Source organism: Carcharhinus amblyrhynchos, chromosome 9 (assembly GCF_965287045.1).
Source record: "Carcharhinus amblyrhynchos chromosome 9, sCarAmb.v2.hapA, whole genome shotgun sequence".
Lineage (NCBI taxonomy): Eukaryota > Metazoa > Chordata > Chondrichthyes > Carcharhiniformes > Carcharhinidae > Carcharhinus > Carcharhinus amblyrhynchos.
Window position 1 is genome coordinate 90,014,426 of NC_137332.1, and position 144,179 is coordinate 90,158,604.

A 144,179-nucleotide genomic window follows, 5' to 3' on the forward strand; every position below is an offset into this window, starting at 1 on the left:
TCAAAGGGATGGCTGCTTTATCCCACATCGTGTTCAGCTTCATGTGTGTTGTTGCAAGTGGAGAGTATTCTGTTACACTCCTGATTTGTGCCTTGTAGGTGGTAGACAGGCTTTGGGGAATCAGGAGGTGAGTTACTCATCGCAGAAATCCCAGCCTCTTATGTGCTTGTAGCCATATAGCTAGATCAGTTCAGTTTCTGATCAATGGTAACCCCAGGTGTATTCAGTAATGGTAAAGTTATTGAATGTCATGGAGTGTTGGTTAGATCCTCTTTTGTTGGAGACGACCATGTTTTGGTAATTGGCAAAAATTGATGAAAAGCGCTCCTTTAGGACCTATAGCATGAGCCCTGCACTCACCAATAGATCCTCATTTGTTCTTGAATTTGTCCCACCATTCTCCTGACAATCTCTGACTGGTGATGGAAATGTAGAAGAGCTTTATATTTCCAATGGCTACAGCCTCAGGGTGTTGGGAGTGAGTGTGGATGTAGGTGTTGTGGGGTAGATGTATGGGTGGGGGTGAGGATGTGGGTATAGGTAGGGCTGGATGTGAGTGGGGGAGGGAGATCATGGGTAGGGGTCTGGATGGGGGGAATTCACTGTCACAGGCTTAGGGGATGAGAGTATTTTGGGACACTTCAAAGTTTTGAGCATTTTCCATTAATAGAGCCTTCAGGCTGCCAGTTAACTACAAACCAGAGACTGTGTCTGAGAAAAACAACACAAAACAGGAAGTAAAGGAGCTCTCACTTTGGAAACTATAGCAACAAACTGAACATTGCCACAGTAACAAACCACAGACTAACAAATGCTCAGAAAAATCACAGAGAGCAAAGAACAGAAAGGTCAAGAGTTTGTAAAAATAGTATAAGCATGTTTAAAGATAATGTTGAAGTAAATATCAAAATGAGAGTTTAAAAATAGAGGAGGAATTCTTGGGTATTTACTCCTTCCTCAGGGCAGAAAGCTGATTAATCTCCACACTGAACTCTGGCCCATAATTATCAGTGTTGTTCAGGGAAATTCTGCTGCAATGAAATAAAATCTTTAATAAGTTTTGTATCCATTTCTGTTGCTGCTGTTGGCATTAGTAATCGGATAATTTTCCTCAAACGGATAAGAATAATCTGACAAAACTGTTCTTGTAGCTTCTGGCTGACCCTGATATTGTATTTGAGACAACATACAATTTGTTTATTACAAAGAGTAATATTCATATTATAGAATCACGTAGTGCAGAAGAGGCCCTTCAGTCCATCAAGCCTGCCCCGAAACACAGGAAACACCTGACCTCCCACCTAATTAAATCTATCTTCGTTTGACCCATAGCCTTGAATGTTATGATGTGCCAAGTGCTCATTCAGATACTTTTTAAATGATATGAAGCAACCCGTCTTTAACACCCTCCAAAGCAGCACCCTCTGGGTAAAAGTTATTATCCTCACATCCCCCCCAAAACCACTTGCATGTCAATTTGAACCTATGTCCCCTTTTGACTGACCCTTCAGCTAAGGGTCCTTCTTATCCATTCTGTCCATGTCCCACATAATCTTGTACACCACAATCACGTCATCCCTTGGTCTTCTCTGTATAATGTATTCATTAAGAATCCATTGTGGGGATCCCCTCTCCACAAGGCTGTCTCTGTGTAGGGACCCCACTCTTCCAGATGGTCTTTCTGTTGGGGACCCTATTCTCCCTGAGGTTCTCTCTCTGTGCGGAATCCTCTCCCCACCAGTCTCTCAGCGTGTGGGGTCTCTTCTCCTGCCAGGTTTGATTTACAGCTCCAGTTTCCTGGTGTGTGTGTGTGAGAGAGAGAGATACTGAGTATCTCATTCTCTGCTGATTCTAATTACCTTAATTGCCACACTCTGATTAGTCCCAAGGGTATCTTCTATCTCTGGATTGTAGCTTGTGTCTCCCACTGTAGGAATAGACACAACAACTTGTTCATTGTCTCAGCCACTTCCTCATTGCTCATGATGACGTCTCCTGCCTCCAGCCTCTATACGCAGCCTCTTGCACTGACACATAGAAGGAGGCCATTCAACCATCATGTTGATGCTGGCTGTTGTCAAGAATAACTCACTCCACCATACTCCCCCTGCCTTTAGCCTGCAATGTTTTACTGTGGATATATAGTTACCCAGTTCTCTTTTGAAAACAGGAATTGAATCTGCTTCCACCACACTCATGAGTAATGCATTCCAGACATAACTTTTGCATCTTTTGCCAATCGTTATAAGTTAGTGCCCTCTCCTTCTTACACCATCCAGTAATCACAGACTCACAGAATTGTTATCATGCTGAAGGAGGCCATTCAGTCCATTGTGCCTGCACTGGCTCTTCAATAAGCATCATGACTTTAATGTCATTCCCCTGCCTTTTCCCTGTACCCCTGCACATTGTTTCTATTCAGATAATCATCTAATGTCCTCTTGAATGTCTCGATTGAAGCCGCCTTCACCAAATTTCTAGACATGAGCCAGTCACTGGGGGGAGAAAGTTTTTTCTCACATCTCATTTACTTCTTTGAAAATTACTTTAAATCTGTGCCCTCTTACAGATTATTTTATGAGGTGGAACAGTTTCTCCCTACGTACTCTTTCCAGTCTCCTCATGATTTTGAACATCTCTATCAAATCTCCTCTCTGCCTTCTTCTCTTCAAGGAGAACATTCCCAAACCTCTCCAATCTATCCTCATAACTGAAGTTTCTCATCCCTGAGACCATTCTTGTAAACCTCATCTGCACTCTCTCCAATACGTTCACATCATTCCTATAGAGTAGCACCCAGAACTGTACACAATATTCTAGCTGAGGTCTAACTAGTATCTTGTATAAGTTCAGTATCACCTCCTTGCTCTTATACTCTGTGCCCCTATTAATAAAGCCCAGAATACTACATGCTTTATTAACTCTTCTCCTATCCTGGCAACTTTAATGGTCTACATACATTTACACCCAGCTCCTTCTGCTCTTCCACCTATCTTTCTGGGAACTGTTCAAGTTGTGTGCTGTTCAAGTTGATTACTAGAATGTTCAACATGCACCATAATAAATTTTAAAATCCCACTGTCTGACATGGAGAGGACATTGTGTTTTCCCTGGGAGAAATTTGGATGGACATTGGAAGGTGTGGACATAACACTCCAGCAGAGACTGAACCAAAATTAATTGAGTTTTTTCATAACCTCCTTTTTGTACTCAGTGTCTCTATAATTCCCAAAATCCTGTGTACTTTATTAACCGTTTTCTCAACCTATCAGTGATTTCTCCCCCTGCTCCTGAAGCCCCTTTACAATAAGATTGGGGTGTTTATCTCTCTCTCCATCCCACTATCAGTCCTGTCCCTCCATTCTCCAGCCTCTGCAGATCCTCCTTTCTCCACAGAGGGCGGCAGAGGCTGTTCCTTTGCTGGGCTGACTGGAAGAAACCTGAATTCTCAGACTCTGCCCAGCAACAGATGATTCACACCAGCTCTTTATTCTCAATGGTCTGTCTCTCTCGTGAGAACACCATCCACCAGGTACACAGTACATACTCTTGCAACTCGGCAACATTGTTTACCTGATACACTGCAGGAAAGGATGTCCCAAGGCATAGAACATAGAACATTACAGCGCAGTACAGGCTCTTCAGTCCTCAATGTTGCGCCGACCTGTGAAACGAATTGAAAGCCCATCTAACCTACATTATTCTACCATCATCCATATGCTTATCCAATGACCATTTAAATGCCCTTAATGTTGACGAGTCCACTACTATTGCAGGAAGGGCATTCCACACCCTTACTACTCTCTGAGTAAAGAACCTACCTCTGATGTCTGTCCTCTATCTATCACCCCTCAATTTAAAGCTGTGCCCCCTCATACTACCCATCACCATCCAAGGAAAAAGGTTCACACTGTCCACCCTATCTAGTCCTCTGATCATCTTGTTTGTCTCTACCATATCCTTCCTATAATAGGGCAACCAGAACTGTACACAATACTCCAAGTGCAGACACACCAGGGTTTTATTCAGCTGCAACATGACATCATGGCTGCAAAACTCAAACCCTTTACCAATAAAAGCTAACATGCCGTACGCCTTCTTAACAACCCTATCAACCTAAGTGCCAACTTTCAGGGATCTATGCACATGGACACCGAGGTCTTTCTGCTCATCTACACTACCAAATATCTTACCATTACCCAGTACTCTATATTCCTGTCACTCCTTCCAAAGTGAATCATCTCACACTTTTCCACATTAAACTCCATTTGCCACTCTCAGCCCAGCTCTGCAGCTTATCTATGTCCCTCTGTAACCTGCAACATCCTTCCGCACTGTCTACAACTCCACCGACTTTAGTGTCATCCGCAAATTTACTAACCCATCCTTCTATGCCCTCATCCAGGTCACTTACAAAAATGACAAACAGCAGTGGCCCTAAAACAGACCCTTACGGTACACCATTAGTAACTGAATACAAGGATGAATATTTCCCATCAACCACCACCATCTGTCTTCTTACAGCTAACCAATTCCTGATCCAAACCGCAAAATCACCCTCAATCCCATGCTTCCGTATTTTCTGCGATAGCCTACCGTGGGGAACCTTATGAAGTCCATGAACACCACATCAACTGCTTTACCCTCATCCACCTCTTTGGTCACCTTCTCAAAGAACTCGATAAGGTTTGTAAGGCACGACCTACCCTTCACAAAACAATATTGACTTCCCTAATCAAATTGTTACTTTCTAGATGATTATAAATCCTATCTTAGAACATAGAACATAGAACTTTACAGCGCAGTACAGGCCCTTCGGCCCTCGATGTTGCGCCGACCAGTGGAACCAATCTAATGACCCTCTAACCTAAACTATTCCAATGTTATCCATATGCCTATCACTGACCATTTGAATGCCCTTAAGGTTGGCGAGTCCACAACTGCTGCAGGCAGGGCATTCCACTCCCTTACTACCCTCTGAGTAAAGAACCTACCTCTGACATCCATCCTATAACTACCACCCCTTAATTTAAAGCTATGTCCCCTTGTGTTAGCCATCACCATCTGAGGAAAAAGGCTCTCACTATCCACCTCATCTAACCCTTTGATCATCTTGTATGCCTCAATTAGGTCATCTTGTAACCTTCTTCTCTCTATTGAAAATAACCTCAAGTCCCTCAGCCTTTCCTCATAAGACCTTCCCATCATACCAGGCAACATCCTGGTAAACCTCCTCTGCACCCTTTCCAATGCCTCCACATCTTTCTTATAATGCGGCAACCAGAACTGTACGCAATACTCCAAGTGCAGCCGCACCAGAGCTTTGTACAGTTGCAATATGACCTCACGGCTCTGAAATTCAATCCCTCTACCAATAAAAGCTAACACACCGTACGCCTTCTTAATAACCTTATCAACCTGAGTGCCAACTTTCAGGGAGCAGTGCACATGTACACCAAGATCTCTCTGCTCATCAACACTACTAAGAGTCGATCCATTAGCCCTATATTCTGTACTCCTGTTACTCTTACCAAAGTGAATCACCTCACACTTTTTCACATTAAACTCCATTTGCCACCTCTTGGCCCAGCTCTGCAGCTTATCTATGTCCCTCTGCAAACTGTAACTTCCATCCTCACTGTCTACAACTCCTCCGACTTTGGTGTCGTCAGCAAATTTACTAATCCTTCCTTCTACACCCTCCTCTAGGTCATTTATAAAAATGACAAACAGCAGTGGCCCCAAAACAGATCCTTGAGGTACACCACTTGTAACTGAACTCCAGGTTGAATATTTCCCATCAACCACCACCCTCTGTCTTCTATCAGCTCGCCAATTCCTGATCCAAACTGCTAAATCACCCTCAATCCCATGCATCTGCATTTTCTGCAGTAGCCTACCATGGGGAACCTTATCAAATGCTTTGCTAAAATCCATATACACCACGTCAACAGCCTTACCCTTATCCACCTCTTTGGTCACCTTTTCAAAAAACTCAATAAGGTTTGTGAGGCACGACCTACCCTTCACAAAACCGTGTTGACTATCCCTAATCAATTTATTTCCCTCTCCCGGACACGCGTCCTTTATTTGAACAGAGGGGAGTACAGTAGGATGAGAGAAGAATTAGCGAATGTGGACTGGGGGAGTGCGTTGGAAGGTAGGTCTGCTGAGGAGCAGTGGAGGATCTTTAAGGAGATCTTTCTTGGTGCTCAGCAGAAATTTATTCCGATGGTCAAAAAGGACCGTAGGAGGAGAGGTAATAAGCCGTGGATAACGAATGAGATGAAGGAAAGTGTTAAGTTAAAAGCGGAGGCGTTTAGAGTAACTAAGAGTAGTGGGCGAGAAGAGGATTGGGAGAGGTTTAAATGTCAACAAAGATTGACAAAGAATTTGATAAAGAAGGGTAGGAGAAACTATGAAGCTGGGCTAGCGCTTAATATAAAAAAGGATAGCAAGAGTTTTTATAAATATATAAAAAGGAAGAGGCTGGCTAGGGTGAACGTTGGACCCTTAGAGGATGAAAAGGGGGACTTAGTGGTAGGGGATGGGGAAATGGCTGAGGTCTTGAATAACTTTTTTGTTTCTGTCTTCACGGAGGAGGACGTGAATAATTTGCCGGGTGTTAGAGATGGAAAGGCGGTAGGACTGGAGGGTCTCAATGACATTATTGTTACTAGAGAGGCAGTGCTCGACAGACTGGAGGGGCTGATTGTGGACAAGTCCCCAGGACCGGATGGAATGCATCCGAGGGTTCTGAAAGAAATGGCGGAGGTGATAGCGGATGCCTTGGTGGTTATTTTCCAAACGTCGCTAGATTCCGGGGAAGTGCCAGAAGATTGGAAAACGGCTAATGTTACGCCGTTGTTTAAGAAGGGTGCCAGGCAAAAGGCAGGGAATTATAAGCCGGTTAGTTTAATGTCTGTTGTAGGTAAAATGTTAGAATCCGTCATCAAGGAGGAAATAGCGAGGCATCTTGAGGGGAATTGCTTGATAGAGCAGACGCAGCACGGTTTCGTTAAGGGGAAGTCGTGTCTGACAAATTTACTGGAGTTCTATGAGGATGTGTCTAGGGCGGTAGATAGAGGAGAGCCGGTGGATGTGGTCTTTCTTGATTTTCAGAAGGCGTTTGACAAGGTACCTCACAAGAGGTTATTGCAGAAGGTCAGGGGACATGGAGTTGGGGATAGGGTGTTAGCGTGGATAGAGGATTGGTTATCAAATAGGAGGCAGAGACTGGGAGTCAATGGGTGCTATTCGGATTGGCGGATGGTGACTAGTGGAGTGCCCCAGGGGTCGGTGCTGGGGCGTCAGCTATTTACCATTTATATAGATGATCTGGAGGAGGGAACCGAGTGTATGGTGTCGAAATTTGCTGATGACACCAAGATTGGTGGAACGGCAAATTTCACAGAGGGTGTGGAGAGTCTACAGAAGGATCTAGATAGGCTGGGCGAATGGGCCAGGAACTGGCAAATGGAATTTAATGTTGGCAAGTGCGAGGTGGTCCACTTTGGTAGGAATAATGGTAGGAAGGATTATTACTTACGTGGCGAAAAACTGCAGCAGGCGACGGTGCAGAGGGACCTCAGGGTCCTTGTGCATGAGTCGCAAAAACCCAGCTTGCAAGTGCAGCAGGTGGTCAGGAAGGCGAATGGGATGCTGGCCTTCATAGCGAGGGGGATTGAATATAAAAGTAGGGAGGTCTTGCTGCGGCTGTATAGGGCACTGGTGAGGCCGCAGCTGGAGTACTGTGTGCAGTTTTGGGCGCCGTACTTACGCAAGGATATTTTGGCCTTGGAGGGAGTGCAGAGGAGGTTTACTAGGCTGATGCCGGAGTTGAGGGGGTTGAGCTATGAGGAGAGGCTGAATAAACTAGGCTTGTACTCGTTAGAGTTTAGAAGAATGAGGGGAGATCTCATTGAGACATATAAGATGATGAATGGGATGGATAGGATAGAGGTGGAGAGACTCTTCCCGCTCAGAAAGGACAGTAGGACTAGGGGGCACAGCCTCAAGATAAAGGGGGGGCAGTTTAGAACAGAGTTGAGGAAGAACTTCTTCACTCAAAGGGTGGTGAATCTCTGGAATTCTCTGCCCGTTGAAGTGGTGGAGGCTGCCTCGCTAAATATTTTTAAGACGCGGGTTGATGGATTTTTGATAAGCGAGGGGATTAAGGGTTATGGGGAGAGGGCGGGAATGTGGAACTGAGCCACGACAGATCAGCCATGATCTTATTGAATGGCGGGGCAGGCTCGAAGGGCTAGATGGCCTACTCCTGCTCCTATTTCTTATGTTCTTATGTTCTTAGATGATTATAAATCCTATCCCTTATAATTCTTTCCAAAACTTTGCTCACAACAGAAGTAAGGCTCACTGGTCTATAATTACCGGGGTTGTTTCTACTCACCTTCTTGAACAAGGGGACAACATTTGCTATCCTCCAGTCTTTTGGCGCTATTCTGGTAGACAGTGACGACATGAAGATCAAAGCCAAAGTTTCTGCAAACTCCTCCCTCGCTTCCCAGAGAATCCTAGGATAAATCCCATCCGGCCCAGGGGACTTAGCTATTTTCACACTTTCCAGAATTGCCAACACCTTCTCCTTATTAACCTCAATTCCATCTAGTCTATGTATTTCAATATCCTCTTTGACAACATTGTCTTTTTCCTGTGTGAATACTGATGAAAAATATTCATTTTGCTCCTCTCCTATCTCTTCGGACCACGCACAACTTCCCACTACTGTCCTTGACTGGCTCTAATCTTACCCTAGTCATTCTTTTGTTCCTGACATACTTATAGAAAGCTTTAGGGTTTTCCTTAATCCTACCTGCCAAAGACTTCTCATGTCCGCTCCTGGCTCTTCTCAGCTCTCTCTCTTTAGGTCCTTCCTGGTTAACTTGTAACTCTCCAGTGCTCTAACTGAGCCTTCACGTCTCATCTTTACATAAGTCTCCTTTTTCCTCTTCACAAGAGATTCAACTTCCTTAGTAAACCACAGTTCCCTTACTCGACCACTTCCTCCTTGTCTGACAGGTACATATTTCTCAAGGACACGCAGTACAATGATACACTGGGGAGACCATGCAGACAATATGACAATGGATGAATGAATACGTTCAACAATCACCAGGCAAAAGTATTCTCTTCCTGTTGGGGAACATTTCAGCGGTCACAGGCATTCGGCCTCTGATCTTTGGGTAAGCGTTTACCAAGGCGGCGTTCACAGCACACGATAGCGCAATGTCACTGAGCAGAGACTGATAGCCAAGTTCTGCACACATGAGGACAGCCTTAACTGGGATCTTGGTTTCATGTCACACTATCTGTAAGCCCCACGACTTGCCTGGACTTGCAAAATCTCAGTAACTGTCCAAGCTGGAGACAATACACACCTGCTTAACCTGTGCTTAACCCTCTCTCCACTCACATTGTCTGTACCTGTAAAGACTCGTATTCCAACCTTTATTTTGTAAATTGAGTTTGTGCCTTTATATACCTTGTTTGTGAACAGAACTCCCACTCACCTGATGAAGGGACAGCGCTCCGAAAGCAAGTGGCTTTTGTTACCAAATAAACCCGTTGGACTTTAACCTGGATTGAGCTTCACGAACTGAGTGTGTCAGGGTGGTTGTGAGCCGTTCACACTGTTGGTGCAGACTCGATGGGCCTCCTTCTGCACTGCAGGGATTCTATGGTTCACTTGTTTTTACTTTCAGATGGCAGTTTACCTGCTGTGGGCACACCTTTTCTTGCTCTTCTTGTCACGTTGCCACTCTCCCTGGCACTGCAAGACAGACTCTCCCATCATTAAATCTCTCCAGGCATCCACCCTGTAACACACCCTCCCAGTTCTCCTGTTCCCCCACTCCCCAACTTGTTTTACACCAATAACCTGTCTTAACTTTCTCCCAGTCCCGATGATAGGTCACAGACTGGAAATGTTAAATCTGCTTCTCCTTTTTTCCAGCGTGCCCAGTGATTCCAGCAGCCCCCTGACACCAGCCGTTCTCTGTCTAACTCCAACATAGTCAGGAGATGAGGTGTGTCAACCGAGGTATCATTCCTCATGTGTGCCTGCTGGCACAGTGAGCAGCAGGCTATTCGACTGCAGATGAATCGCAGAGCAGCCTGAACCCCTCTCTGGAACAACCCTCAAGTACACACTTAGCCTGTGCAGCAGGAGGTGAATCAGGATGTGGCACCAGTCAGCTGATAATGAGGAACATTGACAATCATTTTCTCCAGAGACTGGGATACAGGGGAGTGATGGGCATGTTGCGGGGAGCACAGAGAGGTCAAAAGAAATAGGAGACTGAGCCAGTCAGTCCATCAAGCCTGCCCTTCCACTCAATAAGATCATGGGTGATTTGATTGTGGCCGTAACTCCCTTTTTCTGCCATTCTTGCCCCATGAACATTCATAGAATAGAATCCCTATGGTACAGAAGGAGGCTATTCAGCCTATTGAGTCTACACTGACTGCAATCCCACTCAGGTCCCATTCCCGCAGCCCTGCTGATTCCCCCAAGGCCAATTTAGCAAGGCCAATAAATGTAACCCACACATCTTTGGACTGTGGGAGGAAACCGGAGGAAACCCTTGCAGACACGGAGAGAGTGCGCAAGCAGTGACCAAGGCTGGAATTGAACTTGGGTCCCCAGTGCTGTGAGGCAGCAGTACTAACCACAGCACTACTGTGCCGCCCCAACATTGACACCTTTGTCAAGTGGGGGCAGGGATTAGACAGTAAAATAAACACAGAATCCCGCAGTGCTGAAGGAGGCCATTCAGCCCTTCGAGTTGGCACCAGCTCCAATCTCACCCAGGCCCTATCCCCATTAGCCCATGCATTTACTCTAGCTAGTCTCTGATACTAAGAGGCAATTTAACGTAGCCTATCCCCTAACCCACAATCTTTGGACTGTGGGAGGAAACCCACAGAGATACAAAGAACAAAGAAAATTACAGCGCAGGAACAGGCCCTCCAAGCCTGCACCGACCATGCTGCCTGACTTAACTAAAACCCTCTACCCTTCTGGGGACCATATCCCTCTATCCCCATCATATTCATGCATTTGTCAAGACATCCCTTAAAAGTAACTACCATATCCGCTTCCACTACCTTCCACGGCAATGAGTTCCAGACACCCACCACTCTCTGTGTAAAAAATCTGCCTCATATATCTTCTTTAAACCTTGCCCCTCGCACCTTAAACCTGCGCTCCCTAATAATGGACTCTCCCCCCGGGAAAAAGTTTCCCACAGGGAGAATGTGCAAACTCCACACAGACAGTGACCCAACCGGAAATCCCTGGCGCTGTGAGGCGTTAACTACTGTGCCACCATGCCGCCAATTTCAGGACTCAATGGAATGATGCGACACATTTCTCAATAGAATGATATATAAGAACATAAGAACTAGGAGCAATAAGTCAGGCGTTTGACAAAGTCCCTCATGGTAGGTTGGTTGAAAAGATTAAGGCTCATGGGATACAAGGCCAGGTATCTAGATGGGTTGAGAACTGGCTTGGGAAGAGGAGACAGAGAGTAGTAGTGGAAGGGTCCTTTTCTAGCTGGAGGTCTGTCACTAGTGGTGTGCCGCAGGGCTCAGTACTGGGACCTCTTGTCTTTGTAATATACATAAATGACTTGGAAGAGGGAGTAAGTGGTGTGATCAGCAAGTTTGCAGATGACAGTAAGATGGCTGGATTGGCGGGCAGTGAGGAGCAGTGTCAGGCAATACAACGGGATATTGATAGGCTGGTATATTGGGCAGACATATGGCAAATGGAGTTTAGTCTGGATAAATGTGAGGTGCTGCATTTTGGCCGAAATAATGTAGGGGGGAGTTATATGATAAAGGGTAAACCTGTAAAGAGTATAGAAACACAGCGGGACCTGGGGGTGCAAGTGCACAAGTCTTTGAAGGCGGCAGTACAAGTGGAGAAGGTTGTGAAGAAAGCCTATGGTATGTTAGCCTTTATAGGAAGGGGTATAGAGTATAAGAGCTGGAGTCTAATGTTGTATAGAACATTGGTTAGGCCGCATTTGGAGTACTGTGTCCAGTTCTGGTCATCTTACTACTGGAAAGACGTGGAATCCCTGGAGAGATTGCAGAGGAGGTTTACCAGGATGTTGCCTGGTATGGAAGGACTGGGTTATGAGGCAAGATTGAGCAAATTGGGGCTGTTTTCCCTTGAAAGATGGCGACTGAGGGGAGATCTGATAGGGGTATATAAGATTATGAAGGGTATAGATAGGGTAAACAGTGGTAAGCTTTTTCCTATGTTAGAAACGTACAGTATGAGGGGCCACGGACTTAGGGTGAGGGGGGCGAGGTATAACACAGATGTTCAGAGGGAGGTTTTTCACACAGAGGGTAGTGGGGGTATGGAATGCTCTGCCAGGCAAGGTGGTGGAGGCAAACACGCTGGAGTTGTTTAAGAGTTACTTCAGCACACGAGTAGGTTGGAGATGGAGGGATATAGGAGATTGTTTTAAATAAGGGTCATTAGCATTGGGACGGCCCTGGTAATGTAAAAGGATGTGGAATGATACTAATGTTTTTCTCTTTTCATTCACGGGTTTTAAGTCGGTCCGCCTTGTTGACCAACGAGGGGCATACACGCGATGGGTCGTACTGGGGCTGCTCTTGGTTATTCGAGATTGGTCTAGTGCTTCATGTCGTTAGTGTGTGCCTAAACTGGACCAGATACTGGGCAAGACAACAGCTCAGTGACTATCGCTGATTGCTGTGCAGACACATGGATTTGGGCCGGTGTCTGTGGGAGTTTGTGCATTCTCCCCGTGCTTGCGTGGGTTTTCTCTGGGTGCTCCGGTTTCCTCCCACACCCCAAAGATGTGCTATTAGGCTGACTGGTGTAAAAAATTGTCCCTAAATTAGCTTTCCCTCAATGTGGAATGCCATAAGCATAGACAAGGGTCATGGGGTGGAGGGGGGACTGGTAATGTTAAAATGGCGGCGCGGGCTCGGTGGGCCGAACGGCGTGTTTCCCGGGCTGTTTTTATTCTTTGGAGCAGGAGTAGGCCATCTGGCCCCTCAAGCGTGCCCAGCCATTCAATAAGATCATGGCTGATCTCTTTGTGGACTCAGCTCCACTTACCCATCCCTCATCATAACTCTTAATTCCTTTACTGTTCAAAAATTTATCTATCCTTGCCTTAAAAACATTCAGTGAGGTAGCCTCAACTGCTTAACTGGACAGGGAATTCCACAGATTCACAATCCTCCTCAACTCAGTTCTAAATCTGCTTCCCCTTGTTTTGAGGCTATGCCCCCTAGTTCTAGTTTCACTCGTCAGTGGAAACAACTTCCCTGCTTCTACCTTATCTATTTCCTTCATAATCTCATATGTTTCTATAAGATCTCCCTTCAATTCTTCTGAATTCCAATAAGTATAGCCCCAGTCTACTCAGTCTCTCCTTATAAGCCAACAACCTTAACTCCGGAATCAACCTAGTGAATCTCCCCTGCACCGCCTCCAGTGCCAGTATATCCTTTCTCAAGTAAGGAGACCAAAACTGTACATAGTACTCCAAGTGTGGCCTCACCAGCGCTTTATACAGCTGCAACATATGGTGCAGAATGACGCTATTTGCCCATCAGACTGTGTTGGCTCTTTGAAGGAGCGAGCCAACTAGTCCCACTCCGCCTGGCTTTCCTTTTATAGATTGCTCAGTATGAGTCCTCCAGCCTCTCAGACATCTCAAATCCATGGCCTTTCCACTGCGTGGCAAAATTAAAACCATCTGTGTCCTAAGTGATGTTTGGGCAGTGGGTTGAGGAGTGATGTCCTGACTTTATGATATTGCTTTTCACCAGTTGTTTTAGCAAATTCTGATTTCAGTGATGATTCCATGCTTGCATTAACTCATTGAATGAAGACACTGGGCCTTCAGTGTGGAAACAATTTATTGCAAAATGAAAACACATGCAGTCATTCATCGTGGAACTGAGGTAACTCATTGCCCAGAATGACTTTGTGCTCTGTTCCTTTCTCTGTAATTGTCGTGAGGTACACAACTCCCCCACTGGAACCATCTCTCCCAATAGCTAGGGCAATAGCTGTAACACAAAGAGGAAGAGGAAATAATCAGTGAGGTTCTTACATTCCTCAGCATCAACACTGGACAGAAGCGTTTGCACAAACATACAGCATTGTTTTCCATTGGCCCACAGCCTCTCTCACTGACACAGATCATGGAGAGATACTCTGCTACTGAGGAAGGCAAGGGGACTATCTGCTCCCTGAATCATAAGAGTTTTACAACACAGAAAGAAGCCCTTTGGCACATCATGGCCTGAGGATTCCTAGTTGTCCTTCAGAAGATGGTGGTGAGTTGCCTTCTTGAACCGCTTCAGTCCCTGAGGTGTAGTTACACCCATAGTGCTGTTAGGGAGGGGATTCCAGGATTTTGATCCAGTTACAGTGAAGGAACAGCAATCCAAGTCAGGATGGCGAGTGACTTGGAGGGAAACTTGCAGTTGTTCCCAGGTATCTGCCGCTCTTATCGTTCTCGATGATAGCGATTTTGTGTCTGGAAGGTGCTGCACAAGGATCTTTGGTGAATTGCTGCAGAACATCTTGTAGCTGGTACTGTTGCTACTGGCATCAGTAGTGGAGGGATTGAATATTTGTGGATGTATTGCCAATCAAGTGTGCTGCTTTGTCCTGGATGGTGTCGAGCTTCTTGAGTGTGCTGAAGCTGCACTCATCAAAGCAAGTGGGAAGTATTCCATTACAGTCCTGACTTGTGATTTGTAGGCAGAGGGCAGGCTTTGGGGTGTTATGAGATGAGTTACTCGCCACCGGATACCTCGTCTCTGATCTGCCCTACTAGCCACTGTAGGCCAGTAGAGTTTCTGGTCTATGGTAACGTCCAGGATGTTGATAGTGGACAATTCAGTGATGGCAAATTCGTTAAATGGCACAGGATACAGAATTGAAGAGGGACAGAAAAGTAATGAAAGATATACTTGGAGAGGGGGTGGGGCAGAATGGAATATCAATGGTCGATCAGAACTAAGGCCATATTGACAAAGTTGTCATAAACATAAGACAAAGGGACTGTTAATGGTGCCATTATGGATTGATGCATGTTAATAGTGGCAAAGGTGGCACAGGTGGCATTGCTGCCTCACAGCGTCAGGGACCCAGGTTCTCTCCTGTCTGAGTGGGCTTCCTCCAGGGTGCTCTGGTTTCCTCCCACAGACCAAAGGCCGTGCTGGTTAGGTGCATTGGCCATGCTAAATTCTCCCTCAGTGTACCTGAACAGACGCTGGACTGTGACGACTCGGGGATTTTCACAGTAATCTCTTTGCGGTGGTAATGTAAGCCTATTTGTGACACTAATAAATAAACTAAACTGAAACAATGCATTCTCAAAGAATATAATTCATTACATCCCTGGAGTTACCGTTGACCAGAAACTCAACTGGACTCACCAAATAAACACAGTGATTACAAGAGCAGGTCAGAGGCAAGGAACACTGTGACAAGTAACTCACCTCCTGACTCGACAAAGTCTATCCATTATATACAAGGCTCAAGTGAGGAGTGTGATAGAATACTCCCTAGATGAATGCACCTCCAACAGAACTCAAGAAGCTTGACACCATCCAGGACAAAGCAGCCCACTTGATTGGCACCACATCCACAAATTAGGGATGGGCAATAAATTCTGACGTGGAGATGCTGGCATTGGACTGGGGTAAGCACGGTAAGAAGTCTCACAACACCAGTTAAAGTTCAACAGGTTTATTTGGTAGCACAAGCCATAAGCTTTTGGAGCGCTGCCCCTTCATCAGCTGAGTGGGAGTTGTGTTCACAAACAGGGCATATATAGACACAAACTCAATTTACAAAATAATGGTTGGGATGCGAGTCTTTACAGGTAACCAAGTCTTAAAGTTACAGACAATGTGAATGGAGAGAGGATTAAGCACATGTTAATCAGATGTGTATTGTCTCCAGCCAGGTCAGTTAGTGAGATTTTGCAAGCCTAGGCAAGTCGTGGGTTACAGGTAGTGTGACATGACCCCAAGATCCCGGTTGAGGCCTCATGTGTGTGAAATTTGGCTATCAGTTTCTGCTCAGGATTTTCTGCGTTGCTGTGTGTCGTGAAGGCTGCCTTGGAGAACGTTTACCCGAAGATCAGAGGCTGAATGCCCATGACTGTTGAAGTATTCCCCAACAGGAAGGAACACTCCTGCCTGGTGATTGTTGAGCAGTGTTCATTCATCCGTTGTCATAGAGTCTGCATGGTCTCCCCAGTGTACCATGCCTCAGGACATTCTTTCCTGCAGTGTATCAGGTAGACAACATTGGCTGAGTTGCAAGAGTATGTGCTGTGTACCTTCCACCATCCACCAGTACACAGTACATACTCTTGCAACTTGGCCAACATTGTCTTCCTGATATGCTGCAGGAAAGGATGTCCCAAGGCATTGTACACTGGGGAGACCATGCAGACGCTACAACAACGGATGAATGAACACCGCTCGACAATCACCAGGCAAGGGTGTTTTCTTCCTGTTGGGGAACACTGCAGCAGTCATGGGCAGTCAGATCTTCGGGTAAGCATTCTCCCAAGATGGCCTTCACGACACACAACGCAGAGTCGCTGAGCAGAAACTGATAGCAGAACTGAAAGTTCTGCACACATGAGGATGGCCTCAACCAGGGTTTTAGGTTCATGTCACACAATCCGTAACCCCCACGACTTGCCTGGGCTTGCAAAATCTCACTAACTGTCCTAGCTGGGGACAACACACATCTCTTTAACCTGTGCTTAACCCCCTCTTCACTCACATTGTTTGTACCTTTAAGACTTGAGAACGGAGTTGAGGAGGAACTTCTTCACTCAAAGGGTGGTGAATCTCTGGAATTCTCTGCCCGTTGAAGTGGTGGAGGCTGCCTCGCTAAATATTTTTAAGACGCGGGTTGATGGGTTTTTGATAAGAGAGGGGATTAAGGGTTATGGGGAGAGGGCGGGAATGTGGAACTGAGCCACGACAGATCAGCCACGATCTTATTGAATGGCGGGGCAGGCTCGAAGGGCTGGATGGCCTACTCCTGCTCCTGTTTCTTATGTTCTTATGATTACCTGTAAAGACTCACATTCCAACCATTACTTTGTAAATTGAGTTTGTGTCTTTATATGCCCTGTTTGTGAACAGAACTCCCACTCACCTGATGAAGGAGCAGCGATCTGAAAGCTAGTGGCTTGTGCTACCAAATAAACCTGTTGGACTTTAACCTGATTTTGTGACAATAAATTCTGGCTAGCTAGTGACACCCACATCCCGTGAATTGAATGCCTGTCCCTTTTCATTTCAGTTGAAGGGCCATATAGACTAGAAAGATTAAATCTATTTCTTTCTCCACACATGCTGCCACACTTGCTGAGTTTTTCAGCTTTTTCTTTTCGATTTTAGATTTCCAACATCCACAATGTTTTGCTTTTATTTCAATATTCCCATGGCTTTTGAGCGTTATTTCAGACTGTGGCTTTGAAGGATTCATTCAATCTACGTTGGAGGTGGTCCAGAGGGGGTTTACTAGATTGATACCTGGAATGAACGAGTTGTCTTATGAGGATAGGTTGGACAGACAGGGCTTGTTCCCACTGGAGTTTAGAAAAGCGAGGGATGACTTGATCAAAGTATGTAAGATCCTGAACAATATTGACAAGGTGGATTCCTCTTGTGGGAGAGTCCAGAACCAAAGGACAGTGTTTTAAAATGATAACCGTCCTTATAGGACAGAGCTGAGGAAAATTTTTTCTCTGAGTGTTGTGAGACTTTGGAACTCTCTGCCTTAGAAGGCAGTGGATATGTGGGGTTAGTGAACAGTTTTAACGTAGAGGTAAATAGATTTGAGATAGGTCATTGGGACTTGATGGGAATGTGGAACTCCACACAAAGAAAAATCAGCCATGGCCTTACAGAATGGCAGAGCAGGTTCAAGGGGCTGAGTAGCCTCCTCCTGCTCTAAATTTGTACGTTGGTAAATGATTTTGTCAACTAAGCCCCCGCCTGGTCACATGTCCTCACCGTTGGTTACAAACTGCAAGCACTCGTCTTTGCTCATTCCAGCCTTGTAAGCAGCATCAACATATCCATAAATATAGACGCTCCCGGAGCCCCCGACAGAGAAAGGCTGTCGGACCAGCATTCCTCCCAGAGTGGCGTATACCTGGATAAAGAATATACACAGCACAGCTTAACAATTATTCCAAATATCCAGATTTGTGAATAACTAAACCTGTCTGACAAAATGGGGTGATTCCTGTTCTGTAAAGAAAACTGATGAGGATAATGGAGCTGGTGTGGGACAGGTGAACTTTAACAGGTTGATGAGCCACTTAACAGCCCAAACAATTGCCGGGACAGGAACAATATGGATACCATGTGACAGGACACAGCGAACATATGAAATTAGGTGCAGATGAGCCTGTACTAATAATGAGATCATTACTGATTTGATTGTGACCTCAACCCCACATTCTTGTCTACCTCCAGTAACCCTTCACCCCTCGTGCAAAGAAAGTTAATCAGGATAATACTTGGCCTCAAGGGTGTTGACTGTGAGGAGAAGTTGAATAAACTAATGTTTTCACTGGAAAGACAGAGGCTGAGGGGAGACCTAATAGACGTCTACAAAATTATGAGAGGCATAGTCAGGGTGGATAGTCAGAGGCTTTTTCCCAGAGTGGAAATGTCAATTACAAGGGGGCACAGATTCAAGGTGAGAGGAGAAAAGTTTCGGGGAGACGTGCGGGGAAGTTTTTCATGCAGAGAGTGGTGGGTACTTGGAATGCTGCCAGACCACGTGGTGGACACAGGCACATTAGCAACATTTAAGAGGCATCTGGACAAGTACGTAAATAGGAAGGGAATAGAGGGATATGTACTGAGTAACTGTAAAAGTTTTTTTTAAGCTTAGTGAGGGCATCATGACTGGTACAGGCTTGGATGACAAAAGGGCCTGCACTTTGCTTTGTTCTTTGTTAATCAAGAATCTATGTAGCTCTACCTTGAAAATATTCAAAGACTCTGCTTCTGCTGCCTTTGAGGAAGAGAGTTCCAGAGACTCACCACCCTCTGAAAGGAACAATTCTCCTCAACTCCACCTTAAATGAGCAACCCTTTATCTTTAACATGTGACCCCTAGTTCTAGATTCTCCCATAAGAGGAAACATTCTCTCCACATCCATCCTGTCACTAACCATCAGATACTCTTCCAAAGTCTAATGGATACAAACCTAACCTTTCCAATCTTTCCTTATAAGAAAGCATGCCCATTCCTGGTGTTAGACTGGTAAACCTTCTGTGAACTGCTTCTAATGCATTTACATCTTTCCTTAAATAAGATCAATGGTGCACACAGTACTCCAGATGTAGTCTTATCAATGCCTTGTGCAACTGAAGCATAACCTCCCAGTTTTGTAATCAGTTCCTCTCACAATAAATGATAATATCTATTCATTTTCCTACTTACTTGCTGTACAGTATACCACTCTTTTGTGATTCATGCACTAGGGCACCCAGACCCTTCTGCATCTCAGAGTCCTGCAATCTCTTACCATTTAGTTAATAAGCTTCTTTTTTATTCATCCTGCCAAAACAGACAATTTCACATCTGCCCACATTATAATCCACTTACCAGATTTTTGGCAACTCAATTAATCTATTTGTGTCCCCTTTAGCTCCCTTGCTTCCTTTGTTTACTTTTTTTCTATTTTTCTATCATCAGCAAATTCATCAACCATACCTTAAATCTCTTTATCCAAATCATTTATATAAATTGTGAATAGTTGAGGCCCCAGCAGTGGACCACATCCCGCTCACCCAGAAAAGGACCCATTTGTAAACAGCTGTTTATCAACCTGAAAGAAGGTTGGGATTCCCCCGGGGTGAGCCTTGGGTCCCCTGACTGCTCTTGACGTACATTGATGACCTATCCTTTACTTTATGGGGAATTATTTCAAAATCTGGGGGTGATGCTAAACTTGTTATTGCAAAGTGTGCAGAGGATAGTGCACAGAACTTCAAAAAGGGAGTTGAGAGGTTGCTGGAATGAGTGGGTGAAATTAAACTCAGAGAAGTGGGGATTGAGAGAGTTTGGAAGGAATACGGAGGATAGGCAATTGAAGATAAAAAGAAGCTTCAGGAGCTGAGAATCCTGGGAATGTATGTGAAGAAATCAAACTGACAGGTTGAGAGGGTGGTTAATAAAGCACATGGGATTCTGGACTTTATTGTGGTGGCACAGTGGTCACCACTGCTGCCTCACAATGCCAGGGACCTGGATTTGATTCTGGCCTTGGGTGATCATGTGGAGTTTCCACATTCTACCCATATCTGTGTGGGTTTTCTCTGGGTGCTCCAGTTTCCTCCCATAGTCCAAAGATGTGCAGGTTAGGTTGATTGGCCATGCTCAATTGCCCTTTACTAGGTCAATGAACTATGGTAAATGTGTGGGGTTCTGGGGATTGGGTTGGAGTTGGGAGAGCACACCAAGTAAGGTGCTCTGTCGGAGAGTCGGCGCTGAGACAATGGATTGAATGACCTCCTTCTGCACTGGAGATTCTACGGTTCTAATATAAACAAAGGATGGGATTTTACAGTCTTATTGTGATGGGGGTGGGATCAGAATACGTGACGAGCTGTTCAAATGTCCATTGACTTCAGCAGGACTGGAAAATTGCACCCATAGTGTATAAAATCAAGGAAGTGATGAGAGGCCTGTAGGAAACACTGACACTGCCTCAGTTGGAGAGTTGAATAACTAACTAGCGATTGGGTACACAATCCCCTGATATACCCTGTATGGAGGGAACTGTCTGATTGAAATTCCTGATTGTTCTCAAAATCATCAAATCTGACAAAATCAGAAATCACAGAAGTAATAAATCCTCGGAGGCAGAAGTCCCTTCACCAAAATCCCTTTATTTACAAATCTGACAACAGCACACAGAGTGCTTTCAGTTAGCAAGAGTCCCAGAGGAACTGACATTCCTGGTTGAGTACAAAGCAAGAGGCTTCCTAATTGGCCCATCAATTAGGCCAGGCGTTCATATTCGAAAAGGCCCATCTCAGTTGCCTGATTAAAATTGTTACAACAAACCACTAACTATGACCAAAAGGCTTTTGAGTCTGATTGAGGTGTCCAACACCAAAAGGCATTTGCAGGAATGACTTCTCACACCCTGCACAATTTCTGAGGCACATTCTCTGGCAATGCAGCATGGGGTCAAACCAAAATCCCCATCATTGTCACGGCGTAGAAGCAAACCTCAGTTCCTTTAGCCTCCAGACAGTGGAGGAGTGAAGAAACACTCAGACCTGGGCTGCAGTGTATATTACAAATATATCAATCAGAAATCAAGGTAGAGATAGGGTGGGATTTATCATGAAGATTTGAGTTAAGATCTGCTCTAAACAGTAAACACAAACTATCAGTGTAATTGTAGTTAATGGACAGGTACCTGGCCTTTTAGCTTCCTGTCCCAGCCAGCTATGATCAGATGAGCTGATAACTCCTCCTTATACTTGTAGCTGATGTTTTTGACCATGGTGGCAGCTGCTTGAACCAATGGAGCATCTTCAATTTCAACACTGATTAACAGAAAGGTGAAAACTGTGTTAGATTAGGCACAATCATCTCTTCACTGTCTCTGCGAGCTTTACACTCCCCCGGCTGTTCCAGAATTACAGTCCCACATTTCGACCAGACGAGCAGTCAAAAACGTTAACCCTGTGGATACAAGCCAGAATCAGGCATCTATACATCGTTCAAGGTCACACTTTTATATTGGTTTTTTGGCTGTCAGTACAATGTTACACTGCCATCTGTACAGACAGGTAAGATAAGCAGTGTGAGTAATCTGCTGACTGCCAGTGGATTCCTCTATGTCAGGGCCTATCAATGGATAACTGGATCTGTACAGCATCCTGCAACTGTAGAGGAACTTAGACCTCTGCTGGTCCCAGTGGGGAGTGTTTGCTGGTCCCAGTGGGGAATCTCTGCCGATTACTGTGGAGAGTGTCCACTAGTCCAAGTGGGCCGTGTCTGCTGGTTCCAATGGGCAGTGTCTGCTGGTCCCAATGGTGAATCTCCGCTGGTTCAAGTGGACTATGTGCCAGTCCAAGTGGGCAGTGTCTACTGGTCCCGGGGGAGTGTCCTGCTAATCCCAGCAGGAAGTGTCTGCTGGTTGAAGCCATTTCTCCAGCTGGAACCCGATACTATTTCTTGCGGTTATTTCAGTGATAAGAGAAGCGTGGGTCTTGTCCTGTGGTTTGTGGTTGGACCCGTTCCGTGTTTAAAGCGGTGCCTCAGCACGTTCCAGCTACCATTTTCCCTGCTGATTTAAGGTGAATCAGTTGGAGAGAGACTGAGCTGCTTACCTGTGTAATTCCAGCTGGTAATTAACAATGTCAGCTATGGCCTGAGCATCAGCTGCTGAACCAGACAGGGCACAGTAAATCCGATCATGGAGTGGAGACAACTTGTTCATCACTCTGTTACATATCGATTGCCTACCAATACACAAGAAACATCATTAACCTTCTTCCCCCTGGAACAGTGACTGCAAACAGTACAGAATGAAACTGCAGATCCGTGAAACACACTGATTCCTGGGATGGTGGGACTGACATACGAGGATCGAATCGGTTAGGATTGTATTTGATGGAGTCTAGAGGAATGGAGGGAGATCTCAGAGATACCTATAAAATTCTAACAGGTCTAGACAAGGTAGATGAAGGAAGTATGTTCCTGATGATGGGGGTGTCCAGAACCAGGGGTCACAGCCTGAGGATATGGGATTGACAGTTTAGGACAGTGAAGGTATGAATGGCTAGGCCATTTGCAATTGCTGTTTACCATCCACTCCACAGGGTTTTCCTCCACAGGAAAATGAGAGGGCAGGAAAACAAGAGCATTACTTCCCGTTCTATCCAGGAATTGCAGAGTTTTGACAATAAGGGAAACCATTAAACTATAGAGCCAGAAGACAGACCAAAGGAAGAGTCTAGAATCTGACCAAGGTTGAGATAATCAGGAATGATTGATTCACCACACCAACATCAGGCTGAGAGTCACACAGTGAGAGAAAACTCAAGGAGGCCTTATGGCCCATTGGGTAGCATGGTGGCACAGTGATTAGCATTGCTGCCTCACAGCACCAGGGACACAGGTTCAATTCCAGCCATGGGTCACTGTCTGTATGGCGTTTACACTTTCACCTCATGTCTGCTTGGGTTTTGACCGGGTACTCTGGTTTCCTCCTACAGTCCAAAGATGCACAGTGGCATAGTGGTTAGCACTGCTGCCTCATAGTGCAAGGGATCCGGGTTCGATTCCTGCCTTTGCTCACTGTCTGTGTGGAGTTTGTACATTTGCCCCATGTCTGTGTGGGTTTCCTCTGAATGCTCCAGTTTCCTCCAAAGATGTGTTGTGTTTGATGGATTGGTCAAGCTAAATTGCCCATTAGTGTCAGGGGGATTAGCTGAGATAAATGCATGTGGTTTTTGGGATAGGGGCTGGGTGGGATTGTGGTCAGTGCAGGTTTGATGGGCTGAAAGACCTCCTGCAATGCAGGATTCTATGTCAATGTGTGGGTTAGGTTGATTGGCTATGCTAAATTGATCCTCGTATCAGGTGGATTGGAAGAATAAATTTGTGGGGTTATTGGGACAAGGCCTGAGTGGGATTGTAGTCAGTGTGGACTTGATGGGCCGAATGGCCTCATTCTGCACTGTAGGGATTCTATAGACTCTATCTATCTGTGCCTGCCCTTTAGAAGAGCTGCCTCCAATCCCACTACCCTGTTCTTTCATCATTATCCCGTGACACTTTCCTTATTCAGTCTTTGTCTAATTCTCTGCGAAAGTTAGAACTGAGTCTGCTCCCACAGCCCTTTAAGACATAGAAGCAGAAGTAGGCCAGTTGGAACATCAAGTCTCTGGAGGTTAGAAGAATGAAGGATGATTTCATTGAATTCTGAGGTGGTTTGATAGGGTGGATACTGAGGGATTGTTTCCATTGGTCGGGTAATCTAAAACATGGGGGCACAGTCTCAGGATAAGGGGCCAATTATTTACAATTGAGATGATGAGAAATAATTTCACTCAAAGGTTGTGAAATTTTGGAGTTCTCTACTCTAGGGGTGGTGGGGGCGAGGGGGGAGGAGGGGTGGTGTGGATGCTTCATCATGTGACTCTGGGATAGACAGATTTTTGCTCTACACAGAGTGAAAGGATGTGGGGAGGGAGTGGGAAAATGGGGTTGGGCCTGGGATCAGCCATGATCGTATGAAATGGGCCCAATGGTCCATTCCTGCTCCTGTACCTTGTGTTCCTGTGTATGAGCTAGCAGAACTTCACCTGCCTTTGTGGGCTTATATCTATCCTTTGATCACCAGCACTACTTGTAGGAGTTTTCGGAGCACATTGGCTGATATGCTGGAGCCTACTCATTGGCTGTGAAACACTTTGTGTAAGGTGCTATATAAGTTTAGAGGCAGACAATTTGAACGCAAGGACAGAGTAATGATGAGAGAATCAATGCAGTAAAACCTTACCCGGCAGAGACACGGGAATCTGAGCCAATGACCACTCCGCCATCAAACTCGACTGCAATGATAGTGGTCTGGAACAAAGAGATTTCAGAAGGGTTCATCAATCTGGAGCCACAACAGGATTGGATTTTGTCTATTAAGAAAGCTAATATATGTTTTAGAGATATAGCAGTAATATCACTGGGCAAGTAATCCACAGATCCAGACTAATGCTCTGGAGACATGGATTCAAATCCCGCCATGGTAGCTGGTGGAATTTAAATTCAGTTAAAATATCTACAATTAAAAGTTAGTCTCAGTAATGGTGAACATAAAACTATTGTCCATTGTTGTAAAAACCTAAAATGTCCCTTTAGAGAAGTCCTTACCTGTCCTGGTCTATGTGACTCCAGACACAGAGCAGTGTGGTTGATTCCTTAACTGCCTGTCTGAAATGGGGTGTCAAACCATTTGGTTCAAGGTGCATGGTGGGTAACAAATGTTGGCCTTGCCAGGTGACACCCACACTCCGTGAAAGAATGAATGATAAAAGGTGTCACATGTAGTGACACATGATATCCTTTCTATAATACATGTATTAAACTAGAAGGAGTGCAGAAAAGATTTACTAGGATGCTATCAGGACTTGCTGGTCTGAGTTATAAGGAGAGGCTGGATAAACTGGGACTTTTTTCCCTGGAGCATGGGAGACTTAGGAGTGATCTTATAGAAGTCTATAAAATAATGAGGAGCATAGATCAGCTAGACACAACATCTTTTCCCAAAGGTAGGGGAGTCTAAAACTAGAGGGCATAGGTTTGAGGTGAGAGGGAAGAGATACAAAAGGGTCCAGAGGGGCAATTTTTTCACACAAAGGGTGGTGAGCGTCTGGAACAAGCTGCCAGAGGAGGTAGTAGATATGGGTACAATTTTGTCTTTTAAAAAGCATTTAGACATTTGCATGGGTGTAGAGGAATACGGGCCAAATGTGGCAATTGGGATTAGTTTAGTGGGTTAAAAAAAAGAGTGGCATGAACAAGTTGGGTCGAAGGGCCTGTTTCCATGCTGTAAACCTCTATGACTCTATTGATGAAGAATGCCACTCATACTAAACTCAGATTTCAGTTCTTTCCAGCTCTGCATCTAGTTGCACTTTGATTGATTTTGGAGTATCAGTGATACTAATGCCCCATTCCCCGGAGCTTCTGACAGTTCTGGGAACCGGGCAGGGATTTTGGAGTAATATGATTCCTAGTTGTGCCAGAGCCAACAATTCACCTTCCTCCAGCAGGGAAAGGTGAAAGACGTTCAGACAGAGGTCACAATCTGAGGCTGAGATGGTTCCACAATACAAAATGAAACTTTTTTCTCCAGAACTTCAGTATTCTACTCCATGGTTTCAGTTGGAATGTGTTAGAGAAGTACTGTACAGAGTCAAGATTCCTTTACAGCCTGATATAGTCACACGGGGTATCATATCACACTGAAAATCCCCCAGGCACCACTATTATTGTTCCTAGGTAAGTTCTGTCTCGTCAGCAGCATAGGCCCAACAGAGGTGGTGACACAGTGGAATACGGTCAGAAGGGAGTTGCCCTGGGAGTCCTCAACATCTACTCTGAACGCCATGAAGTCTCTGAAGGTGGCTCAGGTTAACTGTGGACAAGGAAACCTCCTGCTGATTGTTGCCCCTCAGAGAGTCTGAGACCAGAGGACATACTCTCAGAATAAAGGAGTGCCAATTTAAGGCTGAGATGAATTTCCACTCAGAGTGTTGTGAGTCTTTGGAACTCCTTGCCACAGAGAGTTATGGGGGCAGAATCATTGTGTATATTTAAGGCTGAGGTAGATGGATTTTTGATCCATAAGGGGATCAAGGATTGGGGGAAAGGATAGGAAACTGGACATGAGGAATTTGTCAGAGCAGCCATGATCATATTGAGTGGCAGAGCAGGCTCAAAAGGCTGAATGGCTTACTCCCATTTCTGTTTCTTACCGTTTTATGGTCTCAGCTGATGACCGTAAGTGATCAGTTTTCCTTCGTGTTGAACAGCACTGCGGGTGACAAGGGTGCAGAATGTACTCTGGTGGGATATTTAATGGTCCATCACCAAATGTAGCTTGGTGGAACCACCATAGGCTGAGCTGGCCTGGTGCTAAAGGACATAACTGGGACTATGGCAGATAGTCAGGAAACCAACAAGAGGTGAAAACATACTCAACCTCATCCTCACTAACCTGCCTGCTGCACATGCATCTGTCAAATGACAGCATCAGTAGGAGTGACCACTTCACAGTCCTTGAGGAGACCAAGTCCCAGTCCATTCTTCATGTTGAGGATACCTTCCATTATGTTGTGTGGCATTACCACCATGCTACATGGGATACATTTTGAACAGATCTAGCAACTCAAAACTGAACATCCATCAGCTGCTGTGGGCCATCAACAGCAGCTGGACTGTACTACAGCACAATATGAAACCTCATGGTCCAGCCTGGCATCCCCCACTCAACCATTACCATCAAACCAGTGGATCAACCCTGGTTTAATGGAAAGTGCAGGAGAATGTGCCAGGAGTAGCACTAGGCAGACCTAAAAATGTGGCAGCAACCTGGTGAAGCTACCAAACAGGACAACTTGCATTCAAACAGCAGAAGCAGCAAGTAATAGACAAAGAAAAGCGATTCCACAACCAATGGATCAGATCTAAATTCTCCAGCCCTGCCACATCCAGTCATGAATGGTGGCGGACAATTAAACAATTCACTGAATGAGGAGGCTCCACAAACACCCCCACCCTCAATGATGGAGGAGCCCAGCAGATCAGTACAAAAGGTAAGGCCAAAGCATTCATAGCAATCTTCAGCTAGATGTGCCGCGTGGATGAGCCATCTCAGCTCCTCCAGTGGTCCCCAGCATCTCAGATGTCAGTCTACAACCAATTCGATTTGCTCCACATGATATCAAGAAACAGCTAGAGACACTGGATACTGCAAAGGTAGTAGGCCCTGATAACATTCCCACAACTGTGCTGAAGACCTGTGCTCCAGAACTTGCAGCTCCCCTAGCCTAGCTCTTCTAATACAACAACAACACTGGCATCTACCTGGCAATGTGAAAACTTGCCCAGAGTATTTCCTGTACACGAAAAGCAGGACAAATCCAACCTGACCAATTACTGCCCCATCTCGATCATCAATAAAGTGATGGAAGGGGTCATCAATTGTGTTACCAAGCAGCTCCTGTTCAGTAATAGCCTGCTCAGTGAAGCCCAGTTTGGGTTTCACCAGGAGTCACTCAGCTCCTGGCCTCATTACAGTCTTAGTTCAAACATTAAAGAAGAAATAGCAAGGCACCTAGAAAAGAACAGTTTGATCAAGCAGACACAGCACGGATTCGTGAAGGGGAAGTCGTGTTTAACGAATTTATTGGACTTCTATGAGGATGTGACTAGTGCGGTAGACAGAGGGGAACCAGTGGATGTGGTGTTTTTAGATTTCCAGAAGGCGTTTGATAAGGTGCCTCACAAAAGGTTGCTGCAAAAGGTTCAGGTGCACGGAGTTGGGGATAAGGTGTTAGCGTGGATAGAGGATTGGTTATCTAACAGGAAGCAGAGAGTTGGAATCAATGGGTGCTTTTCTGGTTGGCAGTTGGTGACTAGTGGAGTGCCGCAGGGATCGGTGCTGGGGTCTCAACTGTTTACATGGACGATCTAGAGGAGGGGGCTGAGTGTAGGGTAACAAAATTTGCTGATGACACGAAGATGAGTGGAAAAGCAAATTGCATGGAGGGTGTGGAAAGTCTGCAGAGAGATCTGGATAGGCTGAGTGAGTGGGCGAGGACCTGGCAGAGGGAGTATAATGTTAGCAAGTGTAAGGTTATCCACTTTGGTAGAAATAATAGTAGGAGGGATTATTATTTAAAGGGTGAAAAGCTGCAGCATGCTACGGTGCAGAGGGACCTGGGGGTCCTTGTGCACGAGTCGCAAAAACCCAGTCTGCAGGTGCAGCAGGTGATCAAGAAGGCGAATGGAATGCTGGCCTTTATAGCGAGGGGGATAGAATATAAAAGTAGGGATGTCTTGCTGCAACTGTACAGGGCACTGGTGAGGCCACAGCTGGAGTACTGTGTGCAGTTTTGGTCCCCTTATTTGCGAAAGGTCATACTGGCCTTGGAGGGAGTACAGAGAAGGCTCACCAGGCTGATACCAGAGATGAGGGGGTTAGCTTATGAAGAGAGATTGAATAGACTGGGTCTGTACTCGTTAGAGTTTAGAAGGCTGAGGGGGGATCTTATAGAGACTTACAAGATAATGAAGGGGCTAGATAGGGTAGAGGTAGAGAAATTCTTCCCGCTTAGAAAGGAAAACAGAACTAGAGGGCACAGCCTCAAAATAAGGTGGGGGGGGTTAGTTTAGAATGGAGTTGAGGAGGAACTTCTTCACTCAAAGGGTGGTGAATCTCTGGAATTCTCTGCCCATTGAAGTGGTGGAGGCTACCCCGCTAAATATATTTAAGTCACAGGTAGGTAGATTTCTGACAGACAAGGGAATTAAGGGTTATGGGGAGAAAGCGGGAAAGTGGAACTGATCCACTTCAGATCAGCCATGATCTTATTGAATGGTGGGGCAGGCTCGAGGGGCTAGATGGCCTACTCCTGCTCCTATTTCTTATGTTCTTATGAACAAAAGAGCTGAATTCCAGAGATGAGTGAGAGTGACAGTCCTTGACATCAAGACTGCATTCGATTAAGTGTGACATCAAGGAGCCCTGGCGAAACTGGAATCAATGCAATTCCGTTATTGACTGGAATCAATGGCACAAAGGAAGATGGTTATGGTTGTTGGAGCACAGTCATCTCCAGTACATCACTGCAGATGTTTTTATTTCTTCATGGGACAAATGGTTTTCGCCCATTCCTGAGGGCATTTAAAAGCCAACCACACACAATTTGCAGCACACACACACAGTTATCGGGAACTGAAAGCCTTCCCCAACAGCTAGAATATCCCTGTGGAATTCCCCCCAGTGAGGAATTGTGAGTCTGGAGTCACAAGTAAGTTTTAAGTTTGTTTGTTAGTGGTACAAGTAGAGTTACATTAACATTGCAATGAAGTTTTTGATTTGATTTGATTTTATTAGATTTATTATTGTCACATGTATTAACATACAGTGAAAAGTATTGTTTCTTGAACTGTAACAAAATATTGTTACTGTGAAAATCCCCCAATAGCCACATTCTGTCGCCTGTTCAGCTATACTGAGGGAGAATTTAGCATGGCCAATACACCTAACCAGCACACCTTTCAGACTGTGGGAGGAAAACGGAGCACCTGGAGGAAACCCACACAGACATGGGAAGAATGTGCAGAAGCCACACAGATAGTGACCCAAGCCTGGAATCAAACCCAGGTCCCAGGCGCTATGAGACAGTAGGGCCAACCACTCTGCCACTATGCAGGCCAGACCAGGTAAGTGAATTTAAATTCCACCACCTACCATGGTGGGATTTGAACCCGAGTCCCAGAACATTGCCCTGGGTCTCTGGATTACTAATCCACTGACAATACCACTACTCCACTGTCTCCCCATAATGTCCTAAGCCCAACCATCTTCAGTTGCCTTATCAATGACCTTCTTTCCGTCATATGACTGCACAATGTTCAGCACCATTCGCAAGATACTGAAACAGTCCATGTCCAAATGCAGCAAGACTGGACAATATCCAGGCTTGGGCTGACAAGTGGCAAGTAACATTAGTGCTACAGAGGTGTCAGGTAATGACCATTTCCAACAAGAGAAATCCAACCACCACTCCTTGACATTCAATGGCATTATCATCACTGAATCCCCCAAGATTAACATCATTGGGGTTACCATTGACCACAAACTGTACTGGAATATCCATATAAACATGGTGGCTACTAGAGCAGGTCAAAGCCTAGGTCAAATCCTGACTCTCCAAGTCCTGTCCACCATCTAAAAGGCACAAATCAGGAGTGTGATGGAATAATCTCCACTTGCCTGGATGCGTGCAGCTCCAAAAACACTCAAGAAGCTCAATACCATCCAGGACAAAGCAGACCTGATACATTGCTACGCCTTCCACAAACATTCACTCCATCCACCGCCGATGTACAGTGGCAGCCATGTATACCTTCTACAAAATGCACTGATCAAAATTTCTTAGGCAGCACCTCCCAAACCCATGGCCACTACCATTGAGAAGGACAAGGGCAGCTGGTAGCTGGGAGCACCACTACCTGGAGGTTTCCCCTCTAAGCCACACCATCCTGAAAATATATCATCGTCCTTCACTGTCACTGGGTCAAAATCCTGGAACTCCCTCCCTAGCAGTGTGGGTGTACCTATACCACGTGGACTGCAATGGTTCAAGAAGGCAGTTCAGTGCCATCTTTTCGAGGGGCAATTAGGGGTGGGTAATAAAAGTAATAAATAAATAGCCTAGCCAGCGATGGCCACATCCAGTGAATGAATTAAGTAAAGTCTCCATTTGCAGTGTTAATTGTGTTAGGTAATAGGAGCTGCTCATCATGCACGTGCCCTGCACCCACCACATAGTAATTCCACTTGGTGTGGAACAGTGTTCCCAGTACTCACTGCACCCAAAATTCTGCAATTCCTCACTGGGGGGAATTCCACAGAGATATTCTAGCTGTTGGGGAAGGCTTTCAGTTTCCGATAACTGTGTGTGTGTGCTGCAAACTGTGAGGCTCCTGATTCGATCTGTGCAGCTCACTTACCCCTGTTCTGACTTCTGCTGAGGTGTAGCCCGGGTTCTCAGGATGATGGGGCATCTTCTCGATCCTCACGCACTCCTCCTGCTGAAATCTGGGACTGTGCCCTGGGAAGATGAGGCTGTGCTCGGAGTGTGAATGGGAAGCTGCTACAGCTTCGAGTCCCTCAGAGAGAGTGCTTCCTGGTGAGAATGAAAGAGAAACTAAATCTTTAACTGTTTAACCAAATAATTTCTACAAACGATGGCAAAACACTTTTTGAGAGACTTCTAAATCATTTAATCTAAAACCTTTAATTAACCCTCAGGAGAATTTAGTCAGACTGATTTCTATCATTCTTAATGAGTCAGACATTCATTTATCACTGAATTTATTCGACTGAAACCAGCTATGTGAATTTCACAACCTCCTGGGTTTGAATTTTGAACCTCATACCCCATCTTGTGGTAAGAGCCAGTCTAACAGACATGTTTCAGATCAGTGTAAGGCAATCAGCACTGAGCTTTGAGGTTGTGTCACTTGTTGGGAGGCAGTCAGATTCGGTGCAGCTTTTGTTCCTGATCCTTCCCACTGCCAATTTCTGCTCACAAGGTGCAGGGACCTTGTGCCTGCCTGTTCAAGTAGGCCAACAGATAAACTTGTTGTTAATGAGGCCAAACACACCCCAAGCAGGGGTGGAGGTGGGAGGCAAAGAGCCCAGGCAAATGTCTTTATAGAATCTGCAGTAGGAGAAGGTCACCTGGCCCATCGAGTCTGTACCAATTACAATTCCACCCAGGCCCTATCCCGTAATCCCACATATTTACCCCCCCAATCCCCCTGACATTAAGGAGCATTTTATCATGGCCAATCAACCTAACCCACACATTTTTGGATCGTGGAAGGAAACTGGAGCACCTAGAGGAAACCCATACAGACATGGGGAGAACATGTGGACTCAACACAGACAGTCAACCGATGTTGGAATTGAACCCGGGTCCCTGGCGCTGTGAGGCAGCAATGCTAACCTCTGTGCCACCATGCCACCCTAAATGTCCTCTCGAGCAGGAAGCCCCTGCACTGAAACTGTCTGAGTCAGGACACATTTGTAATCTTGCATGACAAACACAATTCAGAAAGTGCCAGCCAAAGCACTTCAGATTATAAAAATTAAACTCGCAACATAAATACTCAACACACACCAAACTCAGAACAGAAATAAATTAAACTCAGTAAGAAATATGCAGAGCCAAAGAGCACAGAGGTGATGGGTGAATAGGAATTGGTGCAAATTAGCAAAGTCAAGTTATTGGCTGAGTGTTCAGGGAGTGTAAGGTCAAAGGCCACTTATAAGAACATTGCAAGAGCCACATCTGGAGGTCACAGCAACAGAAGACTCAGTCTTGATCATTTTCTTGGAATTGGTTGTGGAGACATTTTACAGAGCAGGGCAGGTTGTCTTTATATTCATTTACAGGATGTGGATGTTGCTGGCTAGGCCGCAATTTATTGCCCATCCTTAGGTGCACTTCAGGAGATGGTGGTGAGCTGCCTTTTTGAATCGCTGTGGCCTATGAGATATAGGTACATCCACAGAGCTATTAGGGAGGGAATTCCAGGATTTTGACCCAGTGACAGTGAAGGAATGGTGATATATTTCCAAGTCAGGATGGTGAGTGTATTGGAGGGGAACTTCCATTTTGTGGTGTTCCCAGGTATCTGCTGCTCTTGTCCTTCTGGAGGGTCGGGGCTGTGGGTTTAGAAGGTGCTGCCTAGGGAGCTTTGGTAAGTTACTACAGTGTACCTTGTAGATGGTACACACAGCTGTCACTGTGCATCAGTGGAGGAACGGTTGAACGCAGGTAAAAAGGGTAGCAATAAAGTGGGCTGCTTTGTCTTGGATGGTGTTGAGCTTCTTGAGTGTTGTTGGAGCTCCACCAATTCAGACAAGTGGGGACTATTCCATCACACTCCTGACTTGTGCCTTGTTGATGCTGGACAGGATGTGGGGAATCAGGAGGTAAGTGGTCGCCACAAGATTCTTAGTCTTTGACTTGCTCTTGTAGCCGCTGTAATCCTATGGCTAGACCAGTTCAGTTTCTGGTCTGTTGTAACCCTCAGGACATTATGATCCACATATCCCTTAATTCTCCTAATAGCCAATAACACACCAACCTCAACCTGAACTCTGGGACTGAGCACCCATGTAACTCTCTGGGGAAGGGAATTACCCTTGAGGGAAGAAATTTCTCTTCATCTCAGTTCTAAATGATCAGCCCTTCATCCTGTGAATGTGCCCCTGTATTCTAGATCCCCCAGCTTGAGAGAAACAACCTCTCAGTGTCAATCCTGTCCAGCTCCTTCTGAATCTTACATATTTCAATGGGATCACCTCTCACTTCTCTGAGCTCCAGAAATATAAACCGAGTCTGCTCAATCTTTTCTCATCAGACACTACTCTGAATCAAAGAGAAGCTCAGAACGAGGCTATACAGCCCATCACTTCTGCTCTGGCCAAAAAGACAATAAGGAAAGTAGTCGGTAATTTTAATCCTATTTTCCAGCACCTGGTCCATAGCTTTGCAGGTTCCAGCATTTCAGATACAAATCCAAGTAACTTTTAAATGAGTTGAACATTTCAGCCTCAACTGTACACTTAGGCATTGAATTCCAGACACTGACCACCGTGGGGACAAAAATGTTTTTCCTCACATCCCCCCAATCCTTCTACCAATCATTTTAACTTCTGCCCTTGGTAATTGACCACTTAGTCAGGGGAAACAAGTCTTTCCTGTATAGGCTGTCTTGACCCCTCATTATTTTGTGTACCTCAATTAGGTCATCTCTCAGTGGCCTTTTTCTAAGGAAAACAACCAGCTTCTCCAATCTCTCCTCATAGCTGCAATTTTCAAGACCTGGCAACATTTTTGTAAATCTCCTCTGCACTCACTTCAGAGCAATTATGTCCTTCCTTTAAATGTGGCGATCCCAGGAATCTGTTGAGTGAATCTCTATTGTACTCCCTCTTGGGCAAGAGTGTTCCTCCTTAGATAAAGAGACCAAAACTGCGCACAATGCTCCAGGTGAGGGCTCACCAATGCCCTGTATAATTGTGGTAAGATCTGTGGGTGGTATGATGGCACAATGGTTAGCACTACTGCCTCGCAGCACCAAGGACTTAGGTTCAATTTTGGTCTTGGGTATCATCTGTGTGGAATTTCCATATGCTCCCTGTGTCTGCGTGGGTTTCATCTGGGTGCTCCAGTTTCCCCCTACATTCCAAAGATGTGCAGATTAAATGGATAAGCCATGGTAAATGTGTGGGCTATGGGATAGGGTACAGAGGTGAACCTGGGTGGGATGCTCTCATAGAATCACAGAATCATAGAAATCCTACAGGACAGAAAGAGGCCATTCGACCCATCAAGTCTGTACCAACCACAATCCCACAGAGGCCCTACTCCTATTTCCCTACATATTTTACCCACTAATCCCTCTAACCTACGCATCTCAGGACACCAAGGGGCAATTTTAGCATAGCCAATCAAACATAACTAACCCGCACATCTTTGGACAAAAGGGCCCTTTTGTCTCTCTGTTGGCGAGTTGGTGCAGACTTGATGGGTTGAATGGTCTTTTTCCGCATTGCAGGGATTCCATGATTCTATAATTTCTTTTCTCTCATAGGGCCATAGAGTCATAGATGTTTACAGCATCAAAACAGGCCCTTTGACCCAACTCGTCCATGCAGCCCTTTTTTTAAACCCCTAAGCTAGTCCCAATTGCCCGCATTTGGCCCGTTTCCCACAATATACCCATCTTCCTCATGTAACTGTCTATTTGATTTTTAAGTACAAAATTGTATCCATCTCTACTACTACCTCTGGCAGCTTGCTCCAGACACTCACCACACTCTGTGAAAAAACTGCCCCTCTGAACCCTTTTGTATCTCTTCCCCTCTCACCTTAAATCTATGCCCTCTAGTTTCAGACTCCCCTACCTTTAGAAAAGATATTGACCATCTAGCTGATCTATGGCTTATTGAGGGAGTGAGGGGACATTGCTTTGTGGATCCAGAACTGGCTTGCCCACAGAAGGCAAAGAGTGGTTATAGATAGGTCATATGGAGGTCGGTCACCAGTGGAGTGCCCCAGGGATCTGTTGTGGGACCCTTACTCTTTGTGATTTTTATAAATGACCTGGATGAGGAAGTGGAGGGATGGGTTGGTAAGTTCGCTGATGACACAAAGGTTGGAGGTGTTGTGGATAGTGTGGAGGGATATCAGAAGTTGCAGTGAGGCATTGATAGGATTCAAGATTGGACAGAGAAGTGGCAGATGGACTTCAATCCAGATAACTGTGAAGTGGTTCATTTTGGCAGGTCAAATAGGATGGCAGAATATAATATTAATGGTAGGTCTCTTGGCAGTGTAGAAGTTCAGAAGGATCTTGGGGTCCAAGTTCATAGGATGCTCAAAGCAGCTGTGCAGGTTGAAGCTGTGGTTAAGAAGGTGTATGGTGTACTGGCCTTCATTAATTGAGGAATTGAGTTTAGGAGTCGAGAGATAATGTTGCAGCTTTATAGGACCCTGGTCAGACCCCACTTGGAGTACTGTGCTCAGTTCTGGTCGCTTCACTATAGGAAGGATGTGGAAGCTATAGAAAGGGTGCAGAGGAGATTTACAAGGATGTTACCTGGATTGGGTGGCATGCCTTATGAGGGAGCTCGGCCTTTTCTTCTTGGAGAGACGAAGGATGAGGGGTGACCTAGTAGAGGTGTATAAGATGTTGAGAGGTATTGATCGAATGGATAGTCAGAGGCTTTTTCCCAGGGCTGAAATGGCTGCCACAAGAGGACACAGGTTTAAGGTGCTGGGGAGTAGGTACAAAGGAGATGTCAGGGGTAAGTTTTTCACTCAGAGTGGTGGGGGCGTGTAATGGGCTGCCAGCAATGGTGGTGGAGGTGGATTCGATAGGGTCTTTTAAGAAACTTTTAGGTAAATACATGGAACTTGCTAAGATAGAGGGTTATAGGTAAGCCTAGTAACCTATAAGGTAGGGACATGTTTGGCAAAACTTTGTGGGCTGAAGGGCTTGTATTGTTCTGTAGCTTTTCTATGTTTCTATGCCCCTCATTATTTTATAGACCTCTATAAGATCACCCCTAATCCTCCTACGCTTCAGAGAAAAAAAGTCCCAGTCTATCCAGCTTATCCTTATAACTCAAACCATCAAGTCCTGGCAGCATCCTAGTAAATCTTTTCTGCATTCTTTGTAGTTTAATAATATCCTAGCACAAGGGGACATAGCTTTAAATTAAGGGGGGGTAGTTATAGGACGGATGTCAGAGGTAGGTTCTTTACCCAAAGGGTGGTGAGGGATTGGAATGCCCTGCCTGCTGCAGTTGTGGATGCGCCTAGTTTGGGGGCGTTTAAGAGGTCCGTGGATAGGTTTATGGATGGAAAGGGATTGGTTTAGGTTAGAGGGTCATTGCTTTTTTCTTAATTGGTCGGTGCAACATCGTGGGCCAAAGGGCCTGTTCTGCGCTGTAATGTTCTATGTTTCTATGTTTCTATAATAGGGTGACTAGAACTGTACACAGTACTCCAAGTGTGGCCTTACCAATGTCTTGTACAACTTCAACAAGGCATCAACTCCTGTATTCGATGTTCTGACTAATGAATCCAAGTGTGCTGAATGCCTTCTTCACCGCTCTGTCCACTTTCAAGGAGCTATGGACCTATACCCCTGGATCTCTTTGTTCTATAACTCTCCCCTTTACCCCACCACTAACTGAGTAAGACCTGCCCTGGCTCGATCTACTAAAATGCGTAACCTCACATTTATCTAAATAAAACTTCATCTGCCATTCGTCAACCCACTGGCCCAATTGGTCAAGATCCCGTTGCAATCCTAGAAAACCTTCTTCACTGTCCACTGCTCCAACCAATCTGTCATACAGAGCAATATACCTCCTTAATTACTTATACCAACACATAAATTAGGAGCAGGAGTAGTCCCCTCAGCCTCTCAAACCTGCTCTGTCATTGATGCGATCATGGCTGATTTGATTGTAGCCTCAACCCCACATTCCTGTTTATCCCTGTAGCCTTTCACTCCTTTGTTAATCAAGAATCTATCCAGCTCTGCCTTAAAATATTTAAAGAATCTGCTTCCGCTGCCTTTTGAGGAAGAGAGTGCCAGAGACTCTCCATCCTCTGAGAGAAAAAATTCTCCACATCTCTGACTTAAACGAGTGACCCCTCATTTTTAAGCAGTGACCCCCTAGTTCTAATCAGCAAATTTAGCGACTATACCTTCAGTCTAATAATCCATGTCATTGATTTGAATTGTAAAAAACTTAAGGTCCCAGAGAGTGGGGGTCAATGGGTGCTATTCGGATTGGCGGTTGGTGACTAGTGGGGTGCCCCAGGGGTCGGTGCTGGGGCCTCAGCTATTTACCATTTATATAGATGATCTGGAGGAGGGAACCGAGTGTAGGGTGTCGAAATTTGCTGATGACACCAAGATTGGGGGAAAGGCAAATTGTGCGGAGGGTGTGGAGAGTCTGCAGAAGGATCTAGATAGGCTGGGCGAATGGGCCAGGAAATGGCAAATGGAATTTAATGTTGGCAAGTGTGAGGTGGTCCACTTTGGTAGGAAGAATGGTAGGAAGGACTATTACTTACGTGGCGAAAAACTGCAGCAGGCGACGGTGCAGAGGGACCTCGGGGTCCTTGTGCATGAGTCGCAAAAACCCAGCGTGCAGGTGCAGCAGGTGGTCAGGAAGGCGAATGGAATGCTGGCCTTCATAGCGAGGGAGATTGAATATAAAAGTAGGGAGGTCTTGCTGCAGCTGTATAGGGCATTGGTGAGGCCGCAGCTGGAGTACTGTGTGCAGTTTTGGGCGCCGCACCTGCGCAAGGATATTTTGGCCTTGGAGGGAGTGCAGAGGAGGTTTACTAGGCTGATACCGGAGTTGAGGGGGTTGAGCTATGAGGAGAGGCTGAATAAACTAGGCTTGTACTCGTTAGAGTTTAGAAGAATGAGGGGAGATCTCATTGAGACGTATAAGATGATGAATGGGATGGATAGGATAGAGGTGGAAAGACTCTTCCCGCTCAAAAAAGACAGTAGGACTAGGGGGCACAGCCTCAAGATAAAGGGGGGGCGGTTCAGAACGGAGTTGAGGAGGAACTTCTTCACTCAAAGGGTGGTGAATCTCTGGAATTCTCTGCCCGTTGAAGTGGTGGAGGCTGCCTCGCTAAATATTTTTAAGAAGCGGGTTGATGGGTTTTTGATAAGAGAAGGGATTAAGGGTTATGGGGAGAGGGCGGGAAAGTGGAACTGAGCCACGACAGATCAGCCATGATCTTATTGAATGGCGGGGCAGGCTCGAAGGGCCAGATGGCCTACTTCTGCTCCTATTTCTTATGTTCTTATGTTCTTATGTATTGATTCCTGTGGCACATCACTCATCACATCCTGTGTGCTAACTTTCTATGTTTCCTGTATAAGGACACCCAATACTATAACCAACATATCCAAGTTAATCCTCATTCAAAAAATATTCCTGGTTTGGATCTTTTTGTGATTGTGGCTGATGTCACAGTTTTCCCCATTGCACAGCGTCCATCATCTACCCGGTCACACATTTCGCCACATCGTGTGTGTGAGAAGTAATGTAATTTTTAAGGCTGCAAGAGTTAACAGTAACGAGTTCAGCAGCATACAGAAAGGGGGAGGCACATGACAGACAGTTGACTGGGTTGCACGGGACAGTGATGAGATTAAGCGCAGAATGGGAGTTGAGAGAGTGTTAATTGAAGGAATGACACAGTACAAGCCATTTACAGTGTTTAAAGCCAGATAAGGGGGAATAACACAATACAAGCCATTACAGTGTTTAAAGTTAACAAGGTTAACAGCCAAATAAGGGGGAATAACACAATACAAGCCATTACAGTGTTTAAAGTTAACAAGGTTAACAGCCAAATAAGGGGGAATAACACAATGCAAGCCATTACAGTGATTAAAGTTAACAAGGTTAACTGCCAAATAAGGGGGAATAACACAATACGAGCCATCACAATGTGTAAAAAAAACAGTATAAAATGTGCTGTAAATCTATGTAAGGTGTGCGCACCAGCCCACCCGATCTTGCAAGATTGTGTAATAAACTGTGATCGAACGAGACAGCCCGTGGTCGTCTAAGTCTACAATCGGGATCGGGAGAAAAGGGGAATATATCGGGAGGGCTACCGGCTGGGGAATTTGCCCCTGGCGCTCCGAACTCGACTGGTGGAAACCTAACGGTGTCAACGAAACCAAGAGTTGTCTGGTGGCTGCCACGCTAGCGGGTATCTGGCGGAAACGGCCGGTAACGAAACTAACATGTGTCCTCTTCACAGTTTACTCCCCACCTCACTTTGATTTGTTGGTGAACTTGGGTATCATGGGTGGAATTTCCCAAAAAATGACTAAGTGTCATAACGGTGAGAAAACTGGAGTGATCTGTGCCGGTTTGCCTGAGATCGACCGGATTGCAATTGTCCCACACTTATTCAATTTTTGGGAGAGTTGTGAGCCATTTTGAAAGGGTGCCCAGATCTCTCAACAAGCAGGCAGACACCCTCCGTCCCTCACAGGCAAGGGAAACAACCCCCCCTCCCCACATTGTTGGCATGTCCCCCACACCCTCCCTGACATGGAATATCGGCCTTCCCAATGGGTCCCCCTCCATGCCACTCAGAGTTATGACCCTCCTCTTCATTACCCTTACTCAGGCCCCACGCCCACTCAGGTCACACCCCCCTGGCACTGCCCCAATACCCTGGCAGTGCACACCTGGCAATGCCAGGTTGGCATTACCAGTGTGAGCTGGCACTGTCAGGCTGAGACTACCAGCTTGGCAAAGCCCAACCATGTCACTGACCACCGGAGGCTTCAATGGCCTCTGAGCACCTTGATATGGCCATCATGCCTGTGCTTGTGACTGTTCGTGGGGCCTGGGATGGAATGTCAGCAATAAACTTTGGAGCTTTTCAAGCAGATGTGTAGCAGAGTAACCAGTGCAACATTAGGGCTTTGAACTTGACCTCATCCCTCAAAGTCTTTGGGCAGGCAGGGAGAATATCACCAAAAGAGCCCCAATCCAGCTGTGACCCTCCACCTGAGGACACCCAGCCTCCCCCAAGCCGCTTGATGCCCCCCCACCCTCTACCCCATGGCAGTGACTGACTTGCCTGGAGAGGTTAATGCTAAATGGTACGCAGCTCATTGCTCGTCCTCACAACTGTGGTGACTGGACCATATTTTAAAGGAGCAGTCATGATTCACGCCCATGTGATGTCCCACCAAAGAGGTGGGAACGTTCTGGGAGGGGATACAGTTGCATGCTGAACTCACTAATAAGATTGAAATACAGTTAATTACAGTAAGGTAACAACATTTGAGGGACATTGAGGTGAAAGATGCAATATGCCCAGGCACAGTCACCCTCTGTGATAATCAGAACCGGCTGGAGTGTGGGTGGGGAGACAACATAGCAGCTGCAGACCCCAAACCCTCCTGCTAGATCCCAGGACTGTGCTGGCTCAGTACCAGCATGAAAGAAGGAGGCTCAAAACACCCAGGAGCCCTACAATCAATCACTGGTGTATTCCACTACAACTCAACAGCAATGGGGTACAGTAAAAGAGCTTTGTTACCATCAAACTTACTTAGACCTTCACAGGATCGTGAATGGGCAAAAAAATCACACAGAGTCATGATATTATGGTGGGGTGACCTAAAACCTGCGCAAAAAATGGCTGCCATTTAGGCGAGCAGGATATTATGGTCCCGTGATGGTGCACTGGGTTTCCCAGTGGTGCCTTCAATGTGCAATCCCATTAACAATGGCGGACCATAAAATCCTGCACCAGTGAGCAATGCACAGCCTCCTGCCACTTCCCATCAACGCGCTGCAAAGAGGGAGAAAAATATTTAGGCAGAATATCTAAAAGTTAGGAACTTGACCCACAGGTGGAATGGTTAAAATCAGAGAAGGTCAGGAGGACCGAATTAGAGGAGCTCAGAGATTTCAGAGGATTGTGGAGGGGATATTACAGAGGCAGTGGCATCTCAGTATTGTATCCGGACTATAACCCAGTGAACCAGGGTTCTCTGGAGACCCAGGTACGAATCCTACCACGCAGAACTTCAGTAAAGGTCTGGAATTAAAAGTCTAATGATGACCACGAAACAATTGTTGATTGTTGTAAATACCCACCTGGTTCAATAATGTCCTTTAGTGAAGGAAATCTGCTGTCCTTACCCGGTCTGGCCTACATGTGACTCCAGACCCACAGCAGTGGGTGACTCTTAATGGCCCTCTGAATTGGCTGACTGAGACATTTAGATCAACGGCATCTCAGAATGGGCAATAAATGTCAACCCAGTCAGCAACACCCACATCCCAAGCTAGAATAAAAAGAAAAGTTAGTTCCTCAAGACCCTGTTCTGGAAAATCTTGTTTATAGACTGGATTCAGGGAGGATGTTTTCCCTGGTTGGAGAGTTTATAACCGGGGGATAAGACAGTAAGAAATCTCACACATCCCCACATCATTGATAAAATAGGGCTGATACGAGGAGAAATTTCTGTTCACAGAAGACAGTGAACCTGTGGAATTCTCTATCACAGAAGGTCATGGAGGCCAAATCACTGAATATATTCAGGAAAGAGATAGATACATTCCTAGATTTTAATGGCATCAAGGTGTATAGGGAGAGCTGGGAGTATGGCATTGAGGTTGAGGATTAGCCATGATTATATTAATTGGTGGATCAGGCTTGAAGAGCCAAATGGCTTACTCCTGCTCCGAGTTTCTGTGTTTCTATGTGAGGCAGGGTGGAAACCTGTCTAACTGGGATTTTTATTGTCATTTCTTCAGTGCAGAGCTGGGTTGTTTTCCGTGTCATGAGTCAGCTAGGAGCCACTCCTTTTCTACTAGTTCAGCCTGCTAAAATATCCCATATGATCCCCAGGATTTTCCAGCTCCATCAGAGGGGCAGCTCACTGCCAAAGCTGCTGCTTTCATCTGGACTCCAGAGAGCAGACACAACAGCAGAAAGGCTCAATCCTCCAGCCTGCGGTGTATATGCAGCAATTTACAAATGGTATGCAGCCTGGCAGAGTGCCCAGATTCACTGCTCCCTCTCCCTGCAGCTCTCCAGCTAACATTTGCTGCTCCTCGTCCTGTCGCAAGGCAATCCTTCTGCTACTATGCTGTAGGCAGAACACTGTGGGCCTATCTCTTCTAAAACCTTCAATGAGGATTGAATTTGTATGTTTGTAAGGGTGCACATTGCTATGGATATGGAGTCACATGTCACTTGGTAAGGATGGAAGATCTCTTCCCCCAAAGGGCAACAGTGGACCAGATGGGTTTTTCATGACAATCGATGATAATTTTGTGGTCACCATTACTGAGACTAGCTTTCAATTTCTGATTTTAATTAATTGAATTTAAATCCCACCACAGGTGCCATGGTGGGATTTGAACCCGTGTGCACACTTTGCTGGGGACATTTCTTGCTTGATCCAGCCGTCTTACAGAAGTGAACCACAGCCAATTCCTCTCTGTTTTATCAGAAAATCTCAAGTCCAGAAACAGGTTTTTCAATGTTAATGTTCCATAGGAGCATCTGGCCTCTCTCTCTCTCTCGCTCTCTACCTCTTCCCACAATGCCCTGAGAGAGATTGCCTCTTGATTGAAAAAAATGGACAAATTTCACTTTTACTTGCTATTCCCCAACAGCCAATAGGGGGAGACTTTCCCTGCATGAGGTGGAAGCTAATATTAAACTTTTCTTCTGAAACAAGTTGACACTTCCATTGCACACAGAACAGCAGAGTAACTCTCCCTCAGAGTATCACTCTGCTACCCTTTGATCTTTGGCACTGATATCCTGGAGTCGGAATGGACCAAGAGCCTGGCACTCCCCTTGGCTGGATTAAGAATGTGGGCTGGAACCCAGTGATGCTGGCATTCTCACCTGACTCCTGGGATGGCAGGATTTTCATATGAGGAGAAGTTGGGTCAACTAGGCCTGTATTGACTAGAATTTAGAAGAATGATAGGTGATCTCATCGCAATATAAAATTCTGACAGAACTGGACAGACTGGACGCTGGCATGTTGTTTCCTCTGACTGTGGGGTCTAGAGCAAAGCGTCACAGCCCCAGGATACGGGGAAAGCCGTGTACGACTGGGATGAGGAGAAATTTCTTCAATTAGAAGGTAGTTAACCAGTGAAATTCTTGACCACAGGCAGCTGTAGAGGCCAAATCACTGAGTATATTTAAGAAAAAAATAGATCCCAGAGTCTAAAGATTCAAGGGATATAAGGAAAGTGCAGGAGTTTGGAGTTGTTATAGAGGATCAGCCATGATCATATTGAATGGTAGGCATTGGTAAGGCCACAGCTAGAGTATTGTGTGCCATTATGGTCTCTTTACTTAATGAGGATATACTTGCCTTTGAAACAATTCAGAGAAAGTTCACTGGGCTGATTCCTGGGATGGCAGGCTTGTCTTATGAGGAGAGGTTAAGCAGGTTGGGACTATACCCATTGGGGTTTAGAAGAATGAGAGATGATCTTATTGAAGCATATAAGATTCTGAGGGGGCTTGACATCCAGGGAAGGATGTTTCTCCTCATGTGGAGGAGACTTTAGATCAAGGGGGGACAGTGGCAGAATAAGGGTCCATCCATTAAATCAATGGAGGAGGAGGATTTATTTTTCTCTGAGGGTGCTTAATCTGTGGAAATCTTTCCCCGAGACAGTAGTGAAAGATAAGGGACATTGAGGGACAAGGCTGAGTTATCCAGAAGTGAGTCAAGAATTATTGGGGCAGGCAAAAAATTGGAATTAATTGGTTTGATGGGCTGAATGGCCAACTCCTCCTATTTCTGATCTACTTATGTCCCCTGTCGCCAGATCTTAGCCACTTGAGTTGGGACCGGGATTGAACAGACATCCTCTCTGACCCAGAACATCATTGTTATGTGAGATGATCAGTATCCAGGAGACATTCCTCCCTGACTATCATTGTGTCTTGCAGTTTAGTAAGTCAGATATACAGGTTTCATTCACAAACTTCATGTGAAGAGGTCCATGATATGTGTTTGTTACCTCTAGCCTTAGTCACATCAAGTCAATGAATAGTACCTTGATCAGTATTGGTAGACCAATTCAGTGGGATATCGGCCAGTAGGTAGTGGCTAGAACAGTGGAGGTAATCACCTTTGCATAGTCAGGAATGTTTCCCCTTTCATTGCCAAAGGCTGTCCGCACCTTAACAGAGCACGAGGTGCCCGAAAATGTGCCAGGTGACCCCATGTACACCAGTGGAAGCTCTTTCAGGCATTACCCTGTGTCCCACCTTCATCTCCCCCTTCCACCCTTACCCAGTGCAACCATCCATAACCAGCTTGCTTAGGGCAACTTGACTTTTTTTTAGGTTTAATTTATGGAATGTAGGTGTCACTGGCTACATCAGCATTTATTGCCCATCACTGAGAAGGTAGTGGTGAACTTCCTTCATGAACAGCTACAGTTTCTGAGCTGTAAGTATAACTACAGTGCTGTTAGGGAGGGAATTCCCGGATTTTGACCCAGTGATAGTGATAGTAATTAGGATGGTGAGTGACTTGGAGGGGAACATCCAGGTGCTGCCATGTATCTGCTGCTCTTGTGCTTCTAAAGGATAATGGCTGTGATTTTGGAAGATGCTGCCTAAGGAACCTTGATGAGTTCCTACAGTGCCATCTTGTAGGTGGTACACTGCTGTCACTGTGTGTCAGTAATGAAGGAAATGGATATTTGTGGAAGGGATGTCAATCAAGCGGGCTGCTTAGTCCTGGATGGCGTCGAGCTTCTTGAGTGTTATTGGAGCTGCACCCATCCAGGCAAGTGAAGAGTATTTCTGACTTACGCCTTGAAAATGATGGACAGACTCTGGGGAGTCAGGAAGTGAGCCACAGGATTCCTAGTCTTTGACCTGTTCTGGTAGCCACAGTATTTATCTGATTAGTCCATTTAAGTTTCTGGTCAAAGCTAGCCCCCAAGATGTTAATAGTGGAGGATTCAGCAATGGTAACACCATTGAATGTCTTTACAATTCTCCACCGGAATCTGAGACAGTCACACTTGTATCCCTGGCAGTGGAGGCGGATGATACAGATGTCACCCTGCAATGAGGGTGGTCAGACATGTCAAAAGCAGAGGAAAGGATGCTCATCCTGACAAACGAGGCCTGTCAATGTACCATTGGATTAGGCATCGTGAAGTAGATCCAAGTGACCTTGTGTCCCTCTGACTGACTCCTAGGCACAGGGGCACGAGAATTAATGGTTTGTGTGTTTTTCCACAGAAGGAATTGATAGAATTCATCGTAATAGCATTGTTGGCCTAACTGCTGGCTCTAATCTCACATAATATAGTGACAGAGGCAGAATGAAGCCATAAGATATTAGGAGCAGAAGGAGGCCATTCAGCCCATCTAGTCTTCTCTGCCATTCAATGAGATCATAACTGATGTGACATGATTATCCATAATCCACTTTCCCACCTTACCTCACAACCCTTGATTCTCTTACTGATTAAAAATCTGTCTATCTCAGCCTTGAACATATTTAACAACCAGTATCTGCACTACAGGATTCCACAGATTCACTGCCCTCTGACAGAAGAAATTCCTCCTCAGCCCTGTCTTTAACAGTGACCTCTTATTCTGAAATTATGCCCTCTGGTCCTAGACTCTCCCACAAGGGGAAACAACCTCTCACTATCTATCCTTTCAAGATTCCTGAGAATCTTATATGCCTCAGTAAGGTCACCTCTCATTCTGCTAAACCCCAGTGAGTACAGGCACAACCTACTCAACCTCTGCTCATTGATGACCATTGATTGGCCTTTTAAGGGCCTCAATAGACCTAAGGGCTACCAGACTGTCTGACGCCTGACCCTGTTCCCCATTTAATATGAGGCACAGGCTGGGAGTGGATGAAGAAAAAATGCAGTGTGGTACTGTGGGAGTATAGCATTGTCTGTGGTACAATCTTATGGGTTGGATACTCAATAAAGGCTTATTTTACCTCCACCCCACACACATAATTATGTCAACGAGGGTGAAATACATCCCTTCATCTTTTGTCTGAGCTGTACCTGCAATTGTTTTGAACAGTGGCTAACTTTATAATTATGATTAAACACACTCACTGACCCTAAATAGAGCATTGTCTACTTGTCAAATTTCTTTCAAATTATTTTTTTTAAAACATCACATCTTTTAAAAATGTAAAAAACACTAAAATATTCATTTTATTTTAGCTTCCATCTTAATCCAGTCAGAAGCACTTCTTTTTAACATTTAAATTAGAAGTGAAGGTGGTTTTTATTTGCTGCTTTCCTGTGTGTGACTATTTCAGTGTGATTGGTGCTGGGTTTCTGTGCCGCTGTGCACTAAGACAACGCGACCAGTTGCCAGGTTCAAACTGCTCTCGGGAAAGGGGAAAGTCACAGCCCTCTCAAAGTACCTTTATTCAAGGTCACCAGCGAGGCCCTTTGTTTCGATGCTGACACCGATATCTGGAGCACTGAGTCATAATAAACTATGACTAGTGAGCAGACATGTTTGGATTGCTCTCGCCATGTGTCAATAACACATTCTCGTTCGGTTATGCTAAATTTAATTGCCTGTTGCTACAGTGAGATTTCTACAGAAGTTAGTAGGAGGCTGTGACACCAATGGTGCTGTACAGAATGTGGCAGTTTCCACAGTATAAAAGTATAGAAGTTTTTTATACTTTGCAAAGATTTTGCTCAGTTTAACATTTGCATATCTCTGATGGTGTAACTGATTCTGGGGCACTTTAGTCTTTTATTGGGGTTAATCTTTAATCCTACATCCTGTCTTATTCTCAGTAATTCATCTAGCAATGAGATCTGGGATTCCATGTCCAATGTGACTAAGGAGGCAAGTCATCCACTATGGATTTTATAAATATTTAATCAAAACATTTATCCCAAAAGGAAAAACACCTCTTCCACGAAGCCACCTGTCACTTCTTCTCAGTTTTGCTTTTACCAAGCTCTGACCTCTGTTCTGCTGTTAATACAATGTCTTACCTCAATGCTACTATCAGCACCTTCTCTAGCCTTTCACACAACCATTAACACTTTCACTGCCTTATACGGTGGCACAGTGGACAGCACTGCTGCCTCACAACACCAGAGACCCGGTTTCAAATCCCAGCTTGGGTGACTGTCTGTGTGGAGTTTGCGATTTCTCCGTGTCTGCGTGAGTTTCCTCCGGGTGCTCCGCTTTCCTCCCACAGTCCAAAGATGTGCAGGTTAGGTGGATTGACCATGCAAATTGCACCTTAGTGTCCAAAGATGTGTAGGTTAGAAGGAATTGGGGGGTAAAAATATGGGTTTAATGGGATAGGGCACAGGTAGGCCTGGATAAAATGCTCTGTTGGAGAGTTGGTGCAGACTTGATGGGCTGAATGGCTTCCTCCTGCGCTGTAGCAATTCTATGACTCTACCCTACACACCTTTGCTGCAATGTCTTCTAGCTCCCTCCTATCGCTGACCTTCCCTGCTCCAGCTTCTTTACCTGCTCTTAAAATGTATAGAATCCATCACATTCCCCCACTCTTCAGCTCTGTAGGTCATGAAGACTTGAGCTTTTGTCCCCCAAAAAATGACTAAGTGTCATTTTGGGTGAGAAAAACAGTGTAATTCATGCCAGACATGCAATTTTCCCACACCTAGTCATTTTCTTTAGGCGAGGGGGTGAACCCTAAACATGCTCGCAAGCCAGGAGATTTTGAAAGGCCACCCAAATCTCAAAGTGAATTGAAGACCCCTCCCCCCACATACATAAGGGAATGCCTCCCCTGGCTCATTGAAGGCATGTCACCCCCGCTTCCCCCACAATAAAGATTCCTGGCATTGGGGGCCTCCCAATGGTCCCTTCATGCCTTCCCCCTTCATGACCTACTTGTTCCACTCACTCACAGGCCCTGCTCCCTTGGCACTGCCAGGGTGTTGGGGCAGTGCCCATCAGGTTGGCAGACAATCTGGCCTCAAACGGACTCAGCATATTTAAATGATTATTGAACCAGATTAGGCTTTTATCAAACTTTTACTTCCAGATTTTTACTGAATTTAAATGATATCATTGGTTATGGTGGAATTTGAACCCAGGTCCCATAGCATTAGCCTGGGTCTCTGGACTATTAGCCTAGAGACAATGCCATGACACCACCACCTCCCCTCACATTTATATACATAACTGGACACAGTACTGTAGATGTGGCCTCACTATTGCCATGTACAGCAATCTCTGTAATCTCCTCTAGCCCCCACAATTGTCCAAGGTACCTGCACTCCTTTAATCCTTGTCTCTGAAACACCCCCAATTTTAATCGTGCCACTCTTGGAGGTCGTGCATTGAGCCGTCTGCGTGCCAAGGACTGGAATTCTCTCTTTAATCCTCTCTGCCTCTCTATTTGATTTGATTTAATTTATTATTGTCACATATATTAGTGTGTACAGTGAAAAGTATTGTTTCTTGCGCACCATACAGATAAAGCATACTGTTCCTGGAGAAGGAAACACGAGAGTATAGGATGTAGTGTTACAGTTATAACTAAGGTGCAGAGAAAGATCAACTTAATGCAAGGCAAATCTGTTCAAAAGTCTGACTGCAGCAGGGAAGAAGCTGTTCTTGAGTTGGTTGGTACATAACCTCAGATTTTTGTGTCTTTTTCCCGACGGAAGAAAGTGGAAAAGAGAATATCCGGGGCATGTGGGGTCCTTAATTATGCTGACTGCTTTGCTGAGGCAGTGGGAAGTGTAGACAGAGTCAATGGTTGGGAGGCTGGTTTGCGTAATGGATTGTGCTACAGTCACGACCTTTTGTAGTTTTTTGCAGTCTTGGGCAGAGTAGGAGCCATACCAAGCTGTGATGCAACCAGAAAGAATGCTTTCTCTGGTGCACCTATAAAAGTTGGTGAGAGTCGTAGCTGACATGCCAAATTTCCCTAGTCTTCTGAGAAAGTAGAGACGTTGGTGGGCTTTCTTAACTACAGTGTCGGCATGAGGGGATCAGGACAAGTTGTTGGTGATCTGGACACCTAAGAATTTGAAGCTTTTGACCCTTTCTACTTTGTCCCCATTGATATAGACAGGGGTGTGTTCTCCTCTATGCTTCATAAGAACATAAGAAATAGGAGCAGGAGTAGGCCATCTAGCCTTTCAAGCCTGCCCCGCCATTCAATAAGATCATGGCTGATCTGAAGTGGATCAGTTCCACTTTCCCACTTTCTCCCCATAACCCTTAATTCCCCTGTCTATCAGAAATCTATCTACCTGTGACTTAAATATATTCAATGAGGTAGCCTCCACCACTTCAATGGGCAGAGATTTCCAGAGATTCACCACCCTTTGAGTGAAGAAGTTCCTCCTCAACTCCGTTCTAAACTGCACCCCCTCACTTATTTTGAGGCTGTGCCCTCTAGTTCTGCTATCCTTTCTAAGCGGGAAGAATCTCTCTACCTCTACCCAATCTAGCCCCTTCGTTATCTTGTAAGTCTCTATAAGATCCCCCCTCAGCTTTTCAAACTCTAACGAGTACAGACCCAGTCTATTCATTCTCTCTTCATAAGCTAATCCCCTCATCTCTGGTATCAGCCTGGTGAGCCTTCTCTATACTCCCTCCATGGCCAATATATCCTTTCACAAATAAGGAGGCCAAAACTGCATACAGTACTCCAGCTGCGGCCTCACCAGTGCCTTGTACAGTTGCAGCAAGACCTCCCTGCTTTTATATTCTATCCCCCTCGCTATAAAGGCCAGCATTCCATTCGCCTTCTTGATCACCTGCTGCACCTGCAGGCTGGGTTTTTGCGACTCGTGCACAAGGACCCCCAGGTCCCTCTGCACCGTAGCATGCTGCAGCTTTTCACCCTTTAAATAGTAATCCCTCCTACTATTATTTCTATCAAAGTGGATAACCTCACATTTGCTAACGTTATCATAGAATCCCTACAGTGCAGAATGAGGCCACTCGGCCCATCGAGTCGGCACTGACCACAATCCCACCTAGGCCCCACTCCCATAGCCCCACACATTTACCCTGTTAATTCCCCTGACCACTTGGGTCAATTTAGCACGGCCAATCCACCTGACCCACGCATCTTTGGACTGTGGGAGGAAACCGGAGCACCCGACTGAAACCCACGCAGACACTGGGAGAACGTGCAAACTCCACACAGACAGTAACCTGAGGCCAGAATTGAACCCAGGTCCCTGGCGCTGTGAAGCAGCAGCACTAACCACCGTGTTGCCCACACTGTGGAATTCCACAACTTGGGGGCTCATGCACAGTAAGAGCCCATCTCCAGCCCTGGAAGCTTCACCCAACAATTTGCATTTAGACCAGCAACCACTGAGCAACACCTGGGTAAGACATGCTTTGGAAATTAGCTTTGTTCCGAGATCACATTCACTCAAAGTAAAGCCAGAATCGAAGACACCAGCCCAGTTTGTAGTCCCCACTTTGTTGCCAACACCCCTTCTTCACTGAAAATAACATTAAAGATTCAGCGACCTGCTCAAAGGAAGGCTTTTCAGTGGAAGCACTGACCTGTCTCTGATGCGGATAAGCACTCACAGCCAGTCCTGCTGCATTTGCTCAGGGAAGCACCTTCATTCATTCTACAACAGAAAATTGGGCACTCGTCCAACTGGTAGATGACACCTCTGCTTCTGCCTCTTGGCCTGGATTAGAGGCCAAGGGGATAAGGTTACAATGAAGGTGGTCCACAGCGGGCGGGCTGGAAGCTTTCTGGAAACATGGACACGGGTAAGAGCATGTGGGTCACCAAAGCACAGGGGCTGGATAGTGACACCTCCATGGCTTCACTTCAATTGCTACTGAGAATACAGCAGTTGGTTAATACTTCAATCAGGCAATTCTTCAACCTGGAGACCCCAGATACAGGAATTGGTTTGGACCAGACGTGCGAGAAATGAAAGGTGGCCATTTTACCGCTGCCTATTTGTAGGAATATTTAACCTGCTTCCCTACTTCTCTCTCTCTCTCACTACAACAATATCACCTCCACCCACTAAAACAAAATCAAGCAAAACTTCAATGACTTTGGCAAAGAACTAAAGGTCTCCCAAGTCCTTGAACACCAACGTGAGTGCTGCCACTCAACCGCCACCAGACACGGGGGCTGAGGGAGAAAAAAGAAAGGGGGATGTGAAGGAGGGAGAGAGGCAGAGAGGATGGGAGGGAGAGAGGGGTGAGGAGGAAGGGGGAAGAGAGAGAGGAGAAGTAGGGAATACTCCACCTGCCAGGTCCTCACCCACTCACTCAGCCTATCCAGATCTCTCTGCAGACTTTCTGCGCCTTCCACGCAATTTGCTTTTCCACTCATTTTCGTGTCATCAGCAAATTTCGTTACCCTATACTCAGCCCCCTCCTCTAGATCATCTGTGTAAATGGTAAACAAACTGTTGTGGCATAAAGTACAGTGGCACAATGGTTAGAACTGCTGCCTCATAGCATCAAGAGCCTGAGTTCAATTCCAGCCTCGGGTCACTGTCTGTGTGGAGTTTACGTGTTCTCCTCCTGTCTGTGTGGGTTTCCTGCGGGTGCTCTGGTTTCCTCCCACAGTCCAAAGATGCTCAAGTCTGGTTAATTGGCCATGCTAAATTGTCCCTTAGTGTTAAGGGATTAGTTGGGTAAATATGTGGCATTATGGGGGATAGGGCCTGGCTAGGATTGTTGTTAGTACAGGTTCGATGGGCCAATTAGCCTCCTCCTGTATTGTAGGGATTCTCAGATATTCACTGGTGCTGTCATAACCTAGACAGCTATGGGACAAGAGCTGCAAAATGGGATTCCTGTAGTCAAATGTTTATTGACCAGTATGGACTTGATGGGAAAAATGGTTTCCTACTGCGCTATAAATATCTACGAACCTATGAATCATAAATCAAGGCTGGTACTCACTGAGTGAATGTAGAACAGTTTGAGGAGCCATCTTTGGGATTGTATGTTAAACACAGGTTTATTTGGTAGCAAAAGCCACTAGCTTTCGGAGTGCAGCTCCTTCTTCAGCTGAGTGGGAGTTGTGTTCACAAACAGGGCATATAAAGACACAAACTCAATTTACAAAATAATGGTTGGAATGCGAGTCTTTACAGGTAATCAAGACTTAAAGGAACAGGCAATGTGAGTAGAGAGAGGGTTAAACACAGGTTAAATAGATGTGTATTATCTCCAGCCAGGACAGTTAGTGAGATTTTGCAAGCCCAGGTAAGTCGTGGAGGTTACAGATAGTATGACATGAACCCCAGATGCAGTTGAGGCTGTCCTCATGTATGTGGAACTTGGCTATCAGTCTCTGCTCAGCGGCTCTGCGATGTTGTCATGAAGGCTGCCTTGGAGAACGTTTACCCGAAGATCAGAGTCTGAATGCCCGTGGCCGCTGAAGTGTTCGCCAACTGGAAGCAAACATTCTTACCTGGTGATTGTCGAGCGATGTTCATTTATCCGTTGCCATAGCGTCTGCATCGTCTCCTCAGTGTACCATGCCTCGGGACATCCTTTCCTGCAGCGTATCAGGTAGACAATGTTGGCCAAGTTGCAAGAGTATGTACCGTGTACCTGGTGGATGATGTTCTCGCGTGAGATGATGGCATCCTTGTTGATGATCCGGCACATCTTGCAGAGGTTGCTGTAGCAGGGTTGTGTGTCGTCGTGGTCACTGTTCTCCTGAAGGCTGGATAGTTTGCTGTGGACAATGGTCTGTTTGAGATAATAAACCTATTGGACTTTAACCTGGTCTGTGTGAGACTTCTTACTGTGTTTGCCCCAGTCCGATGCTGGCATCTCCACATCAGATGTTAAACCCAGGCCACGTCTGCATGCCTAGGTGCACTATTCCAAAGAAGGGTATCTCTCAGTCTCCAGGCCAATATATATCTGAAAGGTAGATTGTCTGCCTCTTACCATGTAGTTGGATGTGGGATCTTGCTCTGCACAGATATTTACTGTGTTTCCTGCATTAAAACAGTAGTTACACTTCAAAAAGTTATTGGGTTGTAAAGTGCTTTGAGACATCTGGCGAAATGAAAAGCATGAGGAGATGGTGGTGTTGTGATAATGTTTTATTCATTCGTAGGGCATGGGTGTAGCTGGCTGGCCAGCATTCATTGCCCATCCCTAGTTGCCCTTGAGCAGGTGGTGGTGAGCTGCCTTCTTGAATCACTGCCGTCTAGGGATTGATAATAAATGCTGACCTATAGCACCAACACCCTGTGAAAGAATGAAATCAATTCTAAAAGAGGTTCGCCCGTGTGTCCGAATTCTCTAGTTCTACTTTCCCATGACTCTCCCACAATGCCGTTAGGGAGGGAATGTCACTAGATTTGTAATCCAGAGACTGGGGCTAATATTTTGGGGGCAATGGGTTCAAACCCCACCATGACAGCTGCTACAATTTAAATTCATCTAATAAATCTTGAATCTAAAGCTAGTCTCAGTAATAGTGCCTGTAATATTGAACTAAAATCCTTTAGGGAAGAAAAGTAAGAAGTCTCAAAACACCAGATTAAAGTCAAACTGATTTATTTGGAATCACAATCTTTCACAGAGCTGCTCCTTCATCAGGTAATTGGAAGTTCCAATCAAGGTTATTCCAAATAAATCTTGAACTTTAACCTGGTTTTGTGAGACTTCTTACTGTGCCCACCAGTCCAATGCTGGCATTTCCACATCATGACTTTAGGGAAGGAAATCTGCTAGCCTACATGTGACTCCAGACCCACAGCAATGTGGTTGACTCTTAAATGCCACTCTGAAATGGCCTAGCTATGCAGTTCAATGCAATTAGAGATGGGCAATAAATGCTGACCCAGCCAGTGATACCCTTGATCAATCCACAAACCCAGGGTTGAACAAGGAATTCATTGAGCAATGCGTATGATTTCAGTCAGGACTGACTCTTCACCTGAATCGATCAGAAAAAAAGTTTAGCTGCTGCCAACCACAACAGAAATGTACAGTCAACCCATAACTGTCCAGTGTGAGTGCGAATAATAAAGCGTGTCCCAGAGATACCTCCTTAGATAGGACACCTCAGAAGCCTGTCCACCATCTACAGGCACAAGTCAGAAATACTCCCCATTTGCCTAGACGAGTGCAGCTCCAAAAACACTCGAGAAGCGCAAGGCCATCCAGGACAAAGCAGCCTCTTGTTTACTTACCCTTCCATAAACGTTCAGTTCCTCCATCACTGATGCCCACTGACAGCCATGTGTAATGTTAAAATGCTGCAGAGCGTGATATGTGGAGGCATAGCTGGAGTTTGGGAATGCGGAGCGGCTGTGGAGCCCAGTGGGCAGAGCCGCAGTCGAACTTGAGTTCAAACTCGTGTTCCGAGGAAGTGGACTGCAATTTCAAGCTTACGTTGCGGCAGTTGGTAATCGGCATTTAAACTCAATTGTCGACCTTCGGGAGTTGAAGAGCATGGAGATCTTCGTTGTCCTCCCTAGTAAATAGTTCTCTCTCAATAAATAAATCAATTACTATCTCCTGGCAAGTAATTGTACGACCGCTCAATTATTACATCTATAAGATGTACTGCGGGAACTCACTAAGGTTCCTTAGTCAGCACCTTCCAAACCCATGACCATATCTATCAAAATATATCGCTATTGCCTCATTGTTGCTGGGTCAAAATCCTGGAATGCCTCCCCCCACTAACAGCACTGTGGGTGTACCTACACCGCATGGTATGCAGCGGTTCAAGAAGGTAGCTCGCCACCACCTTCTCAAGGGAAATTAGGGATTGATAATAAATGCTGACCTACGGCACCAACACCCTGTGAAAGAATGAAATCAATTCTAAAAGAGGTTCGCCCGTGTGTCCGAACTCTCTAGTTCTACTTTCCCATGACTCTCCCACAATTGGGTACAGCTTATTCAGATGTTCAGTGACCAGCCAATAGTTTTATCAGTGTAAGCTCCATTATCTGTTCACTTTGAACTCTCAGTTTACTATCATTGAGCAATGGCAATCATATCTACTCTGCATCCTTCCCCTCTCACTTGGAACCTCTTGATTTAATCCTGATTTTCTCACCCATTATACTAAAACTGTATGAGGGAGCAACATCCTTTCTTCTATAATCCTTGCTACAAATATCTGCTTGTGTGTGCAAACTCTTTATAAGTAAGAGAAGTATGTGGTCAATAGATTATTATCAAACTGTCTCAACCATTACATCAAGGTCAGCCAGAAGCTGCAAGGACAATTTGATCATTTGGGGGAATTTACCCAATTACTACGCCAACATCAACAGAAACTGATATGAAAGTTATTAAAGACTTTATGCATTGCAGGAGAAACAACTCTGATAATTATGGGTTAGAGTTCAGGGCGTAGATTAATCAGCTTTCTGCCCTGACGAAGGAGTAAATATGCAAGGAGTTCTTCCTCTCTTTTTAAACTCTCATTTCGATATTTACTGCAACATCTTCTTCAATCATCCTTGTATTATTTTTACAAAGTCTTGACCTTTCCTGTTGTTTTTCTGAGCGTTTGTTAATCTGTGGTTTGTTACTGTCGCAATGTTTGGTTTTTTGCTGCAATTTCCAAACTGAGGACTCTTTTACTTTCTGTTTTGTGCTGTTTTTCTCACAGGCATAGTTTGTGGTTTGTAGTCAGCTGGCAGCCTGAAGGCTCTATAAGTGGAAAATGCTCAGAAAATTGAAATGTCCCAAAATCCCCCTAGCCTGTGACAGCGAATTCCCCCCAGCCACACTCCCACCCACGCTCAGCCTCACACTCAGCAACCCTCACAACACCAACCACCACCTCCACAACACTCTGTCACCCACACCCATTCTCACTCACACCCACATCCACACCTCCACCTACACTCACCCTCATCCTTGCACTCATCCACCCTCACAGCACCCTCACAACACCCACTCTCATCCACACCCACCCTCACCCTTGCACCCTCCCACCCTCACAACACCCCCACCCACCTCCACAACACCCACCCTCACCCCCACCCATATCCACCCTCACACTCATCCACCCTAACAACACCCCCCGCTCACCCCCAAAACACCCTCATCCACACTGTCACCTCCACCGATACCCACCCTCACACTCACCCACCCCCCACAACTCCCCAACTCACCCTAACTCCCATCCACACCTACACCCAGCCTCTCGTCCATCTACATCCACCTTCACAACACCCACACTCACCCTTAACCCAATCAACACTCACTCTGACCCTATCAACACACTCACCCTCACCCCAATCAACACTCACCCTCAACAACAGCCACACCCACCCACACCCCACAACACCTACAGGCTGACAATCTCCAACAAGACAGAGTCTAACGGTTATCTCTTGACATTCACTAACATTACCATTATTGAATCCACCCTTCCCACCACTGCCCCCCACATCAACATCTATGGGGTTACCATTGGCCAGAAATTGAACTGGATTCACCATATATGTGGCCACCAGACCATGTCAAAAGCCAGGAATCCTGCAGTGAATAACTCACTCTTGACTCCCCAAAGCCTGTCCACTATCTACTAGGCATAAGCCAGGAGTATGAAGGAATACTCTCCACTTGCAGTTCCAAAAACAGTCAAGAAGATCAACACTGTCCAGAACAAAGTAGCATCACATTCACAAATGTGGTGCAGCACGGTGGCACAGTGGATAGCATTGCTGACTCACCTCACCAGGGTCCCAGACTCAATTCTGGCCTGAGGTGATTGTCTATGTGGAGTTTGCATGTTTTCCCCATGTCTGTGAGGGTTTCCTCCAGGTGCTCCAGTTTCCTCCCACAGTCCGACAATCTGCAGGTAGGTGCATTGCCATGCTAAGTTGTCCCTAGTGTTCGGGGATTAGCAGGGTAAATGGGTGGGGTTACGGGAATGGGGCCTAGGTGGGATAGTGGTCGGTACAGACTTGATGGACCGAATGGCCTCCTTCTGCATTGAAGGGATTCTATGAATAATAACCTTTCATTCTATTCTATCTATCGACTCCCTCCACCACCGATGAACAGTAGCAGAAGTCTGTATCATCTATAAGGTGAACTGCAGGAACTCACCAAGGTTCCTTAGGCAGCACCTTCCAAACACAGGATCTTTACCACCTAGATGGATAAAAACAGCAGATATCTGTGAATACCACCACCTGGAGGTTCCCCTCCAGGTCACTCATCATTCTGACTTGGAAATGTATTGCCTTCACTGGGTCAAAATCCTGCAACACCTTCACTAACAGCACTGTGGGTGCACCTATACCTCAGCGACTGCAGCTGTTCAAGAAGGCAACTCACCACCACCTTCTCTATTTATTAGAGATAGGTGATAAATGTTGGCCTAGCCCACATCCCATGAATGAATTAAAAAAAAGCTTGGTGAGGTGTTGTGATCTGCCAGATGGGCAGGTAGAATCAGATTCAATAATAAGTTTCAAAATGGAGCTGGATATGAATCAGAATAGGATTGAGTCACAGAATTGTGGGACAAATGTGGGGAACAGGACTCATTGGAATGCTCACTCTGTAACCAAAGGTCAGATCGGCTGAGTAGTCCTCTTCTCTGCTATATTGCCCCAGGTTTATCGTCCAATATGGAGGAGCTGTCTGGCGAGCTTGCTGTCACCACAATGCCACCAGGTTGTCCACATCTGGGGCACAAAGATGTTTTGCACATGAAGCCTCAAGTTGATGGGGTTGGAGTTGAAGCATGGGAGCTGCTGACAGGGGTACTGGGGGACAATGCGGTGAGGAATAAACGAAGTACGAAGAAATGACGGAAAAGTGGGATAAAACACCATCCGACTATGCACCAGCACTATTGGATTGTGGCAGTCACTCACCATTTACACACCAGATAATGAGGGGCCCAGTCCATCTTCTCTTAAATGGACAGTAACTGTCATGTACACCTGAGCTTGCTGATCACCAACCCTATTCACCTCACTTCACTGCTTTATACATTGTTCCTCTATTTTTGAAGTTAGAGCGGACTGCGTGGGCCCTATCCAAAAACTAAATTCAAATTGAATCCAATTTGTACGCTTAAACTGGACCAGATACTGGGCAAGACGACAGCTCAGTGACTATCACTGATTGCTGTGCAGACACATGGATTTGGGCCGGTGTCAGTGGGAGTTTGCACATTCTCCCCGTGGTTGCGTGGGTTTTCTCCGGGTGCTCCGGTTTCTTCCCACAGCCCAAAGATGTGCTATTAGGCTGATTGGAGGTAATAAATTGTCCCTAAATTAGTTTTCCCTCAATGTGGAATGCCATAAGCATAGATAAGGGTCATGGGTGGAGGGGGGACTCGTAATGTTAAAATGGCGGTGCGGGCTCGTTGGGCCGAAGGGCCTGTTTCTCGGGCTGTTTTTGTTCTTTGTTCAATTTATGGTCCCCACAAGAGAGACAAACTAGATCCAAGCTGATAAGAAAAGCATTGCATCTGATTTTGGCTTTGATCTGATACTTAAGCAAAAGGCCCAGAAGCCTCACCCTACACATTTATAAGCATCCAAACATATCTGACTCTGTCTGGGAATTTTAATCTGCTCCCTCCCCAACACTATTTGCCCCCTATCCATGGGGACATTGACCTTAGACCTGCCCTGTCTCTCTATTCGCCAACCGCTGCAGATCCTCCTTTCTCCACAGTGGCAGCAGAGAGCTGTTTCCCTACTGGGCTGTCTGGAAGCAACCTGAATTATCAGACTCTGCCCAGCAACAGATGATTCATACCAGCTCTTTAGTCTCATTGGTCTGCCCTTCCTCCCTCTAGGGGCTGGAGTGAGCTGCACTGACATGTCTCTGAATGTAAAGAATGGAGTTAATCAGATTTAATTGCAGGGGAGGTGAACAGTTCCACACCAGCAATTATTCAACGTTGACATCTTGCAGCATTATCTTCGGTCTTCAGACCCGAAGCGCCAACACTTACATTCAGCCTCCTCCATGATGGTGTGCCTTAGCAATGTATTTCTTCAGCCAGGTGCATGGCCTGAATTATGGCATGCATCTCTGGTGCATATACCTGGAGGGTCTTTGGAACCCCCTGCAGGCATTGCCTGTCTTTTGCTAGAACCTTCTCAAAGTCTGGAACAGGGTCACCTTGCACTGCAGCCCTCCCCTGTCTGGAATAATGGCTATCATTCAGGAATTGCTGCTCAGGAATCCACTCCTCTGCCAATACAACTTCAGGTGGCTGGCAGAGAGGAAGGAGGGCTATGGATGCCAGGGTGACCAGGGTTGGGGACATGCTAGGTGGCGGAGGAGTGGGCTGGAAGACAAGCCACGAGCTCGCCAAGTGTGCAGTGGTGGGTGTTCAACTGGCAGTCAAAGCCATCCAAGATCTTAGAACAATTGCGCTCGGACCCAAAGTCACATATGGTCTCGAGAAAGTTTAACTGTGTGGGATCCCATCAGAGCATATCCTTGTTCAGATGGAATTCCACATTGGCCCCAAGCTTAGACTCCCTTGCCCAGGTCAGGCGCCCCACAGTTTGAGTCATTGCATGGAAATGCCCTCCATGCTCTTTGTCATAGCACAGAGACATTTCCTGAAAGGGGCGTTGCTGCACACCTTTCACTACAGCGTCCTTGACTATTGCCCAGATACACATTGATGGGCCTTGTTGCCATCCGGAGGTCTCATTGGAGGTCCCTGTATGGAGGGATCCTCTGCCACCTTCTTGGAGGCCTGGGGTGGAGGCTGGTGCATGCAGCATTTCTATACAACTGTAGATTACACCAGATCCCGGGCTCCTAAGAAACTTGCCCTTCTTGCGATCTTGCGGAGTCCATGGGCCGTGTCTATGTTCAATGTTATAGACTGCACTCCCTTTTTAGTTACCTTATAAACTTTTTATTGATGTTTCGTTTGCACTTTAGTGCCACGCTCCTGATCTGTGGACATTCAGTGTGGAGCGGGTGGGGAAGGAGGAGGATCTCCTCATGAACCCGCTCCTGATCCAGGCAGCAGGCGACTGAGCTGGTTGTCCTGCCTGACTGCCCCGTACTGCAGCTACATTTGCAGCCGGATGTTCCTGGAGAGGGAGCACGCGGTGTCCAAGGGCACTATTGAGGCCTTCCGTGCCCATTGGGCACTGCAAGGGCTGGGGTGTATTATTGACCCAATAATCACATTTTAATTTGATTTTTGTTTTAAATTTCTTTTCTACTTTGTCTTTTGTTTTGAGTGGTTCCCTTTTAATTTGTCCCTCAGTTAATCTGATTTACTTTAATTGTTTAGTCAAAAAGATTGACATCCCATAATGCAGCATGAAACCATATTGGGTTGACATGCTTTGATTATTTAACTCATGCCAGAACTACAAACTCATTGTCAATAATTATCAAAATTAAATTTTCCTAAATTAACTAACTAACTGGAAGTCTTTAAGATAATAGAAAAGGTCTGTGATAACCCCCAAGTGTTACATGGGGAGCTGCTGATTGACCACCTCATGGGACTTGTTAAATATGAGCTTCCTGGGGATTTGTAATTAACTAACCAGTGGAGACAATATATCGAGCCCTGTATAAAGCAGGATCTTGAGTGTTGCAGTGTCCCGGTTGGGACCAGTTTGTTTACTTTGCCTTATTTTGTGCAATAAAGCACTGTTTCTTTACAGCTGACTTAGAACATTACAGCACAGCACAATCCCAAGGTCAAGCTATCCCCTCTCTATAATTCTGGTGTGCTCCATGTACCTATCCAATAACCGTTTGAAAGTTCCTAAAGTGTTCGACTCCACTATCACAGTAGACAGCATATTCCACACCCCAACCACCCCTTGAGTAAAGAATCTACCTCGGACATGCCTCCTATATCTCCCACTGTGAACCTTATAGTTATGTCCCCTTGTAACAGCTACATCCACCTGAGGAAATAATCTCTGCACTTCCACTCTATCACTCCCTCTCATCATCTTATAAACCTCTATTAAGTCACCTCTCATACTCCTCTGCTCCAAAGAGAAAAGCCCAGTTCCCTCAACCTCTCCTCATAAGACCTACCCTCCAAACCAGGCAGCATCCTGGTAAATCTCCTCTGCACTCTCTCCAATGCTTCCACATCCTTCTTATAGTGAGGTGACCAGAACTGAACACAATATTCCAAATGTGGCCTCACCAACGACTTCTGGACTTATTAGAGGGTCGATGAGGATAATGCTGTTGATGTTGTGTACACAGACTTACAAAAGTCATTTGTTACACTGTCACACAGCAGACTTGCAAGAGGAGTTATAGCTCATGGTATAAAAGGGACAGTAGTAATGTGGATACAAAATAATAAATGAATAACAGGAAGCAGAGAGTAACAGTCAATTGATTTTTTTTGGGCTGGAGGAATGTTTTTAGTTGTGTTCCCCAGGGGTCAGTACTGGGACCCTTGCTTTTCCTGATAGAATCATAAGAACATAAGAACATAAGAAATAGGAGCAGGAGTAGGCCATCTAGCCCTTCGAGCCTGCCCCGCCATTCAATAAGATCATGGCTGATCTGTCGTGGCTCAGTTCCACTTTCCCGCCCTCTCCCCATAACCCTTAATCCCCTCTCTTATCAAAAACCCATCAACCCGCTTCTTAAAAATATTTAGCGAGGCAGCCTCCACCACTTCAACGGGCAGAGAATTCCAGAGATTCACCACCCTTTGAGTGAAGAAGTTCCTCCTCAACTCCGTTCTAAACCGCCTCCCCTTTATCTTGAGGCTGTGCCCCCTAGTCCTACTGTCTTTTTTGAGCGGGAAGAGTCTCTCCACCTCTATCCTATCCATCCCATTCATCATCTTATGCGTCTCAATGAGATCTCCCCTCATTCTTCTAAACTCTAACGAATCACTAAAGTGTAGAAAGATGCCATTGCAGAGCTTGCACTGACAACAATCCCAACCAGGCCCCATGACTCATTTATTCACCCTGCTAATCCCCTGACACTAAGAGACAGTTTAGCATTGTCAATCTATCCAACCTGCACATCTTTAGAGCACTTGGAGGAAATCCACAGACACAGGGAGAGCATGCAGTGACAGTGATCCAGGGCAGGAATTGAACCCAGGTCCCTGGTGCTGTGAGGCAACAGTGCTAATCACTCTGCCACCTGATATACATATATAATGATCTAGATCTTGGTGTTCAGGTTTATTGATGTAAAACTTAGAACAATTGTAAACCATTCAAGAGAATGATGTAAAACTTCAAAAGAACATGGACAAATTGATGGGTGGGCAGATAGTCAGCAGATGAAGTTCAATGTGGTGCAGGGGTCATTGAGGGTGACAGGATAGATGGAAAGAGCAGTTAATAAAGCATATGGCATTCTGAGCTTTTTTAATAGGGACACAGAGTACAAGAACAAGGAACATAGAGGGACAAGGTAGTATTGAGGAAGCAAGGGGGGCTATAGAAGGACCTGAACAGGTTAGAGAGAGGGCAAAGAAGTGGCAGATAGAATACAATGTGGAAAAGTGTGAGGTTATGCACTTTGGAAGGAGGAATGGGGGCATAGACTATTTTCTAAATGGGAAAATGCTTCGGAAGACAGAAACGTAAAGGGACTTGGGAGTCTTTGTGCAAGATTCTCTTAAGGTTAATGTGCAGAATTCGTGGGAAGTTAGGAAGGTAAATGCAATGTTCGCATTCATGTCGAGAGAGCTAAAATACAGAAGTAGGGATGTACTTCTGAGTCTGTATAAGGCTCTGGTCAGATCCCATTTAGAGTATTGTGAGCAGTTTTAAAATATATAGAACATAGAACATTACAGCGCAGAACAGGCCCTTCGGCCCACAATGTTGCACCGACCAGTTAAAAAACAATGACCCACTAACCTAAAACAAACCCTTTCCGTCCATAAACCTATCCACGGATCTCTTAAACGCCCCCAAACTAGGCGCATTTACAACTGCAGCAGGCAGGGCATTCCAATCCCTCACCACCCTCTGGGTAAAGAACCTACCCCTGACATCCGTCCTATAACTACCCCCCCTTAATTTAAAGCCATGCCCCCTCGTGCTAGCTTTCTCCATCCGAGGAAAAAGGCTATCACTATCCACCCTATCTAAACCTCTAATCATCTTATATGTTTCAATAAGGTCCCCTCTTAGCCGCCTTCTTTCTAACAAAAACAACCTCAGATCCCTCAGTCTCTCCTCATAGGACCTCCCCTCCATACCAGGCAACATCCTGGTAAACCTCCTCTGCACCCTCTCCAATGCCTCCACATCCTTCCTATAATGTGGGGACCAGAACTGCACACAGTACTCCAAGTGCGGCCGCACCAGAGTTTTGTACAGTTGCAACATGACGCTGCAACTCCTAAATTCAATCCCCCTACCAATAAACGCCAAGACACCGTATGCCTTCCTAACAACCCTATCTACTTGATTCCCAACTTTCAGGGATCTATGCTGCAGTTGTAAATGCGCCTAGTTTGGGGGCGTTTAAGAGATCCGTGGATAGGTTTATGGATGGAAAGGCATTGGTTTAGGTTAGAGGGTCGTTGTTTTTTAACTGGTCGGCGCAACATCGTGGGCCGAAGGGCCTGTTCTGTGCTGTAATGTTCTATGTTCTATGCTCTATATATGTACACATACACCTAGATCCCTCTGTTCATCCACACTATTCAGAGTCCTACCGTTAGCCCTATACTCTACACATCCGTTATTCCTGCCAAAGTGAATTAACTCACACTTTTCCGCATTAAACTCCATCCGCCACCTCTCGGCCCAGCTCTGCAACTTGTCCAAGTCTCCCTGTAAACTAAGACACCCCTCCTCACTATCTACCACACCTCCGACTTTGGTGTCATCAGCAAATTTACTAATCCACCCAACTATACCCTCATCCAGATCATTTATAAAAATTACAAACAGCAGTGGCCCCAAAACAGATCCCTGAGGCACACCACTTGTAACTGAACTCCATGACGAATACTTACCATCAACCACCACCCTCTGTCTCCTATCCGCCAGCCAATTCCTGATCCAATTTCCTAAATCACCCTCAATCCCATACATCTGCATTTTCTGCAGAAGGCTTCCATGGTGAACCTTATCAAACGCCTTACTAAAGTCCATATATACCACGTCAACTGGGCCCCATATTTAAGGAAGGATGTATTGGCCTTGGAACATGTCCCAAGGTGGTTCACAAGAATGATCCCTGGGCTGAAGAGCTTGTCACATGAGAACCGGTTGAGGAGTCTGGATCTGTACTTGTTGGAATTTAGAAGGATGAGGTTAGATCTTATTGAAACTTACAGGATATGCCGAGGCTTGGATAGATGGGACGCAGAGAATGTTTCCACTGGTAGGAAAAACTAGAACCAGAGGGCACAATCTCAGGCTGAAGGGGCCTTTAAAACATGAGGAGGAATTTCTTCAGCCAGAGAGTGGTGAATCTGAGGAACTCTGCCACAGAAGAATGTGAAGGCCAGATCATTGAGTGACTTTAAGACAGATAGATAGGTTCTTGATTAATAAGGGGATCAGGTTTATGAAGAACAGGGATGAGAAAAATATCAACCATGATTGAATGGCAGAGCAGACTCGATGGGCCGAGTGGCCTATTTCTGCTCCAATGTCATATGGTCTTAAGTTATGCTGAATTTATACAAGACATTAGTTAGATCTCAGCTTGAGTATTGTGTACAGTTCTGGCTGCCACACTATAGGATGTGAACGCACTGGAGAGTGCAGAAGAAGTTTACAAAAATGGATCCAATGATGAGAAACTTCAGTCATGAGGAAAGATTGGAGAGATGGGGCTGTTTCCTTGAAGAGAAGAAAGCTGAGGGGACATTTAATCAAGATATTCAAAATCATGAGAGGGATGGACAGGGTAGATAGGGAGATTTGCTCCTCGTAAAAGGATCAAAAATGAGAGGGCACAGATTTAAAGTAATTTGCAAAAGAAGCAAATATGATGTGAGAAAAAGAAGAAGAATGTGGACCAGAGAGAGGATTTGGTATTAGACAGGATTTTTCAGTGGGGAAATGTTTATTTTAGTGCAGTTTTCCCCCCCTATGGATTAGATCTAATTATACAATAGTTTCAGCAAAAAACTTTATTGAACAGTATCTACATCAATAACATCAGAAACATCAAACGTTCAAAGGTAAATCATTGAACAAACTGTTTACAATGCAGAGGAATACCTGTTCCTTTACTCAGTACATAGATTCACAGAGTGGCAGTGAGTACAAATCTCAGACTGGTGTCTGTCTGCATCAGGCTTCCATCTGTGTCTGGCCTTTGACTGAATCAAGGTTCCATCTGTGTCTGGGCTATGTCTGTGTCTGGCTGTGTCTGACCTCTGTCTGTGTCTCTCTGCTGTGCCCGCAACCCTCCGCCCCAGCCTCATACAGTCGGCCCATTACTCAATTGGATACACTCCTGCAAATTCTCCGTTCCATCCATCTCTTCCTGTGTCACCTCTTTTCCAAAGCCCTGGAAGTGTTTGCGGAGCAGCCTCTGGTAACAGCCACCACTATCTCGCAGCTCCTGGTGAGTGCCCTGCTCCACCACCATGCCATCCTCCAGCACCACGATGTGGTCAGCTCTCTCGATCGTACTGAGGCGGTGGGCAATCACCAGCACCGCACGGTCCCGATCCCCATTGTATACAGATTGCAGAACCTACAGGAGAAACAAATCGTGACATGGGGATGAAAGAAAGGAGACAGAGAGGTGAGAGGGAGAGGTGAGGGGGAGGACAGGTGAAGAGAGGAGGAGGGAGAGAGGGGGAGGAGGGAGAAGAGGGGGGAGAGGTGAGGGGGAGAGGTGAGGAGGAGGACAGGTGAAGAGAGGAGGAGGGAGAAGAGAGGGGGGATGGAGAAGAGAGAAAGGATGGAGAGAGAGAGGGGATGGGGAGAGGGGGAAGAAGAGAAAGGGCAGAGGGGGAAAATTAGAGTGAGTATCAAGAGGATATGTGTAAGAGAGAGTGAGAGTGTGTGTGAGAGAAAGAGTGTGTCAGAGAGAGAGACTGTGTGAGAGAGACTGAGAGAGGGTGAGAGTGAGTGTGAGAGTGAGAGAGTCAGAGAGTGAGTGTGTGTGAGAGTGGGTGTGAGAGAGAGTCAGAAAGTACGCGAGAGAGAGAGTCAGAGAATGTGTGTGAGCGAGAGAGAGTGAGAGACAGAGAGAATGTGTGAGAGAGTGTGTGTGACAGAGAGAGAGAGAGAGACAGTGAGTGTGAGAGAGAGACTGTGAGAGAGTCAGACAGTGAGTGAGTATGAGAGAGTCACAGAGTGAGTGTATGTGAGAGTGTGAGATAGAGTGTGAGAGAGTCAGAGAGTGAGTATGTAAGCGAGTGTGAGAGAGACAGAGGGCCCGATTTTACCATTTTCATTCTAAGTGCCGATTCTGGGCATAGTAGAAATCCTCTTTCAGGAGCCCCCATACGCTCTCAGCCCACCTCCAGTCTGATTCGCGCTGTGGGCGAGGCTTAGCACTGTCACAACATCGGAGCTCTGAACTGCGCATGCGCAGTTAGAAAAAAATTGGAAAAAGCGCGCCCGTGTCAGATCGCTCCCGAGCCGCAGGAAGCGGAGAAAGCAGCTCGGGAGTGAAAAGCGGGAGCGGTATCTCGGGGGAGACAGATGGATCTCTGGTGGAGGGGGGCCGGGGGGTCCGCTGCCACTCTGTGGGCGATCGGTGGGGGGAGAGGGGGGCAGGGGTGGCGATCGGTCTGGGTAGTGGTGGGGGTGTATAAGGGGGGCAGTGATGTGTGTGTGTGCCCCTTATCTACCTCCCCCATTACCCACACACATCATTGCCCTTCTTATCCACCCCCCCACTACCCAGACCGATCACCACCCCTGCCCCCCCACCAGGGATCCATCTGTTCCCCTCACCAGAGATCCATCTGACCTGCCTCCCTTCTCCCCCACCCCCAAGACAACGATCTGGCCTCACTTTCTTCCCCCACCTCCAACAACAAACTTGTCTCACTTCCCCCACCGCCCCCCCCCACCCAGAGAATGCTCTGGCCTCACTCTCCCTCCCCTCCAAAAGAACATCTGACCCACCTCCCCGCCCGCACCCCCCTCCTCCCCCCACCATCAGACAGCTATCAGCACTCCCCCATGGCCTCCCCCGCCAGGGATCCATCCGGCCCACCTCCTCCTCCTCCTCCCCCCGCTGACCAGAGGATGACCTGACCTGCCTCCACCCCCACCCCCACCCCCACCCCCATCAGTGGCCTGAGTCAGAGGGACGTTGGGAACACTGAATGCGCTCTTCAGAGGCTGGAGCACCCAATTCAGACTTTTACTCAGCAGGTCCCTAACAGTTTCAGTTCCAGATTGCTGAACACGGTGGTAAAGGGGGAAATGCTGATAGAGTTGGGCGGGCAGTTCATTAATTCAATTTAAATGTATGCAAATGCATGTAAATCGTCGTTGCGCCCAATTTGGGCGCGGAACAAATCCCCGCCATTTGTGGGTCTTGGTGAAGTGGCGATCTGTGTGGACTCGGATGCAAATCGCGATAAGGGCCTCACACCCAACTTTACCAAGATTTCGCGCCAGAAAACGGGTACAAATTGTTGGTAAAATCGGGCCCAGAGAATGAGTGCGTGTGAGAGAGATTGTGAGAGAGTCAGAGAGTGAATGAGCCCGATTTTACCATTGCATCATGCCTGTTTTCGGGCACGAAAGCATGGGTAAAGTCAGGTGTTAGTCTGGTAACGCGATCCGTGTCTGTACAGATTGCCACTTTACCGAAACCCAGGAATGACAGCAATCTGATTTGCACCCGAAATGGGCGCAATTGTGATTTAAATGCATTTGCACGCATTTAAATTGAATTAATGAACTGCCCGCCCAACTTGATCAGCATTTCCCCCTTTACTGTCGCGTTCGCCTTTCTGGAATCGTGCCAAAATGAACCTGTTGTATAAAAGTCTGAATCGGGCGCTCCAACTGCTGAAAGTGTGTTCAGTGCTTCCAACTCAGATCAGTGGTGGTGGTGGGGGGGGGGGGGCGTTGGGAGCAGGGGGGTGAGGAGGGAAGCGGGTCAAATCATTCTCTGGTTGGAGGGGTGGGGACGGGAGTGAGGCCAGATCATTGTCTGGTTGGAGTGGGCGAGGAGGAGGAGGAGGCTGGTCAGAGGTATCTCTGGTTGGGGAGGCAGGGGGAGGGCTGATCATTGTCTGGCAATGAGGGAATAGGAGGCGGGTCAGACGTTCCTCTCGCGGGGTGGGGGGGGGGGTGCGCGTGGTGATGAGTGAGATCAGACCATTCTCTGTGAGGGGTGAGTGAGGCCAGGTTATTTTCTGGAGGAGGGGGTGATAGTAAGTGGGGCCAGCCCATTCTCTTTGAGGGGGGGGTGCGAGGGGAGTGAGACCAGATCATTCTCTGAGAGGGGGAGGAAGGAGGCAGATAAGATGTATCTCTGGTGGGGTGGGGGGGTTGGGGAGGCACTGGTTGTGGGGGGGGGGGGCAGATGGATCTCTGATGGGGGGGTCATATGTATCTCTAGTGGGGGGGGCACGGGTGGAGGGGGGAGTCCCGATTGCTCACTGGTTGGGGGGGGGGGGGCGAAGGGGGCAGATGGATCTCTGGTGGTGGAGGGAGATGGGTCTCTGGTGGGGGTGTGGGAGGGGTCCGCTGTCACTCTGCGGGCAAATCGGTGGGGGGGGGGGGGAAGGGGGCAGGGTGGCGATCAGTCTGGGTAGTGGCGGGAGTGGATAAGGGGGACAGCAATGTCTGTGGGTAGTGTGGGAGTGGATAAGGGGGACAGGATGTGTGCGGGGGACATCGCTCCCACTTTTCGGTCCCGGAATACTTTCTCCGCTCTCTGCAGCCCAGGAGCGATCTGACACGGGCGCGCTTTTTCAAATATTTTTCTAACTGTGTGCACGCAGTTCAGAGCTCCGATCATTTCAGCTGTGCTCAATCCCGCCCACAGCGCCATTCAGATCCATGATATTTTTATCAGGGTGAATGCATATGGGGGGGCTTGAAAGCAGATTTTTAAGTCAGATCTGCATTACACCCATATGCGCTCAGCCTGATAAAAAAATCACAGGTCTGAATCGCGCTGTGAATGGGGCTTAGCACGGCCGAAATGATCGGAGCTCTGAACTGCACATGCACAGTTAGAAAAATATTTGAAAAAGCGCTCCCGTGTCAGATCGCTCCTGGGCTGCAGAGAGCGGAGAAAGTATTCCGGGACTGAAAAGCGGGAGCGATGGCCCCCAAACACATCCTGTCCCCCTTATCAACTCCCCCCGCTACCCAGACCGATCGCCACCCCTGCCCCCTTCTCCCCCCCCCACCCATCACCAGCAAAGTGGCAGCGGACGCCCCAGAGATCTGTCTCCCAACTCCCATCAGAGTTCCATCTGCTCCTCCCCTCCTCCCACCAGTGAGTGATTGGGCCTCCTCCCCCACCTCCCCCCATCAGAGATCCATCTGTTCCCCCCCACCAGTGAGCGATCGGGCCTTAGAATGAAAATGGTAAAGTGTGCGCGAGAGAGAGTGTAAGAGAGTCAGAGAGTGAGTATGAGAGAGACAGAGAGTATGTGTGAGAGTGTGTAAGGGAGTCAGAGCGTGAGTGTGTGAGAGACTGTAAGAGAGACAGAGTTCCTTTCCATTCTTTCATGAGCCTGTCCATGACGATGTGGTCAGTCTATTATCGGAGTTAATTGACTTGTTTAACAAGCTCAGTTGGCCTTTACTTATTTATTGTTGTATGGTAGGCTGCCAGCCAGTCTTGGTGTCTGTCCACCTACTCTGTTATGGGGATGAGTAGCACGGGAGCAGGCAGCAAGGTGGCAGGGTGGGCCTACACTTGCCTCATCCCAACACCGCACACACTCCCTCCCCAATAAACTAGCTGGGTAAAATGCAGGCCCATGAGTGAAACAGAGAGAGACAGAGTGAGAGATACAGAGAAAGTACTGAAAGTGAGAGAGTGTGTTGTGAAAAATAACAGAGAGCAACATAGAGAGATACAGAGCAACTGACAGAGAGAAAGAGCAACGGAGAGAGAGAGAGAGAGCAACGGAGACAGAAAAAGAGCAACAGAGAGAGAAAATGCAACTGAGAGAGAGAGCAACTAAGAGAGAGCAACAGAGTGAGAGAAAGAAATACAGAGAAATATATTTTAAGACGATGAGGTATAGGAATAGAATTTGGTTGTTTGGCCTCTCAAGTCTGCTCCGTCATTCTATCTTGGCTGATATGTTTCTCAACACCATTCTCCCACCTCTTCCTTGTAACCTTTGATTTCTCTACCAATCAAGGACCTCCCTACCTCTGTCTTAAATACCTTCAATGACTTGGCTTCCACAGCCTTCTGTGACAATGAATTCCACAGATTCATTGCAGCAAGTATAGATTGAGCATTATAAACACAGAAAATAGGTGCAGGAGAAGGCCTTGAGCCTGCTCCACCATTCATTTTGACCATGGCTGATCATCCAACTCAATAGCCTGATCCCAGCTTCCTCCCATATCCTTTGATCTCCTTTGCCTTATCTAATTGTTTCTTGAAAACATTCAACGTTTTGGCCTCAACTGCTTTCTGTGATAATGAGCTTCACAGGCTGATTACTGTCTGGGTGAAGAAATTTCTCCTCATCTCAGTCCTAAATGGTTTGCCCCGTATCCTTAGACTGTGACCCCTGGTTCTGCATTCCCCCTCCATTGGGAGCAACATCCCTCCATCTATTCTGTCTAGTCCTGTTAGAATTTTATAGGTTTCTATGAGATCCCTCCTCATTCTTCTAAACTTCAGTGAATATGATCCTCACTGACTCAATCTCTCCTTGAATGTCTCTGCACTCCCTCTACAGCAAGAACATCCTTCCTCAGGTCGGGGGGCCCAAACTACACACTATATTCCAGCATTGGGATTTTACCACTTTGCTGTATCTGGTGATAAGTGCGACGAGTTGGGAAAATATTGTGCGATGCTAAAAATTTGATTTGCGCCTGGCACAAAATGGTTTGCTACCTTCCTGGCCCCTTTCTAATGGCGTAAATCACTTCACACCCAGAAAGGGCACAAAGCTTATTGGCATGAGATTGTGTGGATTTCAATATCATTTAGAAGTTCAGCATACATGCTTTTCCCCCCCCCTGGATACTTCCCACCTCTCCAGCGAGCTGTCCCATTGGTGCAAATCACTACTGCTCTGCACTTACGCAGACATGGCGAGCTGGTGATGTTGATTGCGGCGGCGGGAGGCGGGCGGGGAGGCTGGCGGCTCAGAGGCCATCAAGGCCCCTGGGTGGTCGGGGGCAAGGCCAGACATTGCCCATTGGAAAATGCCCATTGGACAGTGGCCACTAGGCACCATGGCTGCAGACATCAAATACCACCGGTGTGCCAGGAGTGGGGGTATTGTGCAGAGGGGCTACGCAGGGTTAGGTCATGACAGGTTAGGCATGTCAGGGGGTGGGGAGGGGGAGGTGGTGCCAGGGGATGCATGTCAGGAGTCAGCCAGGGTGCCCATCAGGAGGATCCTGATGCCCCATTGCGGGTGACCCGTGTCAGGGTGGGAGAGCACATGCCGCTGATGAAGAGAGGAGGTCCGTTGTCTGTGGGAGATTGGAGAGGGTCTTCCAGTACACTGTGAGATCAGGGTGCCCTCATTACACGGCAGTCGAGTATTCTGAAGCCAGTTTCATTGGTGTGTTTAGGTTCCATCCCTCCCTTCCCACCCCACTCAAGGCATCAAACTCCCAACTCAGCAAACAAATGACTGAGTGTCAAAAGGTCGCGATGTGGATCATGCCTGAGAGACCGACGCTGTTCACACTCTGGCCACGATTCTCCCTTTGCCACTTTTCTGGCAGGTCCGGCTGGGAGACGCGAACGTGCGGCTTTGAGTGGGGAGTTGCACATGTGCGGGAACGCATGTGCATCTCCCAGAGCTGGGTGAGGGGTGGGGGGACCGCCACTGCTGGGGGATGGAGCCTGGGCATCGGATGCTCTGGGGCGGGAGGAGGTCAAGGGCTGGCCTTGGAATTGCTGTGGGGGCTGCGATCAGGTTGTTGCGGGGGGAGGGTGGGGGGGGGGGGGCGGTGGGCAGCGCTGCGATTGAGCTAGTCAGCAAACAGGGAGTCTGACAGATCAGGGCCACTAGCTCCAGAACTGTCAAACCCAGGGCGAATAGATCCCGCCCCCCCACAGGTATTTAATGAGATTCCTGACTGGGCCTTCTTTAGTGGGCAGAGATTCAGGTGAGAAGCTGAACTGTCAGAACGGTGAGATTTAGAACAGTTTTCCTGCCAATTCAGCACGTTTGGGAGAATCATCCTCTATGTTTCTTGCAGTTAAGGCGAGAAATTGTTTGAGAAAATCCCACCCCAGGTATGGTCTCACCATGTCTCGGTACAATTTCACAGTACACTGTCCCTGTACGTGAATCCTTTCACTATGAACACCAACACACCATTTTTACTGCCTGCTGCACCTGCATGCTCACCTTCAGTGACTGATGTATGAGGACACCCAGGTCTCATTGCACATTCCTCTCTCTTAATTTATAGCCACTCACATAATAATCTGTCTTCCTGTTTTTGCAATTGGAATAGATAACTTCTCATTTATCCAAATTATGCTGCATCTGCCATTCATATGCCCAAACACACTCAGCCTGTCCAAATCACACTGAAGGATCTTTGCATCCTGCTCGCAGCTCACCATCCCACCTTCCAAATTTGGAGATATTATATTTAGTTCCCTCATCTAAATTATTAATATGTATATAGTGAATAGTTGGGGTTCCATGTGCTCTAATCTCTTATGTGGGACTTTGTCGAAGCCTTCTGAGCATCCAAATAAATCAAATCCACAGGCACCTCTCATCAACTCTACTAGTTACATCCTTGAAGAATTCCAGTAGATTCGTCAAGCATGACTTCCCTTTCATAAAAGCATGCTGACTCTGTCCAATCTTGCCACTGTTTTCCAAGTATTTTGCTGTAAAATATTTGATCATGGATTCTAGAATCTTTTTCCAATACTGATGTCAGACTGACTGGTCTATAATTCCCTGTTTTCTTTCTACCTCCTTTTTTAAATAGTGGTATTACATTAACTACCCTCCAATCTGCAGGAATTATTCCAGAGTCTCTAGAATCTTGGAAAATGACCACCAATGCATCCATTTTTTTCTCAAAACATTTCCTTAAGTACTCTGGGATGTAAATTATCACACCCTGGAGATTCATCAGCCTTCAATCTCATCAGTTTCCCAAACCCCATTTCTCTGCTAATACTGATCTCCATCAGTTCCTCCCTCTCATTAAACCCTGAGAGAGAGAGAGAGAGAGAGAGAGAAACCAGAAAGAAACAGAAAGTGAGAGATGGGATTGACATGAGGCAGAAAGAAAGGGAAAGCTAAGCGGGGAAAGTTTATTCTCTCTGTCCCCATTATCAAGAACACTGGATTCTCCAGTACTCACTGTGTGTTCGCTTTCTCCATCCAGGCAGCTGGTAGCATCATCCAGGATTAGTACCCGAGGGTCACGGATCAGAGCTCGGGCGATTGCTACTCGCTGTTTCTGTCCACCAGAGAGCTGGCCACCCTTTTCACCAGCATCTGTGCATTCAGAAAGAAAGGAGGAGGGAGGGGGGAGATGGGTTAGAGTGCATGAGAATGAGAGAAACCTTTGTACAAACTGAATGTCAGCGATAGCATTGAACCTGAACACCATAGCCCAGAAACTGAGAGCGACAAACTGAAGGGGATGTTTACAATCTGGGATAAGATTCATCACCTCACTCTGTGTTTAATCCTTCTCTAAATAATAACAGAAACTGGAACCTGTAAAACCTGACAGGAGAGTGGTTAAAGTGTGGGATAAATGTAGCCATTCAAGATCTGCAAATTTGCTTTGGTAACACAAGTTGCGATATTTTTCAGCCAATTTCAGTCTATTATGGTTAATGATAATGCCTTATACTTTATGGATTTGGACCATGGATTCGTTGTGGGATTTTGATTGGGCTTTATCTTTTTCCTGGGAATTGGGTTTCATGCTGCTGTTCCTGAGTTGCTATACAAACTTTTATTTAAGCTGTGACCCAATCTCAATTTAGAGAGCAGTTGAAGAATATGGTGAAACATCTCTTTAATCCCCCATCACTCTGTACTTAATCCCCCACCTCTCTGCATTTTATGTTTAATCCCCCACCCATTCATCACTCACCAGTTTTGTATTCATCTTTCAGTTTACTGATGAACCGATCTGCGTCTGCTCGCTCTGCCGCACGTTTGACTGAGTTGATGGGTTTTCCACCAAGTCCGTAGGCGATGTTGGCCTCAACTGATCGAGCAAAGAGTAGTGGCTCTTGACTCACCAGGGCCACCTGAGGAAGAACGAAGGGAGAGCAGCTCAGAAAAAGGCATCAGGGCCCAAGAGTGATTTTGTAAGGACAGCATTATCTGGCATTGAAAAGAGTCGACTCAAGTTCCACAAGAAAGACTTTTGGCCCGGGACTGACTACGGAGATTGTAGGAGGGCAGAGGTCAGAGGGTAGGATATCCTTGTGATGCATGTATTGTCTGGGCTGGAGGGCGGAAGGCATTGTTTAGTATTGTGTGCAAGGTGGATCCTTGTCTTCATATAATAAAGGTACTGCGGATGCTGGAATCTGAAACAAAAACAGAGAATGCTGGAACAACTCTGTATGTCTCGGAGCATCTGCAGGAGAGAGAAAACAGAGTTAATGTTTTGAGCCTATGTGAAGCTTCTGTGGAATAAAAGAGAGGGAAAATGAGTTGAATTAGGGGATGGTACAGCTGCAAGAATGATTGATGGGAGCTGGGAAAGAATGCAATTAATGGGCCCATTTTTAACATCAAGTTGGTAACATTGATAAAATCAATGAGGTGAATGGCATGATTCATCCCTACCTCCGCACCGGTTCTCCCTTTACCAAGACCTGAAAATGGCCGTGATCAGGACCGTGCCCGAAACAGTTTCAACGGCTATTTAAATGCATTTGCATACATTTAAATTGACTCAATGGGCTGCACGCCCAACCCTACCGCACTTCCCCATTTACCACTGCGTTGGCCCATCCAGATTCAGCGTGAAATAGACATGTTGCATAAAAGTCTGATTCGGGCGCTCCAGCTAGTGAGGAGGTAAGTACTGAGGTCAGTGGGAGGGAGGGTCCGCTGCCACTCTGCCTGTGATCAGTGAGGGGGAAGGAGGGAGGGGCCGTGACCAGTCTGGCTGGTGGAAGGGATGGGTGGGATAAGGGGGTCAGTAATGTTGTGGTCAATGTCTGTGGGGGCCGGGGGAAGGCATTATCTGGGAGCGATGGAGCAGGAGAGCCGCATTCTCTCTTTATTTTTCCTGCGCTTGCGTAGTTGGAGGCTCTGATCGGAGCTGCAGGGTTTTGGGCGCAATAAGCCCCACCCACAGGCTTGTGCAGCACGATTCGGAATCACTGATATTTTTTCAGGCAGAGTCCGTACGGCAGCGCCGGAGAGTGGGTCTAAAAGTCGGATCTGAGGCATTCCCAGATTCAAGTTCGCCCAGTGCTTAGAATCAAAATGGTAAAATAGGGCTCAATATGCAGCAAACTTAAGAACAAGTGAAAGATCGCCCATTGGGGAGGTCCGCCTTGTTGTCCAACAAGGAGCATACACGCGATGGGTCGTACTGGGGCTGCTCTTGAATGTTCGAGATTGGCCTAGTGCTTCATGTCGTTAGTGTGTGCCTAAACTGGACAAGATACTGGGCAAGACGACAGCTCAGTGACTATCGCTGATTGCTGTGCAGACACATGGATTAGGGCCGGTGTCTGTGGGAGTTTGCGCATTCTCCCCGTGCTTGCGTGGGTTTCCTCTGGGTGCTCCGGTTTCCTCCCACACCCCAAAGATGTGCTGTTAGGCTGATTAGAAGTAATAAATTGTCCCTAAATCAGTTTCCCTCAATCTGGATTGCCATAAAACAATAGATAAGGGTCATGGGTGGAGAGGGGGACTGGTGGTGTTGAGATGGTGGCGTGGGCTCGTTGGGCCGAAGGGCCTGTTTCCCGGGCTGTTTTTCTTCTTTGTTCTTTGTCTTTGCCCAGGAACAAACAGTGTTTGGGTTATAAAAAAAGGTTAAGATGGAGGGGAAAGTTCATAGCCTTAAGTTGTTGAACTAGGTGTTGAGTCCTGAGGGCTGTAACAGGCGTGATCAGGGATGAGGTATTGTTGCTCCAGCTTAGGCCAGGCTTCACTGGAACATTGCAGCAGGATGTCGTCCTGTGTGGGTTACGAGTGCCTGAACAGATGGTGCAGTGAGCAGAACATCTGGGATACAGCAGGAAAGTGGTCAGTCTCAGGAGAGCAGTGAATTGAAATGTTGAGGCAGATTACATTCTGTCCTGTGTATATTATACCCTGATCCCGTGTGTATTACACCCTGACCCCCTGTGTGTGTATTACACCCCGACCCCGTATGTGTGTATTACACCCTGATCCCGTGTGTATTACACCCTGATCCCGTGTGTATTACACCCTGATCCCGTGTGTGTATTACACCTCAATCCCATGTGTGTATTACATCCCGATCCCATGTGTGTGTTACACCCTGACCCTGTGTGTGCATTACACCCTGACCCCATGTGTATTATATCCCAACCCCGTGTGTGTGTATTACACCCTGACCCCGTATGTGTGTATTACACCCTGATCCCATGTGTATTACACCCTGATCCCGTGTGTATTACACCCCGATCCCGTGTGTGTATTACACCCCAACCCCATGTGTGTATTACACCCTGACCCTATGTGTGTGTATTACACCCTGAACCTGTGTGTGTGTATTATGATCCTGTGTGTGTATTACACCTCATCCCCGTAAGTATTACTCTCTGTCCCCCTGTGCATATCACAGAGTTTTATTGTGTCTGTATCACACCCTATCCCCATGTGTGTACCACACCCCGTCCTGGTGTGTGTTACACTCTGTCCCTGTGTATATTACACTCTGTTCCTCACCTTGTTGTGGTAATATTTGTGCTCGTATTCCTTGATGGGTTTCCCGTCAAGTAGGATCTCTCCGGACTGGGGTTGATAAAACCTCTCCAGCAGAGCGACACAAGTGGTCTTCCCTCCACCAGAGGGGCCCACCAGGGCTGTGACCTTGCCACACTTCAGCTCAAAAGACACGTTCTGAAAAGAAGAAGCCTCAGCTTGGTTATGATTGATGACAGTCTCCCTCATCACTCCTGTCAATGTAACATGGGAACAGGAGGAGGCCATTCCACCCATCAAGTCTGTTTTACTGTTCCACACGTGACAGTTGATGTTTAACTTCACTGAAGCTCCTCTGTCCCATAACCATTCATACCCTCACTGAAGAAAAGTTCATCCAATCCGGTTTTGAATGTTTGATTTGGCTTCCATTGTGAATGATTTTTCTGGGGGACACTGGAGGGAGGGGAGGTGGGGGGGAGTGGTGTGTGTGTGTGTGTGTGTGTGTGTGTGTGTGTGTGTGTGTGTGTGTGTGTGTGTGTGTGTGTGTGTGTGTGTGTGTGTGTATGCGCATGTGTAGATGTTCTTCCTGACACCATAGAACATAGAACATAGAACACTACAGCACAAACAGGCCCTTCGGCCCACGAGTTGCGCTGATCACATCAACACCTATCTATAACCCCCAATCCCATAAAACCCCATATACTCATCCAGAAGTCTTTTAAAAGACCCCAGCGAGTTCGCCTCCACCACCACTTACGGCAGCCGATTCCACTCACTCACCACCCTCTGAGTGAAAAACTTACCCCTAACATCACTTCTGTACTTTCCTCCCCGCACCTTAAATCTGTGTCCTCTCGTAGCGACCATTTCAAACCGGGGAAATAGCCTCTGAGAATCCACCCCATCTATTCCTCTCAACATTTTATAAACCTCTATCAGGTCGCCTCTCAACCTTCGTCTCTCCAGGGAAAAGAGACCCAGCTCCCTCAACCTAACTTCATAAGGCATGCCTCCCAGTCCAGGCAACATCCTTGTAAATCTCCTCTGCACCCTTTCAATAGCCTCCACGTCTTTCCTATAGTGAGGCGACCAGAACTGCGCACAGTACTCCAAATGAGGCCTGACAAGGGTCTTATAAAGTTGCAGCATTACCTCCCGACTCCTAAACTCAATCCCTCGATTAATGAAGGCCCGTACACCATACGCCTTCTTGACCACCTCTTCCACCTGCGAGGCCGATTTAAGAGTCCTGTGGACCCGGACCCCAAGATCCTTCTGCTCTTCAACACTACTAAGACTCCTGCCCTTGATAGTGTACTCGTTCATCCCGTTGGTTCTGCCAAAATGGACCACTACGCATTTATCCGCGTTGAAGTCCATCTGCCACTTCTCCGCCCAGTCCTGCATCCTATTTATGTCCTGCTGCAACTTTTGACATCCTTCCAGACCATCCACAACACCACCGACCTTCGTGTCATCAGCGAACTTACTTACCCATCCCTCCACTTCCTCATCCAGGTCATTTATGAAAATGACAAACAGCAAGGGTCCTAGAACAGATCCCTGGGGCACTCCACTGGTGACTGACCTCCATTCAGAAAAAGACCCATCCACAACCACTCTTTGCCTTCTGCAGGCAAGCCAGTTCTGGATCCACAAGGCCAAAGGCCCCTGGATCCCATGCCCTCTCACCTTCTCAAGAAGTCTTGCATGGGGGACCTTATCAAACGCCTTGCTGAAGTCCATGTACACCACATCCACGACACTTCCTTCGTCAATGTGTTCAGTCACATTATCGAAGAACTCAACTAGGCTTGTAAGGCACGACCTGCCCTTGACAAATCCATGCTGACTATTCCTGATCATGTCAAACCTCTCCAAATGCTCGTAAATCTTGTCCCTCAGAAGCCTCTCCATCAGCTTACCAACCACTGAGGTCAGACTCACCGGTCGGTAATTTCCCGGGCTACCTCTGTTCCCTTTCTTGAAAATAGGGACTACATCCGCAATCCTCCAATCTTCCGGAACCTCTCCCGTCTCCATTGACGACGCAAAGATCATCGCCAGGGGCTCTGCAATCACTTCCCTCGCCTCCCACAGTATCCTGGGGTATATCCCATCTGGTCCTGGCGACTTATCTATCTTGATAGAATTCAAAAGTTCGAACACATCCTCCACCTTAATATCCACAAACTCAATCTTTTCCATCTGCTGCAAATCCGTAGCAAAATCTCCCAGATCAGCTTCCACCATGAATACTGAGGCAAAGTACTCATTAAGCACCTCTGCCACTTCTTCTGGTTCCACACAGACCTTCCCCCCTTCACCTTTTATAGGTCCTATCCCTTTTCTTCTCATCCTTTTACCTTTCACATATTTATAAAAGGCCTTGGGATTCTCCTTAATCTTACCCGCCAAGGTCTTCTCATGACCCCTTCTGGCTCTCCTAATTTCCCTTTTAAGCTCCTTTCTACAGTCCTTATACTCCTAAAGATCCTTAACCTCTCCTAGTTCCCTGAACCTTTTGTACACCTTCCCCTTCCTCCTGACTAGGTTCAACACAGCCTTCGTGCACCACGGTTCCCGCGACCTACCAAAACCCCCTTGTCTCATCGGAACGTTGTCATGCATAGCTCCAGACAAACATTCCTTGAATATCCGCCACCTTCTTTCGGTACTTTTCCTTAAGAACGCCTCCTTCCAGTTTATTTGTCCAAGTAACTTCCTGACTTCTTCGTATCTCCCCTTACTCCAGACAAACTCCTTCCTAGCCTGCCTGATCCTATCTCGTTCCAATGCAATTGTGAAGGAGATAGAATTATGGTCACCATTCCCAAGATGCTCCCCTACCGAGAGATCCATCACCTGCCCTGGTTCATTCGCCAGTACCAGGTCAAGTACAGCCTCTCCTCTCGTAGGCTTATCCACATACTGTGTCAGGAAACCTTCCTGAACACACCTAACAAACTCCTCCCCATCCAAACCCCTTACCCTAGGGATATTCCAGTCGATGTTTGGGAAATTGAAGTCACCCATCACGACAACTCTGTTATTAATACATCTCTCCAGAATCTGTTTCCCTATCTGCACTTCAACTTCCCTGTCACTATTGGGTGGCCTATAGAATACACCCAGCAAAGTTTTCAACCCTTTGCTGTTCGTAACTTCCACCCACAGAGACTCTGTAGACAGTCCCTCCACGGCATCCTCCTTCTCTGCAGCCATGACACTGTCCCTAATCAACAGTGCCACTCCACCACCTCTTCTGCCATCCTCCCTGTCCTTCCTGAAGCACCTGAAACCTGGCACCTGAAGTACCCAGTCCTGTCCCTGAGACATCCAAGTCTCCGTAATGGCCACCACATCACAATCCCAAGCAGCAATCCACGCCCTAAGCTCATCTACCTTATTCACTACACTCCTTGCATTAAAATATATACACTTCAGCCCCTCAGTCTGGGCATTTCCCTTCTCCACCCCCTGTCTAACCTCCCTCTCATACTGCCTGCGGTCCTCCCCTACCTGGGAGCTAACCTCCTCCACCCCAGTTTCCCCATCACAATTCCCTCCCCCCATCCTCTCTAGTTTAAAGTCCTCCCGGTAGCCTTAGCCAGTCTTCCCGCCAAGATATTAGTCCCCCTGGGATTTAAGTGCCACCCATCCTTACTGTACAGGTCCCACCTACCCCTAAAGAGGTCCCAGTGATCTAGGAACCGAAATCCCTGCCCTCTACACCAGTCCCTCAGCCACGCATTCAGCCTCCACCTCATTTCATTTCTTCCCTCATTCTCCCGTGGCACAGGCAGCAATCCTGAGATTACTACCTTCGCTTTTCTCTTCCTCAGCTGTCTACCCAGTTCCCTATGGTCCCTTTTCACGAGTGCCTCCCTCTTCTTGCCTACGTCAGCAGTACCTATATGCACTACAACCTCTGGTTCCTCACCCTCCCCTTTCAGGATGTCTGGGACACGCCCAGAGACACCCCGAATCCCAGCTCCAGGGAGACAAACCACCATCCGTGACTCCTGTCTACGTCCACAAAAACGCCTGTCCGCGCCTCTCACTGTGGAGTCCCCTATTAACACTACCTTTCTGCTCTCTTTTTTGATTTTTTGACTCACTGGCTCAGCTCCAGAGACCTGGCCACTGCTGCCTCCCTCAGATGAGCTGTTCCCCCCCAGTAGTACTCAGGCAGGAGTACTTATTTCGAAGGGGGACATCCACCGGTGTGCTCTCCATCACCCGTGGTTTCCCCTTCCTAATAGTTACCCAAGTGCCCTCATCCCGTTGCCCTGGTGTGACTACTTGCTGATAGCTCCTATCTATAACCTCCTCACTCTCCCGAATGAGCCGAAAGTCCTCGAGCTGCATTTGCAGCTCCTTAACCTGGTTCCGTAGGGACTGCAGCTCCACACACCGAGCACAGGTGTGGATGTCTGGCAGACCAGGAGCCTCCAAGACCTCCCACATGTTGCATTGGCAACAACATACTGGCCTCACACCCATACTTGCCCCTTTTTAGTAACCCAGAGGAAAAAGTAAAAAGAAACTTATAACTTACCTTACCTCTTTGGCCCTGTGAGCCAAAGCCCTTACAGCACACACAAAAACAAAAGCAGTCTTACCTGCTCTCAGACAGAGCCCCTCTCTCTCTCTCTTTTTTAGGTTAGAGGAGGGGGGAGGGCTGGGATACTCTACCTATGTAGAGTATCGGGAATCCCCTCCGGTCTAATTTATAGTAGGTGAAAAAAAAAACTTGACCCGAGTGCCCTCACAACTACTTCCGGGGTCAAACTTAAAACAATCAAAAAAAAACCCACTAAACTCACTAAAACAAAGTTAGTTTTTAAAAGAAAGAAAAAGTCGCTGTACTCACCCACAAGCTCTCCACTCGCAAATCGCAGCCTCTCTTCAGTGCTCCCATGGAACAATGAGGCCGGACCCCCGAGGTGAGTAAACTTTTAAAGGTGAAAAAAAAAACTTGACCCGAGTGCCCTCGCAACTACTACCATCTTTGAACAATTGAACTCCAAGGACTGGAGTTTACAGGCTCGCTCATCCCCAAACCATAATGTCCTGCCTGAGGTCAACTGACCTTCCTGTTGTTTACCCCTCACCCTCTCCTATTCCCGTGATGGACAGAATGGTAAAATTCTGGCCTAAATGTGATATTCTGCCTCCTTGTTCCAGCCTCTTCCCACCCTGCCTTCCCCTTCCATCCCCACACACAGCAGAGAAATATTTCATCTCTATTGACCTATTTCTCGTGACAAAGTTGATTGGTGAGGGTAGGGCAGTGGACGTTGTTTACATGGACTTCAGTAAGGCCTTTGACAAGGTCCCTCATGGCAGACTGGTACAGAAGGTGAAATCACATGGGATCAGAGGTGAGCTGGCAAGTTGGATACACAACTGGCTCAGTTAAAGAAGACAAAGGGTAGCAGTGGAAATGTGCATTTCTGAATGGAGGGCTGTGACAAGTGGTGTTCCTCAGGGATCAGTGCTGGGACCTTTGCTGTTTTAATATATATAAATGATTTGGAAGAAAATGTAACTGGATTGATTAGTAAGTTTGCAGACAACACAAGGTTGGTGGATTTGCAGATAGCGATGAGGACCATCAGAGGATACAGCAGGATATAGATCAGTTGGAGACTTGTGCAGAGAGATGGCAGATGGAGTTTAGTCAGGACTAATGTGAGGTAGTGCATTTTGGAAGATCTAATACAGAAAAGAAATATACAGTAAATGGCAGGATCCTTAGGAGTACTGATAGGCAAAGGGATCTGGGTGTACAGGTACTCAGGTCACTGAAAATGACAATGTAGGTGGAGAAGGTAGTCAAGAAGGCATACAGCATGCTTGCCTTCATCAGCCGGAGTACTGAGTTTAAAAATTGGCAAGTTATGTTGATGCTTTATAGAACCTTAGTGAGGCCGCACTTGGAATATAGTGTTCAAAAGGATGTGGAGGCTTTGGAGAGGGTACAGAAAAGATTTACCAGGATGTTGCCTGGTATGGTGGGCATTGGCTATGAGGAGAGGTTGGAGAAACTTGGTTTGTTCTCACTGGAACGACGGAGGTTGAGGGGAGACCTGATAGAAGTCTACAAGATTATGAGAGGCATCGACAGAGTAGATAGTCAAAAGCTTTTTCCCAGGGTGGAAGAGTCAGTTACTAGGGGGCATAGGTTTAAGGTGTGAGGGGCAAGTTTTAAAAGAGATGTACAAGGCAGATTTTTTACACAGAGTAGTGGGTGCCTGGAACTTGTTGCCGGGGGAGGTAGTGGAAGCGTATATGTTAGTGACTTTTAAGAGGCGTCTTGACAAGTACATGAATTAGTTGGGAATAGAGGGATATGATCCCCGTAAGCATAGGGGGTTTTAGTTAAATCAGTCAGTATGGTCGGTGCAGGCTTGGAGGGCCGGAGGGCCTGTTCCTGTGCTGTAATTTTCTTTGTTCCTTTGTTGTTTGTTTTTATCAATTCTTCAAATCTTTACTTAGCTTCCATATTCATACCCAGTCTTTGCAACATGTCCTCATAATTTAATCCTTTTATCCCAGGAACATTCTGGTGAATCTATGCTGCACCATCTGCAAGGTTAATGTATCCTTCCTGAGGTGCAGTGCCCAGAACTGAACACATTTCTCCAGATAGGGTCTAAACAGAGTTTGTACAGCTGGAACAGCTTTTGGGATAAAGGATAATATTCCAGTCAGACTTTGAATTATTTGTTCTCTTGATATCCCTTTCTATTTCTCTCTCTACCTGTTTATCAATCTCTCTCAGACACTTTTTCCCTCGGTAACTCTCTCTACCTATCTGTGTCTCTCTCTATCTACCTATCAGTCACTCTCTTTATCTCCCTCCCCCCAATTCTCTCTAAAACTATCTCTCTGCCTTTCTATCTTTCTCTCCCCATCTCTCTCTTTCTCTCTCTCTCCCTCTCTATCTGTCTATCTACCCGCCTATCAATCTAACTCTCTATCTATCAATCTTTTCCTCTCTAACTCTCACTATATCACCCTGTCTCTTCCTCTATCAATCTCTCAGACTTGCCATCTTTCTACCTAGCTCTGCCTTCCTGTCTTTCTCAATCGACCTGCCTCTCAGTCTCTCTATCTCCATCTCCCTTTCCCTCTCTCTATTATCATCTATCTCCCTGTCTCTCTCTATCTCTCTTTCCCTCTCTGGCCACGCTTGCCCTAAAACCGGAAAATCCAGCCTGAGGGCAATGGACCTTTCCATGGTTCACCCCTTGCCTCTAGGATTCCCATGGCAGATGGAATTGGAAAATTCCTCCCTTTATCTTTCTATCTCTCGTCTCTCTATCGCTCAGTTTACCTATCTTGTCAGTGAACCTCAGGTTGGCGCACTCTCTCACAGTTCCAAAGCAATCTGCTATGATCTCACAAACTGATGGGACACCAATGAGTCACTGTACCTTTAATATCAGGGTGTCTGCTCGCTTGGGGTAGGCAAAGGTCACATTCTTGAACTCTATGTGACCTCTCAGCCTGTCTGGGGCCAGGGTGCCCATGGTGGAAAGCGCTGGCTGACGATCCATGTACTCAAAGACTTTCTCCGAGGCACCAACGGCTTTCTTCACATTGGGGTAGACGTTCATCAGGACCTGGTGCCGGTCAGACACAGACAGAAACAATGTTAGGACAGCTCACAGAACTGCAAATACCATCATGTCAAACACCTCACAGCAACATCCCTTCAAATGAAAACAGGCAGTCTGGAGACAAATGAAACAAAGGGAATTCCTCACAGTCTTTTGAAAACAGGCTATCCCGCATCCTCTAACCTTCCCTATCCTGCAGGATCAGTCAGTGCGCTTGTCTGTGTACACAGTGTGACCAGTCAGTGTGCTGTCCATATACACAGTGTGACCAGTCAGTGTGCTGTCTGTGTATGCAGTGTGGCTAGTGTGCTGCCCATGTACATAGTATGACCAGTGTACTGTGTGCGTACATAGCATGACCAGTCAGTGTGCTGCCCATGCACATAGTATGACCAGTCAGTGTGCTGTGTGTATACACAGTATGACCAGTGTGCTGTGTGTGTATACACATGATGACCAGTGTGCTGTTCATGTACACATTTTGACCAGTCAGCGTAGTGTCCGTGTACACAGTATGACCAGTCAGTGAGCTGTCCGTGTACATGATGTGGCCGGTCAGTGTGCTGTGTGTGTACACAGTGTGGCCAGTCAATGTACTGTCTGTGTACACGGTGTGGCCAGTCAGTGTGCTGTCTGTGTACATGATGTGGCCGGTCAGTGTGCTGTGTGTGTACACAGTGTGGCCAGTCAATGTACTGTCTGTATACACGGTATGGCCAGTCAGTGTGCTGTCTGTGTACACGGTGTGGCCAGTCAGTGTGCTGTCTGTGTACACGGTGTGGCCAGTCAGTGTGCTGTCCGTGTACACGATGTGGACAGTCAGTGTGCTGTCTGTGTACATGATGTGGCCGGTCAGTGTGCTGTCTGTGTACACGGTGTGGCTAGTCAGTGTGCTGTCCGTGTACACGGTGTGGCCAGTCAGTGTGCTGTCCAGATGTTGAGAGTCTGGGTATCAGACAGTGAGTTCAGGTTAACAGGTTTCTATAATTCAGCAGTTGATACGGTGAGTATTCCCTTGACGCGTACTCTAGTATCTCACCTCAATGGCTGTGGTAAACTGCAGCTCATAGAATATGAGGGAGACGAGATTGCCACTGGTTATATTTCCTGCTTCCACCAGACAGCCTCCACAGTAAAGGAGACTGACCTTCAGCACCAGGTTCGACAGCTGAGACAAAGATACATGGACACAGAGTGAAACATAGAATCCCTATGGTGCTGAAGAAGGCCATTTGGCCCATTGACTCTCTGACAGAGCATCCCTCCAGGGCCCACTTATTTAGCCCACTATTCCCCCTAACCTACACATCCTTGGTCTATGAGAGGAAACTGGAGCACCCGGAGAAAACCACTGTACCACCGTGTCGCCAGTGAGGGAGAGATCGACCTGCCCCAAATCCCTCACTGCTCAGCACCAATTCACCCAGAGAAACTATCCTCACCACACACCCAGCCAGCAGAACATTCAGCAAACCCTCACCCACACTGATGCTCCCTCACCCTCACCCACACTGACGATTCCTCACCCTCACCCACACTGACGCTCCCTCACCCCCACCCTCACCCACATTGACACTCCCTCACCCACACTGATGTTCCCTCATCTCCACCCTCACTCCTTCACCTCCACCCTCACCCCCATCCTCATTCCCTTAATCACACTCACCCTCCCAATCCCTCAATCATATCCTCAATTCTTAAGTCACATGCTCCCTCCATCACATTGACATTCCCTCAATCACTCCCTCAGTCAGACCCTCAGTCACACTCTCACTTCCTCGATTACACTCTTCCTTCCTCGGTCATGCCAACACGCAGCACAGTCTCTCTATCATTCACCTCAAACACTCCAAGATACTTTCAGTGATCCTCGCTTGTTATCAGAGGCCTGTATCATCCTCGATATTGAACCCTTTTCCTCCCAGCCTCGTAGTGAGCTCTGCACCCCACCCACACTCCCTGGATATCTGGAAAGGGGGGAGGTGCATCACCTACACTGTTCGTCCACATGAAGCCAGCGTAGGCTGCAGCCTCCTTCTTGTTGAGTCGATAGGTATCCTCCAGACGGTCACCATAGCGACGAGACTCCCCATCCTCATTCGCAAAGCTCCGCACCGTCTTCATCGAGGAGAATGTCTCCATGGCGACATCGTTCGCTTTTGCGAGAGACTCCTGGACCTTCGCGGAGAGTTTCTGTTATAGAAAATACAGAGCTGCTTTAGAGACCTCCACACTGTGGCAGAACCCCCCCACACAGGGTCAGAGACCCTCACACCAGAGGGAGACCCCCACACAGGGTCAGAGACCCCCACACCGGAGGGAGACCCCCACACAGGGTCAGAGGCCCCCGCATAGGGTCAGAGACCTCCACACAGGGTCAAAGACCCCCACACTAGAGGGAGACCCCCACACAGGATTAGAGACCCCCTACACAAGGACAGAGACCTCCATACTGGGTCAGAGACCCCCACACTGGGACAAAGACCCTCACACAAGGACAAAGACCCCCAGACAGGGTCAGAGAGTCCACACCAGGATGGAAATCCCCACACCAGGTCAGATTCCACCACACAGGTTCAGAGACCTCCATATTGGGACAGAGACCCACCCCCACCCGCACCCCCCACCAGGACAGAGACCCCTACACTGGGACAGAGACCCTCACACCAGGACAAAGACTCCCACACCAGGACAGAGACCCCCCCACAGGGTCAGAGACCCCCATACCAGGACAGAGACCCCCCCACACTGGTACAGAGATCCCACACAGGATCACAGACTCCCATACCAGGACAGAGACCCCCCCATACAGGTACAGAGACTCCCACAGCAGGACCGAGACCCCCACAAAGGGTCAGAGACCCCCACACTGAAATAGACACTCCCACATCAGGAAAAAGATCACCACACCAGGACAGAGAACCCCACACCAGGACAAAGATCACCATACAGGCCAGAGACCACCCTCATTAGGAGAGACACCCACACAGTGTCAGAGACCCCCACACCAGGACAGAGACCCCCACAGCAGGACAGAGATCCCCACACCAGGACAGAGACATCCACACCAGGACAGAGACATCCACACCAGCACAGAGATCCCCATACCAGGACATAGACCTCCACATCAGGTCAGAAACCTCCACATCAGGACAGAGATCCCTACACCAGGACAGAGACCTCCGCACCAGGACAGAGACCTCCACAGCAGGACACAGACCCCCACAGCAGGACGCAGACCCCCACAGCAGGACAGAGACCCTGACAAAGATTCAGAGACTCCCACAAAGGGTCAGAGGCACCCACGTAGGGTCAGAGATCACTACACTTGGATGTGGACACCCCCCACACAGACAGAAACCCCCACACAGGGTCAGAGCGAGGTCAGAGACCCCCACACAGTGACCAACCACAAAGGGACTGAGACCCCCACACATGGCCTGGTAGCCCCACAACAGTATAGTTATATTGGAGCTGGACTAGTATCCAGAGATCCAAGGCACTGCTCTCAGAACCCAGGGTAGGATTTGAACCCGGTAGCTGGTGAAATTTAAATCTAGAATTAAAAAATATAATCATGACCATGAAACCATTGTCAATTGTTGTAAAAACCCAACTGGTTCACTAATGTCCTTCACAGAAGGAAATCTGCTGTCCTTACCTGGTCTGGCCTACATGTGACTCCAGAGCTATATCAATGTGCTTGACTCTTAAATGTCCAAGGAGGTCATTGAATTCAAGGGCAACTAGGTTTGGGCAAGAAATGCTTGCCGAACCAATGACATCCACATCGCATAAAAGTAAGAGAAAGTAAAAGAAAGTGAATGGGAGAGAGTGTAGAGTAAGCTAACTAAATGTACCTGATAGTACTTTCCAGTGTACTTGGGGATGATACTGATGACAAATATGCCAATGAGTGTCAACAAGGTGAGTTTGAAGGACAGGTTGACCATGAAGACAAGGAGACAGATTGCCCTCATCAGATACCACATCAGCAGACTTAACTTCTCCGTTAGCGACTCACTCATCGTGTTCGTATCCGTGGTGATACGTGATGTGATGTCACCTAGGCAACACATGACGAAATATCATCAAAACCACTTTGCTTCTGCCTATCGTATCCAGAGAATCTATCTGTAGACCATTTCTACCTGCAATAACTCAGGAAGCCCAACTGGAAAGGAACAGTATTTATTGTTAAACACAACATAAAGCCACTCCTCCACGGCGTGATGTATAAGCCCTGTCCGGGACACAGATCTGTGACCTTTCCTGATGTCTGCCTTATCAAGAGCTCAGGTGATGAATTCCACCAGGTAGACAACTGACTGTCACCAAGGGAACATGTCATCAATGAGCCCCACAGGGAGATCAATCAAAGATTCCCCATGAAACTCATGGATGGTTTCACACTAATGTTCCTCAAGTAAGAATTATTTATCATCTACGCCCACTAAAATTGTATAATAATCCCAGAAATGAAGATAACCAATTGTCCTTTTGAAATTATCATAATCTCCACGGATGATTTGTATTGAGAGTTACTTTTATTTATTGCTACCTTTCTAATCATGGTGCTCTCATCACCATGCGACAGTTTCTGTTTCCTCAAAACATTGCACCTTTTGAGACAGACCATAATGGGAGTTGAAGCAGAAGCTTCAGATTTCGAGGAAAACCTCAGCAGTAACAAGAAAGGGAATCTCAGGTTTCTGGGGAAACGGACTCTATTTGAAACCAGATAAAAAGGCACCATTCAAGCACAGGTCCCAGTGGCACAATTCAGGAGGGCTGAAGAATACTGGTCTAGAACCTGGGGATAGATAAATGCAGGGTTGCTGCATCCATTCCTGTTGCTTGAAAATAACTTGGATGTATTCATAGCATCCCAGGTTTTGCCAATGTCTGCCATTTTGGTGAAAACTGTGACTGCAGAACTTGGCTTGTTTTGGAGGTGCTGAGGATCTGGGGAGAAATCCTGGAATTCCACTCGAGGAATTTCAAAGCTTTGAACGGCTTTGTCACTGAAATGAGTACCATATATTTTGAGTGAACTTCCTGCAATCTGTCTTTGTTGTGTCTGCTATTTAATGTGTAACTGATAGTTTATATTCATCTCAATTTGCCTGTTAATTCAGTTTGATTTTGGATAGATTGTCAAAAGTTGAAAAAAATGAAATCTCCCTCTCTGGTCATTGTCTCTCTCTCTCTCTGTATCTTTCTCCCTCCCTTTCTCCCTCTGATTACTGTGTCTCTGTATCTCTCACCTCTCTATAACCATCTCTCAAAGTTTAGTCTCTCACACTCTCTGTATATCTCTCCTCTCTATATCCATCTCTCTCTGATCACTATCTCCCTTCCTCTATCCATCTCTCAAAGGTCGCTGTCTCTCACACACTCTCTCTCTCTCTATGTATATATATTTCTCTCTCTATCCATCTTTCTCTGGTCACTCTCTCTGTATTTCTCTCCTTTCTGTTCCATCGCATTCTACTGACTGCATCTCTCTCTCTCTACACATATGTATCGCTCTGCCTCATCATTCCTTCTTTGTCTCTCCCTCTCCCTTTATCCTTCTCTCCCCATCTCTCTTTTTGGTGACTCAATACCTCCTCATCTTAGGAGTGGCATGGTAGCACAGTGGTTAGCATTGCTGCTTCACAGCTCCAGGGACCTGGGTTTGATCCCTGGCTTGGGTCACTGTCTGTGTGGATTTTGCACATTCTCCTCGTTTCTGCATGGATTTCCTCCGGGTGCTCCAGTTTCCTCCCAGAGCCCAAAGATGTGTAGGTTAAGTTGATTGGCTATGCTAAAATTGCCGCTTAGTGTCCTGAGATGCGTAGGTTAGAGGGATTAGTGGGTAAATATGTAGGGATATGGGGAGTAGGGCCTGGGTGGGATTGTGGTCAGAGCAGACTCATTGGGCCAAATGGCCTCGTTCTGCATTGTAGGGTTTCTATGATCTCTCCCTCTCTGGTCATGTCTGTCCATCTCATCAGTCTCTCTGTTTGCCTATCTGTTTCTCCCTTCTGCTCTGCCCCCTTTCTGTTTATGGCTGTCCCTAACGGTGTCTCTATATCTGTCTGACAGATACTCTGCATGTCTCTATGTCTGCGACACTCACCTGTATGCACAGTGTCAAAGAAGGCAATCTCCTGCCGCACCACAGATCGAAACACGGAGCTCTGGATACGAGTGTGAATCCCAGTCATTGTAATATTATAGATACAGTCACAGATAAACTCTGTCAAAGCACTGTGTGACACACAGGAACAGGAATCACTGGGTTAATACATACTACAGAGGGTACAAATATGAATCACTAAAGATACAATCACTGCACTGTGTGTGAAAACTGGAAATACAATCACTGCACTGTGTGAGAAACAGCAATCACTGGAGATAGAATCACTGCACTGTGTGTGAAAACTGGAGATACAATCACTGCATTGTGCGAGAAACAGGAATCACTGGGGATACAATCACTGCACTGTGTGAGAAACAGGAATCACTGGGGATACAATCACTGCACTGTGTGAGAAACAGTAATCACTGGGGATACAATCACTGCACTGTGTGTGAAAACTGGAGATACAATCACTGCATTGTGTGAGAAACAGCAATCACTGGAGATACAATCACTGCACTGTGTGTGAAAACTGGACATACATTCACTGCACTGCATGTGAGAAACAATAATTACTGGTGATAGAATCTATGCACCGTGCGTGAGAAACAGGTATCATTGGAGATACAATCACTGCACTGTGTGTGAAAACTGGACATACAAACAGTACACTGTGTGTGAGAAAAAAACAATCACTGGAGATACAGTCACTGCACTGTGTGTGAAAAACAGGAATCACTGGAGATACAATCACTGCACTGTGTGTGAGAAACAGGAATCACTGGGGAAACTGGAAGGTGCTTGAAAAACAGATGGGCTTGTTAATGTGCAGGATGTTTGTGAGTGCGATCAAACATGATTCAGGTCAGAATATCTCTCTGTATCCCAGTATCCCACTGCAGTGAGCCAACATTTGCTGCAATGTTAACTCTCCCATGCTCCAAATAATGCTTTATGTACCTGCCAGAGGTGATGAGGGACATAGCAATGATGGAGTTGGTGAATGCCGATGGATCCTCTTTATTCATCACCCAGTCTGTCATCCGCCCGGTGTAATAAGGTATCGCCATCTCCCCTGGAAATGTGTGAAGCAAGACTTTCATCAATCATCTGCAATCACTGTGGCATATCCTAGACCACCCCTCCACCTCCCCCGCCCCCCCCATCAATGTGAAAATATAACCTTCACCATTATTGTATTTTTTATTCTTTTATGGATGTGGGTGTCACTGGCAAATTGGCATTTATTGCCCATCCTTAGGTACCTGGAAGGTGGTGGTGAGCTGCCTTCTTGAACTGTTGCAGTCCGTGTGGTGTAGGTACACTCACAGTGCTGATAGGGAGGGAGTTCTAGGATTTTGACCAAATGAGAGTAAAGGAACAGTGATATATTTCCAAGTCAGGATGGTGAGTGACTTGGAGGGGAATCTCCAGGTGGTGATGTTCCCAGCTATCTGCTGATTATTTCTGTCTAGGTGGTAGTGGGTTTGGAAGGTGCTGCTTAAAAAAACTTGGTTAGTTCTCACAGTGCATCTTGTAGATGGTACACAGTTACCACTGTTCATCGTAGTTGGAGGGAATGAATGTGTTTGGAAGGGATGCCAATCAGGCAGGGCTGCTTAGATCTGGATGGTGATGAGCTTCTTGATTGTTGTTGGAACTACACCCATCCAGGCAAATGGAGAGAATTCCATTACACTCTTGGTTTGTGCCTTGTAGATAGTGGACCAGCTCTGGGAAGTCAGGAGGTGAGTTACTCGCTGCAGGATTCCTCGCCTCTGAGCTGCTCTGGTAGCCACAGTATTTAATATGGTTAATCCAATTCAGTTTCTGGGCAATGGTAACCCCCCGAGAATGTTGGCAATGGGACATTCAGTAATGGTAATGCCATTGAATGTCAAGGGATATTGGTTAGATTCTTCTGGTTGAAGGTGGTCATTGCCTGGCACTTGTGTAGCACCAATGTTACTTTGCCACTTGTCAGTCCAAGAATTGAGACCAGAAAGGAGTGGGTTGGAATGGTCCAGAGGTAACTGTGGCCTGGGTGAAGGTTTCAGATGTGGATGAGTGAAGACAGGGACAAGCTGATTATGATACAAAGAAATAGGGGGTCTTAATGATGGCATGGAAATATAGCTCAAAGCCCACCTTGAGATTACATATGATACGCAAGGATATTTTGGCCTTGGAGGGAGTGCAGAGGAGGTTTACAAGGCTGATGCCGGAGTTGAGGGGGTTGAGCTATGAGGAGAGGCTGAATAAACTAGGCTTGTACTCGTTAGAGTTTAGAAGAATGAGGGGAGATCTCATTGAGACGTATAAGATGATGAATGGGATGGATAGGATAGAGGTGGAGAGACTCTTCCCGCTCAGAAAGGACAGTAGGACTAGGAGGCACAGCCTCAAGATAAAGGGGGGGTGGTTTAGAACGGAGTTGAGGAAGAACTTCTTCACTCAAAGGGTGGTGAATCTCTGGAATTCTCTGCCCGTTGAAGTGGTGGAGGCTACCTCGCTAAATATTTTTAAGAAGCGGGTTGATGGGTTTTTGATGAGAGAGGGGATTAGGGGTTATGGGGAGAGGGCGGGAATGTGGAACTGAGCCACGACAGATCAGCCATGATCTTATTGAATGGAGGGGCAGGCTCGAAGGGCCAGATGGCCTACTCCTGCTCCTATTTATGTTCTTATGTTCTTATGACAATGAGGATAAGAACAGTCTAGTTCAACTTTGGAGTACTGCTTGGGAGCAGGATATAGTCAGCGTCTGTGACATCTTTGACAGGATGCTAACCTGCCATCAGTTCTCCTGGCTCCCTCACACAACCTTGTCATCCTTTGAGCCTTGGCCCCCATATATCGTTTGATCATCTCCCAACTCCCACCCACCCAATCTTTCCCCCACTGCCCCTTCACTTTACCTCCTGACCCAGCACCTTGTTTCCTCCTAACCACCCACCCCCCCATCAACCTCATACCCCTCACTTTCACCTAACTCCCCCCAAACTCCCAATCACCGCTGCCTGATACCTAGTCAGTGATGCCAGGACCTTACCCAGAGATGACAGGACCAGGAAGACAGCCGTCAGGAGGAACCGGCCAATGTCCGGCTTCATGTAGGACAGCAGCCTGACAAGGGTGCCTCTTGATCCTGCCTCGTCCGCTGAAGTCCCTTCTGGGAGGAAGTGTCTACACAGGAGGAAGACCAGGCCTGTGGTGGCATAGTTGAGGGCCAGCGTGCTCCAGTTGTGCGGCCCATACAGGAGTTCGTCCGAGGGGAACTGAGCAACCATGGTTAGGCTGACATACACAGGAGTGAGCAGGCAGGATACAGCCAGCACCCAGTATAGGTCCCTCCAGCACAGCCAGGCGGGGAGCCCAGACGCACACTGTGGCAAGGCTTGGAGTGAGGCACATAGCAGGCCCAAACGTAGGAGTGATATGAGCCAGAGAGCAAGCACAGGCTCACACAGGCACCAGCAGTGCAAACCCAGGCTCAGGATCCAGGTAGCAGTCACATCCAGTAGGGGTATATAGATCAGAGGACTGGATTCTGTCATTTTCAATCTAGGAGTTCAACTGTGAGAACCTGAAATATAAAACAAAACCCAGGTTAAATACTGTCATTGGGGATTTAACCCCAGTTAAATGCTGTCACTGAAGGCTGTGTCGCCCAATTTGGGGTTTCACACAAATTGAACATGCTGCAAATCTGACAATCATTGAAAATGATGTGGAGATGCTGACGTTGGACTGGGGTGAGCACAGTACGAAGTCTCACAACACCAGGTTGAAGTCCAACAGATTTATTTGGCAGCACTAGCTTTCAGAGCCTCAAGCTCTTTCTTCAGGTGAGTGAGGACTTGTATTCACAAACAGGGCATATAAAGGCACAAACGCAATTTACAAAATAATGATTGGAATCCGAGTCTTTACAAGTAATCAGCTTTTAAAGGTACAGGCAATGTCAGTGGAGAGAGGGTTAAGCACAGATTAAAGAGATGTGTATTGTCTCCAGCCAGGACAATGTTGGCCGAGTTGCAAGAATATGTACCATGTGCTGGTGGATGGTGGAAGGCACACGGTACATAAAATTGCATCCAGAGATTGGCAGTTCTCAATTGGAGATAACTGCCAATTGGAGATTCAGTTGGAGATTAACTGCCAATCTCCAGCTGCAATTTTACAACTCAACCGCTTCATCCTGGACAACAATGTCTTCGCCTTCAATAAGTAGTTCTTCATCCAGACACACGGACCAGCCATGGGGACCAAATTCACACCTCACTATGTCAACATCTTCATGCACAGGTTCGAACAAGACTTCTTCACCGCACAGGACCTTCAACCAATGCTATACACTGGATACATTGATGACTTTTTCTTCCTTGGACTCATGGCGAACAATCACTGAAACAACTATATGACGACATCAACAAGTTCCATCCCATCATCAGACTCACCATGGATTATTCTCTGGAATCGGCTGCATTCTTGGACACACGCATCTCCATCAAGGACGGTCACCTCAGCACTTCACTTTACCACAGATAACCTTACAATGCTCCACTTCTCCAGCTTTACCCTAAACATGTTAAAGAAGCCATCTTCTACGGACAAGCCCTCTGTATACACAGGATCTGTTCAGATGAGGAGAATCACAACAGACACCTACAGGCGCTGCAAGATGCCCTGATAAGAACATGATATGGCGTTTGACTCATCGATCGACAGTTCCAACGCGCCACAGCGAAAATCAGCACTGACCTCCTCAGAAAACAAACATGGAACATGGCAGGCAGAGTACCCTTCGTCGTCCAGTACTTCCCCAGAGCGGAGAAGCTACAACATCTTCTTTGGAGCCTTCAACAGGTCATCGATGAAGACAAACATCTCACCAAGGCCATCCCCACACCCCCACTTCTTGCCTTCAAACAACCGCACAACCTCAAACAGACCATTGTCCACAGAACACTACCCAGCCTTCAGGAAAACAGTGACCACGATATCACACAACCCTGCCAGAGCAACCTCTGCAAGACATGCCGGATCATTGACACGGATGCCATCATCTCACACGAGAACACCATCCACCAGATACACAGTACATACTCTTGCGACTCAGCCAATGTTGTCTACCTGATATGCTGCAGGAAAGGATGTCCCAAGGAGTGGTACATTGGGAGGCCAAGCAGATGCTACGACAACGAATGAATGAACACCACTCAACAATCACCAGGCAGGAGTGTTCCTTCCTGTTGGGGAATACTTCAGCAGTCACAGACATTCAGCCTCTGATCTTCGGGTAAGTTCTCCAAGGCGGCCTTCACAACACGTGACAATGCAGAATCGCTCAGCAGAAACTGATAGCCAAGTTCCGCATACATGAAGACAGCCTCAACCGGGATCTTGGGTTCATGTCATTCTATTTGTAACCCCCACGATTTGCCTGGGCTGGCAACATCTCACTAACTGTCCTGGCAGGAGACAATACACATCTCTTTAACCTGTGCTTAACCCTCTCTCCACTCACATTGTCTGTTCCTTTTAGACTTGGTTACCTGTAAAGACTCTCATTCCATCTTGTAAATTGAGTTTGTGTCTTTATATGCCCTGTTTGTGAACACAAGTCCTCACTCACCTGAGGCTCTAAAAGCTAGTGCTGCCGAATAAACCTGTTGGACTTTAACCTAGTGTTGTGAGACTTCTTACAATCATTGAAACCCAGAAACTCTCACTCTGCCTGGCAACATCTGTGTGAGTCAACTCAATGAACTATCTTTAGAATTGAGGAAAGTTAGAGCTCTTCTCAGCTAGTGAAAGGGGGAAGGGACAGGAAGAACAAGGGCTAAATTTGATGATGGGGAGGAAAGCAGAGCGATTCTTAGAATCATAGAATCCTACACTGCAGAAAGAGGCCATTCAGCCCATCAAGTCTGCACCGGTCACAATCCCACCCAGAGCCTATCCTCATGTATTTACCCTGCTAGTCCCCCTGACACTAAGAGAAAATTTAGCATGGCCAATCCACCTAACCCGCACATCTTTGGATGGTGGGAGGAAACCAGAGTGGAGGAAACCCATGCCTTAGCTATGAGGAGAGGTTGGAGAAACTTGGTTTGTTCTCATTGGAGCGACAGAGGTTGAGGGGAGATCTGATAGAAGTCCACAAGATTATGAGAGGCACGGACAGAGTGGATAGTCAGAAGCTTTTTCCTCTGGTGGAACAGTCAATTACTAGGGGGCACAGGTTTAAGGTGCAAGGGGCAAGGTTTAAAGGAGATGTATGAGGCAGGTTTTTCACACAGAGAGTAGTGGGTGCCTGGAACTCGTTGCTGGGGGAGGTAGTGGAAGTGTATACGGTAGTGACTTTTAAGAAGCGTCTTGACAAGTACATGAATAGGATGGGAATAGAGGAATATGGTCCCCAGAAGGGTAGGAGGTTTTAGTTAAGTTGAGCCGAAAAGCCTGTTCCTGTGCTGTAATTTTCTTTGTTCTTTGTTCCACACAGACAGTGACTGAAGCTGGGAATCAAACCCAGGTCCCTGACGCTGTGAGGCAGCACTACCAACCACTGTGTCACAGTGCTGCCCATTTAACGATTCAATGATTAACAATCCTCTGTATAAAACCTGAGGGTTTGCTAATGAGTATACTGAAAAAAGCAGTATGTGCAGAGGAGGTGTGATTGGCTGTATAGCAGCACCCAAGCATCAAGAGGAAGGAATAAAAAAAACAAAAAAAATTGACCAAGATGGAGGCAAAGTTTAGGAAATAAAAGTTTATAAAAATATAAATTAGGAGCAGGAGTAGGCCACTCAGCCCCTTGAGCCTTGCATGTCATGCAATCACTGCTAATCCATTTGTAACCTCAACTCCACATTCCTGCCTACCCCCGATAACCTTTTATCTCTTTGTTAATCAAGAATCCAACCAGCTCTGTCTTAAAATATTCAAATATTCTGCTTCCACTACATTTTGAGGAAGAGATTTCCAGAGACTCACCACTCTGAAAAAATAATTCCCTCCATCTCTGTCTTAAACAAGTAGCCCCTTATTTTAAATCAGTGACCCCATAGTTTGGAATTATCCCACTAGAGGAAACATCCTCTTCCCATCCACTCCGTCAATACCCCTCATTATCTGAAATCTGCTTTACTTTTCCAAACTCTGGTGGATAGAAACTTAACCTGTCCAAACTTTTCTTAAAAGATAACTTACCTATTCCTGGCACTAGTCCAGTAATCCTCTAATGCATTTTACATTTTTCGTTAAATAAGGACTCCAATACTGTACACAATACTCCAGATGTGGTCTTGCCAGTGCCCTGTAGAACTGAAGCATAACTTCCCTACTTTTATATTCAACTTCTCTCACACTAAATGATAACATTCTATTCATTTTCCTAATTACCTGCTGTACCTGTATATTTTTATGATTCATGCACTGGGACACCCTGATCCTGCTGCACCTCAAGACTTCTGTAATGTCTCTCCATTTAGATAATAAGCTTCCTTTTTATTCTTCCTGCCAAAATGGACAATTTGATACTTTCCCACATTATAATCCATTTGCCAGATTTTTGCACACTCACTGAATATATCTATATCCCCTTTAGCCCCTTTACACCCTCTTCATACTTTACTTTCCAACCTATCTTTCTATCATTAGCAACCATATCTTCAGTCACTTCATCCAAGACATTTATGTAAATTGTAAAAAGTTGAGGTCCCAGCACTGATCCCTATGGTACACCACTCATCACATCCTATCGACCAAAAAAATGACCCATTTATGGAGTCATTTGAGTCATTATACTCTCTCATACTCTCATAATGGGTCATTATGCTCTCTGTTTCCCATTATCTAGCCAATCTTAAATCTTGCCAACATGTCATTTCCTACACTGTCGGCTTTTATTTACCACAATAATTTTTCATGTAGCACCTTATCAAATGCTTTCTGGAAATCTAAGTGCAGTACATCTACTGGTTCCCCCTTATTCATAGCATGATAATTCTTTAAAGAACCCCAATAAATGAATAATTTTCATCAATATTCACACAGGAAAAATACAATGCTGTCGAAGAGAATACTGAGATACAGGCTATTACACTAGATGGAATTGAGGTTCATAAAAAGGTGTTAGCAATTCTAGAATGTGTGAAAATAGATAAGTCCCCTGGGCCGGACGGGATTTATCCTAGGATTCTCTGGGAAGCTAGGGAGGAGATTGCAGAACCTTTGGTTTTGATCTTTAGGTTCTCATTGTCTACAGGAATAGTGTCAGAAGACTGGAGGATAGCAAATGTTGTCCCCTTGTTCAAGAAGGGGAGCAGAGCCAACCCTGGTACTTATAGACCAGTGAGCCTTACTTCTATTGTGGCAAAGTTTTGGAAAGAATTATAAGAATTATAATTATCTAGAAAGGAACAATTTGATTAGGGATAGTCAATATGCCTTTGTGAAGGGTAGGTTGTGCCTCACAAGCCTTATTGAGTTCTTTGAGAAGATGACCAAAGAGATAGATGAGGGTAAAGGAGTTGATGTGGTGTATATGGATTTCACTAAAGCATTTGATAAGGTTCCCCACGGTAGGCTATTGCAGGAAATATGGAGGCATGGGATTGAGGGTGATTTTGTGGTTTGGATCAGAAATTGTTAGCTGAAAGAAGACAAAGGGTGATGGTTGATGGGACATGTTCATCCTGGAGTTCAGTTACTAGTGGTATACCACAAGGATCTGTTTTAGGGCCACTGCTGTTTGTCATTCTTATAAATGACCTGGATGAGCGCATAGAAGGATGGGTTAGTAAATTTGTGGATGACACTAAAGTCGGTGGAGTTGTGGACAGTGCGGAAGGATGTTGCAGGTTACAGAGGGATATAGATAAGCTACAGAGCTGGGCTGAGAGGTGGCAAATGGAGTTTAATGTGGAAAAGTGTGAGGTGATTCACTTTGGAGGGAGTATCAGGAATACAGAGTACTGGGTTAATGGTAAGATACTTGGTAGTGTGGATGAGCAGAGAGATCTTGGTGTCCATGAGCATAAATCCCTGAAAGTTGGCACCCAGGTTGGTGGGGTTGTTAAGAAGGTTTACAGAGTATTAGCTTTTATTGGTAGAGGGGTTGAGTTTCAGAGCCATGATGTCATGTTGCATCTGTATCTGCACTTGGAGTATTGCATATAGTTTTGGTCGCCGCATTATAGGAAGGATGGGGAAGCATTGGAAAGGGTGCAGAGGAGATTTACCAGGATGTTACCTGGTATGGTGGGGAGGTCTCATGAGGAAAGGCGAGTGACTTGAGGCTGTTTTCGTTAGGGAGAAGAAGGTTAAGAGGTGACTTAATAGATGCAAACAAATGATCAGTGGAATAGATAGGGTGGACAGTGAGAGCCTTTTTCCTCGGGTGGTGATGGCTAGCATGACAGGGCACAGCTTTAAATTGAGGGGTGATAGATATAGGACAGATGTCAGAGGTAGGTTCTTTACTCAGAGAGTAGTAAGGGCGTAGAATGCCCTTCCTGCAATAGTAGTGGACTCTTCAACATTAAGGGCATTTAAAGGGTCATTGGATAAGCATATGATGATATTGGAATAGTGTGGGTTAGATGGGCTTTGGATTCATTTCACAGGTAGGCACAACATTGAGGGCTGAAAAGTACTGTCTGTACTGTGCTGTGATGTTCTATGTTCAATAAATTGGGTAAACCTGATTTTCCTTTCACAAAACCATGTTGACTCTGGCTGATTGCTTTGAATTTATTTAAGTGCCGTGTGACAGCTTTTTTAATAATGGCATCTACCATTTACCCCATGACAGATGTCAGACTGTAGTTTCCTGCTTTTCTTCTCCCTCCCTTTTTGTACAAAGGAGATATAGTTGCTATTTTCTAATCTAATAGAACCTTCCTGAAAGGTGAGGTGCTGTTCCTCGAGCACGCATCAAACTTTACTGGAACACTGCAGCTGGACAAGCATGGACAGGTTAGAGTGGGAACAAAATGGAGAATTAAATGGATTGAGGGCAGAGAGGTGAGAGGAGAAACAAAGTGTAAAACTAAACTGAGCAAATAGAGAGATCAAAGTGGGAGAAAGATTGAGAATTGAACTGAGAGGATAGAGAGGTGAGAGTAAGAGCAAGATGAAGAATTAAACTGAGCTAGGATGAGGATGGGAGCAAGATGGTGAATTAATCTGAACGGCTATAGAGGATAGAGTGGGTACAAGACTGAGAATTGAACTGACAAGTGACTGGGGCTCGGGGTGGGATTTGCGAAGTGAATGCAGGTGTTCCACAAAGTAGTCACCCAGTCTGTGCCCAGTGTAAAGGCTGTCACACTGTGAGCAGCAAGTACAGGATATTAAGTTAATAGAAGTATAATTAAGTCACTGTTTCGGCTTGGGAGGAGTGTTTGGGTGTTGGGTGAATGGAGGGGGTAATGGAAAAGATATTATATTTCCTTTGCTTGCACAGAAGGTGGTATAGGGAAGGGAAGGGGCTACTAAGGAGTGGAGCAGAAGTGAATGGACAGGAAGGGGAGTAGAAGATGTATTTGGTGATGGCATTACACTAAAGGCTAAATATGGCACGTTAGGGTTTAAGCTGGGTTCAGTGTAGCACCACAGTATTTATCCTGGGCCAAGTATAGCAGATTGTGGTTTAACTTAGGTCAAACTATAACATCACAGGGATACAGGACAACTTATCCTGTCTAAAATCAGGAATCACTGGGAGATACAAAGGTAAAACCACACCCAGCGATTCATAACCAAGAAAAAAGCTGCAGCCAACTCCTCATGAACTGAACCATTTGTTGATCTTGGAGTTCTGCCCGGTGAGATACTGATTCCACCTTGCACAGGCTAAATCCAGAACCAAAAATCCTGGCTGGACAATAAACATTGCTTCTTCAGTAATCCCTGTGTATATCGTCCCTGACACATACATTGTTCTATGATGTGTATATTGTACCTAAATGTATACATTTATTTAGCGAATGCAAAGTCACTAAACCAAGCAGTTTCTTCTGGTCCTGCTGTGTTGGGTGCAAGATAGGCCTCCAACATCTGCAGTATTTTGCATTTATCAATATGTATATATGTAGGTTATTCCCGGATGTGTACATGGTTAAAGCTTTGATATTGTCTCTGGATGTGTCCGTGGTCCTGGGTTACATACATTTTCCTTGGATGTGTACATGGTCCTGGGTTATGTATATTATCTGCAGAGTAGTACACAAAGCAATACTGAGTCTGTGGATTGGACAAACATTGTGGTGCATAGTTTGCTCTTTCCCACAGGCATATAGGGCCTGGTACTGGGGCTGAATGGATCAGCATAACATGGCAGGAGGCATTGCAAACTTTTCTATCATTTTGTGGGTTATTGCAAGTCGGCAGATATGTGGAGGATTGATGTTTGCCAGAATAGCGAGCTAAGGGTGTTGAGGGTAGTGTTCCAGTAATGATATGCATGGTACCATTCATCTGGCTGTAAACTGATAAAGACCAAATGGGCACAGTATTCTGCCACTGAGTATGAGAGTACAAGTGCTCTTGGAGGGTGATGGTATCAGCACCCAATGTTGAGTTGGCTAATTTGGCAATCAAGTTATTGTCAAAGCAGTTGTCAATTCCCTATCTGGTGTCATTGTAGTATGCTGCTTTACCTTGGGGAGCAATTGGTCAGTGTTCACTTTGTGCCCTCCCCCAACTTCCCTAACTCCCCAATAGAAGATAATGCTAGAGGAAGATAATGATCTTACCAGCAGATTCAAAGGAAGATTCATGAGAAGAGTCCACACAAAGAATTCTGGTCAAATACACAAGTCAAAAGGAACAAATCTCAGCAGGTCTGACAGCATCTGTGGAGAGTAGAGCCAATGTTTCAAATCTACATGATCCTTTGTTAGAGCTCTGACCAAGGGTCATTTAGACTCGAAACATTGGCTCTATTCTCTCTCCACAGAGACTGTCAGACCTGCTGAGACTTTCCAGCATTTTTCTGTTTTGTTTTAGATTCCAGTATTTGCATATTTTGCATTTATCAATATGCATATTATACCTTGATATGTGAATAGTTGCATATATGTATGTTATTCCCAGATGTGTTTGTGGTTAAAGCTTTGATATTATCTCTGGATGTGTACATGCTCCTGGATTATGCAATTTATCCACAGAATTGCGCACAAAACAATACTGAAACCCATGTGATTAGAGGGACTGTGTCACCCTGGGAATGAGGATGTCGATGGGACACAAAGCAGAGAGAAATGGCAAATAGTTTATCAGACTGGAGACAAGTGGGGGGCCATTATTTATTCAAAGCAGAGTTAGATGGATTCTTGGTAGACAAGGGGGTCAAGGGTTATGGGGCAGACAGGAGAGTGGAGGCCACAGTCAGGTCAGCCATGATCTTATTGAATGGTGGAGTGGGCTGAATGGCCTAGTCAGTCAGGATATAGTAGTATATCAAAGGGTGTTAGCTACTGAGGATCAGTGGCCTGTTTATTATAAATGAATGACCCGGACTTGAGTATAAGGAGTATAATTCGAAAGTGGGCAATAGCAGGCAGCTCCAACTACAATAAGGAGGATAGTGCCAGACTTGAGGTTGTTTTCGTGACTTGAGGTGTTTTCGTTAGAGAGAAGAAGGTTAAGAAGTGACCTAATTGAGGCATACAAGATGATCAGAGGATTAGATAGGATGGACAGTGAGAGCCTTTTTCCTCGGATGGTGATGGCTAACACAAGGGGACATAGCTTTAAATAGAGGGGTGATAATTTCTTTACTCAGAGGGTAGTAAGGGCGTGGAATGCCCTGCCTGCAGCAGTTGTGGCCTTGCCAACTTTAAGGCCGTTCAAATGGTCATTGGATAGGCATATGGATAACATTAGGTTAGGGGGCCATTAGATTCGCTCCACTGGTCGGTGCAACATCGAGGGCCGAAGGGCCTGTGCTGCGCTGTAATGTTCTATGTTCTAGACCTCAGAGGGTGAAAGATCATTTAAATGGGCAGGCAGATAAGATTCAAACAGTGAATGTGGGTTGGCAGGTCGGAGAATGAGGACCAGGAGAGGTTAATTTAAACTTAAATGGTACAACATTAAAGTGGATGCAGCAACTCCGGCAAAAACTGTGAATGTCTGTTTACAGATATTTTAAAGTGAGAAGTAGACATTGTTTTTAGAGAAGACAAACACTGCTCCCCACACACACATACACGCGGTACATTTACTGCACTGTGTCCTCAGTGCTGGACCTGTGGGCACTGTCTATTTCCCGGAAGGAGGAGATCTTTCCTGTTCACTCACCTGGTTTCTGGTTGAGCAGAGGCTCACTGCTTGGTGTGTGTGTGTGAGCGAGAGTGAGAAGCTCCGGGAGACGGCTCCGGGAATTCAGGTACTGGATTCCGGGCTGCCTGTAGACGGTTTATCGGTGATCTGTCTCTCTCTGTGCCGGGAATCCCCGGCCTCAGCTGCAGTTCCGCCTCTTTTAAGAGTCAAAGCGAAAGTGAAACCTTTTTCAAACCGGCCTCCTGCACAAAAACACTTTATCAAAGTTATCAACACAGGGTTTAATATACAGTGTGTTCAAAACACGAAATGTTTAGTATATGCAGTGTGTTCAATCAATTTTATGTTCAGTATACACAGTGTTCAATCAACATAATGTTTAATATGTGCAGTGTGTTCAATCCGTATCATGTCTAATATGCATTGTGTTCAGTTCATGTAATGTTTTATAGGCAGTGTACACGGATCATGGGAACACACTAGTGTTTATGATGGAGTGTGGCAATATACAATACACACATTCTGTACATGATGGGGATTTGTCAATATAATGTACACACAGTCTGTACATAATAGGGATTTGTCAGTATAATATACACACAGTTGTACATGATGGGGATTTGTCAATACAAAATACACATAGTTTGTACATGATGGGGATTTGTCAGTATAATGTACACAGTCTGTACATGATGGGGATTTGTCAGTATAATATGCACACTGTGTACATGATGGGGATTTAGAACAAAGAACAATACAGCACAGGAACAGGCCATTCAGCCCTCCAAGCCTGCATCGCTCATGCGTCCAACTAGACCATTCATTTGTATCCGCCCATTCCCAGTCTGTTCATGTGGCTATCCAGATAAGTCTTAAACGATCCCAGCATGATCGCCTCTACCACCTTGCTCGGCAGTGCATTCCAGGCCCCCACCACCCTCTGTGTAAAATACGTTACTATGACATCTGTGTTAAACCTTGCCCCCCTCACCTTGAACCTGTGACCCCTTGTATTCGTCACCTCTGACCTGGGAAAAAGTTTCCCACTGTTCACTCTATCTATGCCCTTCATAATTTTATACACCTCTATTAGGTCGCCCCTCATCCTCCGTCTTTCCAAGGAGAACAACCCAGTTTAGCCAACCTCTCCTCATAGCTAAGACCGTCCATACCAGGCAACATCCCGGTAAACCTTTTCTGTACCCTCTCCAAAGCCTCCAAGTCCTTCTGGTAGTGTGGCGACCAGAACTGGATGCAATATTTCAAATGTGGCCTAACCAACATTCTATATAGCTGCAACATCATACACCAATTTTTATACTCTATGCCCTGTCCTATAAAGGCAAGCATGCCATATGCGTCCTTCACCACCTTCTCCACCTGTGCTGCCACCTTTAAGGATCTATGGACCTGCACACCCAGGTCCCTCTGTGTGTCTATGCTCCTCATGGTTCTGCCATTTATTGTATAGCTTCCCCTTATATTAGTTCTACCAAAATGCATCACTTTGCATTTATCTGGATTAAATTCCATCTGCCATTTCTCTGTCCAATTTTCCAGCCTATCTATATCCTACTGTATTCTTGTTTTTGCTTCAGATTCCAGGGTCAGTATTTTGCTTTTATACTTCATTATGTAGGACATACAGAGGAGACTGTGGGGTAGTCTGTACAGCTGTGAATAAGGATTATAAAGGATACATAATATAACGTCTTCCTTATCTTCTCAATAGTGTTTGGAACATAAGCAGCTGTGTGTGCCTCTGTCCATCCCGCCCTTTCTATCTTGATTTTTCTCCCTCTTTTGAGCTTATGCAACACTCTGCTAGTGATTTTGTCTTAACTCATGTCAAGCCCCATTCACCCATCAGCCCTAGGCTCACTGACCTACATTAGCTCCCAGTTAATGAGCTCCATTTTAAAACTCTCATCCACATCTTTGAACCTCTCTGTGGCCTCGCATCCTCCCTGTCCCTGTAACCCTCTCTCTAGCCCCACAACCCTTCAGGAACATTGCGCTCCACATTCTGACCTCATGCACAGCCCTTACTGGAATCTCTCTGACCTTCAGCTACCTGAAAGTTTGAATCATTCTGCCTTTCACTCTATTTTCTTTCATCATTTGTCCTCATATCTCCTAATATGGCCTGATGTGGATTTTCCTCTCCTAACACTCACATGAAGCATCTTGGAAATTTCTCTAAGTTTAATGGTGCTGTCTAGGTGCCAGTTATTGTTGTAATCTCAGTTCTCTTTCTTTACCTCTTGATCTCACATTCTCTCCATTTCTGCCTGTCTCACTGTCTGTCTCTCTCTCGCTTGCTCTCCCACTTTGCCTGTCTTTCTTTTTCACACTCTCTTGTTTTCAGTTTCTCTCTCTGCCACGTTTAACTACCTTAGCCTCTATTTCTGTGTCTCTCTCTCCCCCACTCTTCTCTCTCACTCTGTGTCTGTCTTTTTTTTCACACTCACTCATTCAGTCTTTCTCTTTCTCACTCAGAGCCTCCGTCTCAATGCCACTTTCACATTGTCTTAGCCCTTTTCTCTCTATGCTTCTTGTTCTCTCCCACACTTTCCGCCTGTATTTCATTTTCATACTTGTTCTCAGTCTCTGTCTCTCCTTGTCGTACTGTCTGCCTCTTTCTTTATCTCTTATACTCTTTTGAGCTCCCTCTCTCTCACACAAACACACATGCACATATACACACATATATGTGCCCATTCTCCTGATAATCTATCCCTCTGTCAATCAGTACAGATACTATTCCCACCTATGTTTCCAAAAATAAATTTTATTCATTAAATTTATGGAAGTACATTTTATGATCTTCAAGGTTACACAAGACTGCTGAAACTTTTTAAAGGAGAAGTAGATAGATTCATGTTTGGCAGTACGCTGGCACAGTGTTCAATTCCAGCCTTAGGTTCCAGTCTGTGTGGAGTTTGCATCAGCCATGATTTTATTGATTGGGCAGGGCAGACTAGAGGGGACGAATGGCCTAGCTGCTAATTTATATGTTCCCATGTAAAACCATTTCTTCCAATGCTGTATTACACTTACAGCAGTTAACATTTTTATATTGGTTAGGCCACAGCTAGAGTATTGTGTGCACTTCTGGAATCCACATTCTAAAAGGGATGTGACAGCATTAGAATGGGTGCAAGGATTATCAGGATGTTGCCTAGGTTGGACAGTTTTAGTTACAGGAGAGATTGGAAAGACTGAGGTTGTTTCCCTGGGAGCAGAGAAGACTGAGGGGACACGATTGAGATGTATAAAATAATGAGAGCCATAGTTAGACAGGAAGAAACATTTCCCTTTGGACAGATTGATGACCAGGGGGCATAGATTTAAGGTAAGGGGCAAGAGGTTTAGAGGGAATGTGAGGAAAACCTTTCTTCACCCAGAGGATGGTGGGAGTCTGGAACTCATTGCCTGAAAGGGTGATGGAGGCAGAGATCCTCATAACATTTAAGAAGTATTTAGATGTGCACTTGCAATGACAATGCAAACAGGTTAATGGGCCAAATGCTGGGAAACAAGATTAGAATTGTTAGGTGGTTTGTCTTTGATGTGGTGGGCCAAAGAGCCTTTTGTGTGCTGTATATATCCTGACTCTACAATATTCATGACCAGTCACACATTTCGCCTGATGGTTTTATCTAATTTCCAGACCTTCAGCTGAAGGGCAGAGATCTCTTCCCATTCCACCGTGAGTTCATTGTGGTTGAAAGGTTTTAGACAATGACCTTCCCCATTGCACATCTGCAGCTGCTGCCCCAAGCTTTAGTGGTTCCCTCAGCACGTAGTCTTGGGCTTTGGAATGTGCAGTAGTCAATCAGAGACAATACTTTGCCCTGGAAGTCCAAGTTTTGGGTTGACCCAAGAACGGCTTCCATCGAGTTGATGATCCTTCAACAATATCTGATGTTTGTCTTGGAGCATGTCCTTAGCAACTACCCATGGAGCACAAAATCCTGTGTCAAGGAGCTGCTCGGGATGAACCTTGACAAAAAGCCCCTCATCTCTCTCCAGCCCTTTTTTTGCGAAGGCACATTCCACAAGAAGGTGGACAACAGTCTCTTCCCCACCACAATCACCTTAAGAGGCATTTTGCCAGATGACTCAGACAGTCTGCTCAGGGAACCACCCAACAGAATCCACCACTTCCTTTTCCAGTAGGGTCTCAAGGACATTACATGCAAACCACTGTCTGATAGAATTGTGGTCAAAAGGGTTTATTTCGATAGACACTGATCATCCCCTCTTGTTCCCGCCCCCCCCAGAGTTAAACCTCAGCAATCTCTCTTTCTGCCCCTCCCCCAGGCTCAAGGATTCCTGGAAAATGACAATAATTCCGGGAAACTCCCGGTTACGGCGGGAGCAGTTGGGAACCTTTCCCTCTGAGAGGAACGAATCAGAATAAAGAGCTGGTGTGAATCATCTGTTGCCGGGCAGAGTCTGAGAATTCAGGTTGCTTCCAGTCAGCTAAGGGAGCTCTGCCGCCCCCTGTGGAGAAAGGAGGATCTGCAGTGGCTCGGGAATGGAGAGGACAGGGCAGGACTGGGGAGAAGATCCCCATGGATAGGGGGCAACTTATGCTGGGGGGGCGGGGGGTTAAATTCATTTGTCAGAGGGAGGAGGACCCACAATGAAGTGTCTGAGAGGAGAGAGAAGATTCCCAGAAGGAGTATTCCACACACTAACACAGTTAGTCTGTAATATGTAAGTTGTCTCCAGCACAATGTACAAAAAAAGCTTCAGAATGAGTGTTTGACAAACTGTCAGAACGCCAAGATGTCCCAAAATGTTATGTGGCCAATTAAATACTTGTGTAGTTGTTGTTGTAATGTGAGAAAGTAACTGGCTAATTTATACACAGTAAGATCCCACAGATAGAAGACCAGCGAATCTGTTTCGGTGAATCTGATTCAGTGATTGACCATCTGGTTACAGTATGATGCAGATGCAGATAAACACTAAGAGCATGTGTTTAATCCGCACACGGGCTGAGGCTTTGGGGCTTACCTCCTCAGTTTGGGATATGTTAACATGCACCTGACAACAGACAGGGCCTCAGTCTTAACATCCCTGCTAAAACTGGATACCTCTGACAGTGCAGCAATACCCTCATTATTGCTCTGGAGTCTGAGGCTCGGGTTCTATTCTCTGGTCCTGGGGTTGGATTAGAATCCAGAATCTTCTGTTTTGGAGGGTCAGAGTCACGGCTGGAATCTCACTTAGTGACTATGTGGATCTTATCTACAGTGTGTACATTATCCACAGAGAGGTGTGAAATATATATCAACACAGTGCTGAAGTTTTCTATACTTTATCCAATATGTACAGGTGTCAGAGTCTCTATATCTCTCTCCCATATTCAGTCTGCCTTTGATTCATTGGGATCTGTTGACCATGTCTTAACTCCCGACAAGTCCCATCCTTCCCACATACCTGGCTCGCTGATCCACCTTGGCTCCCAGTTAAACAACAGCGATTTTAAAATTCTCATCCTTGTTTTCAAATCTCTCCATTACATCATCCCTCCCTATCTCGGTAACTTCCCTCCCACTACCCTCTGAGTTCTCTGCGTTCCTCTAATTCTGCCTACTTTAACACTCCTGATTGTAATCACTCAGTCATTAGCTGCCTGGACCCCAGACTCAGGAATCCTCCCCCTCTCTGCCTTTTTCATTTCCCTCTCATAAAAGTTCCTAATATCTCTCTGGGTGGCTCACTGTCAAATTCCATTGGTTAATGTTCCTGTGAAGGATCTTGAGAAGTCTGACGATGTTAAAGGTGCAAATTTTAATGTTAATTCTTGCTGTCTACATCTTTCTGTTCTCGTTGTGCACCTCTCTGTCTCTCACACGCGCTCCATCTATTCCTGTCTCAGCGTTCCTCTCACCATGACTATCCCTCGATTTTTTATTCTCAATCCCTCTCTCTGACTCTTGTTCCTTTGGTCTCAGTCATTCTCTCTCACACAATTTCTCAGTTGCTCTCTCTCCCACTTTCTCTCACAATCTCTCTGTCTCAGTGTCTCTCACACACAGTCTCTCTCTCTCTTTCCCCTTTAATACTTATTAAGTCTGAGCCTTGCTCTTTTTGTCTCTCACAGACTCTCTCAATTTCTCTCTCCACTTCCCCCCACCGTTTTAGTGTCTCTTTCCAACACCCTATCTTCATTTTTCACCCTCTGTCCCTTTCCCACATTCAGACAGCGAAAACCTCCTTCCTGTCAATCAGTACAACACCCTCTCCCTGGCTCCCCCCTCTCCATCCCCACAGTGTGAACAGCTTACACCCACCCTGAAACATAAGAACATAAGAAATAGGAGCAGGAGTAGGCCATCTAGCCCTTCGAGCCTGCCCCGCCATTCAATAAGATCATGGCTGATCTGTCGTGGCTCAGTTCCACATTCCCGCCCTCTCCCCATAACCCTTAATCCCCTCTCTTATCAAAAACCCATCAACCCGCGTCTTAAAAATATTTAGCGAGGTAGCCTCCACCACTTCAACGGGCAGAGAATTCCAGAGATTCACCACCCTTTGAGTGAAGAAGTTCTTCCTCAACTCTGTTCTAAACCGCCCCCCCTTTATCTTGAGGCTGTGCCCCCTAGTCCTACTGTCCTTTCTGAGCGGGAAGAGTCTCTCCACCTCTATCCTATCCATCCCATTCATCATCTTATATGTCTCAATGAGATCTCCCCTCATTCTTTTAAACTCTAATGAGTACAAGCCTAGTTTATTCAGCCTCTCCTCACAGCTCAACCCCTTCAACTCCGGCATCAGCCTAGTAAACCTCCTCTGCACTCCCTCCAAGGCCAAAATATCCTTGCGTAAGTACGGCGCCCAAAACTGCACACAGTACTCCAGCTGCGGCCTCACCAATGCCCTATACAGCCGCAGCAAGACCTCCCTACTTTTATATTCAATCCCCCTCGCTATGAAGGCCAGCATCCCATTTGCCTTCCTGACCACCTGCTGCACCTGCAAGCTGGGTTTTTGCGACTCATGCACAAGGACCCCGAGGTCCCTCTGCACCGTCGCCTGCTGCAGTTTTTCGCCACGTAAGTAATAATCCTTCCTACCATTTTTCCTACCAAAGTGGACCACCTCGCACTTGCCAACATTAAATTCCATTTGCCAGTTCCTGACCCATTCGCCCAGCCTATCTAGATCCTTCTGCAGACTCTCCACACCCTCCGCACAATTTGCCGTTCCACCAATCTTGGTGTCATCAGCAAATTTCGACACCATACACTCGGTTCCCTCCTCCAGATCATCTATATAAATGGTGAATAGCTCAGGGTAAACACTCAGGGATTTATTTCTAGACACATTGTGGGGGAGACAGAGGGAGGATCAATGTGAAGAGCTCACACCCACCCTGACACACTCAGGGGATTATTTCTAGACACATTGATCCTCCCCCACAGTGTGAGCAGCTCACACACACCCTTACACACCCTTCCAGCCCTGAGGCAGACCTATCAGAATAAAGAGCGGGTGTGAATCATCTGTTGCCGGGCAGAGTCTGAAAATTCAGGTTGCTTCCAGTCAGCCGAACAAAAGGAACAGCCTCTGCCGCCCCCTGTGGAGAAAAGAGGATCTGCAGTGGCTGGAGAATGGAGAGCACAGGGGACAATATTCCCATGGATAGGGGGCAACTTGTGCTAGGGGGAGGAGGGGGAGAGGGGTCAATTGTCAGAGAGAGGAGGATCCACCATGAAGTGTCTGAGAGAAGAGGGAAGATTCCCAGAGGGAGTATTCTGCACATTCACACAGTGTGTACATTACCCAGGTTAATCTGTAATATGTAGATTGTCTCCAGCACAATGTACAAAAAAAAAGCATCGTTCAGAACGAGTGTTTGACAAACTCTGTCATAACCCCAAGATATCCCAAAACGTTATACAGCCAAACAAATACTTGAAGTTATTGCTGCAATCTGAGAAAGTAAGTAGCCAATTCATACACAGCAAATCCCACAGATAGAAAACCAGCAAATCTGTTTTGCTGAATCTGATTCAGTGACTGGGGTTGAATAACTCTGTTGATCAGCTGGTTAGAGTGAGGTGCAGATAAACACCAAGAGCATGTGTTCAGTCCTCACATGGGCTGAGGTAGGGCTTGGGATATGTTAACATGCACCTGACAGAGCAGACTGGGCCTCAGTTTTAACACCCCTGCTAAAACTGGATACCTCTGACAGTGCAGCGATATCCTCATTATTGCTCTGGAGTCTGAGGCTCGGGTTCTATACTCTGGTCCTGGGGCGGGACTGGAATCCAGAATCTTCTGTTTTGGAGGGTCAGAGTCACGGCTGGAATCTCACTTAGTGACTGTGTGGATCTTATCTACAGTGTGTACATTATCCACAGAGGGGTGTGAAATATATATCAACACAATGCTGAAGTTTTCTATAGTTTATCCAATATGTACAGGTGTCAGAGTCTCTGTACGTATCTCTCTTTCTCGCCCAGTCAGCTTCTCTCTCTTATTCAGTCTGCCTTTGATTCATTGGAGTCTGTTGACCATGTCTTAACTCCCGACATGTCCCATGCTCCCCACATACCTGGCTCGCTGATCCACCTTGGCTCCCGGTTAAACAACAACTCGATTTTAAAATTCTCATCCTTGTTTTCAAATCCCTCCATGGCCTCATCCTTCCCTATCTCCGTAACTTCCCTCTCACTATCCTCTGAGATCTCTGCGTTCCTCTAATTCTGCCCACTTTCACACCCCTGACTGTAACTGATCTGGCTTTAGCTGCCTGGACCCCAGGCTCAGGAATTTTCCTCCTCTTTGCGTTTCCATTTCGCTTTTTGATAAAGGTTCACCGACCCTATTATCTCTCTGCGTGGCTCACTGTCAAGTTCCACCTGTGAATATTCTTGTGAAGGATATTGAAAAGTTTGACAATGTTAAATGTGCAAATTTTAATGTTAATTCTTGCTGTCTGCATCTTCTGGTTCTTGTTGTCTACCTCTCTGTGTCTTATACTCACTCCATCTATTCCTGTTTCAGCATTTCTCTCACTATAACTCTACCCCTCGATTTTTTTATTCTCGATCCCTCTCTCTGACTCTTATTCTTTTGGTCTTAGTAATTCTCTGTCACACAATCTTTCAGTTGCTCTCTTCCCCACTTTCTCTCAAATCTCTCTGTCTCAGTCTCTCTCACACACAGTCTCTCTCACTGTGCATCTTTCATAAGAGGGCAAGACTGAACCTCAGTTATGGTTCTAGTGGTGAGAGATGGCAAGAATGGCCAAACACTATCTGTAGTCAGCCCTGGATGTGGAACGAATGGGAGCTAAATGAACCCCAGCAACTTCAGAGTGAGTGAAAAAAATTTTAAAAATTAAAAAATAAATAAGCACACATAAAAGATCCTCATACATTGTCTCAGACATGGCCCAGGAATTGCTCTAGTTTCACTTTAATTAAAAGGGGTAATTGGACACATATGGGAATCCATTAGAATAGGCAAACTAATCCACATGGAGAAGCATAAATGCCTAAAAACAAAAATATAAATGTGTAACTCTGCATGGTGACTAGGTAAAATCCACAGGCAGGTCTGGGGAAATGCAAATTTTTAATTATTTGACCATCAGGAACAATGGGAGAAACCTGGTTATAGATTGACTCATTATAAAAGGGGCTACCTGGAAAATCCTAATTTCACGATTCTCTAAATCGCCTTGAGTAATGAAAAGAACCCTGACACAGGAAAGAAACAACCCCAAGAAAGGCTATTTTTTTAAAGAATATAAAAGAGCCTCATCTTAACTAGCAAGCAGAATCTGGGGTAACAAAATATAAATGTCTAACCATCCTTTCTTTTTTCTAAAATCCAAAACATTCAATATTGGATTTAACGACTCGCTGATAAATAAATCTAGTAACTAGTGCCCCCACAACAATCCGATACATACTATCCGAAGCCACCACAACATAAAACACCCACAAGGAATAAAAAGTCACCCCACCTCACCAGCTCTGGGAGCCCCCTCACCCCACCTACTCTAACAGACACACACAGGAAAGAAAAGCATCAAGACAGGGAAGGACAACAAACCACCCTTCAGCACCAACATCCCTATCAGGATATCCCCAGGACCTTTTTCCCACCACCTGACCTATTGCCTCCCCCCCCACCTACTACCCCCTCAGTAGCCCACCCACAAACAAAATCTTTCCCCCCACCCTAAAAAACAGAATCTGACTCAGCAACACACACAAAGCCTCCCCAGCCAAAAAACCCTCCAAAAAAAAACCCAACTCTCCAATACACACACCACTTGAACATCTATCCAGCAGCCCCATAAACACGTAAACACCCAACCTAGCAGCCCACTCCTCCTAACACAAACCACTTCAACAATCACCTCCCCCAATCACCTAAAATATGACAGAAGCAGATCATCACTTGTTTCCCTTTGTCCCTTTCCCCCGGCTCCCTTCTCTCCTGCAACAGTATGGTACCCCCCCGCACAACACCCCACACAAGAAAAAACTAACACAATTAATAATATATAAAAGAAAAAGGCCCGGAAGGCAAAAAACAAACCATAGGATAAAGGCAAGGCATCACAGGGAGCAACAAGGGTTGGACGTGAGCTGAAAGTGGCCGAGCACGAAATAAAGAAGACATGTCCCTCCCTGTCCAACCCCAAAAATCTCTCTGTGACAGAAGACCTTCCTGTCAATCAGGACAACGCCGTCTCCCTGACTCCCCCTCCCCACCCAGTGTGAAGAGCTCACACCCACCCTGACACACTCAGGGCATTTATTTCTAGACACATTGATGCTCATCCTGTCTCCCCCACAGTGTGAACAGCTCACACACACCCTGAAACTCCTTTCATTGCAATTAAAAAGTCTCACAACACCAGGTTAAAGTCCAATAGGTTTATCGGGTAGCAAAAGCCACTAGCTTTTGGAGTGCTGCCCCTTCGTCAGGTGAGTGGGAGTTCTGTTCACAAACAGGGCATATAAAGACACAAACTCAATTTACAAAATAATTTACAAAAATTGGACTTTAATTTGGTGTTGTGAGGCTTCTCACTGTGTTTACCCAAGTCCAACACCAGCGTCTCCACATCATAGCAACTCCATCCAGCCCTGAGAGGGAGAGACAGACCAATGAGAATAAAGAACCGGTGTGAATCATCTGTTGCCGGGCAGAGTCTGAAAATTCAGGTTGCCTCCAGTCAGCCAACAAAGGAACAGCCTCTGCCGCCCCCTGTGGAGAAAGGAGGATCTGCAGTGGCTGGGGAATGGAGAGACAGGGCAGGACTGGGGACAATATTCCCATCGATAGGGGGCAACTTGTGCTGGGGGACGGGGGGTTAAATTCATCTGTCAGAGGGAGGAGGATCCACAATGAAGTGTCTGAGAGGAGAGGGAAGATTCCCAGAGGGAGTATTCTGCACATTCAGACAGTGTGTACATTACCCAGGTTAATCTGTAATATGTAGATTGTCTCCAGCACAATGTACAAAAAAATGCATCATTCAGAACGTGTTTGACAAACTGTCAGAACACCTAGATGTCCCAAAATGCTATACAGCCAATCAAATACTTGTGAAGATATTGCTGTAATGTGGGAAAATAAGCAGCCAATTCATACACAGCAAGATCCTACAGATGGAAAACCAGCAAATCTGTTTTGGTGAATTGGATTCAGTGATTGGGGTTGAATAACCGTTGACCAGCTGGTTGGAGTATGGTGCAGATAAACACCAAGAGCGTGTGTTCAATCCCCACATGGGCTGAGGTAGGGCTTGGGGCCTACCTCCTCATCTTGGGATATGTTAACATGCACCTGACAACAGACAGGGCCTCAGTTTTAACATCCCTGCTAAAACTGGATACCTCTGACAGTGCAGCAATACCCTCATTATTGCTCTGGAGTCTGAGGCTCAGGTTCTATTCTCTGGTCCTGGGATGGGACTAGAATCCAGAATCTTCTGTTTTAGAGGGTCAGAGTCACGGCTGGAATCTCACTTAGTGACTGTGTGGATCTTATCTACAGTGTGTACATTATCCACAGAGGGGTGTGAAATATATATCAACACAATGCTGAAGTTTTCTATAGCTTATCCAATATGTACAGGTGTCAGAGTCTCTGTATGTGTCTCTCTTTTTCTCCCAGTTAGACTCTCTCTCTTATTCTGTCTGCCTTTAGTTTGTCTAATTCTGCCCACATTTACATCCCTGATTGTAACCACTCACGTCCTTAGCTGCCTGGACCCCAGGCTCAGGAATTCTCCACCTCTCTGTCTTTCCATTTCCCTCTTTCATAAAAGTTCACCATCCCTAATATCTCTCTGGGTGGCTCACTGTGAAATTCCATTGGTTAATGTTCCTGTGAAGGATCTTGAGAAGTTTGACAATGTTGAATGCCCAAATTTTAATGTTAATTCTTGCTGTCTGCACCTTTCTGTTCTTGTTGTCTACCTCTCTATCTCTCACAGTCACTGCATCTATACCTGCTTCAGCATTCCTCTTAGCGTGACTCTATCCCTCAATTTTTTATTCTCGATCCCTCTCTCTGACTCTTATCCTTTAGGTCTTAGTCATTCTCTTTCACATAATCTCTCAGTTGCTCTTTCCCCCACTTTCTCTCACAATCCCTCTGTCTCAGTCTCTCTCACACAGTCTCTCTCTCTCTCCCCCTTTAATACTTGTTAAGTCTAAGTCTTGTTCTTTTTGTCTCTGATGTGGGGTAGCACAGTGATTAGCACTGCTGCTTCACAGCTCCAGGGTCCTGAGTTTGATTCCCAGCTCGGGTCACTGTCTGTGTGGAGTTTGCACGTTCTCCTCGTGTCTGTGTGGGTTTCCTCCGGGTGCTCTGGTTTCCTCCTGCAGTCCAAAGATGTGCAGGTTAGGTTGATTGGCCATGCTAAAAAATTGCCCCTTAGTGTCTAGGGATGCGTAGGTTAGAGGGATTAGTGGGTATAATATAGAACATAGAACACTACAGCACAAACAGGCCCTTCGGCCCACGAGTTGCGCCGATCACATCAACACCTACCAATCTATAGACCTATCTATAACCCCCAATCCCATTAAATCCCATATACTCATCCAGAAGTCTTTTAAAAGACCCCAGTGAGTTCGCCTCCACCACCACTGACGGCAGCCGATTCCATTCACTCACCACCCTCTGAGTGAAAAACTTACCCCTAACATCACTTCTGTACTTCCCTCCCCGCACCTTTAATCTGTGTCCTCTCGTAGCGACCATTTCAACCCGGGGAAATAGCCTCTGAGAATCCACCCTATCTATTCCTCTCAACATTTTATAAACTTCTATCAGGTCGCCTCTCAACCTTCGTCTCTCCAGGGAGAAGAGTCCCAGCTCCCTCAACCTAACTTCATAAGGCATGCCTCCCAGTCCAGGCAACATCCTTGTAAATCTCCTCTGTACCCTTTCAATAGCTTCTACGTCTTTCCTATAGTGAGGCGACCAGAACTGCGCACAGTACTCCAAATGAGGCCTGACAAGGGACTTATAAAGTTGCAGCATTACCTCCCGACTCCTAAACTCAATCCCTCGATTAATGAAGGCCAGTACACCACACGCCTTCTTGACCACCTCCTCCACCTGCGAGGCTGTATATATGTAGGGATATGGGGATATGGGGGTAGGGTCTGTGTGGGATTGTGTTCGGTGCAGACTCGATGGGCCGAAGGGCCTCTTTCTGCACTGTAGGGTTCTATGAGGTTTATTTGATAGCAAAACCACTAGCTTTTGGGCGTCTGACCTTTTGTCAACTGACACTTAGTCTGTTTGTGCAGCTCAATCCAGCCCTGAGAAAGAGCCAGATCAATGAAAATAAAGAGGTAGTGTGAATCATCTGTTGCCTGGAAACATCTGAGTATTCAGGTTGCTTCCAGTCAGCCAAGCAGAGGAACAGCCTCTGCTATCCCCTGTGGAGAAAGGAGTTTAAAGATGTGTTTGGATGGGCATTAAATGCATGGAGTCGGACAAATTGTGTTGGTGAGCTCCAGGCTGAAGTTGCCACATTCCAAATTTTAAAATCTGGGGCAGTACAGCACAGAAGGAGGCCATTTGGCCCATTGAACCTGTGCTTCTATCTTTTGATAGAGCTATCTGATTTTTGGACTTTACTGTTTCAGTCTGGGGGATGCAGCCAGAGTCAGTACCAGAATTCATAGTTGGGGGAACAGACAGGCATGACTGAGGCCACAGACTTGAACCTGGAATGGGTATGTTGACCTTCTGATGACAGGGCCCTGTTCCAGCAGGAAGGACTTCGGGATTTAGGAAAGAATCTAGCAACTTGGAGGTGAAAGATTCTACTGCCCAGATTACTCATTGCACTGTGCACTGGTGAACATCGGGAGAGGTGGATAGAGCAGGTTGCTGGAGAGATGGAGCAGGACAGAGGGATTTAGATTCCTGGGACATTGAGATCAGTTCTGGGGGAGATAAAAGGAGTAGAGGCTGGGTGGGTTAATTCTAAAGAGGTGGGACCAATTTCCTCGCAATTTGCTTGTACTATGGGGGAGGGTTAAACTAACTTGAATGGAGTGTGATAACAAAGCTTTTTAAAAATTAATTTGTGAGATGTGGCTGACTAGTCAGCATTCAGTGACCATCTCCAGTTGCCCTTTGAGAGGATGGTGGTGAGCTTCCTTCTTGAACCATGCAGTTATAGAATCATCTACTCACAAAGTGGAGAAGAGGCCCTTCAGCCCATTGAGTCTGCACCGGCATGCGAGAAACATCTGACCTCCCACCTAATTCCATTTACCCACATTTTGCCCATAGCCTTGAATGTTATAACATTTCAAGTGCTCAACCAGGTACTTTTTAAATGATGTGAGGCAACTCACCTCTACCACCCTCCCAGGCAGTGCATTCCAGACTGTTACCACCTTCTGGTAAAAATGTTTTCTCCGCATCTCTATCAACATCTCTGGGAGAAAGAGGGATTTGTTCCGACTGTTAGGAAGGGAGTTCCATGCTTTTTGAACCAGTGACAATGCAGGAGTGGTGATATATTTCCAAGTCAGGATGGTGAGTGATTTCGAAGAACCCCCAGGTAGTATGTTCCACTGTATCTGCTGCTCTTGTCCTTCTAGATGATAGTGGTTATGGATTTGGAAGCTACTGGCTAAGTATCCTTGGTGAGTTCCTGCAGTGCATCTTGTAGATGGTACACACAGCTGCCAGTGTTCATCGGTGGTGAAGGGAGTGAATGTTTGTGGAAGGGGTAACAATCAAGTGGGCTGCTTTGTCCTGGATCACGTTGAGTTTCTTTAATGTTGTTGGAGCTGCACTTATTGAGGCAAGTGGAGATTATTCCATCACACTTCTGACTTGTGCCTTGTAGATGATGGACAGGCTTTGGGGAATCAGGAGATGAGTTACTTGCTGCAGGATTCCTGGTCTTTGACTTGCCCTCATAGCCATGGTATTTATATGGCTAGCCCATTTCAGTTTCTGGTCAATGGTAACCACCAGGATATTGGTAATAGAGATTCAGTAATGGTAATACCATTGAATAACTAGGTGCAATAGTTAGGTCCTCTCTTGTTTGAGATGGTCATTGCCTGGTACATCTGTGGCATGAATGTTACTTCCCACTTGTTAGCCCAAGCCTGAATCTTGTCCAGATCTTGCTGCATTTGGATATGAATTGCTTCAGTATCAGAGGAATCGTGAATGGTGCTGAACATTGTGCAGTCATCAGTGAACATCTCCACTTCTGAGCTGATGACGAATGGAAGGTTTTGATGAAGCAACTGAAGATGGTTGGGCCGAGGAGAGTACCCTGAGGGACTCCTGCAGCGAAGTCCCTGGAGCTGAGATGACAGGCCCCCACAACCACAAGCATCTTCCTATGTGACAGGTATGACTCCAGCCAGTGGAGAGATTTTCCCCTGGAAAATCCCCCCTCTGTTGCATGAGAAAGGAAAACTGATGTTGACAAAGAACTTGGAGAGTCAGAGAGCACAAAGAAACAGTAAAGTGGGATTAGAGTGAAGAAGGAATATAGTGATATCTCTGTTAGTTTAGAGGGCATTTATGTGAATGCACGGGAAGTAGTCAATAAGGATGCAAGGCCTCCAGATCCCACTCCAATGTTTACTGATAGAATCTGCAGTGCAGAAAGAGGCCATTTGGTCCATCAAGCCTGCACCAACAACAATCCCCTGCAAGTCCTATCCCCATAACCCCACATATTATCCTCTTAATCCCCCTGACAATAAGGGACAATTTACCATGGCCAATCAACCTAACTGGCATTTCTTTGGACTGTGGGAGGAAACTGGAGCACCCAGAGGAAATCTACGCAGACCTGGGGGAATGTGCAAACTCCACCCAGACAGTGATCCGAGGCCGGAATTGACCCTAGGTCCCTGGCACTATGAGGCAACAGTACTAACCACTGTGCCAATGCCACCATACTGGAGAGAACATTCTGAAGAGTTCTTCAGATCAGACTCTGAGCGGGTTTTTCACCTCCACCCCCACCTCCCAGTTGCGTGGCATGTTTTGCGATGGCAGAGGCAGCCCACCATTGGCTGGAGGCGGGATGATCCAGTCCCATTGATGTCTATAGTGTTTTGCATGGCTCGTCCATCCCATTTTGGGGAATGCCCGTGAAGGGGCAGTCGCCTTCACTGGGACAGAAAGATACCACCAGCTCGAAGAGGGCTAGAAAATACCACCATCTCTCTTTGACTTGAAGGCCCTCTACTCAATTCTTGAATGTCCTGTCCAGTTCGGTTTCAGTACTATCCCCATTTCCCCCATGCTCTCGAGTGAAGACAGCTGGAAAATAACAAATATTCTGGAGCAAATAGAATTGCTGCCACAATCCTGAAACACGGTGGATATATACTCCAAATTTCACAACCTCTTGTCCCTCAACTGGGAAAATGGACGTGTTCCAGAGGGATCTGAATCACACTGTGATGGTCACAGTATTTGAGAAAGGACACAAAGTGGATTGTGGTAAGCACAATTGTTGTCTGCCGCATAGAGACAATGGAAGGGGTCCTCCACAATCAGCTCCTCCCAGTAACTGAGGACCTTCTTCCATAGAAAAATTATAGTGCAGAAAGATGCCATTCAGCCCATCGTGTCTGCACTGGCCAAAAAAGTGAAAAATGAAACCAGCCATTAATTTTAATCCCATTTTCTGGCACCTGGTCCGGAGCTTTGTCGGCTCCAGCATTTCAAATGCAGATCCAAGTATCTTTTAAGTGAACTGAGCATTTCAGCCTCAACCACCCATTCAGGCAGTGAATTCCAAACAACCACCACTCTGGGAGTAATTTCCTCATGTCTCCTCTAATCCTTCAAAGTTTAGCCCCTGTTCCTTGGTAATTGACCCCTCAGTCAGGGGAAACAAGACTTTCCTATCTACCCTATCTCTGCCCCTCATTATTTTGTATACCTCAATCTCTTCTGTTCAAAGGAAAATAACCCCAGCCCCTCCAATCTCTCCACATAGCTGCAATTTCAAGCCCTGGCAACATTGTAAATCTCCTCTGCACTTACTCCAGAGTAATTATGTTCTTCCTGTAATGTGGTGACCAGAATTGTGCATAAAATGTTGGTTAGGCTGTGGCCTAACCAACATTTTATACATTTCCACCATTACATCCCATTACATTTTGTATGCTTTCTTGATCACCTTGTCCACCCTTCCTGTCAACTTCAGAAACATGTTGCCATACATTTCAAGGTCTCTCACTTCCCCAACCCTCTCAATATCTTCCAGTTTATTGAGTATTCCCTTGCTTTATTTGCCCTCCACAAATGCATTATTCACGCTTTTCCAGATGATATTCCATTTGCCACTTCTCTGTCCGCTGAACTAAATCATTGATATCATCCTGGAGTCAACAGCTATTCCCTTCACTGTTGACCTATGGCCATTTCTGTTCATCTGCAAGTTTCCCAGTCATGTCACCCACATTTAAGTCAAAATAATGCACTTTACCAGTTTTCGAGATGTGGCCCGAATTTGATTGATGGACATGCTGCCAAAGGAAGACTTGATGTGGAGATGCCGGCATTGGACTGGGGTAAATACTTAAGAAGTAAAAACACGTTGTAAGAAGTCTCACAACACCAGGTTAAAGTCCAACAGGTTTATTTGGTAGCACAAGCCACTAACTTTCGGAGCGCTGCTCCTTCATCAGGTAAGTGGGAGTTCTGTTCACAAACAGGGCATATAAAGACACAAACCCAATTTACAAAATATTGCGTATTATTTTGTAAATTGAGTTTGTGGCTTTATATGCCCTGTTTGTGAACAGAACTCCCACTTACCGATAAAGGAAGATTTGCCAGGGTGATTAAATAAGAGGGAAAGAAATGGTAAAACTGTAGAACATTAAGACAAGAGAGAGAGAGAGAAGATAACATCAGAACTCCAGCAAGGTGCACCTACTGTCTCTCAAGAGATGCAGCCTTCTTCCACCTTTGCTGAACCAGAAGACTATTTCCCAGATGTGTCATCCTTTTTCTAGTTGTAGTAATTATTTGCTGGATTTAGCTCAGTGTTACTGAATATTGGATGTTGTTTGGGGAGAAGGTGTGTCTCAGAGTTCAATTAAAACATAGATAGGTTTGGGGAACAAGGGGTAGTTTCATGTAAAAGTGCGTGAGTATTGCTATCAGTATTCTTGCCATGTGTGTTTCTGTTATCCTGTTTAAGTCTATAAACACTCTTTATTAATTGTTCACACAACTGGACTGTTCCCTCATTGGGTTGTACATCTTCATATAACACCAAAGAAAACACATACCATTATGAACTGATTTTCCAAGTTACCCTTGTGAGTTTTGGAATATCCTCGCATTTAACATCAATGTGGATCATAACAAAGTATTTAAATTCATAACAAGACCATGAACTGCTGTTAATCTGAAGATACTGACGTTATTTTTCAGGTTGAGTTGCTACGGGAATGCTGCTATGAGCCCTTTCCTCTGGGACTCTTTGCAGCTTTGAAATGTGTCTAGGGTGGTGGATAGAGGAGAGCCAGTGGATGTGGTCTTTCTTGATTTTCAGAAGGCGTTTGACAAGGTACCTCACAAGAGGTTATTGCAGAAGGTAAGGGGGCATGGAGTTGGGGGTAGGGTGTTAGCGTGGATAGAGGATTGGCTGTCAAATAGGAGGCAGAGAGTGGGGGTCAATGGGTGCTATTCGGATTGGCGGTTGGTGACTAGTGGAGTGCCCCAGGGGTCGGTGCTGGGGCCTCAGCTATTTACCATTTATATAGATGATCTGGAGGAGGGAACCGAGTGTATGGTGTCGAAATTTGCTGATGACACCAAGATTGGTGGAACGGCAAATTGCGCAGAGGGTGTAGAGAATCTGCAGAAGGATCTAGATAGGCTGGGCGAATGGGCCAGGAACTGGCAAATGGAATTTAATGTTGGCAAGTGCGAGGTGGTCCACTTTGGTAGGAATAATGGTAGGAAGGACTATGACTTACGTGGCGAAAAACTGCAGCAGGCGACGGTGCAGAGGGACCTCGGGGTCCTTGTGCATGAGTCGCAAAAACCCAGCCTGCAGGTGCAGCAGGTGGCCAGGAAGGCTAATGGGATGCTGGCCTTCATAGCGAGGGGGATTGAATATAAAAGTAGGGAGGTCTTGCTGCAGCTGTATAGGGCACTGGTGAGGCCGCAGCTGGAGTACTGTGTGCAGTTTTGGTTGCCGCACTTACGCAAGGATATTTTGGCCTTGGGGGGAGTGCAGAGGAGGTTTACTAGGCTGATACCGGAGTTGAGGGGGTTGAGCTATGAGGAGAGGCTGAATAAACTAGGCTTGTACTCGTTAGAGTTTAGAAGAATGAGGGGAGATCTCATTAAGACGTATAAGATGATGAATGGGATGGATAGGATAGAGGTGGAGAGACTCTTCCCGCTCAGAAAGGACTAGGGGGCACAGCCTCAAGATAAAAGGGGGGCGGTTTAGAACGGAGTTGAGGAAGAACTTCTTCACTCAAAGGGTGGTGAATCTCTGGAATTCTCTGCCCGTTGAAGTGGTGGAGGCTGCCTCGCTAAATATTTTTAAGACGCGGGTTGATGGGTTTTTGATAAGCGAGGGGATTAAGGGTTATGGGGAGAGGGCGGGAATGTGGAACTGAGCCACGACAGATCAGCCATGATCTTATTGAATGGCGGGGCAGGCTCGAAGGGCTAGATGGCCTACTCCTGCTCCTGTTTCTTATGTTCTTATGAAACCAGGTCAACTCATCAAACTTTGACCATCAGTAGCGAACACTGCTGCTTAGCTGCTGAGTGCAAAATCTAGGCCATTGTTATTCCTCAGACTTGTTGCTTGTCATCACAAGGCTTTGCCTCAGACTGCATCTGCCTCCTCTCTATTCTTTACACTCAGACTCAGGTAATTAGGTCCTGTTTATTAATGTAACAGAACCTTGATTATTGATGAAATAATGCATTGATTATTTATGTAATAAGGCATTGATTATAGATGCAATAAGCAATAGAATATTAATGCATTAATTCTCTGTAAATTAACATGGTCCTATCCTGCATCTTAAACTAATTGAACTGTATCACGAGAGGATTCTAAGATTCTGAGTAGGTACCTGCTTAATATTTGAACTGAACTCTGAGCACTGGTGTAATATGATGTCATGTTACATGGGTTGAGAGCTCCAAGTTTTCAGGTGTCCAGATCTCCAACAACCTGTCCTGGTCCCCCTATGCCGACACTATAGTTAAGAAAGTCCCCCAATGCCTCTACTTTCTCAGACGACTAAGGAAATTTGGCATGTCAGCTATGACTATCACCAACTTTTATAGATGCACCATAGAAAGCATTCTTTCTGGTTGTAACACAGCTTAGTATGGCTCCTGGTCTGCCCAAGACCGCAAGGAATTACAGAAGGTTGTGAATGTAACCCAATCCATCACGCAAATCAGTCCCCCATCCATCGACTCTGTCTACACTTCCCGCTGCCTTGGCAAAGCAGCTAGCATAATTAAGGAGCCCACACACCCCAGACGTTCTCTTGTCCACCTTCTTCCTTCGGGAAAAAGATACAAAAGTCTGAGGTCAAGTACTAGCACGAGGGGGCATGGCTTTAAATTAAGGGGGGGTAGTTATAGGACGGATGTCAGGGGCAGGTGGTGACTGGAATGCCCTGCCTGCTGCAGTTGTAAATGCGCCTAGTTTGGGGGCGTTTAAGAGATTGGTGGATAGGTTTATGGACGAAAAGGGATTGGTTTAGATTAGTGGGTCAATGTTTTTTTTAAAAAATAAGACTGGTCGGCGCAACATTGTGGGCCGAAGGGCCTGTTCCGTGCTGTATTGTTCTATGTTCTATGTTCTAACCGACTCAAGAACAGCTTCTTCCCTGCTGCAGTCAGGCTTTTGAATGGACTCACCTTGCATTAAGTTGATCTTTCTCTTCACCCTAGCTATGATTCTAATACTACATTTCTACTCTCTTGCAATACTTTTCACTGTATCTAATACATGTGACAACAATAAATCAAATCAAATGCCCATTATTGATTACTTATTGATTACTAGAATTTTGATTACTAATGTATTATGATCCTGATTAATGATGCACTGAATATGATTACTGAACAAACAGAATTTCTAGTTACATAATAGAAAATGAACACATATCCATTTACTCTCATTTTGCAGCAGCAATCACACCTCAGAGAGAGCTTCACAAGGCCATATCCACCACAAGTAAACAAAGGGGAGGATCTAGACTTGAATGTAAGAGGGTTGATCAGTAAGTTTGCGAATGATATGAAAATTGGTAGGTGATAAATTGTGAGGAGGATAGTCTGAGATTACAAGAGGGCTGGTCAGCTGGACAGATCAGTGGCAAATGGAATTCAATCTGGGTAAGTTTGAGGTGATGCATTTGGGCAGGACAAACAAATTTTACAGTCAAGTATCCCGCATCTGGGGACATCACAGGCATTAGCACACCCTAAGTGCAATGGGTTAGCCTCATCCTGGGCGAACTACCTCCTTGATCATAGTTTCAACCCTGCAAGGCAAGGGAATACATGATGAACGGCAGGACCTGGGAAGCACCAAAGATTAGAGGGATCTAGCAAAGTACACTGTTCCCTTAAGGTAGTAGGACGGGTAGATAAAGTGCTTCAGGATACATATGGTATACTTGCCTTTATTAGCCGGAACATAGAGTTTAAGAGCAGGGAGTTTATGCTGGAACTATATGAAATGTTGGCCTGGCTAAAGCTAGAATATAGTGCACAGTTCTGGAATCCACATTATAAGAGGGATGTGATAGAATTGGAAATGTGCAAGGGAAATTTACCAGGATATTGCCTGGGCAGGAGAGTTTTGGTTATGAAGAGAGATTGGATAGACTGGGGTTGTTTTCCCTGGAAAAGAGGAGACAGAATAGGGGGACATGATTGAGATATATAAAATTATGAGGGGCATAGATCGAGAAAACAGGAAGAAACCTTTTTCCTTGGTGGAGGGATCAATGATGAAGGGGCATGGATTTAAGGTAAGGGGCAGGAGGCTGAGAGGGAATGTGAGGAAAAGCTGTTTCACCCAAAGGGTGGTGGGAGTCTGGAATTCACTGCCTGAAAGGGTGGTGGAGGCAGAGACCCTCATAACATTTAAGTACTTAGATATGCACTTGCAATGACAAGGCACACAAGGCCAAGAGCTTTGACTGACACAGATGCAATGAGCCCAAGGGCTTTTTCTGTGCTGTATATCTCAATGACACCATGTCTCTATGATTTAAAGGTACCTTTCAGCAGTCACAAATCAATCCCAGCTTCAGACAGACATTATGGACTCGGAGCTCATGACCCTAAACTCAAATATCGACGCCCATTGGGGCTTGTGTCCTGCAGTTTGGGAAGCGCTGACCAGTCTTCATATAGCAAAAAATTAAAAATCCAATTAAACTAGAATTGAAGCCAAGTGAAGAGTAAAGCAAAGTTAATTCATTGTAGAAAAAAATCTTGTTTGTCCAAGTAATGTTTTTGAATTTAATAATTTTGTGTGAATTTCGATATTTGTGTTCATATTTTTGAAGTAAAATTTTCAATTGAATGAAGTTAATGAAGTGAACTGTTGAATGAAAACTACTGGATATTTAGTCTATCTGCTCAAAAGGCAAATATCTCCTCTCATTATTTCATTAAAACATATTGGACTGAAATTCTCTAACCTTGCCTGCAGGTGGCATTCTCCAGTCCTGCTGCAGTGAACGGGGATTTGGCTGAGCGCTAAATACTTTCTCTCGCTGACAGCGGCGGTGGGGTGTAAACGGCCCAAGAATTGTGGCCCATCTTTATCATATTTTTAAATCTCATTTTCAACATTCATTTCAATATTTCATTGAAGTTGGTCAGGCCGCCCAACTTTTAAGCTTTATAAATCCTCAATTTCCACCTCATTCCCTGCAATAGGTTTGAACATTGGAGGGTGCTGGGAAGATTGTCCTTCGATACTCGAGGGAGAGAGGGATGGAAGTTTCTGCATTACCAATGTGAGAGGTAGCCTGGATTTAATTCATGGAAACATGGTGTTTACTTTGATCATGTTTGCTGTATCTCAGGTCCTAAGGCTTGTAGTAAGGCTTCTCAGCTCCTTTTGAAAACTAAACCACTTTGTTCAAAACATTCTCAGGGGACAATCGCTGGGTGTTCGAAGTTTAAGTCTTCAAAGCTTTTGACAAAAAAGATTAAAATATTTTGGAAATGTTTTAAAAATTATGAAAAAAACCAAAGTTCAGAATATTGTTTTTTTTAATGTATTCAAATTTTTATGAAAGTTTTAAATAATTGTTGAAGTGCTCAAAATCTTAAAAGTTTTTAAAGTTTTTTAAGTTCTTGACATTGCTAAAGTTCATTGGATTAGAACAAAGAACAAAACAGCCCGGGAAACAGACCCTTCAGCCCAACGAGCCCGCACCGCCATTTTAACATTATGAGTCCCCCCTCCACCCATGACCCTTGTCTATGCTTATGGCATTATGGATTAATTTATATACATTTGTAAAATTGCTGAAAAGAAGTTAAACTGTTTACAGTGTACTCTAGACATGGTAAGTAGATAGTGAGTACTGGAATTGAACATGTGCTGATGACTGGAGAGTTATGAAATGCTTTGTACCTGAGTCAATGATTGGAGATTGAATGTCAGTATTAGGCACAATAGATGAATGTTGATTTCGATCTCTGTTGGACAGGATCAGTTGGAGATAGACTGAATACTTTTCTTGTACATGGACTGATCAATGGAGATTGACCAAATATTTTACATGTATGCTGGCCGCACGATGGCACAGGGTTTAACAGTGCCAGGGACTTGGGCTTGGGTGACCGTGTGGATGTTTGCACATTCTTCCCATGTCTGTGTGGGTTTCCTCCAGGAACTCCAGTTTTTTTCCCACAGTCCAAAGCTGTGCAGGTTAGGTGTATTGGTCATGCCTTAATGTCCCAAGATGTCTCGGTTCAGGGAATTAGCAGGGTAAATACATGGGGTTTCACGGATAGGGCCTGAGTAAGATGCTCTGTTGGAGTGTAGGTGCAGACTTAATGGGCCAAATGGCCTCCTTCTGCATTGTAGGGATTCTATGATTCAGTGATTCCACGAATGTAAACTAACTCATAGCATGATGTATGGCATGCTGACTGGAGACTAACTTTGTGGATTGAACATGGGCAAGTGAATGAAAACTGACCATTTGTCCTGTCGTCTTTGGGAAGATGACAGCCTTGTCCAGGAGGATCGATGTCAGCCTTGGATGATAGGTGGACCAAAATGTAACAGGAGAACTCAAAAAGGAATAAAATTTTGGACCACCTGACATCAGCATAGTCAGCGGAAACAACAGTGATACATCCAGCCCTGTCAAACCTCCACAGGCCTCCTTATGGCCGTCAAGAGCTTTGTCCCAGAATTGACACAAAGACGGGCAACAACCCAACACAGGCACGCTCACAGAATCATACCATATATCCTGAACACATGGCTGGGGCAGCAGAATTCGTTTCAGATGGTCATGTGCCAGTGATTGGAGACTGACTACTTGTTTTGATCATGTGGCCATGAAATAACATTGACCACTTGTCGGGAATGTGATATCGGTGACTATTTTACTGTGTGTGTCAGACATGGGTGGTAAACTTCTTCAACAATCACTCGAGAACAAGTATGATTGTCCACCTAAGAATCTGTATCACTGGTTATGGGTTCTTTGAGTTCTTGCGTGTTCTATAGCCACATCTCTGAACCTATACTTGGTAGGTGTTTCCAGGAGGTGGGTTTGGGTCTTGGACTCTGGATCTAGAGCAAAGAACAAAGAACAAAAACAGCCTGGGAAACAGGCCCTTTGGCCCAACAAGCCCGCGCCACCATTTTAACATTACCAGGCCCCCCTCCACCCATGACCCTTATCTATGCTTATGGCATTCCACATTGGAGGTAATAAATTGTCCCTAAATTAGTTTCCCTCAATCAGCCTAGTAGCACCTCTTTGGGGTGTGGGAGGAAACCGGAGCACCCGGAGAAAACCCACGCAAGCACGGGGAGAATGTGCAAAGTCCCACAGACACTGGCCCAAATCCATGTGTCTGCACAGCAAACAGTGATAGTCTCTGAGCTGCCCAGCATCTGGTCCAGTTTAAGCACACACTAATGACATGAAGCACTAGGCTGTTCTCGAACATCCAAGAGCAGCCCTAGTACAACCCATCGCGTGTATGCCCCTCGCCGGACAACAAGGCGGACCGACTTAAAACCTGTGAATTAAAAGAGAAAAACACTAGTATCATTCCACATCCTTTTACATTACCAGGGACGTCCCAATGCTAATGAACCTTATTTAAAACCATCTCCTATATCCTCCCATCTCCAACCCACTCATGTGCCTGTCTAAGTAACTGTTAAACAACTCCAGCGTGCCTGCCTCCACCACCTTACTTGGCAGAGCATTCCATACCCCCACTACCCTCTGTGTGAAAACCTTCCCACTAATATCTGTGTTATACCTCTCCCCTCTCACCCTAAGCCCGTGGCCGCTTGTATTGTGTGTCTCTGAAGTAGGAAATAGCTTCCCTTTGTTTATCTATACCCTTCATAATCTTATATACCTCTATTAAATCCCCCCCTCAGTCGCCGTCTTTCAAGGGAAAACAGCTCTAATTTGCTCAATCTTTCCTCATAACCCAGTCCTTCCACACCAGGCAACATCCTAGTAAACCTCCTCTGCACCTCTCCAGAGTCTCCACGTCCTTCCGGTAGTAAGGCGACCAGAACTGGACGCAGTATTCCAAATGCGGCCTAACCAACGTTCTATCTCTGGTATGCTTTTCTCAGGATCCTTTTTTGGGCCTCCTCATGCCATCGGGTGTTTGGAAAGAATTGTAACCCTTCAATCAGGAGGGTCCTACAAGTAGATCTCTTCTGAGCAAGGTCTCCCAGATGGTGACGTTGGTTTCGTCCATGTTTCCCTGTCCCATTGGGTGGGAGCACACTGTAATGTCACTCTTCTGCTTACACCCCACAAGGGAGACTCCATGAAAGGGACTGGTCCTACGTATGGCTGCTGTCTCAGGTGATAACGAGGGAGGTGTTTCCTCAGACTACGCCGAAGTCCAAAGATGTGCAGGTTAAGTTGATTGGTCATGCTAAAATCGCCCCTTAATGTCCTGAGATGCGTAGTTTAGAGGGATTAGTGGGTAAAAATGTAGGGCTAAGGGAGTAGGGCGTGGGTGGGATTGTGGTCGGTGCAGCCTTGATGGGTCGAATGGCCTCTTTCTGTAGGGTTTCTGTGATTTCTATGATTTCTCCAGCTACAATGAGGATAAAGGTCCCGAGCCCGGTGTAACTATCGGGATCATCAGAACCATGCCCACCCCAGTAGCTTTACTCATCCCACAATTGGGGACAACTGGGTGTACTTTGGTGAGACCCTTCAGAATGCATTTTTCCAGTGCCCCTTGGTCATTTGGCTATCTGTGCCAGGCGGGAGCTGTGAATCCAGTTGGGTACCCCTCCTTTGGATCTGACCAAGATTGTGCCTTATCTGCCCCACAGTCCATAGGCTGTATGCATGACAAAGTTGCCCCGGCTGGAATCGCGCAGTATCCTCCTTTTCCCTGTCTATCAGGTGGTTAATTGTGCAAGCATGGGCCTCCAACACTATTATTGCCTCCAACTGGATAACCAGCTGCTTGGGTCTCCTGTGTTTTCTCTGATCACTTTAGGAGATCTCTCATCACTGACTTAAGTTGTTCCACCTTCTCATTTAACCCCTGGATAGCCAAAGAATTTGCTATTCTTGATGCGTGTCCTGAGATGCATAGGTTAGTGGGATTAGCGGATAAAACATGTAGGAATATGGGGGTAGAGCCTGGGTGGGATTGTGGTTGGTACAGACTCAATGGGCTGAATGGCCTCTATCTGTTCTGTAAGGTTCCTATGATTTTTATGATTTCTATGACTAGAGGGGTTCCTGTGTTAACCCTTGTGAGCACATCATTAAATGTTCCTCTTTTTCTCCTCTGTCCCAATTCCTGAACTCTAAAGGTCCCCATGGCATCGGCAGCCTGCCTCATAACAATTTTACTCAACAAAATATACAAGCTTTTAGATTGTTCTGAACAGTATTCCGGCATTTGAACTGCACAAATATTGATTAGAACACGTACAATTCCATGTTTCACATTATCAAACAAATTTTCTCCTTCGTTTAAAAGTTTTCCAGTCCCTTAGCGACCATGGGACATGGTAGTATTGCTGGAGTGGGAGGCAGAGGAGCAGTAGGAGTGGGTAAACAGACATACAGGGACAAAGCTGCTGCATTGGCCTCCTCAAAATATCCGCATACTCCAAGCCCCCCCTTAGGCAGTTGGGAAGATGTGTCGAGCGCAGGTGCACACATAATTCTGAAAACACATCCATCCTTTGTCCATGCTTCCCTGTGATCCACACAGATTGTGGTCCCATGGAAGTACATTGGACATGCACACTCAATCCTTGCTCGGATACACTTGTCGCCAAGTATTAAAATAAATCTTATCTTTAGTCCAGCCTTTTCCTACCACAATGCAGATTCCACCAGTGAAATTGTACAGCGCTCCGTAGCCTGCCAAGGTCCATTACATTTGGAGAATTGGGTTGACATCATTCTGCGTGTATGATTCTGAAGACACTCCTAGGATGATGAGTCCACAAAATAGAGGGAGCCTGGTGACACCAAGTGTTCAAAATCAGTGTTATTAATTTAACTCCTTCCACACAAGCTGGTGTCCTAGGGGTAGAAGAAGAGAATTGGATTTAGGTTAGGGAAGCCTTAACATTTCTATCTTTTCAGATGACTCTGGCAAGTGTTGCCCTTGCCAAGTCCATGATATTGCCCATCTAAAAATATTGTTCACCTCATATAAAGAAAAGTAAATATGAACGTCCCAAATGCAATGTGTTCCAGACTGCTGACGTGCGCCTGGCAGTTTCCCATATTGGGCCCAGCCATTATCCTTTGGATAATCAGTTGGGACCAAAGTTTCCATCGGTCCTTCACTTTCATATCAATACAAGCACAAGTGTCACTAGTCATAATGATGTCATAGGGTCCAGTCCATTTGGGTGCAAACCCTAACTGCTCAGGGATCATTCTAATACTCTGTCCCCAACTTGACAAAGGTGGGGGTCAGTTTTATCCTGATTCAGAAACTCTAACTTTCATACCTCTTGCTGATCCCTTATTTCCTGTTATAGTTCTCAGAGCTGTTTGTCTAATTGTTTTATGTATTGATAATTCGATCCCACAGGGTTCCATGTCTTCCCCTCCCACAGTGATATTTTTGGGAGCTTCAAGGCCCTGCCTGTCATTAGTTCGAAAGGTTAAACCTGTGGTTTGGTTAGGGGTAGCTGTAAGTCTCATGAGAATGTATGGAGAATATTTACCTATACCCTCTCCGTGTGGGTTATAGATTTTGCAATAGCGGTTTTTAAGGTTCGGTTAATCCATTCTACCATCCCCGAGTTCTGCGGATGGTAGGGAATATGGAATCTCTGTCAAATGCCTAACAGGCGTGTTTCATAACCTGCCCCGTGAAATGAATACCCTGATCTGAATCGATGGGTACCCCCCATAGCAGAATTATTTCGAATGCCAGTATGCATGGCACCATACAGGCCCTGCAATCCAAGTGGGGAATGCATTGAGCAAACTGGTTGAGAATCTCCCGGCAGTATCTTTTTCCAATAGTCCAGTAAAGCCAATCTGCAAATTCTCCCACGAACCCTTAGGTTATGACTGGTAGGTCATCTTGACATTTATGGGTCTTCAGGGATTGTGTTGCATGCATTGCTGACAATGTTTTGCAACTTCCCTATTGACTCCAGACCACCACCAGTCTCTGAGTATTTGACTCAGCATCACGCTGAGTCCTGTGTGGTCTGGTTCGTGGTACAGTTTAAGTAGTTCAGTCTGAATTGAGCATGGGGCAATGACCTGCGGTCCCTTCCTCCATACCCCGTCTGCCCCCTTTTCTTGCTCCTCTCTGTTCCCACTGGGATCGCTGTCTATACTGGCCTCTCCTTGTACATTAGCAATACTCAGTTCCTTTGGCCCCATTGCCGCCACTCGGATGGGCTGTTGCACTGCGGTTTCGGCAGCCATTTGGGTCACCGGATCAACCATCATATTTCTCTGCTGTTCTCAACTTTCTGGTGAGCTTTGATCTTTATTACTGCAACAGCAGCTGGACAGCTGACAGCCTCTACTAAATCTCGGACAATATTCTCGTGCCTGATGTGGTCCTCACTGACTCCAGGCGGTCATGTAATCGTGCACAACCTCAAAGGCATATCTACTGTCGGTATAGATGTGCACTTCCATTGCTTTGCTAACTTCAGGGCTTCAGTCAGGGTTATAAATTTAGCTGCTTGGGCTTAAACAAAACCCTCAAATCTCCCCTGGTCTACCACTGCCCATCCTGTGCGATATTGTCCATTGATGTAATGTCTAGAATTGTCAACATAGAGGATCAGGTCAGGATCGGTTGTAGGCTCATTGGCTATTCCTCATCTATTTTAGTCTGCGTTGGGGGAAATTCCTCTAGGTGGACTGATTAATTTAAATTTCATTAAACATTTCATTTCACAAAGTCAAAAAAATAGTTTATTCAGTTCAATGAAATTCTTCAATTAAACTCATTTTTATTAAAATATTGAAATGTTCGAATCAAAAATATTACAAATGAAAAATATTCAGACAAACATACAATTAAGACAAGACATATTTATTTCGGCCGAAAAGAAGATCCCTGATTTCATCTACACAGCAAATGAGCAATGAGGCATTCTCAAAAGATCTCAGATTTCATGCCAAAAAGCCGAATGGTTATACTTTTTATTATCAGATTATACAGGCCAGCACTTAATTACAAGTAATTTCATTTATTCACTGTTCTGTCAATCTAACAATGGCATGTCTTTCAATCAATTGACATCTTCAAATTTGATCTGTCATTTGTCAATCCGTTTTATGGAAGTTCTCTTCCAAATATGGCCTCTTATGATTCAGCATTTCTCTACCCAGTTTAAACTAGCTCAAATACCAAATGAAGACATCTTTTGGCATTATTCCCCGGTGGTAATTTACTTTGTTGCATAATTTGCACCTGACTTGTGTTGATATCTCTCTTGAATACAATACTGAATTTTCTTCAGCTTTAGTGGTAACATTAGAATTAAAATAATGCATTTTCCAACTCAAAAAGCTTGTATAAATTTTTTCATATCATTAATTACATAGATTCAACTAACATTAATTACATTAACTCACATTAAACGAATAAAACATGTTTCATTTTACTAGCATGTTATAAATTAATTTAATTAGAAACATTAATAATATGTTATCTAAATATTTTGTATTATTCTCAAACTATTTCAAACATTAGCTGCTAACTATCCTCATGTTGGGTATTTAGAATTAATCAGAATTCTCAACTACAGTCAGGCATTAATGTGGTTCCCCCTCAGTAATTAATCCTTCTGCACGGTTAAATCTTGTGTAATTGATAATGTTGATGAATTTATCTCAGGGAAGGAGCACTGCCTCCCATGTAGCCCGTCGAGCATCGGTTACTGTTTTCAGTCTTCTGGCATTCAGCATTTCCTCAATGGTGTGCTTAGTCTGTAGGACCAACGGGCTTTTTAAGGTAAGGATAGATAGATAAATTTTTGAACAGTAAAAGAATTAAGGGTCATAGTGAGCGGGTGGGTAGGTAGAGCTGAGTCCACGAAAAGATCAGCCATGATCTTATTGAATGGTGGAGCAAGCTCAAGGAGCCAAACGGCCTACTCCTGCTCCTAGTTCTGATGTTCTTGATATAGTGATGCGTTCACAGACCCGTATGGCACAGACTGCACAATCCAGGGTGGCAACAGATCAGTGCAGCTCTTTAACATGGGGACTCCCGGATCAAGTAGTAAGCTACCAGCCTCGTGGGCCTCATGACCGCAGCCCCCCCGCCCCCTACTCCCTGGTTCTCCTGGAAAACTACTGTACTGTTAAAACTTCCCTGCAGATCATAGTAAATGTGAAATGGTTTTGACATGTATGGTCGTTTCAGGGCTGGGGCTTCAAGCAGCCCGGTCTTTAATCTGTCATATGCAATTTTCTGTTCTGGCCTCCAGTCACTGCTTCTGATCCTGATTTTCTCCCTTTCAATAAGCGCTGGATTGGTTCTGCCAGGGTAGCAAACTGGGGAATAATTTTCCTCTAGTAGTTAAACAAACCGAACACCCACCGTGTTCCTCGCACAGTTTTGGGTCGGGACATGTAGGCTTGGCGGTTTTGTGGTTTGTGGGGAAGGTCTTGCTTCCCTGATTAATGTCATGACCTAAGTATTGTGCTGTAGTTTGCCCAACTGGAGTTTTTCTTGGGTTTGCCTTGAGTTCTGCCTACTCCAGTGTGTGCAATGTGATAACCAGAGCTCCAAATGTTCTCGGTCCATTTCTAAGGCTATCAGGAGATCACCGACGTGTTCTAAGATAGTGCTATTGTACAGGGCAAGATCACATTTCTCTAAGGCCCTAGTCATGACTCAGTGAAAGATATTTGGACTATTCTAAAACACCTGTGGTAAACGGGTCCATGTATATTGTTTTCCCTTGAAGTAAAAGCAAATTTCTCTTGCAATTCTCAGTCTAAATGGATGGACCAGAACCATGAAAATTCTGTACTCTGGGCAAAACCCATTGAAGATGGTCACTGAACTGGCCACTATAGAGTGTTCCCTTGGGGTCACCTTATTTAGAGTGTGAATGATAGCTCCTGTTCGGTTTCTGGACTGGCCACATTGATGAGTTGGTCGCAGGATGCCCTGCTAGTCTAATTCACATACTATCTCATAGGTGGCCTGAAGGACCTCTGGCATGATGGGTTATTGTCAGTGTGGTGGGTGTATTGCCCAGTGATCTTTTCTGGGGTTAGAACGTAGAAAAACTACAGCACAAACAGGCCCTTTGGCCCACATATTGCGCCGAATATATCCTTACCTACTAGGCTTATCTATACCCTCTATCTTACTAAGTCCCATGTACTTATCCAAAAGTCTTTTAAAAGACCCTATCGAATCCGCCTCCACCACCACTGCCAGCAGCCGATTCCACTCACCCACCACCCTCTGAGTGAAAAACTTACCCTTGACGTCTCCTCTGTACCTACTCCCCAGCACCCTAAACCTGTGTCCTCCTGTGGCAGCCATTTCAGCCCTGGGAAAAAGCCTCTGCGAATCCACTGGATCAATACTTCTCAACATGTTATACACCTCTATTAGGTCACCTCTCATCCTTCGTCTCTCCAAGGAGAAAAGACCGAGCTCTCTCAACCTATCTTCATAAGGCATGCCACCCAATCCAGGCAACATCCTTGTAAATCTCCTCTACACCTTTCTATGGTTTCCACATCCTTCCTGTAATGAGGCGACCAGAACTGAGCACAGTACTCCAAGTGAGGTCTGACCAGTTTCTTATAAAGCTGCAGCATTGTCTCCCGACTCCTAAACCCAATTCCTCGATTGATGAAGGCCAGTACACCATACGCTTTCTTAACCACATCCTCTACCTGCGAAGCTGATTTGAGCGTCCAATGAACCCAGACCCAAGATCCTTCTGATCTTCCACACTGCTAAGAGTCTTACCCTTAATATTATAATCCGTCATCTCATTTGACCTGCCTAAATGTAACACTACACATTGTCTGGGTTGAAGTCCATCTGCCACTTCTCTGCCCAGTTTTGCATCCTACCTATGTCTCATTGCAACTTCTGACATCCCTCCAAACTAACCACAACTCCTCCAACCTTTGTGTCATTGGCAAACTTACCAACCCATCCCTCCACTTCCTCATCCAGGTCATTTATAAAAATCACAAAGAGCAAGGGTCCCAGAACAGATTCCTGGGGCACTCCACTGGTGACCAAACTCCATGCAGAAAAAGACCCAACTACAACCACTCTTTGCCTCCTGCGGGCAAGCCAGTTCTGGATCCACAAAGCAACGTCCCCTTGGATCCCATGCCCCCTCACTTTCTCAATAAGCCTTGCATGGGGGACCTTATCGAACACCTTGCTGAAGTCCATATAAACCACATCTACTGCTCTTCCTTCGTCAATGTGTTTAGTCACATCTTCAAAAAACTCAACCAGACTCGTAAGGCACGAACTACCTTTGACAAAGCCATGCTGACTACTTTGGATCATTCTATATCTCTCCAATTATTCATAAATCCTGTCTCTCAGGAACTTCTCCATCAACTTACCAATGGCTGAAATTAGACTCACCAGTCGATAATTTCCTGGGCTATCTTTTCTCCCTTTCTTGATAGAGGAACCACATCAGCAATCCTCCAATCCTCCGGAACCTCTCCTGTCTCCATTGATGACGCAAAGATCATCACCAGAGGCTCTGCAATCTCTTCCTTCGCCTCCCACAGTAACCTGGGTACATCCCATCTGGCCCTGGTGGCTATTCTAATTTGTTGCTTTCCAAAAGCTCCAACGCATCCTTTTTCTCAATGTCAACATACTCAAGCTTTTCAGTCTGCCGCAAGCCTGCGCTACAACCACCAAGATCCTTTTCCACTGTGAATACGGAAGTAAAGTATTCATTGAGCACCTCTGCTATTTCTATCGTTTCTATACAAACTTTCCCACCATCACATTTGATATGTCTTATTCTTTCACATCTTATCCTTTTGCTCTTCACATACTTGTAGAATGCCTTGGGGCTTTCCTAAATCTTACCTGCCAAGGCCTTCTCATGACCCCTTCTGACTCTCCTAATTTCCTTCTTAAGTTCCTTCCTACAAGCCGTACACTCCTCTAGATCCCTAACGTTACCTTGCTCCCTGAACCTTTTGTATGCTTTTCTTTTTGACTAGATTCATTACAACTTTTGTGCACCATGGTTCCTGTAACCTACCAAAACTTCCCTGTCTCATCGGAACATTGTCGTGCAGAACTCCAGACAAACATTCCTTGAAAATCAGCCACATTACTTCCGTACCTTTCCCCGAGAAAACCTCATTCCAATTTATGCCTCTAATTTCCTGCCTGATGGCTTCATAATTCCCCTTACTCCAGATAAACATTTTCCTAGCTTGTCTGATCCTCTATCTTCCCAATGCTAGAGTGAAGGAGATAGAGTTATGATCACTGTCCCCAAATGCTCTCCCACTGAGAGATCTGACACATGTCTAGGTTCATTACCCAATACCAAATCAAGTACAGCCTATCCTCTTATAGACTTATCCACATACTGTGTCAGGAAACCCTCCTGAACACACGTACAAACTCCTCCCCAACTAAACCCCTTACCCTAGGGAGATTCCAATCAATATTTGGGAAATTAAAGTCTCCCATCACAAGAACTCTGTTATTATTACATCTCCCCAGGATCTGTTTCCCTATCTGCTCCTCAACATCCCTGTAACTATTGGGTGGCCTATAGAAAACACCCAGTAAAGTTATTGACCCTTTCTTGTTCCGAACCTCCCCCCCACAGAGACTCCGTAGACAATCCCTCCATTTCGTCCATCTTTTCTACAGCCATGACACTATCTCTGATTAACCGTGCCACTCCCCCACCTCTTTTGCTTCCCTCCCTGTCCCTCCTGAAACATCTGAAACCCGGCTCTTGAAGTATCCAGTCCCGTCCCTGAGTCATCCAAGTCTCTGTAATGGCCACCACATCACATTTCCAAATAGCGATCCACGTACGGATCCATCATTGTATGGATAAGACCATAATCCTGTTTCCTGGTTGCCCACATGCCCGGGAATGGCCAGGCATAACTTCCCCAATACTCCATCCTTTGATCAGTGTCAGGTCAGGGTCTCTGTCCTTGTGCTGCCTGTCAAGGCACCATTCTGCACAGGGACACATTTCCCAGCTGTTCAGTCTTTATGCTCCTTTTTGGCCGTCCAGATCAGCTATCTATTTCGGGTTTCTACAATTACCCCTACTTCCTCAAGGATGTCTATTCCCAAGATAGAGTCCTCAGGGTTAGGACATCCCCAGAACTGAGCAGGCTGCATTATTTCATCCAGTTCCCATAAAATTGGTTCACTTTTATATGCAGTAATTTTCTTTCTCCCACTCCAATTACTGTGATGTGATGTTGGGTAATTGGAATGTCCAAATTAGGCAAAGTCACTGAAGCTCCTTATCAATTAACATATCACATTGCTGGGGCCCTAATGGTGTATTAACCCATAAGCAGGGATCGGGTCCTTTTCCGGGGGGGGGGGGGGGGGGGGCTGACACTATTCATTGGAATCTGTCCCGGGCAAGGTATTGGATAATAGCAAACAACTGCTGGCAGATCATCTTGTTGACATCAGAAAAGATTCTTGTCAGAATCTTGGTCTTTTCCCCATGATTGCTGGGGGCCCTTTCCTTCCTGTTGACTCCCTTTTGCCCAAAGTTCCTCGCCTTATGTCACCTTTTATTACAATTTTTACATTTCTTCCTATTGTCTCGTTTTGAGGCTCTTCATTCAGTGCAGTGATGACCTGGCCTACGGCAGTTATAACATGCCCCCTCTGTCTTTGCAGCAGAAATAACATTTCCGGGTGTGAAAACTTGGTAAAGTCAGGCGTGAGTGCCTGCGCTGAATCCCCCTTTACTAAGGCCCAAAAATGGACGCGATCAAATCTGTGCCCAAAAAAGGTGTGACGTCAATTTAAATGTATTTGCATGTATGGTTTGCCCTTTGAGATTCGGTGTGAAACAGATATCTCAGCAAAAGTCTGTTTTGGGCGCTCCGGCTTCTGAGGAGATAAGTTCAGAGCTCTCCAACTCAGACTGGTGGTGTGGGGGGGGGGAGGAGGTGGGTCAGATCATTCTGTGTTGGGGGTGGGAGGAAGAGGGAGGCGGATCAGATCATCCTCTGGTGGGGGGAGAGGGTGAGGAGGAGGGAGGCCAGACGTATCTTTGGTGGGGAGGGGGTGGGGGGAGGGAGGCCAGATCATTTTCTGGTTGCTGGTGGGGGGGGGGGGGGGGGGTGGGGGGAGGGAGGAGGAAGGCCCATTGCCACTCTGCAGGCAATCGGTGATGGATCTGAACATATCCAGATTCAGCACTTTGAATCAAAATGGTAAAATAGGGTCCACTATTTCCATATTCCTGTGCTCCTTCTCCTTTGTTCTGGGTTACCTCTACGATGGCATTCCAATTTACAGGAATCTGACCTAAGTGTCAGTTACATCGGCTTTAAAAGCCTGGAAATCCTCCGGCTGTTGTTGGGGGTTTGCGACAAATTCCACGTACCAGGTTCCATCCTGGTGGGCAGCCTGCAATCACAGTTTCCAGGCATTTTCATTCTAACTAGCCCCAACACATCCCAATTGTGAAGGTTATAGCAGACCTGCAGTTCTTTATGTTTCTGCCTTAAAACTGCATTACTACAGTGGGGTTTTAACACTAACTAATCACAGGGCAATTTGTCCATCAACGCCATATTCTCTCCAGGAGAGAGAGAAATATGTCATCCTCAACTGAGGCGATCATGAGAGTGCCTATGAGGCTAGTCCCCGTACTCCTGGTTGTGCGGGGATCGCTGGGATATGTTCAATCTTCACAGGAGCTGCTTTAATTGGAATTTCTAGATCATAAGGCAGTGGGGCATTCCCCTCCCTCCCTAGACCTTTACTGAGCATTTGTAATGTCGTGGCTGTCCAATCCACGTCATCATCACAAGATGGGGCTCCTGGGATTTATTCTGTGAGTCAACATAGCATGGTGGATTATATGGTGGACTATATGGTTGACAATTCAGCGAATGCAGAAAAAATGATTGTGTTTGTCACTGAACAGTGTCTGCAGACTGACCAATTGTTATAATTGAGCAAAAGTCTGTACTTTGAGAAAATGTTTCAAACTGGTCACTCAAGCCAAGTGGAAAGAGACCACACAGAAATCTCTGATCCTACTACATAGCTGGTGTGACAGCAAGACTTTCTGTTCGAATGCCCTGATCCCAAAGTTAGGGAGAAAGTTGGAAAGTGCCTTTGTCACGAACACTAGAGAACGATTGGATTACAGCATGAGTTTGGAAAGACATCAATGCTCCTCATTATTCAATTAATTCAACAATAAAATAACACGGATACAGCAGCATTTTTTTCAACTCTTTCCTGAATTTTGTCTGTGTTGCGGCATAAATGCCAGTGTTTGTGCAGCAGCTCAAGAGCTGAAGCATGAATCCCACTTCTTGGATAAAAAATGGTATGTGAAATGTTGCGATTCTCATATTCCTTATTCGTTCTATGATTGCTTTTACCACATACACAGCCCACAACAATATAAAGTTTGCAGATATTATGAAGAGCAAAATGAGGGATTTCTTTCGATTCTTCATCTCTGGGTCATTAGAACTTACTCCACTGCCGTGAGCTCAGAGTCTGCTGCGGGCCCTGCTGGCCACAAAAACGTGTTTGGCAGTTAAAACATTGAGCAACACAGTCAGAATAAATGGGAGAAAGGGAGTGAAGAATAAATGAAGGAACTAAAATGCTGACATAATTGCTGAAAATGTAAAACCAAGTCGCTCGACACAAAAATAAGGATAATTTCCTCTCCAATATTTACCTTGTAACATAAAGTACCAGAAAATATCCTTCATAGTAAACAATGTAGCCTCTGTTCCTAGAACGACAATTGCTGTTTTCTCAGTGCAATATTTAGTCTTCAGCTTCTGGCAACAAATTGCCACATATCGATCAAAGGTGAAGGCAATAGCGAACCAGACAGAGCAGTCCGTGACTGCATAAAGCACAATGGCATGGATATTACACACTCGAATAGAATCAAGAAAATCGATCAGAGGGAAATGTCCTTGATGAGAAATAGGAATCTGCCTCATTATCAGATCAATGATAACAACCAACAAATCTGCTGATGACATGGCAAGCAGGTAATGTGTGACACATTTGGAGAGGCCACATTTTCCCTGAGAGAGAATTATAATCACCAATATGTTCACTGTGAAGAAGGAAAATAAGCAGGAGACATTAGGCCTATGTGAGAAGGGCACTAGAAAGTTATTTTTCTAATCAATTCTTCAAAAAACTGCGAGGCATGTTCCTAATTACATTTTCCATATTAAAATAGCAGAGGACAGCTATACCCTTAGATTGTACCTCATTCAGAGTGGGAATGTATGGGGTATCTGAGCTACCAAAGCATGTCTTTATCCTTTACTGAAGTTTAGTTGTGCTCAACAGTGCAAACAATTTTGTGGCTCAATATAATGTGTGCACAACTGCACTGAACTCCAAGGAGGAAGGACTGACACAGAGTAGAACAGATATCAGGGCTGGACATGGAAGGATGTGCCCTTGCACTGTTTCACAGCAAGGGTCTAAGATCTTGAAGGAAGTGGAGAATGCTGATTTTACCAGAGGGATAATAAGCACATTCTGTGTATACACAAAGAATCTCAAAAGGGAAGATAACCTTAAGATTTATTCCAGAGAAGCGGTAAACTCTTTGCTTGACAAACAATAGTCAGCGCATTCACTGCTGAATAGAGAAAGCAGCATGTTGTTTTACCAGGGTGGCCACTTCTTGAGGTTGAGAGTTTAGAAGAGGGCATAGAGATGACAGCACATGGAAGAGATGGCTTTGGATTAGATGAGTTGAAAAAGAGGAGAGATATTAGGAAGAGATCAGAATAGGGAAAGGTAGAAGAGTGGGGGCTAGACATAAGGGAGGGAAGAAGACGTGAGGCAAAAGATAAAAATGAAAGGGGAGGAGGAAATTTGAGAAAATGTCATGAAATATTATGTTGAAAATGGAATGGAATATTGAGATGAAAATGGGTTTCTCTTCACAATGGTATAGCTTAGTCTGTAGGTTTGCTCCAAATCACAGTTAGTTGGATTGACAGGGATATGGGGTGGAATTTTCCTCCCACGCCACAATGTGTTTCATGAAGGTGGGATGTGGCACACAGACCCACCATTGTCAATGGGGTTTTGCATTGAACACATGTCTTGTTGCTGGGAGACCCACGGTGGGGGTGTGCCATTGATGGGAAGCAGCAACAAGATGTTGGCAATGATTATTCTTAAAATTTCAGTCATGAATGAGGGTGTTGCTCAGATCAAG

General features: G+C 45.9%; 2 protein-coding genes and 1 pseudogene across 4 annotated transcripts; all 3 read right to left on the reverse strand.

Moving 5' to 3' along the window:
• Positions 1-13,920: 13,920 nt before the first annotated feature.
• On the reverse strand, positions 13,921-31,746 carry psmb9a (proteasome 20S subunit beta 9a). Of its 2 annotated transcripts, XM_080196657.1 has the most exons (7): positions 31,639-31,746; positions 31,355-31,530; positions 24,615-24,682; positions 22,438-22,569; positions 21,519-21,648; positions 18,082-18,223; positions 13,921-14,091 (listed from the first exon to the last, which is right to left on the reverse strand). In XM_080196657.1, the coding sequence occupies exons 2-7, from the start codon at positions 31,406-31,408 to the stop codon at positions 13,964-13,966; spliced, it is 654 nt and encodes a 217-aa protein (XP_080052783.1). In that variant the 5' UTR covers positions 31,409-31,530; positions 31,639-31,746; the 3' UTR covers positions 13,921-13,963. The 2 variants fall into 2 exon arrangements, with proteins under 2 accessions (XP_080052783.1, XP_080052784.1); XM_080196658.1 differs by lacking the exon at positions 31,639-31,746 and having other exon boundaries at positions 31,355-31,596.
• A 33,796-nt stretch (positions 31,747-65,542) lies between these two features.
• tap1 (transporter 1, ATP-binding cassette, sub-family B (MDR/TAP)) lies at positions 65,543-115,632 on the reverse strand. 2 transcript variants are annotated; one of them, XM_080196069.1, is made up of 13 exons: positions 115,571-115,632; positions 104,501-104,678; positions 94,236-94,769; positions 92,144-92,258; positions 91,181-91,311; positions 88,917-89,122; positions 87,052-87,249; positions 86,096-86,224; positions 84,871-85,059; positions 77,444-77,617; positions 74,652-74,811; positions 73,905-74,041; positions 65,543-66,123 (listed from the first exon to the last, which is right to left on the reverse strand). In XM_080196069.1, exons 3-13 carry the CDS (start codon positions 94,738-94,740, stop codon positions 65,845-65,847), a joined length of 2,223 nt encoding a protein of 740 aa, XP_080052195.1. In that variant the 5' UTR covers positions 94,741-94,769; positions 104,501-104,678; positions 115,571-115,632; the 3' UTR covers positions 65,543-65,844. The 2 variants fall into 2 exon arrangements, with proteins under 2 accessions (XP_080052195.1, XP_080052194.1); XM_080196068.1 differs by having other exon boundaries at positions 104,501-104,724; positions 115,571-115,622.
• A 10,787-nt stretch (positions 115,633-126,419) lies between these two features.
• LOC145348779 (U1 spliceosomal RNA) lies at positions 126,420-126,555 on the reverse strand (annotated as a pseudogene).
• Between the last annotated feature and the right edge of the window lie 17,624 nt (positions 126,556-144,179).

Bases quoted from the DNA above. Each gene is read 5' to 3' on its own strand.
- tap1 (XM_080196069.1), bottom strand. From the start codon at position 94,740: ATGACAGAATCCAGTCCTCTGATCTATATACCCCTACTGGATGTGACT. The intron at 74,042-74,651 runs GTGAGTGATGAA...CTGAATGCACAG, and splicing joins GAAAGATGAATACAAAACTG to ATGCTGGTGAAAAGGGTGGC. The intron at 66,124-73,904 runs GTGAGTACTGGA...TTTCTCCTGTAG, and splicing joins ATGGAGAAAGCGAACACACA to GTTCTGCAATCTGTATACAA.
- psmb9a (XM_080196657.1), bottom strand. From the start codon at position 31,408: ATGCCCCATCATCCTGAGAACCCGGGCTACACCTCAGCAGAAGTCAGA. The intron at 22,570-24,614 runs GTAAGGTTTTAC...GTGTATTGGTAG, and splicing joins GATTCCCGTGTCTCTGCCGG to GCAATCGATATGTAACAGAG. The intron at 21,649-22,437 runs GTAAGCAGCTCA...TCTGTTAATCAG, and splicing joins TACCAGCTGGAATTACACAG to TGTTGAAATTGAAGATGCTC.